The 127570-nt window shown below is 41.5% G+C and overlaps 3 long non-coding RNA genes across 4 annotated transcripts; 2 read left to right on the top strand and 1 right to left on the bottom strand.

Moving 5' to 3' along the window:
• Positions 1–27641: 27641 nt before the first annotated feature.
• On the top strand, positions 27642–29989 carry LOC310763031. Its single transcript, XR_014548400.1, has 2 exons — positions 27642–27698; positions 29354–29989. It is a non-coding gene; the product is annotated as an uncharacterized lncRNA (long non-coding RNA).
• A 36445-nt stretch (positions 29990–66434) lies between these two features.
• Positions 66435–77083, top strand: LOC310763061. The gene is made up of 3 exons (XR_014548442.1): positions 66435–66524; positions 76306–76414; positions 76917–77083. It is a non-coding gene; the product is annotated as an uncharacterized lncRNA (long non-coding RNA).
• A 2596-nt stretch (positions 77084–79679) lies between these two features.
• Positions 79680–113537, bottom strand: LOC310763025. 2 transcript variants are annotated; one of them, XR_014548391.1, is made up of 4 exons: positions 113372–113537; positions 89985–90071; positions 81195–81353; positions 79680–79876 (listed from the first exon to the last, which is right to left on the bottom strand). It is a non-coding gene; the product is annotated as an uncharacterized lncRNA (long non-coding RNA). The 2 variants fall into 2 exon arrangements; XR_014548392.1 differs by lacking the exon at positions 79680–79876 and having other exon boundaries at positions 81112–81353.
• Between the last annotated feature and the right edge of the window lie 14033 nt (positions 113538–127570).

The following is a 127570-nucleotide window of genomic DNA, read 5'->3' on the forward strand; positions in this document are numbered from 1 at the left end:
CTGTTCTCATCCTGAACCAAAGTTCTTAACCTGAAGCACTATTTCTGGGTTAGCAGAGTCTGTAACCTGAAGTGTATGTAACCTGAAGCGTATGTAACCTGAGGTACCACTGTAGTTGTGTTCAGAACAAGCAGAACCACAACCAATCAAAACTCTCTGACAAGTATATCTATAAGATTTTTTATTAAAAAATCAGTAGCATGTTATTCCTTTTCATTAGCCATAATTTCAAAAGCAAAGGAGATAAAAAATAAAAATAGAACAAAAACGTTTACTTTCTGAAAAGCAAATATAGTCAGAGATATTGTGCCATTGGGTGAAAATGTTGGTTACGTTCACACAGGGCTCATCTACACTAACATTTGTTCCACATTTCTAGGCACAGAATGAAGCTTTCCAGGTCTGTATCTGAGCACTTTTTGGTGGTGGCGCTGCTGCTTTCCCCATGAAAACCCGTTCCTTACTGCTGAATCGGATCAAATGGAAATCCATGGAATACCCAAATTTCTGTTTGCTCCGATTCAGCAGTAAAGTTTGTGTTTTCCTGGGGAAAGTGGCAAGGAGAGGTGGGGGGCAAGTACTCAGGCACAGCCCAGAAAAGCACAGACCTGTCCCTAGAAAGCACGGGGCAAAAGGTATTAGTGGATAAGCCCATGCTTCTTCATTTTTAGGCTTACATTTTAATCCCCTTAGAAAATGTAACTTGTGGTGAAAGGATGGGGCTTGGAAGAATGGTGCTCAGACATCATATTTCATGGATCCAACACCCCTAATGGGGTCTGGCTTTGTTAACAATCAGTTCCCAATCCTGCCAAAGTTCAAGCCACATCAAAACAGGTCTATTTTGCCCCCCTAAATGCAAGACTCCTCTGCCTCCCCCTGCCCCCCACTCCATCTCAAACCTTCTCCAGAGAAAAGATATGGCTCATAGTGAATGTAGAACTCAAGATTTAAGAGCTGGGTGCTGCTGTGAGCATGCACAGCACAGTTAATTGGCTCTAAGGAGCATGGGGACTTCCCAGCACCAATGCACGCTCATAGCAACACCCAAACCTGAAGCTGATGGTTCCACAAACCTACCTTGAGATGCCCCACCATCTCCGGTTGCTTTGAGAAGAGAGAGAGGATGCAGCAGGGACAATTTGCGGTAGAAGTTGACAGTGGGGTGACCTCTATTCTCACCTTGTTCCTAATCTGCTTTTTACAGTGGAACCTCATGTTACATACCGTCCCCCTTGCAAACATTGCGGGTTATGAGCTCCGCTAACCTGGAAGTAGATGCTCCCGGTTGTGACCTTTGCCCCAGGATGCGAGCGGAAGTCAAGCGCCGGCAGTGCAGCAGCAGTGGGAGGCGCTATTAGCGAAAGCATGCCTCGTGTTACGAACGGTTTTGGGTTGACAATGGACTTCCAGAATGAATTAAATTCGTAACTGGAGGTACCAATGTATAGGGCCTATTCCCCACGGGGAATGTTCACCTATCACTAACGTGTGAAGTGGCTCTCTGGTTTTCACTGACACTCAAGAATGTTCGAAATAGACAACTTACAAAACCATGGGGTAACACAGAAAGAAACAGCGATGCCTTATACACAGGGCATCCAATTTGTCATCTTTGCTTAAAGAAAACCCGCAGCTACAATGCTGGCTTAACAACCAGGTCTCCTCTTTGTCTCCTTCCATTTTGCAGCGCTTTCTAGAGTGGCCACTGTCGGAAGCGTGTCATTACTCGAGTGCTAATGAATTTTCATTTTATTAAAACACTTTAAGGCTAGAAAGTGTGCCCCCAACTCATTACTGTAGTAATTGAGTATACATATTTATTTCTCTGCCATAATAGCTAAAGTGCTTAATAAAATTGCTCCGGTACAGGAAAGAGGCTGTAATCATTGAGGGGCAACAAATAAGAATTGTGCAAATTTACCAATTGCACTCTCTAACTACACTCTGATGGTTCATAAAGGAAAGCTGGCTGCTTGTATGCAGTCTGGTTTATGGCCGAAAATATAATTCCTTTTAATAAAACATACAGCACATTACACAGCGGTAAGGTCGGTTCTTTGCTGCTCCTCTGCTCTGAATATAATACAATTTTATTTTGGGATTATTCTCTTTCAGGACTGCTATGGCCACAAGCCAGAACGATGTGTGTACTCAATGTTCTTATTGTCAGGTAGGGCAGACAAGACTCCCAAAGGCATTCAGTCCTCTAATAAAAGTATTGCCTTGCCAGATCTGACCAATCCCCAGCGAGGCAAACACCTTGTTTCCAACAGCAACCAGCCAGAGGCCCCTAGAGAGTTCACAAGCAGGGCATGAAAAGCAATGACCATCTCCTGCTGCTCGTCTCCAGCTTTTGGTATTCAGGGATATCGTGCCGCTGGACAGAGAGGAGCTATAAAGGCATTGTGACTCACTGCTGGTGATAAGACCTAGGCTCCAAGAATTTGTCCAGATTTGTGAATGCATCTCTTTGCACTTTTACAGCTTGCAACCAGGAAGTTCCACTTGTACACATAAGGTACCCGACCACTGACAAAATTGCAAAGAATGGTGTGGCAATCACACAGGGCCCCCGGACGTTTCACAGTCTATTGACCCTGTGCCACCACTGCGACTGCTTTCTTTGCTGCTGCCACCCCGCTTCTCACGGGGACACACGGAGTCCAGATAGTTAACATAAAGAAATAATCAAGTTTATTTTTAAATGCAGGAACAAGCGTATGGTTGCAGTTTATTTTTCTCTTGTCAGTTTCCTAATCTTAGTTCCTAACAACTTCCAGCTGAATTATTCCCAACTATCTATCTGACTCCACCTAACAATTCCTCTCACTCTCTCACAACACAACTCTACCAACTCACTCCTAAGCCTCCCTCTTCCTTCTCCAACACCCAAGCCTCAACTCCCAACTGACAAACCTCAACTCCCAACTCCCAAACCTCAACTGACTTTCAAAACCTCCCACTCTTTTACTCCCCCCTTGCATTCTCACTCGCCAATCACATCACACCCATTTTAACCCTTGACCCATCCTAGGAGGCAAACGCCACAAATGGCTTGCAATATTAATGGAGGTCGGCGGGGGGGGGGATGCTAGCCAAATTTGATGGAAAGAAATCCTGCTGCACTCACAGGTCCAAGCTCTTCATCAAATTCTCTCACAAGACTCACTTTCACCTCTAAATCCATGGTAGAGACCCTATGACAGTCCAATTCAATTACATACTACCAGGAGTGCGTAGGGCTATTATTTATATCACTCATACAGCAGTAAGGGCTGAGGGGATGAAACAGCAAGTTGCCTCATAATATGTAAAATCAGTCACATAGTTATAAATTTCGCTACATCATCGGTTGGCAGAGGCAGCAAAATGCACAATGGCAATGATGCCATGATACAGGGTTCATGATCTTAAATATTGTGGGATGAGAGGAAACTCAACCTGAAGGTGTCATTTTCAGCAGCTGCCTTGTGTCTACATATATACAGTCTTACCTTGGAAGTCGAATGGAATCTGTTCCGGAAGTCCGTTCAACTTCCAAAATGTTTCTGATTGGCTGCAGCAAGCTCCTGCAGCCAATCGGAAGCCACGGAAGCCACGCTGGATGTTCGGCTTCCAAAAATAGTTCACAAACCGAAACAGTCACTTCTTGGTTGGCAGCGTTCGGGAGCCAAAACGTTCGAGAACTAAGCTGTTCGAAAACCAAGGTACGTGTGTGTGTGTAAACTAAAGATCCTAGGGCAGTGTACAACATTAAAAACTTAATTTACACAGCATAATAATAAAAATACAACACACAGAATAATAATAAATAAAGTAATCATAATAACAATCTCTCTCTCCCACCCACCCCCTATTTACCATATTATTTAATAGCCAAAAGCCTGGATAAAGAATGGCACTGGGTGAATCTCTCTGAGGAAAGGACAATATTTAGTTATAATATGTAGTTCCACTCCCTCACTGGTCTTAGGAAACCCACTATTTCTCACACAAGGAAATATGGTAATCTATATTTGCTATCTTCTTTTCTTTTAGTATGCAAACGTTACATAAATCGTATTATTTTCTTTAAAAAAAAATTACGTTTCCCTTCCAATGAAAAGCACTTAAGTTGATTACACAATTAATTTTATTAGTTTCAGCCATAGCTGATAATGAGACAACCTAAGTTTTAGCAGAAGCTGAACTGTAGCAGAAAGGAAACAGTGCCAGGGTTGTGATCAAGACATGACAGGATGAATATTGCTACCTCCTTACATGCCTAGTTTCACTACAGCCCTAGTGTGAGCATATTGACCTGGAATTCCAAAACATGTCCTGATCAACACAGGAAGTTAATATCTTTTGTCAGCTTCCCATGACTGTGTCCAAAATGCAGGAATTTATAAAGGAAAAGGAGACAGGAGGCATGAAGAGTGGAATGAAACAAACCAACTTGACCCCAAATGTTTGCCTACTGAGGAATTCAAAATTAATTTTCAGGTTCAGAAATTTTATGGGGGTGGAGGAGTTTAAATAAGTCTATCCAAATCTGGTCAGGAGAGGTCCTACACATTCCAAAATACTTGGCACCAGTAGAGTTATCTTCACCTGCCCTACCCACCTGCCGAAATTAGGTTTGCAAGAAGCATTCTGTCATAGCGAATACACTAGGTTGTGGTGACTGCTTGGTTGTAGTGTGTTTGTGTATGATGCCCACAACAGTTTCTCTAGTTTACAAATGTGTCCACAAATCCAAAAAGGTTCGTGATACCCTGAAAAGTCTGAAGCTGATTCAGAGAAGGAAGACTTTAGGAGAGGTTTGATGTAGTAACCTCACCAAAGTAATTGGAGTTGGAATGTACGGCTATTACATTTATTTCCCCCTATTGGTTGAAAATAAAATTAGCTGCACCAAACTAGCAAATATGAACATCTTTATTTTATACAAAGAGATATACTGAGCTTGCCAGTTGGGTTATCCCAAAATCTCAGTGCTATTATTATTAATTACCCAGTTTAAACTCCAGTGGTAATGAAATTACTCTGCAGCCTCTGTATCCTTACAGTTGAAAGACATAGTGTGCTTAAGAAGAATATATTGTAGCACTTAAAACATCATTTAAAAATCATTTCACAAGAGGCGTTACCCTTGAGAATACAGGCAGTATTCCAGCTAAGTACTTAAGATGTGCTAATGACTCTGCTGGACCAGGGCCACAGAAACAATGTTTCAATTGCTAGCCTACAATAATTGTTTCTTACAAAAACTACAGTTATCATTCCTCTGTCTATTTTAAGGAAGATCCTCTGTGAGGGTTTCCATAAAAGAGGACACATTTGCTGGTGAGTGGTGTGGAGGAAGGGAGTGGGCGCATGCTAGAGCACACTGTAGGTGTGACATTGGAAGGCGCCAGGGAGGGCGGTGGCAAAATTCGTGCATGCAAATTTGGGGGTTGGGCGCAGGAAGGAAGGAAGGAAGGAAGGAAGGAAGGAAAGCTGCCTCCCCTTCTTTGGCGTGTGCATGGGGTGGTGGGCAGGGGGTGGAAGGCATACAAAATAATTAATTAATTAGCCCAGGAAAAGCCATGAAGCAACATGGCAACTTTTTATGTCGAGGAAGAGACTGACGAAAAGCTCCCCTGGTACCAGAGAAAAAAACCAGGACATTTTGGCAAATTCAAAAAATCCACCAGGACAGAAATTTCCTCCCCGAAAAAGGGGACATGGCCAGAAAAAAGAGGACGTATGGCAACTCTGTGCATATCAAGGCTGACACCAGAGTCTTGGGGTCCTTCAGTAGGGAGCAACCTGGGCCCTTTTTTCCTACCTGGGTGGGTTCTGTTTCCCTCAGCAGTCACAGTTGTGGCTGTTATCTTTCTTCCCCGCCACCCAGATTAATGAGCTGAAAGATCTGACACATTGTGGGTGGGGGGGAAATGGTGCCACAAAAAATGGCACCAGTTGTTTTTTTCCATTTTGTTTTATGCAGAATATAGTAAAAGGGGAGCTTCTGGTGCAATTTCTACTGGAAAATATGGTAGCCACAACCACAGCTCCCAATGGGACACCCCACAAGCATCACCCAATCATGTTATGTGTCTGTAGCCTTTTGAAAAATGTGGGTCTTTAATAAGGTCCCAAGCATTAACTGGTAGATTTAGCTGAATAATTGGAATAGTCAACTTTTAACTAGTGAGGGTCAACTTTGGTTAGCAACTCTTGGAGTTAAGACAAAACTTGTTTGTTTGTTTCATAAAAACTGTTTTATTTTGGTGTGTTACTGTTAACAGTGAATTTAAAACTATGGTACCACTAGTTTATTAAGTTGTAAATCTTACACTTCCACTGGTATCTTGTTTTGGGTGTTGGTAGCAGATGAGCCAAATATAGTGCATTAATGGATCAATCTGTTAAAATGTAGGTGATTAATGTGTTATTTCCAATATTGCAAGTTGCTACACAAGATTCGAGTCACCCAACCCCTTCTGTGCTGGGCATGGTCTCCATGAAACACGAAACTCCTGGTTTTTCTCAGGGGGCCTGAGGAAGAACAAGAAAGTACATTTAGATGCATGCTATTTTATTTTATTTTATTTTATTTTATTTAGAAAGATTTATGGACCACAAAGTCTTTTAAGTGCAGGCCTGTGCCAGCTGACATACTCTAACTGGGAATGGAACCTCCCTACTTTCTATTGCCTTCTTTTGTGTTTTTATTTATTGCCTCTCTATCTGGGAGCAAGGAGAAGGTTCTCAGCAGTCATGTGTACCTGTCAAACTTTCTTCTGGAGTCCTGCTAGCCTTCTCTTTCCACTGAATGGAAAAGCCTTTGCCCCTCGATCACCTGGTTGTTGTTTTTTTTAATGCAACTGATTATATAGTATTATTCTGTGAGGAAATTTTATTGTTAGTGTATTTCATTGCTGGTTTTAATGAGAGCATTTTATAGGTCTTTATTTCATTTTAAACTAGTGAGAAGTGCCCGGCACTGCTGAGGAATTCAAAGAAACAAACAAACAAATAAGAGTAAGGTTTAAATGGCTAGTGTAATGTGTGAAATTTAGGGCTGTGTAGTTTATGTGTTTTGGGGCTCTATGCTGACCCATGGAACATCTGACATGGTCCTGAATCAATTAGGAGGAGCTAATATTATATTAGGGCTGATTTGGTCTGCCATCTTGATTTCTAACGGTGCCCAGTGTCAAAACATAGAGGAAGACCACCACCTCCACCTCAAGAACCCTTGTTCTGCGCTTGGTGACTGTATCTTGAGAGACATCCAAATTGGTGCAGGTTTGAACCATCCTGCCAAACTATGTTTCTATGTTGCCAATTTGGTGGGAGGGATCAAAGGTTTTATATTCTGTGCAGGCAGCTTGGAGCTTTCTCTTTCGCTGCATGCACCGGATCACCCGCCCGCCCGCCCTAATTTCAGGGTGTTTTTTTTGTGTTGACCTTCCTATGCCTGTCATGGGGTCGTCTGCCATTGGGGCAGGGGCCTGGTAGGAATTTTGTCCATCTGGCTGATTGGCTGAGCAATTTGGTTTTTGCCTACTGTGTAGCAAATCGTCACAACTTGTAAGGTTGCGGTTAGGCATTGGTTATCAAATTGGTTGGAGGAGGGGTAAGGATTGGCTGGGCCTGCCCATCCAATGCTGCTGCTGAAAGGGAATTCTGTTAAAGGAATACATGGGCTTGCCATGTTTTGTCCGAATCCCTGGAATGGGGCTAGGGCTGGCAAGTCCCGGGGATCATGCAGGGAGAGGTGAGGGCCTGTGGCTCAGCTCCATTTCTTCCCAATATTGTTTTCCCTTACTGGCTTTTGCTGGAATCCGGAAGTCAGTTCTGTCCCCAGGCGGGGGGACAGCTAGTCTTAACCAATCCCTAAGCAACCACTCACACTTATGTACAGTGGTGCCCCGCAAGACGAATAATAATAATAATAATAATAATTATTATTATTATTATTATTATTTATTATTTATACCCCGCCCATCTGGCTGGGCCTCCCCAGCCACTCTGGGCGGCTTCCATAAAAACCAAAAATACAGTAAAATATCACACGTTAAAAACTTCCCTGAACAGGGCTGCCTTAAGATGTCTTCTGAATGTCAGATAGTTGTTTATCGCTTTGACATCTGCTGGAAGGGCGTTCCACAGGGCGGGTGCCACTACCGAGAAGGCCCTCTGCCTGGTTCCCTGTAGCTTTGCTTCTCGCAATGAGGGAACCGCCAGAAGGCCCTCGGCGCTGGACCTCAGCGTCCGGGCAGAATGATGGGGGTGGAGACGCTCCTTCAGGTATACTGGACCGAGGCCGTTTAGGGCTTTAAAGGTCAGCACCAACACTTTGAATTGTGCTCGGAAACGTACTGGGAGCCAATGTAGGTCTTTCAAGACCGGTGTTATATGGTCTCGGCGGCCGCCCCCAATCACCAGTCTAGCTGCCGCATTCTGGATTAGTTGTAGTTTCCGAGTCACCTTCAAAGGTAGCCCCACGTAGAGTGCATTGCAGTAGTCCAAGCGGGAGATAACCAGAGCATGCACCACTCTGGCGAGACAGTCCGCAGGCAGATAGGGTCTCAGCCTACGTACCAGATGGAGCTGGTAAACAGCTGCCCTGGACACAGATTTGACCTGTGCCTCCATGGACAGCTGTGAGTCCAAAATGACTCCCAGGCTGCGCAACTGGTCCTTCAGAGGCACAGTTACCCCATTCAGGACCAGGGAATCCTCCACACCTGCCCGCCTCCTGTCCCCCAAAAACAGTACTTCTGTCTTGTCAGGATTCAACCTCAATCTGTTAGCCGCCATCCATCCTCCAACCGCTTCCAGACACTCACACAGGACCTTCACTGCCCTCACTGGTTCTGATTTAAAAGAGAGGTAGAGCTGGGTATCATCCGCATACTGATGAACACCCAGCCCAAACCTCCTGATGATCTCTCCCAGCGGCTGCATGTAAATGTTGAAAAGCATGGGGGAGAGGACAGAACCCTGAGGCACCCCACAAGTGAGAGCCCAGGGGTCTGAACACTCATCCCCCACCACCACTTTCTGAACACGGCCCAGGAGGAAGGAGCGGAACCACTGTATGACAGTGCCCCCAGCTCCCAGCCCCTCAAGAAGGTGCAGAAGGATGTTATGGTCGATGGTATCAAACGCCGCTGAGAGATCCAGCAGAACTAGGAAACAGCTCTCACCTTTGTCCCTAGCCCGCCGGAGATCATCAACCAGTGCGACCAAGGCAGTTTCAGTCCCATGATGAGGCCTGAATCCCGACTGGAAGGGATCCAAATGGTCCGCTTCTTCCAGGCGTGCCTGGAGTTGTTTGGCAACCGCTCGCTCAATCACCTTGCCCAAAAATGGAAGATTTGAGACTGGGCGATAGTTGGCCATCGTGGCCGCATCTAAAGATGGTTTTTTAAGAAGCGGTTTAATAACCGCCTCTTTCAGCGGGTCTGGGAAGGCTCCCTCACAGAGGGAAGCATTCACCACCCCACGAAGCCCATCGCCCAGTCCTTCCCAGCTAGCTTTTATAAGCCAGGATGGGCAAGGATCCTCGCAAGACGGAAAACTCGCTAGACGAAAGGGTTTTCCGTTTTATGAGCTGTTTCGCAAGACAAATTTCCCTATGGGCTTGCTTCGCAAGCCGAAAACGTCTTGCAAGTTTGTTTCCTTTTTCTTAACACCATTAATACATTTGCGACTTGACTTCGAGGAGCAACTCATAGAACGCAGTGTACATAGTAGCCTTTTTTGAGGTTTTTAAAGACTTTGGTGATTTTTGAAGCTTTTCCAAAACTTCTTTTGCAGCCATTTGGTAAGTTAAACTTTTAAAACTTTTTTTGGGGGGGTTGGATTTTGGGTTGGGGTGTTTGGAATTCAAGGACTTGGTGTTGGGGAGGGGTTTGCAAGAATCTGGAAGCTTGTGTTTTTTTTTCTGCATTTTTATGATTTTCTGTGACCATTGGGGCACTCTGCTGTTTTTTTTAAAAAATTCTGGGTTTGAATTTTGAAATGCTCTTTACAGTATGTGTGACTTTAAAGAGCACTTAATAAACTCTTGTTGTACCAAATTTGGCTTTGTTTGGACTTTTTTTGACCATAGGAACGCATTAATTGATTTTCAATGCATTCCTATGAGATTTCGTGCTTCTCAAGACGAAAAATTCGCTAGACGAAAAAATTCGCATAACGAATTAATTTCGTCTTGCGAGGCAACACTGTATTTTAATAAAGTTGTGGCCAAAATTACGCCAAAAACCTTAAACAACAATTCTGTGTGTGTTGTGAGTCATTTGAGCGGTGGTTTGGGGACCTCGACACGCAAACATTGACAAAGACCACTTCCCTCTCCTCAGAAACCCTTGTGCCATGCTAGGTGACAATATCTCAAGAGGTGCTTGAACCCATAGAGAGCAGACAGACAGACAAACTACTTTCCAAAATATATAGCAGATGATTATTTTAATGAGGGTTCCCCCCTGAATTTTATGTATTATTGTTAACCCCCTTAAGCTGATAGGATGATAGGATAGGATAGGATGGGTGGAGTATAAATGTGTGAAAAAAATGCATAAAAAAAACACAAAATAGACACAAAAACTAACAGTGTATTCCTCACACCACAGGTCAACAACTAAGCATACTCACTTAGACTGCCTTGCCTGAGCACATGATGTGTGTGTGTGGAGAGAGAAGAAGAAGAAGAAGAAGAAGAAGAAGAAGAAGAAGAAGAAGAAGAAGAAGAAGCAGCAGCAGCAGCAGCAACAGCAGCCTACTGGATTGTGACAAGAGAGTAGTATCACACACACACAAATTTTATATATATATATATATATATATATATATATATATATATATATATATAATATTTTATGAATTTTTCTAATTTACATTTCAAAATATTCATTTAAACACCCATGGTTCATTTTACATACCATACATCCCTGCATATTTTACATTCATTAAACCATTGTTACATCCATCAAAACTTATTTACACTGTTGAATTTATCTTAATGCTACCAGCGTTTTTAAATGAACACAATTTTTACCCATATATTCAGTAAACATTTTCCAGTCTTCTTTAAATGTATTTTCTTCTTGTTCTATTATTCTACATGTTAAATCTGCAAGTTGCGCGTATTCCATCAGTTTAAGTTGCCCTTCTTCTTTGGTTGGGACCTCGCTCGTTTTCCATTTGGGGGGTAACAAAATGGGGGCCGCAGTAGTAGAATACATAAATAACCTTTTCTGACACCTGGGAATTTCCCTCCAAATTATCCCCAACAAAAAGGATTCAGGTGGTGTGTTTTTTTAAAGGTACGTTTAAACATTTTTTTTCTAATTCATTATATATCATTTCCCAATACTCTTTTACCCTTTTACAAGTCCACCACAAAATTTGCTTTAGAGCTTCTTTGTAGATCTAGAAGAAGAATGCACAGTTATTTTGAAACACCCAAAAGTAGGCTTCAGCTGCCTTTTACTTCATGAAAAAAAAAATCCCTTAAAACTTCCCTTTGGCCATTCTTAACAAAATAATATTTCAAGCGAAAAATGCTGGGTCCAACACAGAGAATTCTCCCCCTTTTTCATTTCTTGTCCAGCACTGCCTGATCACACCCCAAGCTGATTCATGTGTAATGTCATGAAGTCCACTTGCCTGATGGTTAGGTCATATTAGACTCCTGGAGGTCACCTGAGCAATTGACTATATCTAGTGGTTTGAACAGTTTGAACAGTTCCTGGGTTTGTTTGTTTGTTTGTTTTTTTAAAGATATTTATTGGAGTTTCACAAAAACATAAATTTAAAAGATCATATAAAAAAAATACAATAAAAGAAACATAGAAAAATACATAAAATAAGAAAAGGAAGAATAAAAACAAATCCATTTTTATAACCCTAACTCATTATCTTATTTCCTTGGCCTCCTCACACCTTCCCTTTTTGTATCCCCATTTAAATAATCAAATCAGCAAATCCTTACCCTCTTTCGTTTATCTTTATATCTTAACATGTTATAACTCTATATTTTCATCCATTTTCAGTTCAATTTTGCATACTCTTGTTAACTTTATTGCTAATGCCACTTATTTTCAATCCAACATCATTTTTAACATTCATTAATTTTACAGTGTTTCTGAAGATAGTCTTTAAATTTCTTCCAGTCTTCTTCCACCAACTCTTCTCCCAGGTCTCGGATTCTGCCAGTCATTTCCACCAATTCCATATAGTCCATCACCTTCATCTGCCACTCTTCCAGGATGGGTAAATCTTGTGTCTTCCAATACTTTGCAATCAGTATTCTTGCTGCTGTTGTTGCGTACATAAAGAAAGTTCTGTCCTTCTTTGGCACCAATTGGCCGACTATGGCCAGGAGAAAGGCCTCTGGTTTCTTCAGGAAGGTATATTTAAATACCTTTTTCATTTCATTATAGATCATCTCCCAAAAAGCCTTAATCTTTGGGCACGTCCACCAAAGGTGAAAGAATGTACCTTCATTCTCTTTACATTTCCAACATTTATTATCGGGCAAATGATATATTTTTGCAAGCTTGACTGGTGTCATGTACCACCTGTATATCATTTTCATAATATTCTCTCTTAAGGCATTACATGCCGTAAATTTCATACCGGTGGTCCACAACTGTTCCCAGTCCGCAAACATAATGTTGTGACTAATATCTTGTGCCCATTTAATCATAGCAGACTTATTTCCAATAAGTCTTTATATCTTATCCAGACATTGAACAATGCTTTCCTGACAATATGGTTTTTAAATGCTTTATGTGCTTTAACCTTGTCGTACCACAAATATGCATGCCACCCAAAAACATTATTAAAACCTTCTAAGTCCAAAATGTCTGTGTTCTCAAGAAGCAGCCAATCTTTCAACCAGCAGAATGCTGCTGATTCATAGTAAAGTTTAAGGTCCTGAACAGTTCCTGGGTTTGGGCACATTTCTTTCTCCCTCCTTCCAAGCCACTCTACCCCCCGATGACATGGCCCCACCTACCCTGTTTGCCTGGATATTTTCTCGTTTGCTTGGTGGACTTGGAAGCTGGCCACAGTGTTATTCATCGCCAAGAGCTTGGCAGCTGTTGAGAGCATCCTAGGCTTCATTTGTCATCCCCAGTGCCGGATTTACGTATAAGCTGAACAAGCTATAGCTTAGGGCCCCACTCTCTTTTGGGCACCCCCAAAAAATAAAGGGAAAAAATCTGGATGTACATTTCCAAAATAAAAGATAAAAAAACCAAATAAAACCTACATACAGCAACAGTGTTTTGTGTTGTGTAGGCTCCTATGATGTAAGTAATGGGCCCCGCCTGCTAGCCTGCTCCCTAAAATATCACTGGTTTGCTCATTTCCATAGCTGTCAACTTTTCCCTTTTCTTGCAAGGAATCCTATTCGGAATAAGGGAATTTACCTTAAAAAAGAGGAAACGTTGACAGCTATGCTCATTTCTATATATAGGGTGTCTACATTCTGCATGGACTGGTTGTATGGTCAACATGTGCAAACGGCTTTAGATACCTATTAGGTCCATAAATTACCATATAGCATGTATTCAACACAAAAAAACAGCGACAATTTGTTGTTGACAAAGGACAGCTGGACATATAAAGGGCCCCATTACCTTCAGTAGCTTAGGGCCTCATCAAACCTAAATCTGGTCCTGGTCATCCCCCACCCTAGCAGGGCTTACAGGGGTCCAGATTTGGGCCCCAGTGTCCTTACATCACAGAGCCGTTGGCTGCTTTGCTTCATCCTCCTTCTTGGTCACCTGTCCAGACAGCTGCACCACAAAAACATTTATGGGCTCTTCCCTTTTTCAAAGAAACCTGCTTGCTACCAACAGATGGAACTGTATGCAGAAGGCATGTTTGCCACATTTTCTGCTAACATTTCATGTTGCCGTTCTAAAAATGCAGCTACTTAAAATCAGAAGTTAAAAAAACCCCACAACTGTGTTAATATTAATTGTAGCAGATGGGATTGAGAAGGGCAGAAGGGAGGAGAAAGAGGCTGATTTCAATCGCTTTTAATATGTTTCAGTTAAAAATAGGCCTGTGCCAGCTGCAAAGTATTCCATGCCAATTCCCCCCACCTTTATGTGAGAAATTTCTGTCAACAAGTTCCCATGGGGTGGGGGGCTACCAGGAATAGTAGGCAGCTTTTGTACTTTCAGCGAAAGTGAAAGAAAAAATGCTGGTTTTAACAGACTTTTTAAAAATGCTTTTTTAAAAAAAATCCTGCATAGAACCAGTAATTCACAAATTGTGTGAAGGGGACATTAGTGTGTCACTGCTAGAGAAGTGCTAGTGTACCCCCAAATCATATTTCTTTTAAAAAATGAAATTATAATGAAGGCTATGGTGGGACCAAAATATTACTAGAGATTGTCTAATACAGTGGTACCTCGGGTTAAGAACTTAATTCGTTCTGGAGGTCCGTTCTTAATCTGAAACTGTTCTTAACCTGAGGTACCACTTTAGCTAATGGGGCCTCCCGCTGCTGCAGCCGCACGATTTCTTTCTCATCCTGAAGCAAAGGTCTTAACTCGAGGTACTATTTCTGGGTTAGCGGAGTCTGTAACCTGAAGCATCTGTAACCTGAAGCGTCTGTAGCCCGAGGTACCACTGTAATGCATCTCTTTGTGAATTGCAGCTCTGGTTGTACCTCCTTCAGCCTCCTGGTAGAGGAGAATACATTTATCCCAGTTCTTCATCTAATGTATCTGGATCACTCAAAGAACTCCCAATACAGATATGAAGCAAAGGTATTTGCTTTTGGAGAATGTTGTCTATTGTGCCTCTTTGTGAGTTGCTGATCTGAGTTTACCTCCTTCTTATCAGAACAGTGACTCATGAAGAAACTTCTCTGAGGGTGGCTAGTTTTCACTCTTACAAACTCTGACAGTAAACCTTTGGTGGTGGTGGGTGGGTGCTTGTGTATGGATGTGGGGAGGAAGATAAATTGAAAGAAGATTTTCAATATGCCAAATTGGCATTTTGGGGTGCAATTCTGCCAGATACAACCCCCTAATATTCGGAACAGAATTTAGATGGCATGGAATTCAGCCACGTTCCCAATTTTAAATCCTGCTTATTGTTTTTGTGCAATAGCTCCTTATTTGCATGTCAATGGAGGTTTGTGTGAAATAATTCACAGATGCACGTTATATATTTTACAGTAGCTGCTAGTTAATTAGAGTTATTAACTAGAGGGACTAGTTAATTAGAATTATTAAGAGGAACCGTGACATGCTAAGGGACTAATTTGCAGACATTGCTTGTTTTGCTTAACAGAGCTGAGGGATGATCTATATTTCCCTTCTGGAAGAGGCATGATCAGAGGAAAGAACTATATAGGCTAAAATTATGCAGAAGAAGTGTTTGAGGGCGCTTCCAGAAAGAAATTTAATATTGTAAACAAGTTAGTGACAGTTCACAAATGGGTTATTAGTAATGTTTTCCCCCCTTCCATCTTATTTCATTTTCCCCAGCTTAAATGTGGAGAAAATACGAGCTAACATTTTGATGGCAAAAATGTTGTGTGGATGTTTCAATGAACTTGCATGCATGAGGAGCAGCCATCCCATAATAAGGACTTGTTTGGAAGCACCCCAAGAATGGAAGGAAGGACTTACCATTTATTATATGTTTCCCACTTCTTGAGCAGAGCTCATTTCAATTCTAGGCCAGGGGGTGACATCATGGGGTATTTTAAATCAAGAACTGTGTGTGTTTAGGATGGGTGAATCTGTCAGTTTTGGCTTTTCTGATTTTTTCTAGTTTTAAGTTCAGTACTTTATCTTTCCACATCAGTTTGCCTTTTTAAAAGTCCTTATGAAAATTTGTCAACAGCTAAAGAAGTTTCCAGATCTACTAGTTTTTATGGTCACTTAAGGTAGGCTTCTCACAATATGTAGTCTTGTTCACAGGCATGTTTATGAACTAACCAAATTATAGGCAGTGGAAAATTTAGAGGACAAATGGATGTTTTTAACCGACCAAACAATTTCTTATCTTTCTCACCATTCAGTGTCCAAACTTGGTGTTCATACCTGGTCAAACAAGCCACGTGGTATCAGTTCTGTGGATGAACATCTGAAAAAATTACCATGTATTAATTGGGGCCAATTAAAGCTAATAGTTAAAACTATTTGAATTTGCATGGATAATTTTGCCTGTTGGATACTACAAATTTTAATGGAAAGCTGAGGCATACTATATTTCATCCAACCCAAAAGGTTGACTCCTTGCAATAAAGAAATATATATTACATGAGACACTAATGGACTATCTAGACTATAATGTAATTTTAATGGGAGACATGAATGGAGTGGTTTCTACAAACATGGATAAAGCACAAAGACAGGTGGTCTCCAAGGATGGGAGACTACCTAAGACCTTCTTTGAAATGACTGACAACATGAACCTGATTGACATTTGGAGAACAAGAAACCCTCTTGAGAGAGAGGGAACTTTTTTCTCTGAGGCAAAAATGACTTGGACTAGAATCGACCAAATATGGATATCTAGTGGGATGGCACCAAGGATTAAAAAAGTGGAAATCTGCCAAAAGACTTGTTCCGACCATAATGCCGTAAGGATGGAGATGAACCCAACAACAGCTGGATCCTTTAGATGGAGGATGAATGACTCCCTGTTTAGAGATGAAGAGGTGTACAAAAAGGCCCAGAAAGCAATAAAGGACTACTTTGAGATAAACCTGAGAACAGAAGTGGAAAAAAGAGTAATTTGGGATGCAAGTAAAGCCGTCATGCGAGGTTTTTTAATACAACAGAATGCCATAAAAAGGAAGAGACAGAATGAGCAAAAGGATAAGATTTTGGAAAAGATAAAAGAAGGAGAAAAAAACTGAGATCTAAACCAAAGTCACATGAAATTTTGAGAGAAATTAAGTTTTACCAGAGACAATATATGGAATTGATGAACCAAGAGATAGAATGGAAAATAAAACAAATGAGACAAAAGACATTTGAATCGGCAGATAAATGTGGGAAATTTTTGGCATGGCAATTAAAGAAGAGACAAAAACAGAATACGGTTACCAATTTAGAAGTGGAGGGAAAGAACATTTATAAACCAAATGAGATTAGAAACTGTTTTCAGAGTTATTTCAGGAGACTTTATGCACAAGGGCCGGTGAATGAAAAAGAAATAGAAGAATTCCTTAAAAAATATGGATTACAAAAAATCTCCGAACAAAGTAGAGTGATTTTGAACCAGAAGATAACTGACCAAGAAATTGAGGGAGCCATTCAAAATATGCAATTGGGAAAATCTCCAGGACCTGATGGACTGACCTCCAGATACTACAAAGCTTTGAAAGAATGGCTTATACAACCGTTGAAGGAGGTCTGTAACGAAATTTTAGAGGGGAAAAAGGCACCCGAATCGTGGAAAGAAGCTTACATTACACTTATACCAAAGACAGAGACTGAAAAAAACCAGGTTAAGAACTACCGCCCTATATCACTACTCAATGTGGATTACAAAATTTTTGCAGACATTTTGGCAAAAAGACTGAAAAGAGTTTTGGTGGGGGAGATTCATAAGGACCAAGCGGGCTTTCTTCCAGGAAGACATTTGTCAGACAATGTGAGAAACATAATAGACATTATGGAATTATTGGAAGTTAATATTAACACTAAGGCAGTTTTAATATTTGTAGACGCGGAGAAGGCCTTTGACAACATTTCTTGGAACTTTATGAGAAAGAATCTTCAAGGGATGGGGGTAGGCCAAGGTTTTGAAAATGGTATAAGTGCAATTTATTCTGAACAAAAAGCAAAATTGATTGTAAATAATGTGGTTACAGAAGAGTTTGCTATTGAGAAAGGGACACGACAGGGATGCCCAATATCCCCACTACTTTTTATATCGGTCCTGGAGGTTCTATTAAACATGATTAGAGAGGATCAGCTGGTTAAAGGGATTCAGGTCGGAGCCAAACAGTATAAACTGAGAGCATTTGCAGATGACTTAGTTTTAACCTTGCAAGAGCCAGACACTAGTACGAAAAGAGTCTTAGAATTAATACAAATATTTGGTCAAGTAGCAGGTTTCAAGCTGAATAAACAGAAAACGAAAGTACTGGATAAAAATTTAACAGCTGTTGAAAGGGAGAAGTTTCAGAGTGAAACTGGTTTGACAGTAGCAAAGAAGGTGAAATATCTAGGGATTAATTTGACATCTAAGAATGTGAACTTAGTTAAAGATAATTATGAGAAATGTTGGTCAGAAGTTAAGAAAGATCTAGAAACATGGTCAAATTTGAGACTTTCCTTGTTGGGTAGAATTGCAGTTATCAAGATAAATGTCTTGCCGAGAATGCTGTTTCTGTTTCAAACATTGCAGATTTTGGACAAAATGGAATGTTTCAAGAGGTGGCAGAAAGATATATCTAAATTTGTCTGGCAGGGCAAAAAGCCCAGAATAAAATTTAAGATATTAACAGATGCAAAAGAAAGAGGGGGGTTTGCCCTGCCGGACTTAAAGCTTTATTATGAATCAGCGGCCTTTTGCTGGCTGAAAAACTGGCTGCTTCTTGAAAATACAGACATTTTGGATCTGGAAGGGTTCAATAATAGATTCGGCTGGCATGCGTATATATGGTATGACAAGGTTAAAGCTCATCAAGGTTTTAAAAACCATATTGTTAGGAAAGCATTATATAATGTGTGGACCCGATATAAAGATTTGTTAGAAAACAAAACCCCTAGGTGGTTGTCACCAATGGAAGCTAAGGAAGTGAAAAAACTTAATATGGAATCAAAATGGCCAAAATATTGGGAAATTATAGAATATGAGGAGGGAAAAGTGAAATTGCAGAGTTATGAGAAACTGAAGTCAAAAGTAAGAGACTGGCTACATTACTATCAGATAAATGAAGTTTTTAAACAGGACAGGAAAATTGGTTTCCAGGTGGAGAGGTCAAAATTAGAAACAGAGCTTTTGGAACCCAGTACTAAAAATTTGTCAAGAATGTATAACTTGCTGTTGAAATGGAATACACAGGATGAGACGGATAAATCAGCTATGATTAAATGGGCACAAGATATTGGTCATAACATTATGTTTGCTGACTGGGAACAGTTATGGACCACCGGTATAAAGTTTACGGCATGTAATGCCTTAAGAGAAAACATTATGAAAATGATCTATAGGTGGTACATGACTCCAGTCAAGCTTGCAAAAATTTATCACACGCCCAATAATAAATGTTGGAAATGTAAGGAAACTGAAGGTACCTTTTTACCACCTTTGGTGGACGTGCCCAAGGATTAAGGTCTTCTGGGAAATGATTTATAATGAAATGAAGAAGGTGCTTAAATGCACATTTGTGAAGAAACCAGAAGCCTTCCTCCTGGGCATGGTGGGCCAATTGGTCTCAAGGAAAGATAGGACGTTTTTTATGTATGCTACAACAGCAGCAAGAGTACTTCTAGCAAAGTACTGGAAGACACAAGAACTACCCACACTGGAAGAATGGCAGACCAAGGTGATTGACTACATGGGACTGGCGGAGATGACTGGCAGAATCTGCGACCAAGGAAGAGAGACGGTGGAAGAAGACTGGAAGAAATTTAAAGCTTATCTTAAGAACTGTTGCAAAATTAATGAGTGTTAAAATGTTTTGGGTCAGGTAGAACAGAATTGCGGGGACAAACAATTGGATATGAGAAAAAGGATTCAAAGGGGGAAAAAAAGTGTTATAAGTTGACATTGGGGCTTGCTGGAAAATTTTAAAACAGGGATGCAGAAAGGGGAGGTATGAGGAAGTCGATGAAAGAAGGTTTAAGAAAAAATGTGAAGAAATTATACGTGTTTATATGTTTGTCTGTTTTTGTATTGTTTTGTATTGTCTATTATTATGTGTTAAAAAACCAATGAAAATTTTATATATAAAAAAAAGAAATATATATTACATAGTTCTGAAAATAGGGTCAGCCAAAATTTTTAAAAGCACATGAAAATACAGAAGTGATTAAAGGAGATTATGAAATAGTTGATTAGCTTGTCCTGGTAGTTCATAGATTTCTGAGTAAACATGCATAGTCCTTCCCACTCTATTCTCTCACAGTATACTGAAATCTCACAGAGAGGGAAATTGTTTTTTTCTGGCAATGATGAATTAAAATTTTAACTTGGGCTTGGAGACATTCTTTTTTCTGAATGTGTCCTTATGAGTTGTTTCATTATATTAGCATGAAGCCATCTGGTTTGGAGACTTCTTGTGGCATCTAGACTGCCTACCTACAACCAAGTAGTAGTAGTAGTAGTAGTAGTAGTAGTAGTAGTAGTAACAGCAATAATTTATTTATACCCTGCTCATCTGGCTGGGTTTCCCCAGCCACTCTGGGTGGCTGCCAACAGAATATTTAAAAAAGGATAAAACATCAAACATTAAAACTTCCCTAAACAGAGTTGCCTTCAGATGTCTTCTAAAAGTCAGAAAGTTGATTATTTTCTTGACATCTGATGGGAGGGCATTCCACATGCCTGGAAGGAAGCATACAAAACGCATCAGGAAGCAGACAAAACCACATCCTTTTCAACGTGTTTGAAAATCCTTGCAAGAGAGATGAGAAGGATTAGGCAGGTGACAATAAGTTTTTCCATTAACAAGAGACTTCATGCCTAAATTTGACTCACCTGTGCTTAATTCATTCTCAACGGCCAAAGTAACCCCCAAACCCCCAATCCTGTTAATTTTTCAAGTTTTGAAATTCAAAATGACTTCATCTGTAGCACTCATTTCAATTTTTGTTCTGATGGGGAGACCTGATCAATAGGATTCATCAGTGAGCCACCTCCCCAATAGGGATGCTTGAGTCCTGGTGTGAAGTGAGCTGATTGGCATGTCTTGGAATAAGGTTCAGACTGGAGCTGAACTTGTTCACCAGATTTCACATTTGGCCAAAGTGTTTAAAATATGTATTTTGAGAGAATGTGTATTTGAAACTATGTTTTTTGAAGAATATGTTTTAAAAAGAAGAATTTAAAAAATACATTTGATGTACATTTGTGTGTGGAGGTCCCCAAGCCACCTCTCAAATAATTCACAAATCACACGTAATTTTAGTTTAAGGTTTTTGGTGCTATTTTGGCCACAACTTTATTAAAATACATAATCTGTGAGTGGTTGCTTAGGCATTGGTTATTACTATCTGTCCTCCTGCCTGGGACAGAACTGACTATCTGAACTCCCTCAGAAGCCAGTGAAGGGAAAACAATGTTGGGGATCAGCTGAGCTGAGCGACAGTCCCTCACCGCTCACCCAACCAGCTCCCCAAGGCTTGCCGGCCCTGGTCCCATTTCAGGGATTGGACGAAATCGTGGCAAACCCCAGGATTCCTTTAACGGAATTCCCTTCCAGCACCATTGGAGAGGCAGGCACAGCCTATCCTGACCCCTCCACCACCAATTTTTATAACCAATGCCTAACCGCAACCTTACAAGTTGTGACGAATTGCTAAGTAGTAGGCAAAAACCAAATGGCACCAGCCAATCAGCCAAATGGACAAAATTCCTACTAGGCCCCTGCCCCAACGGCAGACGACCCCATGACAGGCATAGCAAGGTCACAGGATCACAGGGCAAGCGGGCGGGTGATCCGAAGCACTCTGCGAAAGAGAAAGCAAAAGCAGTGTGCCACCAATATTTATAGCCTTTGGTCCCACCCACCCAATCTGAAACATGCAATTTGCCCCAGCAACCCGGTCAGCCAATCGTTGCTCCAGGCAATAACCATTAACCTGCCTGGCAACAGAGGGTTGGCCCGGCGGCCCCCACCGCAACCCGTGCACTCATTTTAGGGAGAACACACTTTGCGTGTCTGTTTAAAGGAAAATCCAGGCAGATTTATGAGGAAATGGGATTGGTAAACATGCAGAAATGCCATGGACTGAAAATGGACTGATTCATCCATCCCTATTTCCTAGGTTGAAGATGTCAGTCATCTCTGATGCATCCCATGGAGAAACTCCCCCCCCCCCCCGTGTACTTTATTTACAATCATCCCTTTATGACATCTTTTCATTGAACATCAAAGAACCCATTTTCACTCTTTTAAACAGAAATAACAGATTTGGCTGTCCAAACACTATGCTATTAATTACTCTATGACAAATCTCCATTTTGCTTTGATGAAACAGTTCATATGTATATCCGTCCCCTACCATCTTTCACAATACACTTTATTCTTCATTTGGGACACTGAAAAACTCTGCATTTTCAAGCATTTGTGGCTTCGAGCAAAATTATGTCACTTGAAGGTTAATTACAAATGTCTTCAACTTTAAATGGAGAGATAATGTATTGCACATAAAATAATGGATCAAGAAAATAGGCATGTTAGCTGATTGAAACACAGCTCAAACTACAGCAAAAAACAAATTGACAATTTGAAATTTGCAGGAGTTTACACCGTTCAGAACTCTTAAATGTGACTAGAAATGTCAGACTTAAAACAGCTACTTACTTTTGTGATGTAGATGGTGATGTGCTAGACACAGTGCAAGGGACTGGAGGAGTTTTACTGAACGTGACACTCATTCTGCATCTAACATTCTCCGAAACCTGGCAGAAGGAAAAAGATGGTGCCTTGTCTTTTATCTGCATTCTCTGTCTATGCCAGAAGATTCAGAGTAGGCAGGGTTGAAGTTTCATAGCTAATATGAAGTCAGAGACACCCACCCACTCAAGTTCCCCATAATATACAGCAATCTCAGGAACGATCTTTCATTTTGCGTTGGACATCCAAGGGAGAGGAAGATGCTTTCTCGGTGGGCACCAAATAAGGTGACTGCCACTAAAAAACAGATCTATGAAAAACAGATCTATGAAATGCAGGTACTGAGGCTATTTTCACTTCAGCTGCAACTGTTTTGTTTTGTGATTGTTTTATTTTGTGAGTGTAGTGTTTCATTATACTGTTGGTTATTATTTTAATGTAGTCACAAACTGTTTCAATCACTGATCAACTAGGAAAAAAGCATAAAACCAGATGCTTTACAAAATGATAGTTGGAAGAATATTACTATATATAAGGTAAAGGGACCCCTGACCATTAGGTCCAGTCATCACCAACTCTGGGGTTGCGGTGCTCATCTGGCTTTATTGGCCAAGGGAGCCAGTGTACAGCTTCTGGGTCATGTGGCCAGCATGACTAAGCCGCTTCTGGCGAACCAGAGCAGTGCACGGAGACGCCATTTCCCTTCCCGCCAGAGTGGTACCTATTTATCTACTTGCACTTTGACGTGCTTTCGAACTGCTAGGTGGGCAGGAGCAGGGACTGAGCAACGGGAGCTCACCCCGTCACGGGGATTCGAACCGCTGACCTTCTGATCGGCAAGTCCTAGGATCTGTGGTTTAACCCACAGCGCCACCCACATCCCATTACTATATATATTACTATATAAAAATAATTATTTTTATCTAGCAATCCCTAGGTATAGACACAGATGACATCAAATTATTTCCCAAACCTTTAGCCAAATAGTCAACCAGGGCCTCCAAAGAAATACATTGCTTGACCTACTCGAGGCATTGGCAAACTCGGCCCTCCAGATGTTTTGGGGCTACAACTCCAATCGTCCCTGACCACTGGTCCTGTTATCTAGGGATGATGGGAGTTGTAGCCCCAAAACATCTGGAGGGCCGAGTTTGCCTATGCCTGACCTACTGAGATAACATATCTTGTCATAGTTTAACGTGCATGTAAACATGCAAGATAAAATCTTTATTCTGCTGCCCTCATCCCCAAATAAAGGGGAATTATTATTTCACATCCCTTATGATGTGCTCACTAAGCTCCCAGATGCATTGCGAGTGGCATTCAACTAGGTTTTACTCAAAGTAGGTAAAGGTAAAGGGACCCCTGACCATTATGTCCAGTCGTGACTGACTCTGGGGTTGCGGCGCTCATCTCACTTTATTGGCCTAGGAAGCCGGCATACAGCTTCCAGGTCATGTGGTCAGCATGACTAAGCCACTTCTGGCAAACCAGAGCAGGGCACGGAAATGCCGTTTACCTTCCCGCCGCAGCGGTACCTATTTATCTACTTGCACTTTGACATGCTTTCGAACTGTTAGGTTGGCAGGAGCAGGGACCGAGCAACGGGAGCTCACCCCGTCGCAGGGATTCAAACCGCCGACCTTCTGATCGGCAAGTCCTAGGCTCTGTGGTTTAACCCACAGCGCCACCCGCGTCCCGTTACTTAAAGTACACCCACTCAAATTAATGGACCTAGCTTAGCCATGTTTCTTAATTTCAACAGGTCTGCTCTGAATTAAACTTAGTTCAATACCAGCCTGGGATCTTACATATTCATTATTGTATGACTGCGTATCCTGCAATATACCACTAACTGTCCCTATAAGCACAACTACCATAAACACAAATAAGTACTGTCAATACGCCTAGACCAAGGATAGGGAACTTCTGTTCTGCCAGATGTTGTTAAACTCCAGCTCCCATCAGCCCTAGCCAACATGGCCAATAGTCAGGAATGTTGAAACCATATTGTCAGGAAAGCATTGTTTAATGTCTGGATAAGATATAAGGACTTACTTGAAAATAAAACCCCAAGGTGGTTGTCACCGATGGAAGCAAAGGCTCAGAAAAAGCTCAATATGGAGGCCAAATGGCCGAAATATTGGGAAATTTTGGAACAAGAAGGAGACAAATTGAAATTGCAGAGTTTTGAGAAATTAAAAGATAAAGTGCGAGACTGGCTTCACTATTATCAAATAAGGGAGGCTTACAATTTGGACAAAAAAATTGGCTTCCAGGTGGAAAAATCAAAATTGGAAACAGAACTGTTAGATCCCAAAACAAAGATACTTTCAAGAATGTATAACTTGCTGTTGAAATGGAATACTCAGGATGAAACGGTTAAATCTGCTATGATTAAATGGGCACAAGATGTTGGACATAACATTATGTTTGCTGACTGGGAACAGTTGTGGACCACAGGTATGAAATTTACGGCATGTAATGCCTTAAGAGAGAATATTATGAAAATGATATACAGGTGGTACATGACACCAGTCAAGCTTGCACAAATCTATCATTTGCCCGATAATAAATGTTGGAAATGTAAAGAAAATGAAGGTACATTCTTTCACCTTTGGTGGACGTGCCCAAGGATAAAGGCTTTTTGGGAGATGATATATAACGAAATGAAAAAGGTATTTAAATATACCTTCTTGAAGAAACCAGAGGCCTTTCTCCTGGGCATAGTCGGCCAATTGGTGTTAAAGAAGGATAGAACTTTCTTTATGTACGCTACAACAGCAGCAAGAATACTCATTGCAAGGTATTGGAAGACACAAGATTTACCCACCCTGGAAGAATGGCAGATGAAAGTGATAGACTACATGGAACTGGCGGAAATGACTGGCAGAATCCGAGACCAGGGAGAAGAGTCGGTGGAAGAAGATTGGAAGAAATTTAAAGAATATTTGCAGAAACATTGTAAAATTAATGAATGTTAAAATGATGTTGGATTGAAATCAAGCGGCCTTAGCAACAAGGTTAATAAGAATATGTAAAAATGGATTGATAACGGATGAAAATATAAAGTTATAATATGTTGAGATATAGAGTTAAGATAAATGAAAGAGGGTAAGGATTTGCTGAACTAACCATGTGAACGGGAATACAAAAAAGGGAGGTGTGAGGAGGTCAGGGAAATAAGCAAACGAGATTTAAGATATGAAAAAATTGATTTGTTTTTAATTATTTTCTATCTATGTTTTCTGTATTTTGTATCTTTTTTTTCTATGTATTTTTGCATTTTTTGCATTTTTTTGCTTACTTTTTATTCTGTAATTTTCTTCTTTTTGTAAAAGTTCAATAAATATATATATATATATTTTAAAAAAAATAGTCAGGAATGTTGGAAACTGTAGTCCAGTAGCAACCAGAGGACCACAGGCTTCCCATCCTTGGTCAACTCAGAAATGCTGTTATGGAAGTGCAGTAGGCAGGGGCTGTTGCACATGTATGTATATTATTTGATTGTTTTACAGTTTTAACTGCATACCCTCCAACATTTATCCGATGAAAATAGGGGTGTTCTATTCCGTGATAATAATTTTACTACTTATATACCACCCATCTGACTGGGTTGCCCCAGCCACTCTGGGCAGCTTTGCAACAACAATAACAACATCAAAAATTAAAAATTTCCCTATACAGGACTGCCTTCAGATGGCTCTGGGCTTGGACACCTCCATACCCTCTAACATTTATCTGATGAAAATAGCAACATCCTACCATACCCTCCAACGTCCTAAGGAAAAGCGGGACAATCCAGAATCAAATCAGAAACTGGGATGGCTTCTGTAAACCCGGGACTGTCCTTGGAAAATATGGACGCTTGGAGGGTCTGCACTTGATCCATTTTCATAAATTAATGTTGGGTGGGGGGAGCAGAGGTGGATTTAGGGGAGGACAACTGGCTCTGCCGCACAAGGTGCTAAGCCTAGGGGTCACCACAGGGTGTCAAGGGAGTGAATTGAGCAGAACAGGAGGTGGGAGGTGGGGTGCCAAATTTTGGCCTTGCACAGGGCACTGCAGAAATCTGAAACACCAAATTCTGCCCCTGGGGGTGGAGTGAGACTAGAGTGCCCTAATCTACGTGCATTCAACTGACAACATGAAAAGACCTTGGGTACAAACGGGAACTCTCAAAATGCGGGCGCTTCACCCAAACAGGTCTATATTTGTACAGTTTGTAGGCACATGGAATGTTTTCATGCATGTAAGCTTGGGGGGCATGGCGTGCCACTGTGATCCTGCCATGTCCCTTTTGCAGAGTCATTCACCCAAGCTTGTCTGAAAGGGGCTTTGCTGACTGGCATCTGTATGAAAAAGCACTGAGTTCGAGATGACATGAAAGTTCTATCTGTGGTGTTTGATCAAACTTGAGTCACGACATCGTTTCTGTGCAAACCAGCCCACAGAGTGCCTAATGAAATCCATCTAGCACTAGCAGCATTTTTATTACGTTGTGGAATGCTCAAAGCACTTCTCACATATTATGTGGAGAATATATTGTCCTTGGTAATCCTTACAATAACACTATAAGGAAGGACAGCATCGTTATCCCCACATACCAGCCTTTCAAGGTCATCCTTAACAGAAAATGCCCCAATCCCTTTTATTTCAAGTAAAAAAATCTCTATTTCTGTGAGGTGTCCCTACTTTCTCAATAGCCATGACACAAATTCATTACAATAACTAGTATAGCATAGTTGAAAAACAGAAATCATGATCTGTGAGTCCTCAGCTCACCTCTCACCTCAGCTTTGCCCTCACTCAGTGGCCGTAAGCAAAACCCTTTTCTCTCACCATCACCCCCCATCACCTCACCTGCAGTATGAGGAAATAATTCTGGAATACCTCACAGGGCTGTCATAATTAATGACACTGCATGTGATTGTAAGGTGTGGTGACATGTGTGTAATGCTATTACCATTACTAGCTAAATTGTGTCAAGTTTGATAGACTAGGAGAAAGAGGTCCAGTCTTTTCCCCAGCCCCATTCCCTTATTCTTCCCTCTAGCACTGTGGCAACTGTATCAAGTAGAACACCCACCATTCCCATGCTCCTGCTGCTGTTTCCCAAAGCTGAGAACTGCCTTCAGGTCATGGGCAAGAGGTAAGAAACACTTCCCCATGTGAAGAAAATGCCAAAGAACCTTGATTTTTAAGAAGAAGACTCCAGTTCATTTGACCAGGGGAATATTCATGCACTGGCATTCTGTCACTCCCAGTCATGGCTTCAAACTGCCATTGAATCCATTCTCCTGAATTAACAGAAATCACAAATCCATTTTTCCCCTATGAAAAGCTGTCAGCTTATGGATAATCCTTAGTTGCCCCATGAATTCTTCATATGTGAGTATTAATACTGAAACCTAGGTGCTGTTAGATTGTCCCTTTTTATGTAAAAAAGATGATTTGATAGCAATACAAAATTCAGTGATATGCAAACATTTAAATGGTAACTCTGTTGGGGATATTTATACAGTATGCTGGTCTGCTCACTTACCAACTGTATGGGTGAATTAAAAATGGTCTTTTTCACTTTGGTATCCTATAACTAACCCATTTAACTCAGTTTTACTCCCCCTTTTCCCCTAATCAAAACAAATATTTATGTAGTTTTGGATTTTTACTGCTGGGCTTTCGAAGCTCAAGGAAAACTCTCTCCCATATTACAGGAAGCTCTTTCATGTTAAGAAGGACACATAAAAGGCAAGGAGGAGGATGAGCTGATTCACCTCTGGAGATGAGGGAAATCGGCTGGCTGGCAATTGCTCTTGCCTTGATAGGGAGTTAAATTGGACCCTCCATGGACCCTCCTGTCACTAATCAGGAGATGATGGCAGGTCAACAGCAGCACCGATCCATCACAACCCATTTCAAAGTTCTCTGTGTGGAGGCAGAGAACAAAACCTCGCACAGCCACTCACTGATCAAAATTGTCCTGGGAGATAAATTTCTACTTGTGGTTCGAGGATCCAACCCCCACTTGGTGGAATAAAGACACGTGGACACAGAATATAAGGTTAATGGGCAAGAAAAGGCCACAACTTTATTGATTACAGCAACTGAGAAGGTATTGGCTTAGGCATTGGACCACAAAAGATTTGACTCCACCCACTCAAAGAGGGGTGAGTCTGCCGAGGGGTTAACCACCAGTAGGGGGAGCCTGTTGATGCTAATACAACTATAAGCTCTCCCCTGATGTCACCGAGGGTCGTGCCATGGCCCCCCGCCACACAGGCATCGGACAGGATTCATGACCGCTGAATTCCTTTAACAGAATATCCAAATTTGAAGGGGTAGGCGATGGCCACACCTTACCCCCTGAAACACCAACAACACATTCCAATGCCTAACCGCCAAATACCAAGAAAGTTGTGACGATTGCTACGAGGTAGGCAAAAAAGCCAAGAGGCCTCATGCAAGTTGAAAAAATTCCTACCAAGCCCCCTAGGCAACCTGGGCGACCAACCATAGCAAGGTCAAGAGAAAAGCTAAGCCCTAAGCCCTAAGGGAGTGGTGGGTGGGTGACTCACGACGAGAAGGTGAGCAAATGGGCTGAATGGCTGGTGTGGCTGCGTCTTGAGCAGCAAACCACACCCCCACCAAACCACCTGATTGGGTGCTCAACCGGGGGCGTGGCGCACCAGCTATGTGGATGGGGCAGGGGGCATAACGCCCCCTGCGTGACACGGGAATCGTCTCCCGCCCACAACACCTCCCCTCCGGAAGGAGGAGAGGCCTTCTCATGAGCCTGTTTTGCAGGGGCAAAGATTTGGTTTTCCCATTCTCCACTGCATCCAAGACTGCAGCCTATGGAACTCAATGACAGCCATGGACAACGAGACCTGCTCTTATATCTGCACAGTCATGTCCTAAGACCCCTTTCTTGGTCATTCTACAGTGGGATGGAATGTTGAGACATGAGATGGAAACTTAAGACACAATATGCAGATAAATATGAAATAGAAATTCCCAGAAATGCTCACATGCTGAGCCCTCGCACCCACGTATCACACATTTCAGCAAAGATTAAAAACGGAAGATGAATTACTACACTAATCAAGTTATAATTACAGCTTATGCATACAGTGGTGCTTGAGAGAAGGCGAAGAGGCTGACATGTGCTGAGCAGGAACGGAACAGGCACCAACTGTTGTATGAGTCATGGAACTTACAAATGACTAAGTGGAGACAGAAGCCCAGCTGCATTTCAAGAAAGGGCATGAGAAGGGATGATGATGGTGGTGATGGTGATGATGAGAACAACAACAACAACAACAACAACATTCTGCCCATCTGACTGAGTTTCCTCAGCCACTTTGGGTGGCTTACAGCACATATAAAAACATAGTAAAATGTCAAACATTAAAAACTTCCCTATATAGGGCTGCTTCCAGATGTCTTCTAAAAGTGTAGTTGTTTATTTCCTTGACATCTGACGGGAGGGCACTCCACAGGGAGGGCGCCACTGCCAAGAAGGCCCTCTCCCTGGTTCCGTGTAATTTCACTTCTTGCAGTGAAGGAACTGCCAGAAGGCCCTTGGAGGTGGACCTCAGTGTCCAGACTGAGTGACGGGGGTGAAGATGCCCCTTTAGGTAAACTGGGCTGATGCCATTCAGGGCTTTCAAGGTCAACACCAACACTGTGAATTGTGTGCAGAAACGTACTGGGAGCTGCTGAAGATCCTTTAGGACCGGTGGCCACTCCCTAAAGAGCACCCTCAAGGTATTTCAACACTGGCAAGTCATAAAATCATGGCAGTCCTACCCCTGCCTGCCTAATACTTGGCAGCAACCTTAAAAAGGGAATGCATCTGAGAGAGGCAGTATTGTAGTATGCTCCTGCATTGGCATAAGCCACATTGTGCACAGAAATTCTGAAGGGAAAATCAGTATTAAAATCTGTATATTTTAGTATTGCTTTGTTCTGGTAATGTACAATTCACACTTGTTCTCTAATTAGCCAAATGCCCAACATTCAGACAGTGTTTACACAGAGCAGGACTGGGTTGCCTATAGCCCTCCAGATGTTGTTGGACTCTAACTCCCATTAGCCAAAATGGGCAACAGTCAAGGGTGATGAGAGCTATAGTCTATTAACATCTGGGAAATCACCACCTCTGATAGAGGGAGAGGAACTGAACTTCTCAGGGCACATAGAGACACCCCACAGTGGGTACCTATTGGTGGAGGCAACACAATCACTACCATAGGTGGTATCTGCCATTTACTCCCACCTGTTGTTATTGCTTCCATATTTTTCCATATCACTTAAGAGGTACTTGTAGACATGTTTGGGATTACTTGCCCCTGCTTTAAGCCCAGTATTTGGGTGAGGGTTCTGTTTTGGCCCCTTTTCAAATAATAATCTGTTTACACTGTCCTACAGAATCCAACCATTGTTGCTAAGAACTGAGCTAGTCTTATTGGCCCAGCCCATTCCCACTCCACTTCAATCTCAATGTCTCCACCTTGGGTTCAATTTCCTGTTGCAATGCTAGAGACTGCAGCAGATACAGTCAAACCTCGGTTGTCAAATGTAATCCGTTCCGGAAGACTGCTTGACTTCCGGAACGTTCGACAACCGAGGCATGGCTTCTGATTGGTTGCAAGAGCTTCTTGCAGTGAAGCAGAAGCCGCATTGGAGTTCCGAGAAACATTCGAAAACTGGAGCATTTACTTCCAGGTAAATGGAAGTAACCGAAACATTAAAAAACGGAGCCGTTTGAGAACCAAGGTTTGACTGTATATTGTACTGACCATCTTAAGATGGCATGTTTGCTGGGCAAACAATGTACAATCAAACCCAATAAAGAACATCTCCAGATTTCAGTACGAGAAGAGCACTTATCCTTGAGGCCCATGGAAGAAAGTTCACCTAATTTAACCGAACATATGCAGATGTTTACTCTGAGAACAATTAACATGGCTTTTCTGACAATAATCGTTTTATAACATGCTGTTGATCTGACATTTTATCAAACAATTTCTGACCTTTACCTTTCGAAACGAGGTAATTTGGAAGTGAGTTTCTAATTAGAGATTAAATGCTGTTTATTCCTTCTCTTAATGTAACTAGAACAACCAACCAGCGTTTTAAAGGACAGTGCCATAAAAAAGGGAAAGCAAATGGGATCCTCATAACAGAGGGTCTTGGTTGCACTCGGGACCCAAGAGCTCACCTAACAGGGTTAAAATGGGGGGGGGCAGGAAGTCCTGGCCATTCCCCTGGTATCATGCCAGGCTGTTTTAGCCAATAGCCAGTAGGTGGCCTGATCCCAGGGGCTTTAAAAGCAGCAGTGTGATGCAAGTGGGGCACTTGCATTTGCACGGCTGAACAACTGCCCACCCTCCCTAGTTTAGGCAGAGTCGCTTGGCCTTGCTTTGGTTTGGGTCGCCTGTTTTGGAACAGGGGCTGGGTAGGAATTTTTTCCATTTGGCAGATTGGCTTTTAGCCATTTGGTTTTCGCTTACTCCTTAGCAAATTGTCACAACTTGTAAGGTGGCGGTTAGGCATTGGCTCAGCTGGATTGTGGGGAGGGGAGGTGCGGCCATCACCTGCCCCTCCAGGAATTGGGTATTCCATTAAAGGAATCTGGGGGTCCTGGATCTCATCCGAAGTCCGCTTGAGGGGCTAGGGCCATGCCAGGACCACAGGAACCCTGGGGTAAGCTTAGGTTGGTCCTCATCGACCTTGCTCCGTCATTTGGTTTACCCTATTGGACGATCACCCTGAGAGGTGGAGTCAGTTATAGTGGGGAGTCAGTGCCTAAGCCAATACTGCTCACGTGATTGTATTTCAATAAAGTTGTGGCCAAAATTTGCCCCAAAACTTAAACTAATATAAGTGTCTGTGTGTATTTATTTTGGGGGTGGGTCTTGGGGCCTCGAGATGCAAACGCTAAAGCTTGATTTATGCTTCATGATTTAAGCCAGCATATATGCTATTTGGGATATACGAAACACACATTTTTGCTGCCCTGCACTATTAGTCTACAGTCACCTAATAGCTGCCATGGTAATGACCTGACTATCTAACTAACTAGCCAGGCTGTCCAAGTTCAGCCTGCCTCATCTACAGTAATGAGCGCAACATGTGGACAGATGGCCCAGCAGTGAGTTCACATGTGCTGATAGCAATTACAAAGATTTATACATATTACGTTGATGGTACCATACTACGGCAAGCATCCTAAACAGATTTTTTTTAAAAAAAAAATAGGACGAAGAGTCAGACATTCGAAATACACAACTCATCGAGGGTCTGGTCTGGGTTCCAGAAATCCCACCAGACTGTAGCGACAATCAAGGTTTGAGATCAAGTTTGCATTGTGCCAATCCATACACCTCAAGCTGTGGGAATAGCCAAAGGTAGGCACAGGGCAGCCAACCCCAAGGTTGGGAAGAGAGAGAAACAGGTTCACCTCAGTGTTTCAAGGGGTGCTTATTTTGCTCTTTGTAAGGCCACATGCTATGTCACCTCTCTCCCCTCAGCCTGTCTGCAACACATATTTTTAGTTGTTTTTATCTTATCAGTAAGCCACCTTGAGTACCTGTTAGGGATAAAGGTTAATAATAATAAATTGCTATTTTTCTAGAAAAAGGGGTGCCAGAAATCACCATGAACACCTCCCTCATTCTCTTAAAATGAGAGGTGCCAGAACTGAGTTCCAATGGGTTCCAGCTGAAAAAAGTCCAAGATAATAATAATAATAATAATAATAATAATAATAATAATAATAATAAAAACTGCTTGGGTATGCTGGTAGCTCCCCCACCCCACCCCTTCTTCTTTTTTACTGCTGGGCCAAAAGACCCTCCCTGCTCAGTTTGGTGGCCACATTCACAGACCATAAAACAGGGTAGGACAATGTTTGACATTTTGGAGGAGGGTGAATTTTGAGATGGGGTGATACCAGTTTTTCTATGGCCTTCCTTTGGCTGCCACAATGTGTGGAGGGCCACATGTGCTTTAAGGGGTTGGGGAGGGGAGGGGCCAATATGCTTCGGATGATATAATTAAGAGAACAATAGGGGGGCACCAAGCCGTTTTTCAGGTTTGGAGGAAAGTAAGTTCTGTTGAATCCAATCCAAATCAAATGGAGGTGAGCTAGCCCACCACAAAAATCAATTCCTATGGATCCAATGGATTTCTTTCTTTCTTTGAAGATATCTAACAGGACTGGGTTGGGTGGGGGGAGGTTGCTTCCCTCTGTCTTAGAAGCTTTCTGGTCTAGAGCAGCAGTCTCCAACTTTTGCAGAACCAGGACCCATCTTCAGCCCAAGAATGCATTTAGGGATCCTCTGTCAGTTTGCATTTCTTAGTGCAGAAAGTGTTCATCTGATGTGTAGAGATCTTTCCTATTCTGCTTAATTCAAGAGGGTTCTGGAAGCTTCTGGAAGCCTCTCTGTATGAAAGAAACTTAATGATTGTTTGGGTTGTACCTTCGGAGAAGCTGAGTACAACTGGCTTAAACTGATTCTCTTATCTCCTCCAATTAAAGTCATGCTGACTATAAAGATAGGCCAGAAGGAGACTGGGTTTTACTTTCTTTCTCTTTCTATCTTCCTTCTGGTGTGGTGTTCTGTACACAGTATGCTTAGTGCTACGGCATGGTCTTGCTTTAAGTTTGTAAGTTTTTGTAAGTGCTGCAGCTGGGTTTTTTATGGACTGTGCCAATCCTGAATGTTGTGGATTAATGACCATTTCTACTCATTTACCTTCAGTAGCAAGTACAGCTCTGCTGAATGAAGTACAATTGCCTCTGGTCCATTTTTGGAACTGTTACTTCATGTTTAAGTCTCTCCTCCACACATGTGACATCCTCTACTTAGGCTTTTAACCATAAATTTTAATAATAGAAGCACTCCGGTTGTGACCCACCATAGATCAGACCGCAACCCAGTATTGTGTCCTGACACACCAGTTGAAGACCAATGGTATAGCGCAGGCATGTCCAGCTCCCAAGAGACTGTGATCTACTCCCCCTATTAAAAACACCTGGCAGTGATCTACCCATTGGATTGACTTAAGTTGTTGAGCTTTTTTTGGGGGGGCGGCAATCGACCAGGATCAACCATGGACGCCCTGCAATTGAATGGTAGATCACAATCGACTGGTTGGACATGCCTGGTATAGTCCAGTGGTTTACAGCAGTCCCATCCCCCTGGGGTACAAGGTCCTTTGTTCAAATCCCTAAAGTCTCCAATTCAGAATTAAGAGTGATTTTACCTATCCTTAGCAGGATCAGAGATACTCACATAAAATCTTCAACCAAAGAGGGAAGGTAAATAAATAAATGACACCCTTTCACGGAGATGCAAGCAGGGAAGTTACACTAGACCCCCCAAACTCTCTAATCCAGCCAATGGGCAGTAAAACCTCCTCATCATTACTGGATCATAGAGCACTGCCGCCCACCCTCCAACCATGGGCAACAAGACTTAGCCATACCAGGTCTGTTTGTTCAATGTCTTCAGGGAATTGTGGAAGCCATTCGGATTTCCACTCCAGAGTATTGTGGAGTGGGATGATTTCTGCCCAAACTCCACAAAGCGGAACTTGGCAATTCTGCCCAGGACTTGAAATAACGTCTAACTTATTAATAATTGCAAAGGTCTTGATTGCACATAAGGAAATTCCATCCATCAAGCAATGGCTAATTAAGGTTTGGCAGATTCTGGCCTTATTGAAAATTAGGTATTGTTTGAGTTTAAGAAAGAGGAAATTGAAAAATAAAAAATCCATTTACAGAGCAATAAAGGCCTATTTATACAGTAGGGGAGAGTGTTGTGATTCTACAAACATGGAGCAATGGAGGACATGGGGTGTTACCTGTTCAGTGGCATGGTGGGAGATTCGTTAGGAAAATAAATCCTGTGGCATTTTTAGTTTCTTAATGTTTACCTTGTCCCATATCTTCTTCTAGGACTGTAAGATGTGATTAGATAAATGACTATTGCTCTGCTAATATGAAGTACCACATGAAAATAAAATAAGTTATAAAAAAATGAATATTGTGTGTGCAAAGGGCTTTTCATCCTAGGGGAAGGAGCTCTTTTGCTCTTACCATTCCTCTCTACAAATCTAGTTTGTGCATAAAATGGTCAGAAGTGACTATGCAGTCTATTTCTGAATTCTGCTACTGACCATGTATGTTGTCATAATCAGAGAACAAGAAGAAAGAAAGGTAGACTATGGCAGCATTGTCCTCAGGCAAGGAATTGTTCAACGTATAATCTGAACAGCTCAGGCAAGTGAATCAAGCGAGACAGTGCAAAGAAAAGTTGGAAAGCCTTTGGGGCTACTAATCAGGCAGAGCTGCAGAATAAACTTTCTTGACCCCTAACAACCCATCATAAAAATTGCAAGTGCAAGCCAACTCACCCATCGATCCCAATTCCCTGTCATCAACTACTCTGTCTACCTTTAATACTACTCCTACAGCAGACCAGGATGTGGAGAACCCCACCGAGTAATTTCACTACTCTTCAAAACTCTTTTTACTTTCCTCAGAATTCCTTGGCTCTTTCTCTCAGGCAGGGCTAAGAGATAAAAGGGATGACATACTGATAAAATGACTGGTTTGTGTTCTAAGATCTGTTCTTTGTGAATTCCAATATCAACTGACCTGATCCACATTTTCTGGTCTAATGTGTGCATTAAAAATATAGCTCTCCACTGGATTTTGCTCTTCTCCAAATTTTGTGATGCAGTTGTCAGGCCAACTCAAAAATAAAAATAAAAATGCAGCACTGAAATGTGTAGAGCAGCTACTTACTTTAGAATTAGGTACATTTAGAAATAGGTGCTCGGGGAGAAAATATTTTTAGAAATGTGTGTTTTATAGAAAAGTTGGTTCAAAAATACATTTCAATACAAATGTAAATACAATGTTTTGTTGTTATTGTTTTTAATCACAGATTAATATGAAAGCAGGATGGAACAGACATGTATGAAGGCATGCAAAACTGGCACAGACAGGAAATAGACTGATCCAATGGGATGTCGGTGAATTCTGGCTAAAACAGAAATGGGAGTGGAAATCGCTGGTGTTCACTTATTTATCGCTTGTGTGGCATGGAAATAAATCCAGTGAATACAATTAGTATTTGCTGAGGTTGTTGCTTACAGTTTGCAAAAAATGTGTAATTGAATACATTTCCCCCCATTTGCATTGTGTTTCCTTTGGATTGAAATGGATGGGGTGGAATGATAAAATGATAAAATGATATGATAAATGGCAATGTAATTTATGTAACTACATAAATTTCAGCTGTTACGTAAATTTCATCAAAGCAGGCAACAAGTTGAATAACACAGCTTTTGACAGAAAGCATACTGCAGCAGAACAGAAACACTGCTACATGCAAGAAATACAGAGTGGAATGGAAAATGATGCCAGCTAGGTAATGTGTAGAGGGATGCACATTACTAGGTGTCCATAAAATGCATATATTAGTGAAAATAACATCCAGACATTTATATCAGGGAAAATATAAACATTAGGGAAATACGTTTTGCTAAAATGTGCATGTTAGGCAGAAATTGCATACCAAATGTGTGTATTAGGAGAAATCCGAACTACAATGCTGATAACCTTTCATGGTGCCTGTCTTGAAAAAGAAAATGCAAACTGATATGGAAATATGAAGGAATGAATTGGAAAAATGAAAGACAGTGAAAGACACCCTCAAGGGTGATATGTCAGGGGCCACATATTGCTGATGAACAGGCTGAAGTCAAAAGTGGGTGGAGGTAAAGCCAAGGTAAATGGGATTTACCTTTTTCTGTTACCACTTTTCTCTCACTTTCTCATTGGATTCCCTTCTTTTCCTTTCTTTTCCCTCTCCTTGCCATACACAGGAAGTTACATCATGATCCACATGCATTTGGTCTAAGGATCCCACCCATCTTTGGGCTGCAAGTTGCCAAACTGATTTCTTGTATAATTTCTATCCCTCCAAGCAAGAAGGTATCATGGCAACTAATGGCAGTATCTGAATTTTATATATGGATCATGTCCTTCATAAGACTCCATGTTAAGTGATCTTCATAATACAGTCATACCTTGGATCTCGAACACCTTGGCTCCTGGACAAATCAGCTCCTGAATGATCAAAACACGAAGTGAGTGTTCCGGTTCTTGAACAATTTTTGGAAGCCAAACGTCCGACGGGGCTTCCGTGGCTTCCGATTGGCTGCTGGTGCTTCCCGCAGCCAATCAGAAGCTGTGCTTTGGTTTTCGAACGTTTTGGTAGTCAAACGGACTTCCGGAATGGATTCCATTCGACTTCCGAGGTAAGACTATATTCTCATGTAGAGTCTTGCAACATCACTGGGCCCCGGACAATGTGCTAGGAATATATTTTTCCTGCTCTGAGTGGTTTACTTTTTCTCCCATCTGGAGGCGAAAGTGAGTGTGATTCAGTTGTACAGAAAACCATTTCAATCATGTAGCAGAAGGCTCCATTTCAAGTTATGCTGTCCTAGGAAAGATCTCCTAGGGAATGGAGAGCAAATTCAGCTCAAGTAAGTGAAAATCCAACCCCAGAACAGGGACTAATAGCTTACGTTTCTGAATTCCTCCGCTGTAATCAATCTTGCTAAAATCTGTATTACGCTGAGCGCAGGAGATGGCTCTCCTAGGGCTTCAGCTATATATCGAAAGAGCTCAGCTTCATTCCAGTGACTCTGCAGGAACTCCAGAAAAATCCTGAAAGGCATGATTAAACAGAAATGCCCTATTAAATATTATTTGAAGTCTCATTTGTACTGCAGCTTCTCTATAGATTTATGATTTTTTAAAACAGAAGGCATAAAGAGAGACAAAATGAAGGAATTTGATTGTTTTAAAAGGGCTTAAACAGCCAGAAATTTGGGACATGCTTTGTGGCACACCTATTGCTGTTAAGCCTGCAAACCTTCTCAATTATGATGATAATATGTGTACCATATAGGCAGGCAGCATGGTGCATCTCATCCAAATTGATTTCAAACCACTCCAGAGTACTTTATTGATTTCCAGCTTCTGGAGACCACCTTTGATCACTGCTAAGTGCAGCTGATTCTGGTGGATGCGTGACGAGAGGTAGCAACCCCTAGCAAATGTTCAGGGCAGGAAGTGACTCTGATTAGAGTCACAGCAGCATGGACTTTTTAAAAAAGCTGTTTTGCTTGGTCTGATCATGTGTTCATATCAGGTACAACATATTCCCATGGGCTGCTGTGGGTTCTCATGCCCAAAGAAAAAAACAAATTTGCAACATTAAGTTCTTAACAGTTATCACAGATCTTAAAAGACAGAAGAAAAGCAGCCAGCCATCTTGCCATTCCAGACAATTACACTACACAGGGAAAGGGGTGTGATAGGCTGATCTCTTGAGAAGTAACCCAGAACTAAATGCAATAAAAAGCAGACCACTTAGGATGCAAGGTAACTATTCAAAAAAAAAAAATCCTACCCAATCAAAAAATACATTCAAAAATGATTTCAAGATGCAAGAAAGGAGATTGCGACAAACATCAGGAGAAACTTTCAGACTGTAAGAGCTGTTCAAGGGTGGAACAGTCTCCCTCAGAAGGTAGTAGACTCTCCTTCCTTGGAGGTTTCTAAGCAATGGTTGTGATGGTCATCAGTCATGGATGCTTTAGTTGAGATTCCTTCATTATAGGGGGTTGGACTAGATGACCCTCAGGATCCCTTCCAGCTAGGGGTCCCTTCCTCTTATAATTATACATATTTGCATTTCAAGATCCATGTTTTGAACATGCAATGTTAATATTTTTTATGTTGGGAATATTACAAGGAATAATAAGGACAGTTTATTCACATCCTCATGGGCAACAGTTGAAACTCAACACAAATTGAGTGCTCCTATAGACCTTGCATCTAAGACAGGGTTGTGTCACCACATGGATGCCATTTTTTTGGTAACATCCCTGTCACAAATGTAGTTGGTGGGTTCCACTAAAAGCTGGAAACTAATTTGTTTGGGGAAGAAAGGGGTGACATGAAGAGAAGAGTGTGAAACACAGACTTGAGAAAGTGCGAGCACCATATGCAAATATTTGTATGCACACAATAATAATAGTACATTTGTGTGTAACTATCTTTAAAAAAGGAAAGAAAAAAGCCTGTGCCCGAGCAATTAAAAATATACAAATAAAACATGTTTCGTGTCTTATTTTGCATTGTTTATTATGGTTTCGCTTTGCAGGGCACAGAATGTCAGCCTCTGACCAGTGATCTCTGCCTAATTCAGTTATCCCTCTAGTTTCTGAAATGTCAGCAAGTATTGCCTGCTTGCTGTCAAGCACTACCATAAAATTTAGAAACTTGATTTTTGAAAAACCCAAAGATTCTCAGAAAGCTGAATTCCACACCCAATACAGCATTCTGAACATGGTCTGCACTCCTGCAGAATGGCAGCCTGCACACAGTCCTGTTTATGTTGTTGGGAAACTGTGTACGTGCAGCTACTCACACACAGGCAATTAAGGTTTAGAATAGAATAGAATCATAGAATCATAGAGTTGGAAGAGACCACAAGGGCCATCGAGTCCAACCCCCTGCCAAGCAGGAAACACCATCAGAGCACTCCTGACATATGGTTGTCAAGCCTCTGCTTAAAGACCTCCAAAGAAGGAGACTCCACCACACTCCTTGGCAGCAAATTCCACTGTCGAACAGCTCTTACTGTCAGGAAGTTCTTCCTAATGTTTAGGTGGAATCTTCTTTCTTGTAGTTTGGATCCATTGCTCCGTGTCTGCTTCTCTGGAGCAGCAGAAAACAACCTTTCTCCCTCCTCTATGTGACATCCTTTTATATATTTGAACATGGCTATCATATCACCCCTTAACCTCCTCTTCTCCAGGCTAAACATGCCCAGCTCCCTTAGCCGTTCCTCATAAGGCATCGTTTCCAGGCCTTTGACCATTTTGGTTGCCCTCCTCTGGACACGTTCCAGTTTGTCAGTGTCCTTCTTGAACTGTGGTGCCCAGAACTGGACACAGTACTCCAGGTGAGGTCTGACCAGAGCAGAATACAGTGGCACTATTACTTCCCTTGATCTAGATGCTATACTCCTATTGATGCAGCCCAGAATTGCATTGGCTTTTTTAGCTGCCGCGTCACACTGTTGGCTCATGTCAAGTTTGTGGTCAACCAAGACTCCTAGATCCTTTTCACATGTAGTGCTCTCAAGCCAGGTGTCACCCATCTTGTATTTGTGCCTCTCATTTTTTTTGCCCAAGTGCAATACTTTACATTTCTCCCTGTTAAAATTCATCTTGTTTGTTTTGGCCCAGTTCTCTAATCTGTCAAGGTCGTTTTGAAGTGTGATCCTGTCCTCTGGGGTGTTAGCCACCCCTCCCAGTTTGGTGTCATCTGCAAATTTGATCAGGATGCCCTTGAGTCCATCATCCAAGTCGTTGATAAAGATGTTGAATAAGACCGGGCCCAAGACAGAACCCTGTGGCACCCCACTAGTCACTCTTCTCCAGGATGAAGAGGAACCATTGATGAGCACCCTTTGGGTTCGGTCAGTCAGCCAGTTACAAATCCACTGAGTGGTAGCATAGTCAAGACCGCATTTTACCAGCTTCTTTACAAGAATATCATGGGGCACCTTGTCAAATGCCTTGCTGAAATCAAGGTAGGCTACATCCACTGCGTTCCCTTCATCTACCAGGCTTGTAATTCTGTCAAAAAACGAGATCAAGTTAGTCTGACATGACTTATTTTTCAGAAATCCATGCTGACTATTGGTGATCACAGCATTCCTTTCTAGGTGCTCACAGACTGTTTGCTTAATGATCTGCTCCAGAATCTTCCCTGGTATTGATGTCAGACTGACTGGGCGGTAATTATTTGGGTCCTCTCTTTTCCCCTTTTTGAAAATAGGGACAACATTTGCCCTCCTCCAGTCTGCCGGGACTTCGCCTGTTCTCCAGGAATTCTCAAAGATGACTGCCAGTGGTTCTGAGATCACATCTGCCAGTTCTTTTAATACTCTTGGATGCAGTTCATCTGGCCCTGGAGACTTGAATACATCTAGACTAGCCAAGTATTCTTGTACTATCTCCTTAGTTATTCTGGGCTGTGTTTCCTCTGCTGAATCATTTGCTCCAAATTCTTCAGGTCGGGCATTGTTTTCTTTATCGGAGAAGACTGAGGCAAAGAAGGCATTGAGGAGTTCAGCCCTTTCTGTGTCCCCTGTTTGCATTTCACCATCTTTTCTGAGTGACCCCACTGTTTCTTTGTTCTTCCTTTTGCTACGAACATACCCATAAAAGCCTTTTTTGTTGCTTTTAACCTCTCTAGTAAGCCTGAGTTCATTCTGTGCTTTAGCTTTTCTGACTTTGTGTCTACACGTGCTGGCTATTTGTTTGAATTCCTCTTTGGTGGTTTCCCCCCTTTTCCATTTTTTGTACACATCCTTTTTTAATCTTAACTCAGTTAAAAGTTCTTTAGATAGCCACCCTGGCTTCTTTAGGCACCTTCCATGTTTCCATCTCATTGGTATTGCCTGAAGTTGTGCTTTTACTATCTCCCTCTTAACAAACTCCCAGCCATCATGAACTCCCTTTCCTTTTAGTATTACTGTCCATGGGATCTCACCCAGCACTTCCCTAAGTTTTATGAAGTCGGCTTTCTTAAAGTCAAGAAATTGAGTCCTAGTATGCTTGGCTACTCCTTTCTGCTGTATAGTAAACTTCAGAAGAGCATGAAAACTCGCGCCTAATGATCCTTCCACTTCTACCCCACTAACCAGGTCATCAACATTGGTTAGGACCAGATCTAAAATGGCTGTTCCTCTTGTTGCTTCTCCCACTTTCTGGACAATGAAGTTGTCTGCAAGGCCAGTGAGGAATCTGTTTGACCTTATGCTCTTGGCTGAGCTTGACATCCAACAAATATCCGGGTAATTGAAGTCCCCCATTACTACTATCTCCCTTCCTTTTCCATGCTTGGCCATCTGTTCCAGGAAGGCATCATCTATGTCCTTCGTTTGTCTTGGATATCTATAGTAAACTCCCACAATGAGGTCACTGTTATTCTTCTCTCCCTTAATTTTGACCCAAATGCTCTCACTTTGGCTTTGAGGTTCTAAATCTTGGATCTCTTCACAGGTATACACATCCCTGACATATAACACCACTCCTCCTCCTTTCTTGTCTGGTCTGTTTCTCTGAAATAGATTGTATCCCTCCATTATTACATTCCAATCGTGGGACTTATCCCACCAGGTTTCAGTGATGCCTATTATGTCATATTTAGTTTGCTGTACCAAGAGCTCAAGCTCATCTTGTTTATTTCCCATGCTTTGCGCATTAGTGTACAGACATTGAAGTCCATTAATCATTCCCCCGTGTCTCTTATTTAAGGATTTTTCCCTTCACCACTAGGTCTGCGTGCTGTTTGCTCCATTTGGTCTATGACATTTGGATGATCATCTTCATCAACTGATAGACTCCTACCTTCAGGAGCACTGTCTCCCTCCCCCACATTAGTCAGTTTAAAGCCCTCCTGATGAGGTTTCTGAGATTTTTGGCAAAAACATTCCTCCCAACCGTTGTGAGGTGCAGCCCATCGCTTGCCAGAAGTCCATCTTCAAGAAACTGCAGGCCGTGATCTAAGAATCCAAACCATTCCTGTTTACACCATTTGCGAAGCCAGCTGTTCACTTCCACTATTTCCCCCTCTCTCCCTGGGCCACGTCGTTCAACTGGGAGGACAGATGAGACGACAATTTGTGCATTTAATTGCTTCAATTTCCTGCCCAGAGCCTCGTAGTCTCTTTTGATTTGGCAGACAGCCAGAAGGCAATCTGAAGGAGTAAGTCTGCCTGGTGATAACAGGGTAGGAGTTGTGAGTCGTGTCGGAGAGAGCTAGCAAAAGATCCGTGTTCAGTTCCTGTATATAGTCCACTGTATATAATAAACACCTAACTACAAGTTCCTGGTTCCTGCTTCGTCTATCCTGTCTGCAGCCAAGTCTCCAATTGCCTCTGTGGATTCTGCGTGTACTCTGCTAGGTCTGGCTAAGGTCTTGCAACTAGTCAGAAAGTTGCGAAACACCAATAGGTTTTGCCAATATATGTTTTATGTGCATGTTTTCTAACATTGGTTGAGTTAGAAAAAAACCACTTTGTTTCCTGTGGTTTATATTGTCTCTCCTCATTTGCTGATGTGACAGGAATAGAGGCAGGAGCTTGGTACTGATTCTTCAGGATTAGCTGACCAACAACAGTGCTAGGACACACACATTCATGATATCCTTTCGCGATATTAGAGGCATTCTAGAAGTTATCTGGATAAGGAGAGCCTGTAGTTTCAAAGCACAGGAAACCCTCTGGCTTAAGTCAAAGCATTTTGCACATTGAGAAATTGCAACCCTTTTACCTCAACATGACAAGTATTGCAACGAGCAAATTGCAAATGAACTAAAAGCAAAACAACATTAAAAAGGCTCCTGGGGACCGATGAACAGAATGTAGGGGAAAGACCTTCATATCAAAATATCCAGGCACCATTTGCAGAAAGGCACGGTACAATCATTCCCAGGGAATAACACTGCCTGACTCTAATTGGAAAAGGTTAGCAGTAATCTTATATAACATGAAAGGCATTTTGCATTGCTGTTGATGTTCCCTCCAGGAGAGAATCATTATTGTGTTGCTTCTCAACCCTTGTTGTTTAGGATTTTCATATACAGTGTGCATGGGGGGGTACTACACAACAGTTTCTCTTCTTCAGCAAAGTCTATTCTTCAGCTCAAAAGGCTGCACAATTAAAACACAGATTGAGTTTCTATCAGGAAAGAACCAACTTTGCTGGGGAAAATAACCCGCACAGCAATAAAAGCAAGTGGGCAATCCTGCTAGTTCTCCTCAGAAAGCTATCATTTTCCACCGAGATGATTGATTTATCCTGGATCCATAATTTCATTCTTTGAATGGATAGGCTGATAATGCATTTTTAATTTCACACGATGGGTTTTTTCCTCTGTGCTTGTAAACTGATAACCATAGGCAAGGACTGAGTATTCAGCCAAGGGATAGACTGATGCAGTTTACGAAGAGTATTATAACCTCCACGCCTCACAAAAATCGATACGTGTATTTCTTTTCTCTCTTTTTTTAAAGCAGGTGGAATTATAAACCAAAACAATATTAAGCAATTCAGCCATAGCCTCAGTGATTTGCAGAAAGGGGCTAGGACAAAGATATCAAAACAAGCACATTGGAAGAGATGTTTGTTCCTGCAGTGTAGCTCTAGATGCTGATTATCACCCTATATCCTTTTAAATGTGTTTATGGGAAGTGGGGGGGGGGGAGGGGTTGTTGGTTTGTTTTGGTTTTTATTATTTTTGTGTGGCTCTTGTCTTGCATTTTTATATCCTGAGATATACGGATGAGGGTGGTATACAAATTTTAAAAAATAATAGAATAGAATAGAATAGAGTGGTACCTAGGGTTACAGACACCTCGGGTTACAAACACTTCAGGTTACAGACTCCGCTAACCCAGATGTAGTACCTTGGGTTAAGAAATTTACCTCAGGATGAGAACAGAAATTGTGTGGCGGCAGCAGTGGGAGGCCCCATTAGCTAAAGAAGTACCTCAGGTTAAGAACGGTTTCAGGTTAAGAACGGACATCCGGAACGATTTAAGTTCTTAACCCGAGGTACCACTGTAGAATAGAAATGTTTCCAACTGGAGGAAATAACCCTAGTATATGAGGAAGACAGGCCTGGACCAAGACCTTTTGGTGCTTGGTGCAAGACATGTCATCAGTGTTTCTCCCCACCACAGATCCAGGCCCATGCCCTCATGGGCTGGGTGGAGCATGCTACCCAAGGTGGGTTGCCTCAGGTCATCTTATTGGTATGCTGGCCATGCTAGGGCAGCAAGCTACCTTAATGACTGCAGGTTAGACTGCATAGCACACCTTTCTACCCACTTCCCACCCCTCAAAATTTGCCGGCTGAAGTATGGCCTCATAGTAGGGCTGGCCATGCAAGAAGAATATTAGTCTTCTCTCTCTTTTTTTATCAATAATGTTTATTGAGTTTCATACACATATAACACATACTGTAAAACAAATAAAACAAAAATAAAAAAGAAATAAAGCAAATAAAGCAAATAACAACAAAAGATATAACAACAGACACATAAGCAATACAAATTAATTAATTAATTAAACTTCCAACCTCATAAACATATTGCTTGACTTCCTCTAGTCCTTCCTCTAGCAGTTTTCCCAATATCATTATTTAAAAACAATATTCCAATTATAGTCAAATTTCTTAACTTTTCTTAACATTCTAAATCTCATTTATTTAATTAAATCCTTAGGCCTAATTAGTACTTTCAGGTAACTTCTAATTTTTAATATTACAATATTTATTCAAATAATCTTTAAATTTCTTCCAATCTTCTTGATGTTCCTCTTCTTTCTGGTTGCGGATTCTTCCAGTGAGGTCAGCGGCTATTAAAATTCGAGCAGCAGTTGTGGCATGCAAAAATACCTTTACATCCTTCTTGGGCAATTCAATACCTATTATTCCAAGGAGGAAGACCTCTGGTTTCTTTATAAATGTATATTTCATCATTTTTTTTAATTCATTATAAATCTTTTCCCAGAAATCCTTCACCTTGGGACAGGTCCACCACATGTAATAAAAGGTACCTTCCTTTTCTTTACATTTCCAACATAAATTATCACAGTTATGATAAACCTTGGCTAATTTAACAGGGGTCAAGTACCACCTATACATCATTTTCATAATATTTTCCTTTAACATCATACATGCAGTAAACTTAACCCCTTTCAAAAAGAATGTAAGTCTTCTCCCCAACTACCTGTTTTCTGTGTGCAGGTTTATTTTGTACGGGGGACCATTTAGTCCTGTGATTCCTTCCCACTCCCAAATCGAAAGTGATAGCACCCAAGAAAGAAATCGTCACCTTGTCTAATGTTTGCATACTCCAAGGCTTAGACTTTTCAAGGGGCGGTCTTGCAATTTTAAGTTAACAAGTAACCCTGCTTCACAGTTAATGCAACTGCTTTGAATTCAGTGGGTGTAATGTATGGATAGTATTCAGCTAGTTTTTACTTGGAGTAGACCAACTGTAATTTCAGTTGGTCTACTTTGGGGGAAACTTAGTTGAATGCCACTCTATATGGCAATAGTTTTATTGTTCTCAAGTTGCAAGGTGAGCTAGAAATTAAAAGAAGTGCCTTCATATTACCTAGACAGGGTTAATACTGAAACTAACATTAATATTCATGTCCCTATATTTACTAAGATGGTTTTCTAATTTGATCTTAATGACTGAAAAGCACTCAGAGATGTTTACATGAAGGGTGCTACATAAACACAAGTGACTGATTACATTAAGGATTTTTAGCATGCATGTTGATTGAGAGAGAAAGACGAGTGTGGGGCTATGAAGGAAGGACAGAGGCAAAAACATAGATGTGAACTATTTGGAATTCTTCACAAGGCAGTGTTGATACTCCATGCCAAGCCAAAAAAGAAAAGAAAAAAGCTTCCCATTTACATGTGCATTAGTATCTCTGCATTTCCTTGTGTTGTTTCATGCTTCTGGGTAAGAGGCTGGCGCTGCAATCCTTTATAGTATTTTGAGAGCACTGTTTGGACGCAAATATTTAAAATAGCTCTCTTAGGTAAAACAAAGAAAAACAAACCTGATACCACAGTTCTGATGCTGTAAGACTCATCTCCTACCAAAACCTGGAGCAAGGCCTTGGGAATGTAGCTATTCTGGGATGCAGGAAAACAAAGGTTAGGGGGCAAGGAAAAGGTGAAAAGGGGGGGGCATGAGGAAATGGCACCAATCATAGCAAACCCCTTTCCCCCTCTCAAAATCCATTGAATGTTTCTTCCAAGCAGCAACCTCCAGCTTCACCTCAACAGTTGACATTTAGCCCAGACACTGAGGTCCAGCTCTGATGGCCTTCTGGTGGTTTCCTCACTGCAAGAAGTGAAGTTACAGGGAACCAGGCAGAGGGCCTTCTCAGTAGTGGTGCCCACCTTGTGGGATGCCCTCCCATCAAATGTCTAGGAAATAAACAGCTCTCTGACTTTTAGAAGACATCTGAAGGCAGTCCTGTATAGGGAAGTTTTTTATGTTTCCAGTTTTGATGTGATTTTAATATTCTGTTGGGAACCACCCAGAGTGGCTGGGGCAACCAAGTCAGATGGGCAGCATATCCCCAAATCTGGGGAGAGAGCAATATAGCCTCAATGGAAGTACTCCAGAACAGATGGGTGGCACATAAATATAATAATAATAATACCAACAACAACAACAATGTCAACAACAACGTCAACAACAACAACAACAACTACCACAGAATCACATTGAACCAGCAGGAGTAGAGTCCCCTTGTCCATGCAAAAGCAAGCATAACTTTAAAGCTTTTATAACCCATTTTTGTGTGTCAGTTCTGATTACATGGACAGAGACAGGGCCAACAATATAGCAAGGTTGGAGCCAGAAGCATGTACCATTGACAGATGTGCCCAGGTGTCAGGAAAACTTATTTATGTATGCCACTACTGCAGCTCAGATCTTGTTAGCGCAGAAATGGAGGGTGAGAGAGGTCCCTAATAAAGAGGACTGGCAATTAAAAATGATAGAATACGCAGAGTTAGCAGGTTTAACTAGTAAGATAAGAGAACACAAGGATCGAGTATATAAAGAGGAATGGAAAAGCTTTGGGGAGTATTTGGAAAATAATTGTAAACATGTGAAAGTGTTAGCAGGATTATGGTAAATTCAACAGTATAATATAAAATAAAGGAATAATAAAGGGAAAAGAGAACTAAATGGATATATAAGCATATGCAGAAATGGTGGGAAAATCAAAGGAACCGGGGAAGGAGAAGAAGGGAAGTCATAAATGATTGTTTTATTCTAGAGTAATATAGCAATGAGGGAAATGTTTATTTTAATGTGAATGTGGTTTTGGAAATTGTACTAATGAAAAAAAATATAAGTAAAATTTGGGAGGGGGACAGCATGGCACCACCCCTTGGTAATCATGTGATGCGCCTTTACCCCATCATGACAGGCTTTCTCACATGAAAAATTACCTACATATTCTATTTTATTTAAAACTTCTTTTTTTGGTCTAGCTGGTTTCCATATTTTACTTTCTATGTCTTTTGTTTCCTTTAAAAACATATTCAGAACACTCTAAAAAAATCTCAAAGTGGCTTGCAACAGTGGATTAAAACATTTCACTATAATGAAACAATTTCCTCCTTTGTGCTGATGTTTAGACTGAATCCCTGCCTATTATTCTCCAGATTCCACATTCAGGGTTCACAATGGGCTTGAATCTTGAGGGGAATCAGCTGCGGCACAACAAGCTTTCACTGGTGCAACTGTTACATAGGATTTCTTTGTGGTGCAACTTTTAAACTCTGCCATCCCCTAGCACAAGGGCTGTTGTGCTAACATTTACAGAACACTGTATATGGTCCTAAAGTTTTAGAAAATTGCTCCCCACCCCCAACTATCTTCTTCCTCCAACTTCTCCTCTAAATCATCTACTCCTTGGACATTTCTCCTTGCCACCTCCTCTTGTGTCCCAAACTTATTTCCTATTAAAGCAGGCTGCAGAGTTAAACCTTCTTGATTTTCTTTCAATTCTTTCATTGTCTGGACTGTTTGCAAAATCAATTCACCTTTCTCTTCCACTATCTTTAGTCTTTTTTCTATATTATCTGTTTTCCTATCTAAATCCTTCTTTGTGCTTTCTAATTTTTGTATTGGTCTTTCTACACTCCTTTTACAGAGTTGTGCCAGAATAAATCTAACTACATCAGCTGTTCATGCTATCTCTTCTTTACTTCCTTTTGGTTTACGTTTTCCTTCATTCACAAAAGATGGCAGGTGTTACAATTTTCATAACACATCTAATTTCACTAGTTTACACTCCAAGAATTAACATCTGTCTTCTATTACCTAATACTTGAAAATGATCAATGAAATATTCATTGCTTACACAATTATATAAATCCATTCCATAGTCAAACAAAGCTCTATTTAACACATTTACCTAATTCACTTCATTAAATATTCTAGGTTTTCACATGCCCAAAATATATATCTTCAAATGTGATGTTAAAACTGAATTATATATATATAAAATTATATATGAATTATAAAAAAGTCTAAAAATATCTTCTCAGATTTCTAAACTTACACATATGTAATATATTATTATTTGTCTATTAACAATACAAAATAGAATATCTAGCTTATTATTCTGAATAAATTATTGTGCTTGATTAGTTTGAGTTGTCAAATTGCTTGATTGGCAAGGTCAGCTGTTAACTAAAATGAAAAGAAATGTAGATCTGAAAACCTTTGTTTTTATCTTGCATTATTGGGGTGTTAAGCAGGCAGGATCAACAATTATTTAACCAAGTATAAAACTGGAAAGAAGGCAGCCTGGATCTTGAATTCTCAATTCCTAGCTCTTAATTCATGCTATCAGTATGACAGACAGACACACAGACAGGGCCAACAGTTCCTTAATGAACTGCAAAGTGGAAACGAAGGTAGTGCAGGTTTTAAAGTCAATAGTTTGTTAAAGCTGTTACAAGGTGTTTGGGAATGTTAGTGATATAGAGCCAAACTCCCCTTGGCCCAATATGTCACAGTTGATAGCTTTTATATGTTCACTTTCTCCCTCATGCTGGAAGCATAATCCTGTTTAAAAGGTCAAAGGCAAGTTCTTCCCACTGTTCTCTTACTGCTTTGTGTCTGGTTTTCACTCTCATCTGCATTACAGGCTCTCATTATTGACTGGGGCTTTCTGGTCCCACCAGAAGTAGGACCTTCCAGATCAGAGGGTCAGGCTGTACCTGCCACTTCCTAATTTCATCCTCCACTCCATGCCTCTGCTGATGTAGATGTAAGGAGCAATCCACAGGTCCCTCCCACAACCTCTATTACTAGCCTATACACTCCTATTGGACTGGGAGATTTTGTTCATGTAATCATTAAGGGGATGGTGGAGGCTAGATTAACAGTCAACTGTACCTGCTATGTTCTTTCCTTCATCTCCCATTGTAAACAGTAAACACACCTCTACAATCTCAAAACTACGCTCAACAAATCCATGCTTTCCCTTGTTCATGGGGCCCCAATCCCCTTCCTCTGCAAACTGGAAAAATACCTTTTCAGTTTGTCTGAAAAAAACAACCACAAATCTTTACTGTGAATATCAGTTCCCTGATATTCTGATGGCAGTTCTTGATCTCAGGGTGATGTCTCCTCCTGGAGCATATAGGATTGGTCATAAGAATTAAAACCACCCAACCGAAGTCCGGAGAAGGGAACCTGTGGATGGTCAATGATATGCACTACACTTAACAGGAATTCCCTGAGATGGGAGTGAAGGAAATATCCCCTTCCTCTGACCACCTAAGATACTGTCAAAGCAGCTGCCTGATGGTTAAAGCATTTAATCTCAGACATTTGTCTGTACCTGCTTAAACAAATCCAGCACCTACTTAGCAGCATTGTAGTTCAGTGTCCAACCTATTTCCTTACTCCATCAGAGGAAGACCTACTAGAACCTGTTGCAGCCTACACTAGAGAATGCTTCGTGATGAGAGCAGCACTTGCAGATTGATCCATGAGTAACCCATCAGCAACAGCTACATCTGCTTATCCTCCAGAGACGATCATCCAGGAAGCATCACTGGGCCTTACATGCAAATGATTCAGGAGACACCTACTAGACTTCTATGTTCAGGAACGACCTGATAACTGATGTTAATGTTTTCTTAATCTAGTAGATGTATGTATGGTTAGCCTTTGTGCAATGGGATAGATCTTCCTTTGTCCCAGGTTGCTAGAGGGACCCACATGCCTGACCCACACCATGGTGGGCTCTACCTTCCCAGAAACTCCTTTAGTTATGGCAGATGGTGGGCTGAGAAGTGATATCAGCCAACAGTCCGGCAGCCCAAGGGATAGTTCCTTGTCCTGTGCTGTGCCAAACCAGGGATGCACTGATACCAATAAAGTTGTGGTCATGTGTGACTCACCCTTCTTGCCTATGGTTTGGTCTTGCTCCGAGACCCCTGCTTTTGGCATGGAGATGTGCCTGGTGCACAACAGACAGATGCCACATGGGGCTGTACATAACCTTCCTCATTATCAGCTAACATACTGCCTTTGTGGTAAAATAAGAAACACATTCTTCTCTTACCTATTAGTTAGAATTGTTCACTGGCCCATCCAGCTGACATTGATCTTTCTGTTATCTGGTAAAGAGAAGTTTATTATACTGAAGGCTGCCCTATCTCCACAGGTGCTGTTAAGTTGTGACAAGAATACCTTGATAAAAAATATTGGTTGTGGTGGTATGAATTGAGTTTTTACTCACTTTTTGTATTTTGATTGTTACAACGTTTGGTCATGGAAAAACATGTACTGAACTGAACCCAGAAGCAAATCCAAACCACCAAACATCTATGCTACCATTTTTGGTGGTTCCATCCCTGTGTGAGCAATGTCATGTTCACACAAACCACTGGCAGGAAATGGAGTCAGCAGATAAAAGCAGCTGAGAGCCTTGCAGCACCCTGAAGACTAATACAATTTAGTATGGCACAACCTTTCATGGACTAGAGTCCATTTCATCAGAGAGACATTTTGTGTGGGGGAATTTTGTGCTTATATGAACTAGCTCACGGACAACACTGCTCACCACTTCCCCCAGATGTTTTATTTGGAGGAAAGCTGAATGATGAGTTCTTTTGAGGCACAAAATCACTAAGATATATCTACTACATGCACTATCAAGTTAGAAACAGTGTCTACATTGTAACCAGGGGAATAAATCGCACTCCATCGCATAACTTGCTGAGTCTTGCTTCTCTGTAACTGAAGAAGTCACAATTTTACTTAAGCTGTGTTTTTACAGAGCCAAAACAAACATGGCAGGGAAAGCTTTCACAATATAGCTTCACATTGGGTGATGCTGTCATAGAAAATAGCTTTCTTTTGAGAGTCTCTCGGTAGATATTCACAGAGCTGACACTTGAAACCAATTCGTGTAATTCCCACAGACCTTTATTCACAGTCAAAACCTAAAATTTGCTCTGGCAGCCTCTAATTCACCTTTAATCTTCTCATGTGTGGAGGCCAGTCTGCAAACACAGGGTGGAAGAACCCTATGCACTGAGAAGCTACTGCCAAAGAAAGGCCTTCCTGTGTCTCAGGTTCTCCTCTTCTTCATGTTCTAATGTCTTACCCCCAAATACCCCATGTCCTAATGTTATTATGCCATGGATGGGCAGATGAGCTTATTTCCAGTCCATTTCAGTTTTTCATGTGTTCATTCACAAATTGGTTCCCTTCTGTTTCTGCATTAATCCACTATTTTTTTATTTTAAAAAATAGATCCACATGACAATTTGCATTCAAAAGGGTATTTTCTCCAAAAAGACAGAAATAAAGTAAAAATGCTTCACTAAGCCAATTATTAAATGAGTTTAACTTTGTTTTAGTCTACTGTTGTTTTAACTTTTTGTATGTTTTAAATTATAGCTATAAATGTTTTATTGTGGTAATGTTATTTTTAAAATATTTTTCTGTAAACTGCTTGGAGGTTTTTTCCTACAACCAAGCCGTGTATAGATTCTATGAAATGCCAGAATAATAGAATAAGATAGTCACAATAATAGAATAATAGAATAAGATAGACACAGAATGGAAAACGGGAATTTTATTAATGTTATATTTTACACTGTATATTCTGTATACCTTAGGGCATATATTCCATGTTATAATAATCAAATGAAATAAAGATTTAGAAATTGCAAAAAAAATCTATGAAATGCATATTTTTTAATTTCAGTGTCTTTTCTAAACGTACTTTGTGTTAAAATACATGTTTTAATACTTCTTTTTCTCACAGAGAATTGCAACGGAAAACAGAAGAAGTGCAAACTCTGAAGGATAACTGCATTGTGAACCACACATAAGTCTGGGAGCCACAGAGCAGATCAATCTGAACCTCAATGGGCAAAGAATGAATTCCTCAAGTTCCCATACATTATGCTAAATGTTTCTCTGCCACTACCAGCCAACCAAGTGGAGTAGAGGAATAATGATGCACAGCATAAACAATTATATGGGGTGATCTGTACTAATGGATGCAAAGAAGGGAGGAAATTGAATACAGGTTTATTATGTTCAGCGGACCTGAAACACTGCAACCCTGTGTGTGTTATAATTTTAAGTTCCACCAACAGATCTTCACTTGCCACTGGTCCAAGTCATATTTGTTGCTTTCCTGTGGCATGTATCTCAAGACCAGAAGCACATGCACATGACTGATGTGTAAATACCATTGTTGCCTGGCCAGGACAAGATGATCATGTGGGAAAGATGCACATAGCCAGACTCAAAAGCATGGCTTCCACATTCACCTACATGTCACAATACTGTGATTACACAACAGAGAATTGCCTCCCATTGGATTTACTGATTGACATAGAATAGGATACTGTCACTGCAGAGCATCTATATGCCACCGATTGCAAATGAATGTTTAATGACAGTAATAGTAACCTTACAACCACTTCAGATGAGCAGTGTCAGTTTATAGCAGGGGGGGGGGGGACTGTATCCCTTTCAGTAAATCACCAGCCTCAGCCTACAGCTATGACAGATGTACAGCCACCAAATGTCACTGATGGGATCTCATTAATAAAATCAATGAAATGCCATGGAGGAGATTTTCAATGATTAACTTGCACACAAAAAAAGTATGAAAGGCATGAAAGCCTAGTCTTCTGACATTTGTAACTTCGCATCAAAATAACTTTGTATCAAAATAAGTTACAGATGTGTGAAATTACCTGGAGCTGCATGTGAACGATGCACAATCTGTTCTGGGTGGGAGATGGAGTTGTGCTCTCGCTAAAGGATTAGGTGTGCCAACTGGGGTTGCTTATTGAGCTATCTCTGGTGCTAGAAGTCCAATTGGCTTCAGTGGCGAGTGTTGGGTAAATGGCGGGAGGGCTCTTGGACGCATCGGAGCATCGCACTTCCCTCCCTAAGCCAGGCAGAAGCTTCCCAGACCTTGGGAAGGAGGTGCCAGAGGAGCATTTAGAGGTCTAGCCTAGTCTCCCTGGTCCATTGGTTTCCAGTGCATCTCAAGGGCACCTAGATCACCATTTTCCATCACATGGGACAATATTGGTGGCGGAAGCAGTGAAACAGCTAACTAGACCTAGATAACTTTAGACTGGCATCATTTTAAACGTTATAATGCTCCGATTCTGTACAGAAATAAGGTTCTGGACTGAGCAGATTGTTTTTTATTTGGTCATACACATCTGTATGAAAACCCTATTGTTTCTGCTCAGTTGTGTGAATGATTGCTTTATATTCAAAACAGAGCACTGCCACTGTCTCATTTCCACATCACAAATGATCTAAATACTTTGGAGCGACAGGAAAATGCATGCATTTAATCACTCGATATGAAAGCAGGCATATAATCGACTTGATTTGATCCATGCTGCTGAAACACTGACACATAAGGGTGTCAAATATGGGTAGAATCAATACCTTTGTGTGTGCTTAACCTAATTTGGGATTTATGGAATACGTTGTCTGTAAGATTAGGAGAGCTCGTGTGCATATTTGGGGGGCATGTTTTCCATGCAATATGTAAAATTTCAGATGCATGCCAAAGAGACTGAAAAAGAAAGAGCTAAACCAGCTGAATTTGAGTGGCAAAGAAACTAATATCCTCTTTTTATTTCTCATTAATCCAGCAGTATTAAATATTTGAGAAATACTAGATAGCGTGTTAGCTTGACTTGCAACCGCACTGAAGACTCTTAGGGGAATCAAAAGAGATGTTGACATATTAATCTAGATTCTCTCCTGTTGTCAGAGGTTTGTTGTTTTTAATTTCTCTGAAATGCAACTTGTCACATACATTTTTGCCAGCTTCTCTGATATGACAGTCCTCTGATTTGGATTTGGAATAAAATTGATGATACGGTATTGACGAGCATATCCAAGTGAAGATATTAAAACTGTCTTAAGGGCCAGGTTTTTGTGGGGTTTTTTTGCAATCAGCAGAATCAAGTAGCAAACCTTTTCCTGGACCGTGTCATTACAGGTTGGAGGAGGGGAATGTGGTCTTGTGTATTTGAATTATCCTGTGTGCAAGAGAAGATCCCTGCACACACAAAAACAACTAGACATCAGGAAGAATGCTAAATTAAATTATTTATCTGACATGCCAGTATGTGTGTGTGTTTGTGAGAGAGAGAGTGCACACTTAAACATGCAACTTCAGCCATACACTGAAATGGTAGTTCAAGAAAAATGACCTTTTGTTTGAATCATCATCATCATCATCATCTTCATCATCATCTTCATCATCATCATCATTATCATGCCACCCATCTGAATAGGTTGCCCCTGCCACTCTGAGCAGCTTCCAGCAAATTAAAACATCGAACACAGTAAAACATTCAAACATTTAAAACTTCCCTATACGGGGCTACCTTTAGATATCTTCTAAAAGTCAGAAAGTTGCTTATTTCCTTGAAATCTGAAAGGAAGGTGTTCCACAGCGTGGGCGCAACTACTGAGAAGGTCCTCTGCCTGGTTCTTTGTAACCAAGCAATGGAGGAATGACCAGAAGACCCTCAGAGCCGGATCTCAGTGTCCAGGCAGAATGATGGGGGTAGAGATGCTTCTTCGGGCTTCTATTATATAAACAGATTGTAAAAGACATGACAGAAAGGATCCGATGTTTATGGTTTTGAGTAATTCTTCATACTTCCACATGTATATTAGGCTTAATACAGCAACCATCATTTGGCCCTGAGTCGAATTGCACAATTTATGATTGTGGTAACTGTGGATGTAATGAAGTCTCTCCTAGTGAGCGGCTGGGGATCCCAGACGTCACAGAGCAGTGGGCCATGTCAGGAGGACTACTGACTGCCAGCAGCTGTCTGAATCGCTAAAATCTTATAGAACAGAAGGAATCTACTGGTAGATCTCTGAGCGATTTGCAGTCAAATGGCAAGACTCTGAATTGCTTAACAAGAACAAGAAAGTGAGTTTTCCTACCCTGTTGAAAGGAAGAAAGTTAACTAATAGTGGACTTTTCTGCGAAAGGACTGTGAGATTAGTTGAATCCCAGTACTGAGAAGAAATGCCTAGGGTAAGAATATGTCTCTCTCATTCTCATTCTCACTTTCATGCCTTCTGCATCTGGCTCTGGTTGGTAAAACTGGGAGTTCTAGTGAAAAAGCAAAGGAGACCTGACAAGTCTGAAGTTTGTCCAGCTGTGCTGCAGAGGAGAAGAGCAGACCCACACAGCCCCAGGGAAGGACAGTAGAAGTAGCAGACAGTCTAGGAAAGAGGAGCTGGAAGACATTGTGTTCCACAAAGAGGGAGGGGAAGAAGAGAGAACAGGGGATGGATTCTGACAAGGAATGTGTGGAATAACCAACCTCATATAACCAACATGCTTAATGCATGATGGGGTTAATGCCATAGAGTAAAGTCATTCTGCCAGACTAGGTTACTCACCCTCACCTTAGGAGATAGGTAATCAAACCTATTGTTGTACCTCAGTCTATTTGAGAAGTTCAGTGTGTAAAGATGTCTGATCTGGTTGATCCAAGCTCAGATCGAATGGCTTTTACAAGCCATCTTTCTGTTCTTGTTGTTGTGGTTGTTGTTGTTGTTTGAATTTATATACTGCCCTATACCCAGAGGTCTCAGGACAGTTCACAGAATAAAATCAAAATATAAAATAACAAAAATATATAATCAAAATAGAAAACAACAACCCAATGCCCCCCCAGCTTTAGGACAAACACTGGAGAATGAGATAAATGAGTGGGCCTTCAAAACACCAGAACAAATAATGAAGAAGCATTTCAGCTCTTGTTTGCTCGATGTTCCTCTATTGGCATCCCTTTCCTTGAGAAGCAATCATCCCCTCTCCTGAAAATATACAATACAGGCCTATCTATCCTACTTACGCCCACGTTATCTCTGTGGAACAAAATTACAGAGCATTAATTCAAGTGTCTCTCTAATAGCATTAGCTTCATAGAAGTTCTGAAACTTACAGGGCAAACCTATATAAGCTTACTCAGAAGTAAGTATCACTTAGTGCAATGGAACCTGAGGTAAATGCACGTAAGATTACAGCCTAGGTAGAGATGCATACATCTCTCTCTCACACACATAACATTAAAATGCTCAAGGATCACACTTTCAGAGTCATCCAGGTGATCAAACTTTCTCCAAGTGGTGAGAGTGTCCCTATCTTCCCACCAGTATTAACAGGAATGGGCAAATCTGTCAATTCTGGTTTCTCTCCGTTTCTTATTTTTCCACTCTCAAATTCAGTCCTCCGCATCAGTTTTCAATTAAAAAGAAGTCCTCCTGAAAACACAGTAGCATTTTACTGCAAATTTATCCACACGTACACATCTTTGAATGTGATTTTGCCCGATATAGACATTTTTGCATAGCACTTTCCTCTTGCACAATGCCTTTTTAAAAAAGTAAATATATGCATTTTAAGCCCATTACTTGGCTGGAGAACTGCATTGCAAAATTCGGAGAAGTGTGAATTTTGAAGGATGGCTCTGTTTCAGTCCGCATACTGTTTCAGAAAGTGCAAATTACGCAGGTTTCAAGGTGATCCGCCTAGGATTTCTCCCCTATCCCTAGGTGTTAAAGAGAATTTTCGGACACCTTGAGTGGAGACATCTGCTAGAATGTCTGAAAAATAAAATTCAGGTTACAGCAAGCACAGCCAGTGTGATGTAGTGGTAGGAGCATTGGACTAGGACTGGAGAGACCCAGGTTCAAATTGCTGCTCAGCCACGAAGCTCACTGGGCAACCTTGGGCCACTCAGCCTAACCTGCCTCACAGGGTTGTTGCAAGGATAAAATGGGGAAGGCAGGGGAGCTCCTTGGAGGGAAGGCGGGGTATAAATGTAATAATTAAATATGAAATATTCACTAATTCCAATATTAGTTTTGAAATAAGTGTGTGCAGAGACATCACCTTGCCGACAAAGGTCCGTACAGTTAAAGCTATGGTTTTCCCAGTAGTGATGTATGGAAGTGACAGCTGGACCATAAAGAAGGCTGATTGCCGAAGAATTGATGCTTTTGAATTATGGTGCTGGAGGAGACTCTTGAGAGTCCCATGGACTGCAAGAAGATCAAACCTATCCATTCTGAAGGAAATCAGCCCTGAGTGCTCACTCGAAGGACAGATCCTGAAGCTGAGGCTCCAATACTTTGGTCATGAGAAGAGAAGACTTCCTGGAAAAGACCCTGATGTTGGGAAAGATTGAGGGCACAAGGAGAAGGGGACGACAGAGGATGAGATAGTTGGACGGTGTTCTCAAAGCTACGAACATGAGTTTGACTAAACTGCGGGAGGCAGTGGAAGACAGAAGTGCCCAGTGGCGTGCTCTGGTCCATGGGGTCACGAAGAGTCGGACATGACTAAACGGCTAAACAACAACAATGCAGCAGAGAGTGCACATAGTCCCTTTGTTTTTTGGAGTGTCATTGAGCACACTTAAGAGCGACTGAGGAATCTATAGTCTCTTTGGCCATGCCAGCAGCAAACTGCAGAAACCAACACAGTCTCTGTGGCCCACTCTAGAGTTTTGGCAGAGGAGAGTGATTTCATTTTGCCCTCCACCGAAACTCCACTGGCTTGAACATATGGTTCCAAAAACATAAAGATTAGAGGTTGCCAAAAATTGGAGGTGCTCCTCAACGCTCCCAAGATGGAACAGAAAAGGTAAGGAGTTTTGGCTCATCCCTAATGGAATTTTTTATGGTACTTTCACAAGAGATGAAAAACTCACACTCAATATACTGTAGATGAAATCCAAGACACTATTGTTATTTGAATTAGGGTTTTTTGACATCACATGTACTCCAGACAGTGGCCAGCACTAAGCAAAGCAAATCACAGATGCCATAGAATGGAATTGTGTGTAAAATTCCTCTACATCATTGAACAAGGATGCTGGCTGTTAATTTCTCTGTTTACTATCTATAAAGAGAACGTGCTACATGTTTTTGTTACTGCGAACATGCTGTGTACTTCAGATGACAACGTTACTGACATTGATTGCTTTGGTACAGTAATAACAATGTGACTAGGTTCTTGCTGAGTAATAAACTCCTGTGATTCATTTTGTTTTAAGCTCTTTTGGACCACTGAACAAATTGATGGTGTTATCAATAGTTGCTCACACAAAAGCTGGACAAACAAATTGGTGGTAGAGAGCAGGGAAGCAGTGCCAACAGTATAGAGCTAAAATAATATTCATAAGGAAATCCAATATTTATCAGAACCATCCCAGTTTTAAATTGGATGCAGATGCATTGACTGGATAAAAATATTCACAAACACAGGTATGCAGCATGTAATTAGTATATCATTTTTAGTCTAAGAGTTGTAGACAACTAAGTTCTAAGAGCAGACCCATTGAAATGAATGGATTCTCCTTGATTTCTTTCCTCCCCTCTCTCTTTCAAAATGCAGGCATAGGGAGAAACTAGATGGAGGGCCCTTTTAACTCTTCCCCCCACCTCACATAATTTTCCGGCTGAAAATCACCCCCAGCTCCCCACCCCAAGAAAACTGCAACTTACTCTGAGGATACAATTAGCGGAGAAACGGTGACAGTGAAGGTATGCAATACAAGACAGCAGGTTTTAAACGTGATGATGAAAGCAAAACAGTGAACAGCTGCAATACAGGGCTTGCCCACTCCAGCGCTGAATGTGTATTTGAAGCTGCTTGAATTTCAATCAAATTAGTGCTTTCTCTTCAATATCACCCACATCCCACTGCTGACATGCTCACTTTGCAAAATAAATATGCACTTAAAATATGAAAAGTTTTTTTTTAAAAAAAAAAGCTGGTAAAAGTGCTCTTCTTCCTACTCATCTCTGATGAGTCTGCTGTGGGTCTGAGCTCTGCATGGAGGGCTTGGGTGCATAGCAGGTGCCTGCAGAAAGTTGGCAGCTTCCCTCCCTCTTGGAGAAGAATGCTGAATAATTAGAAGAGCAGGAGAGACTTTGCCTGCCTGACAGGTTATCCCTATCCTACCCCATGAGATGCGAGTGGTGCTGTGGTCTAAACTACTGAGCCTCTTGGGCTTGCTGATTGGAAGGTCGGTAGTTCGAACCCTGCGACAGAGTGAGCTCCCTTTGCTCTGTCCCAGCTCCTGCCAAACGAGCAGTTCGAAAGCACACCAGTACAAGTAGATAAATAGGTACCGCTGTGGTGGGAAGGTAAACGGCATTTCCATGCACTCTGGTTTCCGTCATGGTGTTCCATTGCATCAGAAGCGGTTTAGTCATGCTGGCCACATGACCCAGAAAGCTGTCTATGGACAAACACTGGCTTCCCTCAGCCTGAAGCAAGATGAGTGCTGCAACCCCATAGTCGCCTTTGACTGGACTTAACCACCCAGGGGTCCTTTACCGTTATCTTTTACTCCATGGGATGCTCATGTGAGAGAGGGGAGAGGAATCCAACTGGTTGTGCTTCAGATCTGCCCCTCACCAGTCAGTTGTTTCGTGGGACACCCCTTGCCTGCTGGATTTGCCGTGCCTGTTAACTGCCCCTGCCCAAGGTGATCCCAGCAGTCCGGAGTTTGGCCCACCCACCTGTCAAATTTGCCATGCTCAGATGGTCTGCAGTGAAGGGAGGGGGTGTGTGGTGTGGATGGGAAACAGCAGTTCAGGAATTAAAGCACAAAGGCACACACACGTGTGTATGCATGGCAAAGGTGAAATACCTTATAAGGAAAACGTGAGTTTTTAAGTGAGATAATACAAACATGCGGATGAGTGACATATTGAGAAGCTGGAGTTGGAGGAATTCACAAGAGTCAGATTTGGATGCTTGCATTGCAAAGTGAGAATCCGCAGAGATTAAAATGCCACTGATCTACTACGAATCCCAGAGAGGGCGAATTTTTAACTCTGTAAATAGGAAGTCTACTGAAATTAGAGCTTGGTTATCTTTTAGTGATGAGCCGAAACCTAAAATGGGCAGTCATTGGAGGGGTAGGTGGAAAAGATGTTTGGCAATTAGTGTTTTAAATCTGTCTTTAGTTCTGTATTTTATGCATCCTCCTAGCCCTTCATACACAATGTGAACTAAACAATGGGGGGGGGCAATGGGTAAGGTGTGTGTGGAAAGAGGGAGACCCTCCATGAGGCACAGTGCAGTTCTGCCTGCTCTGTGTAAATCATTATTTTTAAAATACCAGTTTTCAGAACATAGATTATTCCCTGTTGCAAGCACTTGTGAGAGCAAATAAAAAAGCTACTCCCCTCTGGAGCCAAGCAAATTAGAAAAACAATTTCTGAAACAATTTCAAAGAAGGTTGCTTCTGAGAATCTGGGGAAAACGCATTGCCACTACCCAACAAGCCTCGAGGAGGAAAGATGCACATTTATCAAGGAAGCAGCTCCAAAAGTGGAGTTTATTTCTCCTGTAGACGTGGAAGGACTGATTATGGCAATGCATGATCAAGCCATAAAACCACAATTGTAAGTAACTGAAAACAAGCAGTTTTCAATGCTGCAGATGCCAACAGAATGGCAAAGGGTTTGAACACAGGGTTAAAATAACCTCAACTTTGGTTATCACTAGGACTGCATAAGATACTTTCAAATTCTGATCATTCATTGCGTGCCAAGGCCCCATGCCCCGGAGTTCCCTATTGATTAATAGACACACCAACACAATTATTTAGGGTTATGGGCTAAAATTGACCACAACTTTATTGGTTACAGATGTGAACGGTTTGACTTAGGCATTGGGTGAAGCCAGGCTATATCTTGACTCTTGCCCATTTGCAGGGAGTACAACTAAGGGTAAGCCACAAATAGGGGCACCCTGAGGGGTACCCTCTAGGGTTGTGGCATGGCCCTAGCCCACGTCCAGGCTTTGGACAGGATCCACACACCCAGATCCCTTTAACAGGATACCTTTATAGAGGAGGGACAGGTGGAGGTTACAACCTCCCCTCCATTAAACAAAGGCTTACCCAATGCCTAACTTTATAAAGTTGTGAAGATTGCTACAAGGTAGGGGAAAACAAAATGGCTGGTGCCAATTCCTACCCAGCCCCAATAATATGGTGGCCATAGCAAGGTCGTGTCATACCAACGCATAAAGGAAGCGAAAGAGGGAAGCCCCCCCCCCAGCCGTGCCACGGTTTAAAACTCCCACAGCCACGCTACCCTCCGGCATTGATTGGCTGGGCGGGGCATGATGCAGCTGGGGGTTGGCACAAGGGGGGGGCGTCCCCAAGCCAGATCTCTGTGAGAGCCCGGATGCCCAGCCACAATGACACCCACCACGAAAGATGGTTGAACCTGTGAAAATAGCACATTCTTTGCAACTCCCAGCAGTTGCTCACCTCAAAAGATATGGCATCCTTTGGTTGTTCTGATTGTAGCTGCTTTTTGGGGCTTTATTTCCTACTTCTTTTGCCCTCCCAATTCTGAGACTCATTTGCCATTTAACCTTACTGGCTGTAAAAACTCACAGGATTTTGCTTATAAGCATACATGGCCTCATCGCATCAGGTGTCACATTGTGACATCAGCTGTCAGTGTGCAAGCTGTAGTACTGTGACATCAGTCATTGGCAAAACTCCATTTGGCTCTCTCCACAGCAAACATGGGTAAATGTGACTAAAGATTGTAAGGGTAGGCCGCAAGAGTTCTGGTAGCACAAGGATGGAAGGCTGAAGAAGCCCCAACTAAAGAAGCATGGCAAGAAAAATTGACGGACTACGCAGAACTGGCAAAACTGACATATAAGCTACGGGACAAGGATAACTGTGACTTTAAGGATGAATGGGAACCCTTTACAAAGTTCTGAAGACGCAACAAAGTGAACTGGACTCCTTGGCAGGTTTCGAATAAACATTCACAAACTTTTTATTGATAATAATCAGCTAAATAGTTTGAGGATCTATACAACTTTGTAACATGCAGAAAACAGCAGTCTCAGAGAAACCAAAGACTGGAACTGAGGGAAGTCGGGGGGTGGGGGTGGGTGGGTTTTGTGTGGGAGGAGGGAGGGAAAATGTGGGGGGACAAGGATGATATGTTTTTGACTAATATGTCTTGTTTTAATTTTGAATTTAAAAATTTTAAAAAAGAAGATTGTAAGGGTAAAGGAGGAGGAAGAAAATGGCAACAAGAAGAAAAGCTTCAAAATAACTCAAATGAGTTCACACACAGAGAGAGGAATCTAAACGAGAGAGATTCATCAACACACACAAAAAACACACACACAAGGGTGTCTCAGCTCACCCTTGATAAACATCAGTTAACTGAGAAGACATAAAGAGGTTTCAGAGTTAATATATGTACATCTGAGTAGTAAAAATAGGTGTCCTGATGTAGCAGAGGCTGGAAGCAAGTTTCCAAGTGTAGCTTCCATATCATAAAATTCCCCCTGCCATCTCTTGTCAGAGAACTCCATTCAAGATGATGCAGAATTTGTGCCCCCCCCCAAAAAAACCCCAAATCTCCACCAAGCAAAATGAAATAAACATTTAATACATCAGAACTGAAACATGCCTATAGGAGCAGTTGCAGGTGTATATTCCTAACCCAAGAGTAACTCAGTTTTAGACCAATAGTCCTAACCTAATGTGGACGATGGAATTCCTCATTGCTCAATAGACAGCTCTGCTGCTGCATGGGTTGATGAGCAGAAACCCTTGCAAGCAATATCTGTTTATAATAATGCTTAGTGTGGAGGGTGCAGATGATGTCCCTCACACATGCCTTGAGAGAAACTGTTTGCACAGAGCCTAAGAAAGAGGTGAGCTTGCAGATATGCTCCATTGTCTCCACGTTTCCTCTGATGTGGAAAGAAATTCATTGAATTCTTCAGTGCAGCTTCTCCGAGCAAAATCCATTTCATTTTCCATCCATCTTCAGGCACACTAGAACTTTGCTTCCGAGCAGGTCTTTTTTCTTGCTAAAGTCTCTACTCCTCCCGGGAGATTATTGGGGTGGTGCATGCTGCCTTTCTGCCTGGTTGTCTCCCATAATTACAAAGCCATAGTGAGGCTGCTGCTCACCTTTCCATGTGCCCAACATCTCATCCACCCTCTTCCCTTCGCATGGACCCTGTTCCTGTACCCCAGGGCTCGGTGTGATGTAGATATCTCCAACCACCACCCTTCTCACATTCAGTATTGACAAGATGTTTTCCTGAGTGCTCAAAACAATTAAGAAATACAGCTACTCTGCTTTTTTAATCCACCTAAGGAACTGCCCACCACCCTAAAGATAGTGGACAGTATCCAGCTAGCACATTCCATTAGTGCAAGGATTTCCTCTTGTGCAATGGAACTTTCTGCACTCTTTCCTCTTCCCAAAGCACAAGGTGGCAATGGTGGTGGCCAGGTTAAGCCTCAGCTGCCAGAGAGAGGAACACTCAAAGCCTTCCATCTTGGAACTTCATCCCTTGCAAATCTCTTCTGATATCTGCCTTGCCTTTTTCATTGGAGCTAGCATTAGGTGCAGTGCCAAGCCTGGTGGATGGTGAGAGGAAGGCTCCACATACCTCCACATCCTCTTCCTGCCTATAACTTCACACACACCCCAGGAGTCCTATGTTACTATCTGGAGGAGAAGAGTGCCTAGTAGTTAGGAAGAGAAAAAGGTGTCTTAGACATTAAGTAGCTCCAAGGATATGCATTCATGTGGTCAAATTAAGAGCCCAAGGCATAGTGTTTGTCAGTGACCTGGCTGATCCATGTGATTTCATCATCCAAATGTCGTCATGGTCATATGGTGAGATAGACCTCAGCAGTAGCATTCAAATCAGACCTGAGAAGTAAGGTTCTCCCCAGGACCACTATAGATGAGCTGGGATTTAAGCCCAATCCTCATAGCTAGATTAACCACCAGTCTGCATAATAAATATAAAGAAGAAAATAAAATGTAGATTAAAGAAATCTGAATGGAAAACAGTATATCTACTGCTTTTCCTCTTGAGACCACTAAAAGATTGTCCAAAGCTGGTTTTCGATTTGCAGAGAAGACGTTCAGGCAGGCAGAATAACTTTAAAAATAAATGAATAAAGCAATCCCGCTTTTGCTAATGGCAAATAATTCAGGCAAGCCATCTTGCTATGAGAAGAGAAGAGCATTGGGGGACCAGCCTTCAGAGACTCTGGCTCGAAAAAGCAGCAAGCCATTGCCACCCCCTGCCAGTGTAGACCAGCTTCATGCAGAAGAATGTCTGAGAAGTACCTCTGAGTGCTTTACCAGAGGCCGGCACTTAGCTAATTAAAACTAGGAAGGCAGAAATGACACAAAGCAGGATGTTCTGCTCTAATTTACGGCTGTGCACAGGGATGATCTTGTGTGAAACTCAAAGCTGGGCACGAAAAGCATCCCCGAGGAACACCTACTTATAGCGCAGAAGGCTGTGATGGGACCAATATGCTGGAATTGAATCATTGTCACAGATGCCGCCACACTGACATGAATGTGCAAGCGAGTCCTTCATTTGTTTACTTCTGCGGGCCAGAGACTTGGAGGGAAGAAGAAGGTAGCTTCCCTATTCACAATGCAGCCATTGCCTGTGCACACGTATGCATCTATTCAAATGTTGCAAGAAAACAATCAAAATCTTTTGCCCGGAGAGCTCCATTTACGCAACATAAATATTATTGTTTTGTTTGTTTTACAGTCTTTCGAGGACACCTTTCTGGGTAATGCCCTTTCAAGATAGTTTGCATTATATAAAAATTGGAAAAGTCATCACTGCAATGTAAGATAAAAAGGTAAAAGCAGCCGCAACTAAGCAGATACTTAGCTTAACATCTAGAAGGCTGGCTCCCACACTCCCCCTCCCAGTCGCTTGAAAATTTCTGAGGGTCTTGGCAGACCACATAATGATGCTCTTTGTAATACACAGTGCTAGCTGCTAAAGTGCTATGCATATATATATATATATATATATATATATATATATGCATGCAGAATTCAAATTTTAATACAATAACATAGGTCAGATTCAGCATTCATCCTGCTTTGTGTTTGGATATTTTATTTATAAACCAATAACTCCCACTCTGACTCTTTCCCTTTCTCTTGTGTGCATTCTCTTAGCATCTTTTCCACTTTCTTGCTGCTCCCTCCATTAACATGTATTGACTCTTCACTCCTTTCCAATGCTTTGTCACCCTCTCATGGCCTTCCCCCATTTTGTCACCAGCCACGGTTACTTCTGATCTGCTGCACTCACCTTCCAGGCAGAGCATCAGATTCTAATGATGACAGAGCAACTAGTTCAGCCGCCATTCTTCTCTCACAAACATAGTTATGCTGCTATTGCACAGAGCTGTCACCATGAACCATGTGAATGAACCTCGTGGACCACCGGTGGTCCATGGTCCACCTTTGATCTAAAATGTTTCATCCCTAGAACCAGCAGCTAATGTTGTTGGCACCCATCTGTTTTGAGAGACAATAGAGTGCACTTCTGGGGGTGAACTCAAACCATGGGAACTCAAACAATACAATATATAAACAATACACAACACAACATTAACACATTAAACATAACGAAAGCAAAAACAATTCAAAACACACACATCATACCATCTCAATACCCTCTCTTTCATTCCCTTGTTTCATCGACCTCCTCTCACCTTCCTTTTTGTATTCCATTTCTATTAATTATTTCAGCAAATCCTTTCCATCTTTCTCTATTTTCTGTCATATAGTTATCTTAACATATTTTAACCTTATTTTCCATTAATACTATAGTACTTATTTATGCTTAATTCATTATAACATTTCTACTAAAGCCATATAATTCCATTCCATCATTTTTCTAACACTCATTAATTTTACATTATTTCTATATATAAACTTTAAACTTTTTCCAATATTCTTCCACCGTCTCTTCTCCCTGGTCTCGGATTCTGCCAGTCTTTTCCGTCAATTCCATATAGTCCATCAACCTGGTGATCTTCTGTCCGAGGCTCTTAACTCTTTTCCAAGTCCCTTCTGCAGGTCTTCTTCATATTTATACATGCACTTTGCTTTGTCTTCTCCTGATTTTGTTCTTATTTTCCTTCCTTTAATGCTGAAGAGTAGATCTCGGGGAAATTCCCACCTAGCAATGTTTTTATTCCTTCTCGACAGGTCAGCCAAATCTCCATAGTTAGAACCAAGATTCAAAGGATATTTCAGGACGTATTTCAAAGTTCCTCCAAATCTGGAGGTCCCCACAACTCCAGTCTCCTCCTGACCCAAGTCCAGGTCCCAAAAGTCAGTAAATCCCTGCATGAAGGGATCTATCCAACTTTCCTTCTCCAGTCCAAGCAGGGCTCCAGTCCTCAAAATCTGACTTTCTTTAGACTTCCGGAGGCGGCGCCATCCCCAGAAATCGGGTCTTGCCGCTACGGCGAAGCGGGGACCCTTCTGAAACCACAGGCGGGTGAAGCCTGTGACCGTGGGACTCGGCGGGCACCTTCAGCGCCCCCCCCCCAATCTGCAAAGGAGCCTGGTTATGGGCTCCGGAGTGAAACGGGGTGTCTGGCGCGGTGCTGAGAGTCAATTGCTTCTTCCGTGGAGTGAAGCCGCACAGCTGTTGCCGGAGAGCGCTGACCTTTTTCCTGTGACAATTCAGCTATCAAACAACTACCCGTGAGTAGGTCAAGTTTAAAGATCGGGGAATAAGGGGAAAAAGTACTAATTTGGCACCGAAGCGGGAAGGTGTAAACAGGAAGTCTGCCTTCCGTTTCTTGTAAACAGATCAAAGCAAAGACTGTCTAAGCCAAGACCTTGAAAATCGCTTTAAAATCCTAACATCAATATAAGAGAACTCCCTCCCTGAGTTGCAGGAGAGGGGAGGGGAAAGGGGGAAGTATCTTTTGCCTGCAAAAAAAGAGAGAAAAGGGAACAAAGACCACCACTTAATGCCTGGGAACTGACTGTCAAGGGACAATAGAACAGCCGTACTGTGAATGGCGCTGTTTATGGACAATGCAACTTTTTGACAGCTAACTCTGTAAGAGAGATACTTTGATTCTGAAGAGTTTCTCTGGACTTGAAACTGTTGCTTACTTCATTAAAGGGGGGATTTGGGAAAGTTGGGAAAGTTATTTTATTGTAACAAGCTTTGACTGTTACTGTGTCCCCCTAGAGGAACTTTGAAATTGCTACAACTGGCCAGGGAATTTTCCACTCTAAACTGGTCAGGGGAATTTTCCACTACAAAACAAGCTCTGGCCGTGGGATTGACCTTGATCCCTAGATAAAGTGTTATGGCAAACTTGCCTCAGGAAAAAACAACAAGATTGGGAAAAATTAGACTGCAGCAGCGAAGAGCATCAGCATCTGGCCCTTCTGCTCCACTAGGGGAAGATTCTGCTCAAGTTGGGCTAAAAGGAATGGCATCTGAAGAGGGTTTAGCTTCAGCATTAGGAAAAATTTATGAATCCTTGGAAAAATTAAGCAAACAAGTTGCTGAAGCAACAACTAAAATTGACCAAAACACTATAAGCATCGATAACTTGGGGCAGAAGGTGAACTCAAATACAGAATCTATTGAGAAACTGCTGCAGGAATCTACTTCGAATCGAAAGACAGCTGAAGAAGCAAAGGAAAAAGCATTGGCTGTAGAGGAAAAGATACCACCAATATGTAGGCAACTCGAGGATCACAGGTCGTTGCTGTCTATGATTGAATTGAAAGAAAAACAGACAAATTTAAGGATCAGGGCTGTACCTGAACTTGAGAAAGACAGTTTGAGTGATTTTCTTACGCAGGAATTTGCAGACTTTTGGAACTTAGACTTAGATAAGCAAGATTTCAAGATTGTAAGCGCTTTTAGACTTGGAAGAGGGGGGAGAAAGAACAGGGTGAGAGACTGTTTGATTACCCTCCAAACAAAAGAGGAGAGAGACAAAATATTGAGTCTGCACTTCCAGAAGACTTTGGAAATACATGAATCAAGAGTGGAGATATTTAAGGACATCCTGAAATACCTTTTGGATCTTAGGTCTAATTACGGAGATCTGGTGGCCCTGTTGAGAGGAAATAGAACTGTTTTCAGGTGGGAATTCCCCCAAGGCCTATCTTTTACCTTCAAAGGGAGAAAGTTTAAAATAAGATCAGTGGAAGATAAAGAAAAATTTTTGAGAGAGCACGGAGAAGACCTGCAAAAAGAAGCTGAAGAAGAGCCAAGAGCATTAAAACCAGGAATACAAGACATAGTACCACTACCTTTGGGATTGGAGAAGCTAGAGAAAGTGATACCACCGACAGAACAAGAACAACTACTGGGTGCAGTCGGAGGAAAAGCAAAATAAATACACCATGTCTCTGCAATTATTAAGTTGGAATATTCATGGCTTTAACTCCCCGGAGAAAAGGAAAAAAGTCTTTCATTTATTGAAAAAGGAACAATTGGACTTGATTTGCTTACAGGAAACACACGTGATAAGGCTACATAGGAAAGTATTGATTAATAAAGGATTGGGTCAAGAGTTTATTTCATCGGACAAGGTTAAAAAGAGAGGAGTAGTAATTTATGCAAAAGAGAACCTATCACCGAAATTTACTTTAAAGATGACCAAGGAAGATTTGTGGCAATTGAAATCCAAACACAAGGAGAGAAATTTCTGATAGTAGGAGTATATGCACCAAATGAGGGGAAATCTGAATTTTTTAAGAAGTTGCACGAGACATTGTTAGACTATATGGATTACAACATTATTATGATGGGAGATATGAATGGAGTGGTATCTACAAACATGGATAAGTCACAGAGACAGGTAGTCACCAAAGATGGCAGACTACCAAAAACTTTTTTTGAGATGACTGACAATATGGACTTGATTGACATTTGGAGAACAAAGAATCCCTTGGGTAGAAAGGAAACTTTCTTCTCTGAAGCCAAAATGACATGGACAAGAATTGACCAAATCTGGATAACTAGAGGACTGGCTCCCAAGATTCGAAAAGCGGAAATATGCCCTAAAACTTGCTCCGACCATAATGCTGTGAGAATGGAGATGAAACTAACACCAATTGGTTCCTTCAGATGGAGGATGAATGACACCTTGTTTAGAGATGCAGAGGTTACTAAGAAGGCCCAAAAAATCTTGAGAGACTATTTTGAGATAAATATGAACACTACTATGGAAAAAAGAGTAATCTGGGACGCAAGCAAAGCGGTTATGAGGGGGTTTCTAATTCAACAGAATGCAATAAAGAAGAGAACTCAAAATGAGAAAAAAGATAAAATTTTGGAGAAAATAAAAGAGGGAGAGAGGAAATTGAGAGCGAAACCAAAGTCACAAGAGATTCTGAGAGAAATAAAGTTATACCAAGTTCAATATATGAAAATGATGAACCAGGAAATAGAATGGAAAATCAAACAGATGAGACAAAGGACATTTGAATTGGCTAACAAATGTGGGAAACTGCTAGCTTGGCAAATGAAAAAAAGACAAAAACTTAACACTATTACCAATTTGGAAGTGGAAGGAAAGAATATACAGAATTCAGTGTAAATCAGAAAATGTTTCCAGAGGTATTTTAAACAGTTATATACACAAGGGCCACAGAAAGAAACTGACATAAATCAATTTTTAAAAACAAATGGACTACAAAAAATCTCTCAAGAAAATAAGTTAATGTTGAACTATAAAATAACAGAACAGGAGGTGGAAGGTACCATCCAGAATATGCAGTTGGGCAAATCTCCAGGGCCGGATGGCCTAACCTCAAAATATTATAGATCTTTGAAAGATTGGTAAATTCAACCACTAAAGGAGGTCTGCAATGAAATTTTGGAGGGGAAAAAAGTGCCAGAGTCGTGGAAGGAAGCCTATATTACACTTATACTGAAAACTGAGTCTGAAAAGACACAACTTAAGAACTACCGCCCCATATCCCTGCTTAATGTGGATTACAAAATTTTTGCAGATATTTTGGCTAAAAGGCTAAAAAAAGGATTAGTGGAGGAGATACATAAAGACCAAGCTGGCTTTCTCCCGGGTAGACACTTGTCTGACAACACAAGGAATATAATTAACATTTTGGAGAAGTTGCAAGTGAACATTAACACTAAAGCAGTCTTAATCTTTGTAGATGCGGAGAAAGCCTTTGATAATATTTCTTGGAGCTTCATGAAGAAAAATCTTCAGGGGATGGGGGTTGGTCAAGGGTTTGAAAATGGTATAGGTGCAATTTACTCAGAAAAAAAGGCTAAATTAATAGTTAATAATGTGGTGACAGAGGAATTTAAGATAGAGAAAGGGACACGACAAGGCTGCCCAATTTCCCCATTGCTCTTTATTTCGGTTCTGGAGGTTTTGCTAAATATGATTAGAAGGGACCATCTGATCAAAGGTATACAGGTCGGTGCCAAACAGTACAAATTGAAAGCTTTCGCAGATGACCTACTATTGACACTACAGGAGCCAGAATCTTGTACTAAAAGAGTATTGGATCTGATTCAAGAATTTGGTCAAGTGGCAGGATTTAAGTTGAATAAGTTAAAAACTAAGGTTCTTGAGAAAAATTTAACACCGATTGAGAAAGAGAGGTTTCAGAAGGAGACAGGGTTAACATTGGTTAAGAAAGTTAAATACCTGGGGGTGAACATGACCGCAAAGAACTTAAATTTATTTAAAGACAACTATGAGAAATGTTGGTCAGAAGTGAAAAAGGATCTAAAAATATGGTCAAACCTGAAGCTTTCCTTGCTTGGTCGAATTGCTGTTATAAAGATGAATGTATTGCCAAGAATGTTATTTTTGTTTCAATCGTTGCAAATTTTGGACAAAATGGATTGTTTCAAGAAGTGGCAGAGAGATATTTCTAGATTTATCTGGCAGGGCAAGAAGCCCAGAATAAAATTTAAAATATTAACTGATGTAAAGGAAAGAGATGGATTTGCCCTGCCAGATCTTAAACTCTATTATGAATCAGCAGCATTTTGCTGGCTGAAAGAATGGCTGCTTCTTGAGAACACAGACATTTTGGATTTAGAAGGTTTCAATAATGTTTTTGGGTGGCATGCATATTTGTGGTATGACAAGGTTAAAGCACACAAAGCATTTAAAAATCATATTGTCAGGAAAGCATTGTTTAATGTCTGGATAAGATACAAAGATTTACTTGAAAATAAAACCCCAAGGTGGTTATCACCGATGGAAGCGAAGGCTCAGAAAAAACTCAATATGGAGGCCAAATGGCCGAAATATTGGGAGATTTTGGAACAAGAAGGTGACAAATTGAAATTGCAGAGTTTTGAGAAATTAAAAGATAAAGTGCGAGACTGGCTTCATTATTATCAAATAAGGGAGGCTTACAATATGGATAAAAAAATTGGCTTCCAGGTGGAAAAATCAAAATTGTTAGAACTGTTAGATCCCAAAACTAAGATACTATCAAGAATGTATAACTTGCTGTTGAAATAGAATACGCAGGATGAAACGGTTAAATCTGCTATGATTAAATGGGCACAAGATGTTGGACATGACATAATGTTTGCTAACTGGGAACAGTTGTGGACCACAGGTATGAAATTCACGGCATGTAATGCCTTAAGAGAGAATATTGTGAAAATGATATACAGGTGGTACATGACACCAGTCAAGCTTGCAAAAATTTATCATTTGTCTGATAATAAATGTTGGAAATGTAAAGAGAATGAAGGTACATTCTTTCACCTTTGGTGGACGTGCCCAAGGATTAAGGCTTTCTGGGAGATGATCTATAATGAAATGAAAAAAGGTATTTAAATATACCTTCCTGAAGAAACCAGAGGCCTTTCTCCTGGGCATGCTCGACCAATTGGTGCCAAAGAAGGATAGAACTTTCTTTATGTACGCTACAACAGCAGCAAGAATACTCATCGCAAAGTATTGGAAGACACAAGATTTACCCACCCTGGAAGAATGGCAGATGAAAGTGATAGACTATATGGAACTGGCGGAAATGACTGGCAGAATCCGAGACCAGGGAGAAGAGTCGGTGGAAGAAGATTGGAAGAAATTCAAAGACTATTTGCAGAAACATTGTAAAATTAATGAATGTTAAAATGATGTCGGATTGAAATGAAGCGGCCTTAGCAACAAGGTTAATAAAAATATGTAAAAATGGATTGATAACGAATGAAAATATAAAGTTATAATATGTTGAGATATAGAATTAAGATAAAAATAAAAAGGGTAAGGATTTGCTGAATTAACCATGTGAACGGGAATACAAAAAAGGGAGGTGTGAGGAGGTCGGGGAAATAAGTAAATGAAAAGATATGAAAAGATTGATTTGTTTTTAACTATTTCCTATTTATTTTTTCTGTATTTTGCATTTTTTTTCTTTTCCATGTATTTTTGTACTTTTTGTACTTTTCCTTTTTCTTCTTTTTTACTCTGTAACTTTTTTCTTTTTGTAAAACTTTAATAAATATATTTTTTAAAAAATCTGACTTTCTTTAAATTCACTCATAAAGAGCATCAACTTATAGTCATCAAATTGCATCTGTAAGGCTGGGGCTCTCTCCCTCTCCACTTGTACTACTTTAGGTTCAACAACAACAACTTTCTCCCCCGCCTTCTCCATAATTTGCCTTGTCAAAGTAGATCCCTGTGTCGATTCCTGAATAGTTTCTGTAATATTATTCACTTTTTGTCCCAAATTAGTCACTTTTTGTCCCAAGTTATCAATTTTTATGGTCATCACATCCGTCTTCTTATGGAGCTGTTCCAATGAATCATTTATCTTACATAATGCAACCACTAAGGCTTCTTCTGTCAACATTCTTAGCGCTCCAAGGTCAGTCCCAGATTCTCACAGTTTTTTATCTTGCAGCTGGAAATTCCCCCAGCTCAGCTCATGTAACAATTTCAAAGGCTTCCTCTAGGGGGAAACAATTTCTATTTGTATCAATCCTTTTAAGCACAGTTCAAGCAATAAAATTAGTTTCAATTTTCAGTTACTTTTACTCCTTTTTAAACGCAGAAGGAGACCATGGAAACAATGTATTTCTCTTATTTAACTAGCTGTCAACGAACGATCTATTCACAGTCAATGAGCATTTCCAAAACGTCAGTCTTACTAGCAGCCCGTTTCCAGGTTCAGAGTGGTGGTAATTTAACTTTCTTCACTCTCTCCTGCAGGCTTACATGATCCAAAATTTCCCCCCTCTTCTCCTGCTTCCAAGGGGGGGTTAATAATTTTAGCCGATGGAAGTTTAATTCTTTACAGAAGGCTTTCCAATACCTTAGCTTGCAGCCTCTTTGCTTCAGTCTATTTACAAAAGGGGAAGGCGGACTTCCTGTTTGAAACCTCCCCGTTTCGGTGCCAAATTAATACGTTTAAAAATCCAATCTTCCGTTCTACTCACGGGTAGTTGTTTTAAAATCAAATTGTCCACAGGAAAAAGTCAGCGCTCTCCGACAACAGCAATGCGGCTTCACTCCGTGAAAGAAGCAGTCAATTCGAAGCACCGCGCCACTCACCCCACGTCGCTCCGGATCCCCGAAACCGGGTTTCCCCGCGGGTAGGGGAGGCGCAAAAGGTGCCAGCCGAATCCCACATTCACAGGCTTCTCCCGCCTGTGATTTTTTGTGGGTCCCCGCCTTCGCCGTGGCGGCCAGACCCTAATTTCCACGAAGCAAATTCCTCCCGATCAGAGGAATTCCGCCATTGCCAGAGGCGCCAACCCGGAAGTCTCAAAACCACTGTAGTTTTCAGACATATGCTGGTGTGACATTTCTCTCCTCTTGGCAGTAGCAATGATAATGGATTCCTAAAAATTGAATATTAAGATTCAGTAGCCACTTCCACTGTCAGCCAGGATTGTTTCAAAGTGGCTGCAATTTGTCATTAAGACATAGAGCATGATGAAAGAAATTATACATGGAGCTTTATTGCAAAATGGGAATTGCAGACAAGGTGGCCAAACTCACACAATTGTTAGAAATGGGAATAAACATATTTGACACTCTCAGCTGGGTTCTTATGAGTCAGAGGTGGGGTACCTTTGGGGGGGGCAATTTCCTGGATTTCCCCTTTCTGAATGTTTGGTTGTTATTCTATGAGCCATATCGTATGACATCTGTTTGATGTTAAATTTTACAAAAGAAAGGAGGGAACCAGCCTTGGGGGATTAGGCACTTACCAACGTGTTTGTTTGTTTGTTTGTTTGTTTGTTTGTTTGTTTCCCACCCTTCAACCTAAGGTTCCAGGATGGGTTACACAATATAAAAACATTTTAAAACAACTTTAAGAAATGGAGAGCACAAAACAGTATCAGCTACAGTGTGCACAGTTATGATCTTCTTATAAATATTAATCTTAAAAATCTTAATTGTTATAGCACACCATTTAGCCTTTCCACACTGTTTTGGTTAACCTAGAATCTTCTTGCTTTAATATACCAGTCAGCATTGAAGAAAAATGAAAGTTCTCTGCTCGTATTAATTCAAAGGGTTGGAGGGATTTTGGCTTCCTTAGCACCCAGAAAACCACGGTGAGATTTCACCTCACGTTCGCTTCCAAAAAGAGCACACTGTTTGCCTTGAATTTTCACAGGTCCTCCTATTATTATTTTGAGCACAAAGAACCAAAGGACGTTCAGTGCTGGGAGAAGTTAGCTGTCTGCTGATGGCAGACAGGCAGAAAGAGGAACTCAAACCACGTTGTGAGAAAACAAACCCCAACTGATTTATTTCAAGCACATGGTCCTCTAGTTCTAATAGCTACCCGAGGCTCTTAAAACAGCTTTGCATCTTACAAGAAGCGGATTTAAAGGATGGCTGTGCAATCTCACTTGGGGCATTTGCCATCCATTTTGTCCAATGGGAAGCATCATGCTGGGAATATTCTGCTCCCCCTTCTATCATTCCTCAGTAAATATCTGTAGGCTTTAATCCCACCTGAAAATGTTCAGATGTTTTGTCCAAGCAGAACCACCAGATTCACCTCAGATTTTACTGTAGTTGAAAATCCATGATAAACTCCCTACTGCCATATGAATTTGCCTGGGCTTTACCAACGGTGGCTGAGGCCCTGCTGTCTGTCCCATCTGCCTGTGAGTTTAGACAGCCTGGTATAAAGGACAGAGCCTTTTCAGTGACAGCACCAAGACAATGGAAATCCCTGCTGGTGGAGCTCTATTATGCCCCCTCCTTATCTGTTTTCAGGTGACTTATGAAGACCTTTTCTTTTCAGGCTGCTTTGAGAGTACGATCTAGGTTTTCAATCCATTGCTGCTGACTTTGAAGTCCTCCTTGCTGACTGCTTTAATCGTTTTAAACTGGGACTGTTATATATGTTCACATGTACTCTGCTTTTCTGAGGTATGAACTGAGGTATGAACCAAGCTGAATTCAGCAAGATGTTGACCCATTTCTAAGAAGGACTTACTGAAACGAGAATGGAAGTCACTGAAACCCTAACATTTGCCTATAGCAGAATGCTGGACTAGATAGGAAAGGGGGAGAGCTGTGGTCCTCCTAATGTCAGACTGCAACTCCCATGATTCCTGACCATTGCCCTGTTGGCTGGGGTTGGTGGGAGTTGGTGTTGGAGAAAATAATAATTTCATAAAACTGTATTTTATGTTTTTCCATTTTCTTTTGAGTCTGTGGCCTATCTAAACTCAAAGGCCCTGTAACTGCCTTTTGCAGTACAGAACTAGCTGCTTTCAGGTACTGTACATAATGAATGGCCATTCCAGAATACTAAAAAGAATAAACTGTTAGAATCTATGGTGGCTGTGGTATGCCTGAAAATAAAATCAGCTAGGCATGGCAATTGTGATTAATCGTGAATTGTTTTGTAGACACATGAAAGAGGACACTGGAAGCCTTTTAATGAACAGGAAAATTAGTCAAATAAAGGAAGACACCAAAAAATGGTTATATGTAATCACATGATATTATGATGAGGGCCAATCTGAAGAGCCAAATGATTTTGATTGGTTCAGGATGATGACATCAGGTTTGTGACTATTAAGATTGCTGTGATCCTTTGATTGATTAATAGAAATGACATGTGCAATTTGGAATGGTATTAAAAGCATTGCTTTGGATGTGGTTCTTTGCAGCCTTCTCCTTATTTCTGTGGCTGTCCCTATACATATTTGTATTTCAATAAAGACCTATCTTTTTACTTGGAAACTGCACTTTTTACCTGTTCTAGCAAGGCTCTTCTATTCTTCAGGAAATGATGAAAGAATTTCCCAAAATACCCCAAAATATATTTTAAATGTCTGTGCTCTTATTCCTGGTGCAGGTTTCATCTTCCTTGGATTATTATTTTTTAAGCATCAAGCATTACTTTTGAGTCATAAATAAACCTAACCCACCCTAAACCATGGCACGAACACCCAGCCACTGTGTGGAAGCAGAGATGAAGGCACTTGAAAATTTTTCACTCCCTAACAGGCAAGAAAGCAGGTTCTCATTATTGAAGAGCTGGAAGCATACACTCTGGTAATACTCACCAGGGGCTCTGTAGCTAAGTAAGCAAAAGAATTACAGTTGCTAATCAATAAGAAAATAAATCTGGAAGGCCTGAAAACATGATATTTGAATAAAATAAAATAAAGTGTTTTATTTTGCCCTGGAGAGTAATAGTAAAACACTTTTCCTTTTGAAAAAGTTGATCTTACTCCCTCGAGTTGGCCACTGGACAGTAATTGTAATCCTCACCACAGGTAGGTAACAGAACACTAGCATTTTTCCTATATCCATTATATGCATGTAGGAGTAATATTTGATCTTTTTGAACAGCATTACCCATGAGAGATTGTTCAGTTCATTATTTCTTCCCAACTATGCACCAGGTTTTTGTCTGGCGTTTCTCATGCTAATGATGATTAATAACTGTGAAAGATATTCATCTTTAATTATTTATCAATACAATGCCTGCCCTTGTGGAAAACATGCTAATATATTATTTCTCTTCTTTCAAAGCAAGAGAAGTTTCATCATGGGGTAGGTAAACGTTTGAGATCTGAAGATCAAGGAAGCTGTAGGGGAATCTGCTACTTGAACTGGACATCTTGTGGGCCATGGCTGGGACTGAGCCTAGTGATCTCCCTGGAAATATGAATCCTTAGACTTTCCATTGAGCACAGAGAGTAATAGGGATTTAAGTAATCAGCTTCTGTGTATGGCATTCAATAGGAAGGCTCTAAACCAGCCTGATATAAGTACTAGGAATCTGGTCTTCAGCCATTGCCTGATCAACATAGTATGCTCCATATTCTACCCTCTGTTCCTCATTTCTAGCATTAGTTCAAGGCTTCAACTCCAGCAAAGGATGGAAAGGAGGTTGGGTTGAAAAATCTTCATCCCACATCTTTATTTGAAGGTTACTCAAGACTAAGTTAGCTATGAGTTCTGCCCTACAGTTCTACATTTGAAAGGCTATCCAGTCCAAATCTGGTTGAACAATAAAGAGTCATAAGAAGGTAGAGGGGGAACCTTGAAGTTGCCATCAACAAATTGACATGGGCAGCAGATTGAGCAGTACACAGGTTTCAGTCTTCCCCACTATGCTGAGCTGTATTGTGTTTCTATTTAGATTATAATTATTATTTCTAAATTCCCATCTATACATACAAAGATACATTTTAACTGGGCATGAGTTAAGTGGTAGCCTTACACAAGGCCCTAACAGGAGTAATGAACTGAGGGCTTAGCGTTGTGTTCATACTGCGCTCAAATTTATGGAAAGAGCTGTGTTATCTTTGTTTCTAGCAAATATTCCATAAAGTTATTATAATACATCAGACTGAGTCTTATTAGTTTGAAATATATGGGGAAATCACTGAAGAGTCGCCCACCATGCAACAGGTGAACGGACACTATTGAAAACAGCCGCCACATATCTCTTGATCATTTCCCACTACTTTCTCTTGCTTGGCAATTATTGGTTCACACACAAACTCTCTTTATTGACTGCTCAACTTTTGAGAAATCTAAAAGTAAATACCTCAGAGAGGAGTCTTAGACCCTTGCTATCTCTAACACATTCTTTTAGCTGGGCCTAATTATTTCCGGTCTTTCCTTTATCTATGCCTCTTGTGACTCCTGCTGTTACTTTTTTTCTTTTGTGTTACTCACTGATGGGATTCTTCTATTCAATGTGTGTTCTTATTGGGAGGGAGGGGGAGAGAAAAGAACCTTTCTGAATATTCACGGCACAAATGTTTTCTGCATGGAAATGTTCTCCAGACATTTTTTATGTGCTATTTAGTCTTTCCTGCGTTCAAGAGCACTTTTAAACCCTCTTGTTTGTACCCAGCTTGCTACACATACTGCATTAAATCCCTCTCTCTGGTTCCATTGATTTAAAAAGCAGTTTGGGGACTAAGAAAGCACAGGTGCAGTCTTGGAAAGTTGTATGAGAACATTCTGCTGATGGTCCTTCTATTGGGGGATAAAAAAAATCTGTTCTTTCCATAGTATCGCTTCTAATGAAGAGGGGAAAGCATGACATGACAAGAAAATGTGGGAAGGGAAAAGAAATCTCTATGCTTCCATCTTTGGTTAGAGGATGAGATCAGGTGCGGGGAACATTTATTTAGTCTGAGGACCACATTCCCTTAGCGAGTAGCTCCTAGGAACCACATTACAGTGATGGGTGTGGCCAAAGACAAAAGTGGGTGAAGCAATGTTCACTGACCCTTAGCTTTGTACAACAGGCTACATTCTAGCCAGGCAAAATTCAAAGGTATCTCCTCAAAACACATATCTCCATCCTTTCAAACAAGCAAGAGGCCTTTTCACAGTTCAAAGACACATTCAAGCCAGAGAGCATGGAGCAGGAAAAGTGACGGGTGTTCCTGGTGAGTGGCCCATGGGTTCCATCAATAAATCTTGAGGCCCCCATTCATCCCCCAGGCCAGAGGTTTACTACCCCCGATCAAGAGAGAGCTGTGGATGTATTAGAAAAATCAATTATCAGCAGCAAACTGGGGACCTGTCAAATGTCCAACTTGCAGCATTTTCTGCAGGACTTTTTTGTTTAAGAAGAAGAGTTTGGATTTGATATCCCGCTTTATCACTACCTGAAGGAGTCTCAAAGCAGCTAACATTCTCCTTTCCCTTCCTCCCCCACAACAAACACTCTGTGAGTTGAGTGGGGCTGAGAGACTTCAAAGAAGTGTGACTAGCCCAAGGTCACCCAGCAGCCGCATGTGGAGGAGCGGAGATGCGAACCCAGTTCACCAGATTACGAGTCTACCGCTCTTAACCACTACACCACACTGGCTCTCGTGTAGGCCCATTTAAGTGTAGGCCCTCCACTTTTCATTGGGACTACAGCACAAAAACCAACCTCCATAAAGAAAAAAGCTTTTTGAGAATCAATTCTTAAATAGTTAATAATAAGATATATTTCAGCTCCTCCGTTCCATCAGATATCATATAACTAATGTATCTCAACAGGCCTTTTCCTAAGTTACTCACTCTCCAGTTATCCCTCTTCTGCTGGTCAGTCTTGACCACACTGGTGTCTCCTTTAATTTTTCACTCCTCTCTGTCCAGTCTGGTCCAGAATTCCATCCCATCTCCTCAGGCATATTCAACATGATGGTAGCTTCGTATGCAATGCTGCTGAGCTTTAGCCTGACAGAATCATAAACAGAAGTGGACACATTTAACTTAATTTGAAGCCACTTGGCTTCCCAAGTTTGATCCATGAGACTTTTAAGGACCACATGCTCTCTGGCCAAAAAGTACTCATTCAGCTTACTTGCTGATTTGTAATGAGGGCTGGCAAGCAGAAGGGGGGAAAGAGCTTCTTCCCCTCACCTCTGAACTTTAATGAAAAGGATTCAGCCTCAGGCTTATAGCCCTAAACAATTTGTATAATGCAGAATAATATCTACTGTCTTGTAATAACTATGGTACCTTCTTGGACAGAAATAACCATCTTTTGGAGCTTTTAAATACTCTAGGAATTCCAGAATTGTGTGCCATAGTGTATTAGTGTGCTGAAATGGGCTTTAAAATGTGCCTTGGAAAATTAAGCCATAGCACTAGATGCACCTACCATTCTAAACACAATAGGGAGATCCATGGAGCATTCTCTCTCTCTCTCTCTCTCTCTCTCTCTCTCTCTCTCTCTCTCTCTTTCGCTTTCTCTTTCTCTCTCTGCAAATCTAAAGGCACTGACATCATCCTGAGAGGGGAATACATTGGGATTCCTTGATTTAGACCACACTACAACTGAAAAGTGAGGGGGATTCCCACAAGTATCACTGTTTCCCACCCCTACATTATCCCACCCCTAAGTCATGACTAATTGAACAAAGGAAAGGATAGGAGATAGGAATAGAGGACATGCTTCAACAGGTTCTGATATTCATTTGCCTTTTCGTTTTTTCCCTTTTTGTATTATCTCATAATATCTTATTTTGTACACAGACATTTAAGCAACACAACAAGCCATAACATGAAGATGAGAACAAACCATTCAAAAATTTACACATGTCCTCATTTCCAGAAGAGCAGCCACAACTGTTATGGCCTCATTGCATTTCAAATGATGCAAAGGAGATTGAATGTAATTATGACCTATCTGAGAATAAGAGTTACAGTCATTTATTTTGCCAGATATGCCACACCATTTCCAATTCCACAGCAATTAGTTTATTTTGCACAGATCTGTTTTCTGTGTTGTCGTTAGCTGATGTGGAAATAAACCTATTTTAAAACACTTTTTCAGCCCACTACTATGCACTAATGTTCAGAAATGGACTTTTTTATTTTTAAAGTTCCACAAATCCCACTCACCACTGGGTGAAAATTGTTCATGCCTTTTGAGTGCCCTCTGGAAAATAATATTTAAAGGTCATGAACATATTCAGCAAAGCTTCCAATTCATCTCAACAGTTAAAAAATAAACAAATAAAAAAGAAGTTTCTAATATTCATTTCAGCTCTAAAATCAGCTATGGTTATCACACCAGTATTTGGGGCTGCTTCTTTAAAAAGAGGTAACTTTTGAGCTGATGAGATATTTCTAGCCACTTAACCTGTTAGGTACAACTTTTCCTCCCATTTCCACCCGCCCCATCCTCTTCAGCATTGCGCAGGAAGGATTTGACATACGCAACAGCATGCTCTTCACTGCAAGCTGTGTTCTCATCCTGCAGATCTCATTAAATGTCATTACCCAAACACTGGTAGCCATGTGTGGAAGATGTGTTTTATATTTCTCCCTTCCCCAAGCATCCAGATAAGTTCCCTATCCCTCCTACATCAATATGATTCAAGCTACAATTAAGAAAGCACCACTCATTTGCCTTCCTGCCAACCTAGCAGTTCGAAAGCACGTCAAAGTTCAAGTAGATAAATAGGTACTGCTCCGGCAGGAAGGTAAACGGCGTTTCCGTGCACTGCTCTGGTTCGCCAGAAGCAGCTTAGTCATGCTGGCCACATGACCCGGAAGCTGTACGCTGGCTCCCTCGGCCAATAAAGCGAGATGAGCACTGCAACCCCAGAGTCGGTCACGACTGGACCTAATGGTCAGGGGTCCCTTTACCTTTACTCATTTGCCTGGTACTGGGGAATGCTCCCTGTGTCTGATGGACAGCAACACATCACTGTGTGAGAGAGACAGAGAAATCAATATTGTGTGAACTCCACAATCGACTTCAGCAGGGCATAGCTGACTTCCCTTGGTATGTCTGAGGTTGGGGTTCAGGACTAGGGGACGTGAAGTAGCAGTGGCTGTACTCTCTCTAATTTTGTGTTATGCCATGCCCCCGCAGCAGCCATATTGCGTTATGCCACACCCCCATGGCCACCATTTTGTGACTGGTGTCCCCAGCTCTTCCTTAAAATTCAAAATGTGTCTGCTGGTCCAAAAATGCTGGTGGCCTCTATTCTAAGTTACTCTTCTAGACACGTGAAACCCTGAACATGAAAGACGCGCTCAAAAAGACAGGATGTGAAGTCAACCACAAAGCGCTACAAAGCCTCACACATCTGGGCATTACTATAAAGATTCCCTCAGCAAGGGATGTAGCTTCCAAACTGGTTTGAGCTTCAGCCTCATAGAACATAAGTGCTGCCTCTTCAAGTGGCCAAACTCCTAAATGACTATTAAATGGAGATGGGGGGCTTCGATCAATTCCCCCAACCACAGCTTTGCAGTTAATTGAGCATTTAAAGGAAGCAATTTCTCACCTTCAAACAAAAGATGCTCTTTTCAGCTCCAGATCTCACATAAGTAATGTTCTCAAATGCAATACATTCATTTATAGTAGTTTTCCATTTCACAGAGGCTCCCATTGAGAAAATTCAATCTTTTGCAAATGTAGAGAAACTTGGGGGGCTAGCTTTGCAGCATCCCTGTGGGGTTCCCAGTCTAATGTGAATGTTTTTGCAGAGAGCCACAATCCAGTGTCACAACATCCCTATCAAACCCCCATCATTTTACCTCCATGCCATGCGTATACACAAAAAAGGCTTCACGTGCTTATTTCTAGCATGTGAGTCTGCTGTGAAATACATAGGAGCAAGTCCAGACTAAACAGGGATTGCAACAGTGAATGTGATTGAAATCATGAGAAAACTCTGTCCATTATCTGCCTTCCCTCACAAGAAAGCCACCACAGGGTAGTTGCACTTAAAGATTGATGTTAATTCATTGTCATCCCCGCATGGCGCAAACTCAAAGGCATAAAGCCAGATATTTTTGAGAAAGCCTCGTCCTTTTATCTAGCTTTGCACAATTGTTTGTAACAGCAGCTGCTTGAGTAATGGCAAAATTGCTGTTCTCCTAATTATACCTTCAGTGATCTTCCTTAGGCTGTGGTCCAGTGGTCCCTGGGAGAGCATCCCAGGACTCACAGCAGTGCAAATCTTTCTCCCTGTAGGCAGAGAAGCAAGTTTGTAGGTGAAGGAGGAGGCCTTCTCATCACAGAGGTGAAAGGGTGAAAGCCTCCTGGGTTTTAGGTTCCATGGCGGTTGCTGGGCTGCCCTGTCACCCATTTTGAGTTAGTATTCAACTGCCAGGCCAATCAGCTCCAATATGTGGAATGAGGGAGAGGGGCACATCTTGTCCTTCAGCTCAGTTAGCCAAATTTATTGGGCCTAAGTTGGTCTGGCAGTCAAGAGTAGAGGTTGAGCAGCTTCCAATGCCACCATGCTAAAGTTGTCTATTCATTTCATGTGCATGGATGGGTGAGAAAAGAGAGCAAAGGCCAGTGGGTGGGGCTTCCCTCCATCCTTGTCCATCCCCACCTCCCTTTGTGCAACCATTGGGAACCTGACAGGTCCTAGAAGCCATGCCAATGTAGAAATTCTAAAAAAGGATAAATTTCAGTGTATGACAAATGCCTTCTTAATTCACTCATCTGTAAATAAACTGTGGTTCAGATATGAGGAGAAGTCAATTGGTCACCAAGGCCAGCTAAAACGTTTTGCTACCTGAGGCAAGGACCACTGGTACAAAACTGTATGGGAAACAGTCCTACTAGAAAAGCTAACCAACAAATTGAAATTAGCATGAGGACAAACAAAAGAGGATGCCTTTGGCCCAGTGTGGCTCCTGATTATTATATATACAGCCCAACAAAGATCTAACCCCACGAACAACATTCTAATTGATACCGCTAATTTGACCCAACAACTCTCTCCCCCTCTCACACACAAACAAAACTCACTGCAATCAACTGAATGCAACAAACCACACTCTGGGCTTTCCAACCTCTCACACTGCCAACATACATACATACATAGCTTATCCATGTGACACTGGCACAGAACTCTGCACATACACTATACAAAATATTTATTTATTTATTTATTTATTTATTATTATTATTATTATTATTATTATTATTAATACCCTGCCCATCTGGCTGGGTTTCCCCAGCCACTCTGGGCAGCTCGCAATAGAAACACGATAAAACATCAAACATTAAAAACTTCCCTAAACAGGGCTGTAATGAAATATCATTATCCCACACATCTCTCTTTCCCACAACCTCACAATGCTTATGATAGCAGTATCTCACACTGAATGTAACTGACCTGTAGAAAGGACTCTATAAATTGAAAACAGAGACATTAAATGTACCTTTATTATCCATGAAAATATTTCAATCGCCACATTTTTTTTTTAAAGATGGTAAGCCTCATATTCCAATGTGAGGCAGCTGAATCTTACTTTATGTTGATGATGGAACAGCATCATCCATCCACACCTGAAGGCAGAAGGATGGCATAAAGGATACAGGGCAGATCATGTGGCATGCACATCCCTACCCCACACTGCCACTTCCTATGCCCTACCCTACCCCAAACATTTGACATAAAGGCAGCTGCCTCACTCTGCCTAATATAGCGCCAGACCTGCCCAACAGTTTCCCAAAATTTTCAGAGCATCTAATTGTATTCATCAGAATGAAATTAAACCTTTGGGTGTTGTTTTTTTTTTCCTTTTTAGGGAAGTGAAGGTTTCACACCTTTCTGAGTACACCTCAGTTGCTAGTACAGATTATTACAGTTCAATGAGTTGCTAATTAACACCCAATTATAGAACAATCTGCCATCTCAATCAAGGACCTGAATCAGAACAGAAAGGATTACGAAACTGGATATTATATGGCCTAACTTAACATCTGGTTTTATGTGGTCTGCAGGGGTTTTTACACCAGGTTTCAGAGAACCTTGGGATTCCTTGGAAGCTGAGCAGGAGTTCCTCCATGAGAACAGGGATGGCCAGTGGGGCCCAATTTGAAGCAGTAGGGCGCAAATTGAATTTTTTTGTAGGGCCCCAGTTCACAGCCAAAGTCTGCAAAATCTTATAGATATAAATAAAATCCATCTAGATTGGGCACGTGGGGCCCAATTTGGCCAAATTGTTCCAATTGCCTTAAGGTCAGCCCTGATGAGACTGTGCAGGGGTTGGACTGACAAGCCCTGCACCTTCTAGGTCCCTGGTGTCACTATTCAGAATACAGACTCAAAGATTTGTTATGGAAATAAAGGGGGGGCACTTATTGGAAATCAGTTTTGTCGGGGGGCCACTAGGTGGCGCATCGGAAGATGGCTGACAATAACATCTCTCCGACCCACACGAGGTAATTTGGAGGCTATGATGGGGGTAATTAGCCTCCTTAACCCCCCCAGGATTATGGGGGGGACGGCCCTTGCCTGCTGTGCCCTATACCACCCCCGAATTTGTGGGGGTGGGGGCACTAGGCACAAAGCCCTCCTGTGGGACTCCGGCACTCCTGGACGCCGTCCCTGATCCGCGCCTCTAGTTTGCAAGAATCTTCAAAAGAAACAATTTGGACGAGATAAATTGCACATACTTCAAGGAAAAAGGGGGAGTAAAGACTGCTGACAGAAGAGATCTCTGATAACAAGGCAAGAACAAAATATGAGAAGATACATCAAGATACGGTATTGCAAATGACTGAGGGGGGAGGGGGAAAAAACTTTTCTTTCCTCTTCATGTGATTAACAAGAATCCCCTCCCCTAATGAGTTAGAACTTTAAGGACTTAAGCTGTGATTTAAGGCTGTGTGGAGATAAACTTTCGAACCAAAGCAATGTTTCAAGACGAAGCTGGAAAGTTAAGAGTTTTGGAATGACGCAGTTAAAAATGCCGTCGCCATCTTGGGAGGCATTGTTGGAGCTCTTGGGTCTGGGAGGAGAAAGAGAGAAATAGAGCTGTTTACATATCGTGGATTAACTTCTCTGTGGGACTTAAGAGCGAAAAATGCCTGATTTATGATGGAAAGAGTGATGTTATCTACGAAGGAGATATATGGAAACCATCTGGACTTAGATTGGAAGAACGGGAAATTCACACAGGATTTATATTTGCTTATCGGCTTAAGGAGACTGACAGAAGAGATCGTAAAAGAAAAAGAGAAATTATATGAACAAGATATGATGTGGAAACACCAAGATAAGACTGGATAGAATTATGAGCTTTGTCTGGACTGATTGGGACTGATTTGGACACTAACGCAGTAATAAGAAGATGATTTGAATCCCCCTTTGGATCTTGAAGTATGGGTTCCCCCAACAAAATTTAAAAATTTGGCTTTGTAATTTGGAATTTATGTGATGTGATTTAATTTGATGTGATTGGCCAGTTAATAAAAATTATTTTAAAAAAAAAGGAAATCAGTTTTGTCACCTCTCCCCCCCCCACAAACCTTGAGACAATGAGCCCAGCCACCTTTTATTCACAGTCGCATAAGCACTACACTACAGCATGGCCATAAACCTGTATGTTCAACCGCTGAAATATACACCCAATATGTAGCAATGGAGATTTATGTTATTGCTTTATGAATGAGCACTGTGTTTTATGAATGAACTCTGTATTTTGTGAATTACCAATAGGGAGCTCTAGAATCTGACAGTTAACCAATTGGGTACTACCAAACAGTGACCCCTATTGCTGAAAGCAGGTAACCAGCAGGAAATGCTTCAGCTCAGCCTTTGCACTGTTGACTGAACACCCCCTGCTGTGCAGATAATGGAGAAAGCTCGTAAATTGTATCCCTTCTGGCATCCTGGCCAACTCTATTACGCTAGTGTAAACCCTGGTGCACCAGAAGCCCAGAATAGCAGCAAATACAATCCACTCATCCATCAGCGAATGATGACTTGTCAACCAGTTCTTCCAAAGTCTTCCTAAATTATAAAGCTCCAAAATACAGGCCAAAAGTGAGCAGTTCTGAGAAGAGCGAGACATACAATGGGCACCACCAGTGAAAAGGCCCTGCTCTGTGTAGCTCCTGCCCTGTCATTTGATAGGGTGCCCACTTGCCCTCCTTCTTGACATGGAATGCTCTCTGTTGGAGTCTCCAGGGCCTGTACAAGACCATAAGAAGGGAGAACAGGGACCTTGAAGTTCCCAACAGCTGTTAATCAAGAAGCAAGCACACAGGTCACCTTTGTCACAGTCAAGATGCCTATGTCCTGGCCATGCCTGCACTCAATCTTGTTTTTGTACAATCTTGTTTTTTCTCAATAGCCAAAATTATATTATCAACATATACAAGCAGAAAAGTTGTTTTCCTTCATTTGCAAGGAATCGTACAAAACAAAGTGGCACTAATAAAGAAAGCTTCCAGGGTGGCAACAAAAAGCAAACAAAAAATGCTTTTGCAGTTCATCCAAACTATCCAACAATATCAAGTTATATGAAAACTGGTGCTATTAACAGTAATCCTTCTAGTTGGTTAATTGGTTCGGCAACTTCCATGCACATGACGTGTGATGCTAATTATTTCCCCAAAGAGTTAAATGATAACTAATCAGAGGCAGCTACTGTTGCAAATGGCAACAAAATATCTGTGAAAGGAAGAGGAGCAGGTTTGCTCAAGTGTGTTGCAGGTAGAAATACTGCTTGTAATGAAGTGAGAGCAGTAGTTTACTTGCTCGAATTAACAAATAAGAAAGTTTTGAGAACTTAAATTCTAGATTAAAATTGATTACTTAATTGAGAAGGGGATTGTAACAAAAACACTGGGGCCTAATTTGAATAGTAAAGTGTCTGGTATCTGGTGGGCAATCTCATCCTTTATATCCACACTGTGGCAGCAGACCAAAGCACTTGTCAGGAGAGCTATGAGATTCAGGTGAGGGTCAGATGCCTTATCAATCCCAGCAGGTATATAACAGGAAGACCAGGCCTGTGGACTACCAAGGCCATCTTAGTGCTCAATTAGTGCCCTTCTCAATTTTCCTAACATTAATTGTTGTAACTCTGAACATTTCTGCCAGGGGCAGACAAAATACCACCTCTGCTATCATATAGGCAGAGTAAAGAAGGCCAAACATCCACAGGACATACTATGCTCACATCCTATGTCAGAAATGTAAGGTTGTGGTGATGCTGCCATGCACTAGAGTTCTCTAAGGTGTGCTAGGTCTCATGTCATCTGTCCCTATGGTTCTATAAGGAGATGGTCCTGTTTGTGGGCCAGAAGTAGATGAGGTGAGATCTAGCATAGCCTGATGGATGTCCCCAGGCAATGTTGAATTCCTTCTTGTTTTCTCTGTTAACATATTTCCTGTCGGAATTCAAGCCTATATCAGTAGTAACTGGCAACTCTCCAGGCACCCGGCTTGATCTCCTGTTGACCTCCCTGTCTGCATTCCCCAGCAAGATCCAGGCTAGGTCGCGATAGGCGATTCTTCTCAGTGTGAAAAGAACACCCCCCCTTTCCTGCCCCCCCGGCAGGGGAAAGAGATAGACAGAAACGTATTTACATGCCTTTATTTCTGTCTTTGCAGCGTTACAAAAAACATGACTGCTCTCTTCAAGCTCCAGCAGTCGAGAGACCAACACTTCCTGTACTTCCTGTACAGGAACAAGAGGAAGAGCTCAAATTACACTCTGAGCTAATTCCGGTGCTTCGCACTGTGAATTGACTGTCCCTCTGTTTCCCACGGAACAGTCCCAACATTCCATCATGTGATGTTTTCAAGCTAGCAATTCGCAGCTGCATTGCATCCATATCGTAACATTTCCTTCTTTCGGGCTTTGACTTTTCAGACTTTCATTTATGTTGAGTGTTCCCTTTTCATGAATGTGAAAGAGAGGAAAAGGTTATTAATGATTTAGAGAGCAGTCTCGGTGTACATTGCCAAGTTACATAAGCAAAAGAGGCAGATCCCTCCCTGGAAAGAGCTTCCAATCTAATTATGGAGAATGAGTTTAAGTGAAACAAGGGCTCAACTGAGGTGTTGAAAAATATGACAAGAGAGTGACAAGAGAAATAGCATAAGAGAGTGGATGTACAATAGTGGGTACTAGCGAGATGACGAGCACAGCAGCCAATCAGAACAAAAGAGAAGAAGCAAGAGTCAAAGTCTTAGGTTATGGGAGAGAGACGCTATTCAGAGATGACATGGATTTGCTCCAAAAACTTGGTGAAATTTCATTCCAGTTCCATTTCTATTGTGTTCTTTGAATAATGTTCCTTGAATTGCAGGAAGAGATGTTTGTGATTTTCAATCTCATTTAATTTTGACATCTGTTACCATGCAACTCACCCATTTTTTTCCTGACTGCCTGGCTTTGTGAGGGAATGAGGTAAGAGATATAAGTTTCTTTTCCATATTAGCTGAGAGAGTGTCTTGTGCTATCTTCTTTTTGTATAGCCACTGACTAGGGAGAGGGCAAATTTCAGCATGCAGACAAGGTCAGAATATTTGTCAGATGGGTCTTGTGTCTTGCAATCTATTATAACTTGGTTGATTTCCAGGCCTAGTTACCACATTATTTTTAAAGTCATCAAAACAAAGCTCATTTTCCCAGTTATTTAACATGGAATCCTAGAGATGCCACCAATTCTATGTCAACTGAAATTTATCCCAGATTTTGGGCTTCCAATTTGAAGCAATGGTGTTCTCCTGAACTAGAAACCCAGCTTCATAGAGGGCTTACATGGGTGAATAATTCTTCTGAAGCTGCCCTCATTTCTAGTGGCATTCAATTAAGTCCTACTCAGAGTAGGGCCATTGATGTTAATGAACATGACTAACATAGATTCATGAAATCCAGCATTTAGTTAACCTGCAATGGGAAACAATTTAGCCCAGCAGATTAATCACCTTAGTAGGAACTGGACCCTGGTTTCTCCTTCAAGTGCTAGTGTTGAGCTGCCCATTCATGAGAGATCTTGAGAATAGGATCAACTAATTAATGATTGTCAGTATTGTTCCCTTAGATTTTCAACTTCTGCCATGTTAATTCCATCCCACGCACCCACACCCATTCATTGCAGAAGGAAATGATCAGATTTGCTTAACCTGCATGATATGTTGTGGTTTTTGCTACAAAACTCTACATTTCACAGTGCTGTAGTCAGCACAGTATTATTCTCAGTCCAATGCATGGCAGATGGAATCTACACGATATGTTTCACGGCACTAAGAACGTTGTCTTCTTATTCATCTTATTATGTCAACCTGACTTTTCCAAATGATGATCATGTGCTACTGATGACAGTTTCAATGATTTACTGCAATAATCCTCGAAGTAATTTCGTAAAACCTATGCACCAGAAACATCAACTCTCAATTCAGCCTTGCTGAACACTAAATACTGATTTCCTCAAAGATCCCATAATACTTGATCAAATTAAGAGTGACATTAGAAACTCCACAGAATTTAATGACTTGCCTGCATCTCCTGTGGGAAACAATTAACGCAAACTCCCATGACACATATATTTCCTTAATACACCCCTGGAGAGAAAATGATCGCACTGATGTCTACTCAGAACTTCACAGAAGTACAAATTAAATTCTTGGAGAAGATCTGCAGGCTTGCTTAGTCCTCTGACATGCTCCATGAACTTGCTGCCATTGCAGGAGGCTTAATAGCCTTTTGATTAAAAGAATGGATTATTTACTCCAGCTATGTATGCAACATGACTATAAAGAGAGCAATGAAGCGAGTGGAGTGTTGAGCTTATACAAACAGAAAGGTGATATTTCACAAGAGGGAGACAATCAAATAATTAATGGCGATAACAAAGTGTTAGAGATTGGCAAATGGCTCAGTGGGAACATATTGTGATAAGTTAAAGACTTATCAGAGTGATGTTGATAACTGCATACTCCTGAAACAATATAAATGTTTTGGCTCAAGCTGAATGCAAAGTCCCTGTGACTATGAAGCATGAGTCTGCACTTGTAGTGTGTATGTTTATTAGTAAACTTCTTTCTTTCTTTCTTTCTTTTCAAGTTTGCTCAAGCAGGAACTCCAAATTTGCCTTAGTTCTGGGGAGAGTTCTTTAGTATCTGGGAAGATTTCTTTAGTATCTGTAAATTTCATTAGATGCATGAAATCCATTGGAGAAATTTGACCGATCTTGCTACTAGCCTTTTGGCTTATTCCAAAATTTCTCAGATGGTTCTCCATAGGAAGAATGGCAAATTTTGCTTTGTGTGGAAAGGCCCCATGACCACCCTGTTCCCTAAAATGCAAATAACCAGACAAGACATGGCATATTGGGTTTTGGGATCAATTAAGGCCACAACTTTATTGGTTTGACCATAGACATAGAGGTAAGCAACTGTGCATGTCACTCCCACCCGTCCACTGGGAGTGTTTCTAAGGGTGAAGCCGGGGGGCACCATATGACCTTTGGCGAATCAGGGTGTTCCCCCAAGTGGTCCCCACTGGAGGAGTGGTATGGCCCTAGCCCCCATCTGGGTGGACGGAGCCACTCCTCCCAGATCCTTTTAACAGGATAACCTTTCTCATGGAGGGGCAGGTGGAGGCTACAACCTCCCCTCCAACCAAGACTAGGCTTACCCGATGCCTATCCACTTTACAAAGTTGTGATGATTGCTATGAGGTAGGTGAAAACCCGAATGGCAGAGCCAATTTGCCAGATGGGAAAAATTCCTGCCCAACCCCTTAATCCAGCGACTGACATTGTCTGTAGCTAGGATGTACCATCCGCAGAAAACCCCCCAAACAAACCCTGAACTAAGGGAAGGTGGGTAGGAGAACTGGTGCAGCGAGCATGAGGCCGAAAGGCTCCACAGCCCAGATATTTAATCTTCCTCTGGAAGATGGGCAGCACACCCAGGGGAATGCTCCCTGAATTCCTGCCGCCATTGGACCAATCAGTGTCAGGAAGACAATCCGGCCTGCTATAGGCCAATTCACAGGGGAGACCCGGTGCCTGCCTGCAAAGCCTGAGAAGGGCAAATGGACTTAGACAAAATTCAGCGTTGCATCTTGTGTATTGGAGTGTGGCACCACATGCTGAAGGCACAGTGAACCTGTCAATATTTAGATCTTCAGCAACGCATTGTTGATTATGTCCTTTAGCTCAGAAACCCCTCATTTTTCTATAAAGCAAAGAATCCCAGCATTCTAGAAGAAGGAGAAGAAACCTATACATTGCACAAGAATCTGACCTGTTGCACAATGTAGACTTGACTGAAAGAATAGGCCATGAGAAACAGGAAAAAATAGACCACTGCAAATTTCCTTGAAAGATCCTTTCTCTAACCCTAACTCATATATTCTAGTGCATAATATAGTCACACTAATTTCAATGGTGGTAACATTTTACCACTATAGCACCTGCTTTTATGTCTATACACAAGTTATTCACAACACTGACAGCTAATTTCAGCTTTGAGGAAGAAATATTTTTAACTGAGTTTCGCTATTGATCTTACCTTAGCAATTGAACTCAGCTTTTAGTTACAGAAGTATGATCAAACTTGGTTAAAAAACATTTCTTCATATACCATGCTCTCTCTTCCCACACCTAAAACTTAGAATCACAAAGTTGGAAAGGACCACAAGGGTCATCTAGGGGTCCATCTCCCCTGCAATGCAAGAATGTTTTGCTAAATGTGGGGCTCGGACCCACAACCCTGCAAATAAGTCTCATTTTCTATCAACTGAGCTATGTACGTCCTAGCTTCAAGATACAGAACTTCTGTATCTTCAACAGAAACTTTTGTTTATTGAGAAAAGCTAAAATAAATAGTTTCCTCCCTAAAAGAGGGCATGTGTTGTGGTGAGATCTGAAGACTGACCTCTTGGTTGTGGGTGGGTCCATTGGATAGCCACAACACCCGATTGGTAGGTCCCTCGATGCTGGGTTTTAATCTGGCCAATGGGGTTGCAGTCTAAACGGATCTATATAAACCCATGCACATGACCCAAAGCTCCCTTTTTCGGCTTATGCATCGGAACACCTGCCCACCTCTCCCTAATTTTAGGGCCGTTTGCAATTGACCTTGCTATGCCATCGTGTGTCGTCTGTCGTTGGGACAGGGGCAGGGCAGGAATTTTCCCACTTGGCTGATTGGCTATTGCCATTTGGGTTTTGCCTGCCATGTAGCAATTCGTCACAACTTGTAAAGTTGTGGATAGGCACTGGTTCATGTGATAGGGATGGAAGAATGGTCTTGCCATCCCTACGTGAAGGGTATTCCATTAAAGGAATCCAGGGACTCAACTTGGTTTGGCCAACCCCCGGAAAGGGGTTGTGCCCGTGCCTGAGTCCAGGGGAGCATCTGGGGAGTGAATAGAGTCTGCTCCCAGGCTTTTCACCTTCCTCAGGTGTTCACCTTTGACTGACCTATGATAGAGTTCTGGGTCAGCGCTATCTGCATGGCAGGGAGCTAGTCGAACCAGGGCCTATGCAACCACACACTTTCCTGTAATCAATAAAGTTGTGGCATAAATTCTGCCAAAAACCAAAACTAAAATTTGAGTCAAATGTGTCTTTATTTAGGAGGGAGGTCTCTGGGTCTGAACATGCAAAATTACACACACAATCACAATGAAGCAAAACATATGACAGTACAATTTAACGCCATGTAGACTGTGCATTATTGGGGCAGAACAAGCAATCCAGGGAACAAAACCTTGCATTAAGAATTTGTTTTGTTTTCCTCCATTAGTTTTCTAGCTCATCTCTCTCTCTCTCTCTCTCTCTCTCTCTCTCTCTCTCTCTCTCTCTCTCTCTCTCCAAAAGCCTCTCTGCTTTCAAACCAGCATCTTCATTTCAGCCAGGACAAATCTCTCAACTCTAAGCCTTGACCCAAAAATAATTGTGAAGTCCCATCTAATGTGCCTAGGAAGTGTGAAAATGAAGAGTCTGTGGTGATCTCAGAGGCAAAGCAGGATGTCATGCCCATATCTGATCATCTTTCAGCAGATGATAAATATCCTTCCCTCCCCACAAAAAACCTAGCCTTTAATCAGTGACCTCTGTTACTTTTCATGATGTTTTGCTGAAGTTTTCATACCACTGTCTTTGGATGTTTTAACTATCATTTTAAATGATGTATTATGTGGAGGTTTTATTTTGTTTTCCTCCTTGTGATGTGTTCTAGGAGTCACCAGGGCAGTTTCTGCTTTGCACACATCCATTCTAGGCACCTGCAGAGCCAGGCAGATTCAATATAGAAGATGGCAGATGAGCTTGTATTGCCTGTTCTAAATAGGGTTGCCATATTTCAAAAAGTAAAAACAAGGAGACCCTGAAAGTTGTTGAGCTACCATCTTTGTTTCCCTTAACCCCACTTGGGACCAGAGGTGCAGCATTCTGGAAAACAAAAGATGGTGGACATAACTATCTGGAGCTTCACTTGTTAAAACGTGTCAGATAAGCTTGTAAAGGCAGCTCTTTTCAAAACAGCCTTTTTTCTGTTACTAAAAGTCTCCCACTATTCCTCTGTTCCAGATACGACAGTTTTATATTATTTTTTATTGTAAGCTTGTTTCAACTATTGTTTGAATAGATAAGCAGAGCACAAATAATAAGTGAACTATACTAACCTAAAAAGCAACAACAAAGAGCTATGATAAGATAAGGCTAGAAAATTTGCTCAGCAGGAAAGGCGCATTGCATGTCCCTAGTGAATTCTAAATCTAGCATTTACAGGAGCACAAATTCTGTGGGTTTTGGATAGATGGACTTGCAGACAGAGGCACAGCTTTTCTTTGTTGATGACTAGTTCTCTTACACTATTCTGCTGGCTTTCCTTTGGATACTTGCCTGTAATATCACTGTTTTTAACCTAAAAGGACTGCTTCAAGTACTCTTATTAGCATAAAATCCTCTGCTACCTGGGATTATTTGTTCAGCGCTTGACTTGATTGTAATTACTGGCTATGATGCTCATGTTTTTGATATTCTGAAAATTTCAACATTCAGAAAACGGCTACTTGCGGGATTTTTGCAACTAATGTAATAACAAGAAAAAATGTTGATGAGTGTAAAAATCATTTTAAAGTTGGCAGATACAACCTACTGACTTGAAGTCCTGTTTTTCACAACAACATAAATTCTTAATTTCTCTTACCAAAATCTTATAAATAATAGAAATATATATATATATATATATATATATATATATATATATATATATATATATAGTTTTCATGTCATGGCAGCTTTGCTAAGCCAAGTGGCACAGAAGTAAGCCCAAAGGATTCACCAAGGTGTCATGTTGGACCACAGCATTTTTAACAAGTTTTCAGGGAAGAACTGCTTAAATAACACTGTTTGGAAGAGACAAATTGGCATCCTGACCAGAAGTAGAATCACCATTGAAAACAGGACCCTTTCACTCCCATGGTAACAAGAGCAATTCCATGTAACGCCTTTTTCACTATGGACCTGAACACCACAAATCACTTGGATTATATTCACGTTATAGCAAAGAGAGTAATTGAAGATGAAAATTGCCCTGAGGTCACAAATGTTGGATCAAACGGCTGGCGAGGTGGAGGCAGAACAAGACAGAGGTGAAATGAAACAAAACATAGGGAGGAAGAGATTATCAAGCTGAAAAGCTACTCAGGGTGAGCTTGGGTGACTTCAAAAGAATCTGACTGTATCTCCTGACAACCTCTGGCCTACTGCTGCTACTTCTTGATCTTTATTTACCGTATTTTTCACTCTATAGCACACATCTTGTTTTAGGACCATAGGACGCACCTTGTTTTAGAGGGGGAGAACAAGGAACCGACCCCTCTCGCTCTCCAGATAGCCTCAGGTTCCTTTCGCTGAAGCCTGGAGAGCAAGACTCTCCTGGCTTCAGTGAAAGGAACCCGAAGGCGAAAGGAACCCGAGGCTATCTGGAGAGCAAGAGGGGCCGGTGCGCACTGACCCCTCTTGCTCTCCAGATAGCTGCCTGAAAAAAAAATTCTCCCCCTATCTGCCCAGCGCCCCTTCAGCGAAGCGGCAGGAGAAACGGAGCCCCTTCCATTTCTCCTCCCACTTAGCTGAAGAGGCACTGCGCCTTAGCTGAAGAGGCACCTATCCTTCAGCGAAAGGAACCCGAAGCCTCTGGAGCGCAGCAGGAACTCCCGCTGTGCTCCGGAGGCTTCAGGTGGCTATCTTTGAAGCATACAGACCCCTCTCGCTCGCCAGGCTTCAGCAAAAGCAACGCGAAGCCTCCAGAGTGCGGTGGGAGCACTCCCGCTGCACTTTGGAGGCTTCGCGTTGCTATTGCTGAAGCCAAAGAGCCTGCATTTGCTCCATAAGACGCACACACATTTCCCCTTAATTTTTGGAGGGGAAAATGTGCGTCTTATAGAGCGAAAAATACGGTATCTCTTACCACATTTATACCCCACCTTTCCTCCAAGGATCTCAACAAGGCATACATGTTTCCCGGCGCAGCGCAATTTTATCCTCACCAAAGCCCTGTGAGGTCGGTTAGGCTGCAGGAACGCAACTGGCCCAAGGTCACCCAGTGAGCTTCATAGGTGGGTGGGGATTTAGACCCTCGTCTCCCAGTCTCCAGTCCAACACTCTAATTTCCAAAACACGGGCTCTCGTAAGAGTTTTTCTCACTGGTCTGGTCAATCTCCCTGCTCTTTCTCCAGCACAGGCCTAGGCAAACTCAGCCCTCCAGATGTTTTGGGACTACGACTCCCATGATCCCTAGCTAACAGGACCAGTGGTCATGGATGATGGGAATTGTAGTCCCAAAGCATCTGGAGGGCCAAATTTGCCTATGCCTACTCTAGCAGATAGCAGTGCACGAGCTGAACCTCCACCTGACAAACTCACATAGGTTCAAGACCGACTTAAGTATGGATTTCTCCTCCTTAACCATAATGCTGCCCTTATAGAAGTCAGAAGGGACCAAGATGTGGACAAAACTAAAATTTGTTGGCTCCTCCCATCATTGGCTTTGACTCTGCTTGTCATTGGTTCTGGCTACACCTTCTGTTGACCTACTAGTTCCTAACTAAATCCAAAATATAGAGTAAAAAACAGCAACCACCACAATAGCCAAAAAATTCCCATTGGCTAGAAGGACCAATGCTGTGACCTAGTATAAGGGTCCTGTGTTAAAAGTTTAAACTTCATACAAGCTGTTTGTCCAGAGCCAACAAAATGAGGGCAATGTATAAACCACTTTAATCTCTCTCTTTTTAAAAGCACTGTTGTCTGCCTCAAGACTTGGCCTACTGCATTTCCATTGACTTCATTAACATCTCGCTCAACTTCATTGCTGTTAACTCCAGATGAGATTGACCGACCAATATTTATGGCATCTGTTGAATTCTTTTCACCCAATGTTGTTGACAGGTGTTTCTCTCCACACACACACACACACACACACACCCCTCTGGCAAGAATTGATTTGTAATCATTTGAAACAAACAAACAAACAAACAAATAGATTCACCATGACAGATTGAGTTAATGATAGGCAAGGGATTCATTTATCAATCATCAAGCCACTAATCTAAATCTAATGTATCTCAACAGTTGTAATTACATATCATTGAGAAAGCAGTAATTCTAGCCATTGTTGTTTCCTTTTTTCCTACTATACAATGGAAAGGATGTCTGTGTGTTTAGGTAAGTGAGAAATGGTAGGCATTCATTTTGCCTATGTGAGAAATGGTAGGCATATCAAATTAAATGATATTAATATGAATGCCTGCAGAACACGAAGAGGACCAAATGGGAAAGTACAAAGATATATTGTAGGCTGTATCAGTGGAACAACGAATGGGGAACAATATGCAATTAAGTCAATTCAAGAACTGCAAAAACCATGGCAAGGTGAAAATCAACAAGTGTTCTAACTATCAAATATGCAAGGTGTGAAACCTTTCTCCCCTGATGAGTCCCAAGCATCCTCAAAACCCTTGTGTTTCGAGGAGAGATACCTGGTGAGCCCATCACACAAGGTAGGAACTCTTTTTATCATAGGAAAACCCTCTGCATAAGGTTTCTGTGTAGTCATATTATTTGGCCCACCAATTTTTGAGGAGCTAACCTCAAAAATTCAGAATAGCCTGCCCTCATGTGTTCCAACCCTGTAAGGTAGTACTGTCCACCTGGCCTTTTGCTGAACAAATCTGTTCCCTTTGGTTTCCCTCCTGCTGCCACTCTTCCTTGGAATTCCTTTTGTGTCTCTTTGAAGTTCCCACTGTTCCCCATATTGAGAGACTGGGCCTGGCAGTGACGGTGGACTTCGGCGGACCTTGGTGCCTCTACCCTTATGCTGTCCTCCACTCTTACTTTCACACACCACTTTTCTCACCTTTGTCTCCTCTTTCATCCTCAGTTATGAGAGGCTGTTCATTCTACTTTGCTTGCTATGTTTCCCTCCATTCCTTGCTCCCATCCCTCTGTCTTGGTGTACATAGCCATGCCTGTGTTTCTTTTATTGTTCCACAGTTCAGGCATATCCATGTCTCCAGTGTTCTCCCTCAATTGCCTTACAGTTGGACCCCTCTCTCCTTCTGAGAAGATTGCTAGCAGCATCAGAAGATGTTGGTCCAGCTCCCACCACACCCACTCCTTACTCCAGTGCTCACAAAAGAAGCATCTGCAAAATCAGGTGCTGGTTTGGCATATCCATATCCGTTACCAGCTGAATCTTTGTTCTTTGTGCCTCAGACTTTCATTATTTTTAGAAAGAGCTTATTCTGGTCTCATGGCTAGCAATCCATCTTTCCCCCACCCCACCCAAATGCTTCACCTAATGGTTTGTTGGTTTATTTTTATTTTTACCTGCCAGGTCTTTTCATTTTGGATGTTATTTCCTCTAGGTGTTACAACCCAACACTTCTTGAAAAATTGAATCATCACATGCCTCACAAAATTTGCACATGAAATTCTGCAAGTTTCATTCTTCATAACTACATTATAAAGCAGTGTGAAAAGGTAGAGTACTATGCAGGGAACATTCCTTAGCAGACATTGAGTTTTTACCATTTAGCAACTCTCTTGCCTTTGCTCTCCCCTTTGGATCATTTTGTTAAAAGCCTACTTCTTATATTTAGTAGGTGTAAGAAAGATAATATCTCCACTTTCTGAATCCAATATGTCCCCAAAGAATGTGTATCTTATTGCTGCTCACTTTTCGATTCCACAAACGATGACTATTTATATTGCTCGAAGCAGGCTCTATAACTGAATTACGTTTTACAAGCTCTCTTGATAAGCACAGACCATGCAGATCAGATAAGCAAAATACATTAACTACAGGCTTGTTGAAACAAAATATTTAGAAAAGTATTCCCATTTTATATGTCAGCTATACATTGCCACAGTTACCAGAAAAAATTCCAGCCGCATCTATGACAATGGGCTAAGATATGTTGTACAACCTCCAACATTCCTCTGATGAAAATTGAGGTGTGTGTCTTTTGGTGCCATGTTCTGCAATAATAATAATAATAATAATAATAATAATAATAATAATAATAATAATAATAATTTATTTCTACCCCACCCATCTGGCTGGGTTTCCCCTGTTGGTTTCTGCTTTCCTTCACTGTGCAGCGAAAGGGTTTGTCACGAGACAGGTGTTTACATTCCACAGTCTGTACTGTTGGAGTTTCTCACGGGAAAGGGAGACTGGATGTGACGTACACTGGTTTCCTGTTTTTCACTGTTCTTTGCAGTTTCACTTTGGTGATTCTCTCCGAGCTGTCGAGGAGAGAGGATGCATTTCTCTGCTCCGGCAGAGGCAAGATGTCTTTCTGTAATATAATCGCTTTGAACTTTAAATAAAGCAATATAGAGTATGCAGCACGTACTCCTCATCCTTCTGCTGTGCACGGAACTCTGCTTTAAACTAACACGTGGTTATGGGCTCCAGAAGTCGAATCGGAGTGCCGGCAAGGGATCGGAATGCAGAGGGACAGATCGGATCAGAATCTGCTCTGCGTGTCAAGATGATTGATGAGGTATGTGCTACTGCTCCGGGCAGCCTGCCAGCTTCTAGTTAATGGCCTTATGGCTGGACTTTTAACTTTAAAGCCGTTTTGCTGGGAATAGGCAAAAGGCTCCCAGGCACAAGTTACTATGCTGGGGAAATCGAAAGTAACTTTTAAGTGCGCTTTTGGAATAAGGCAGCTGCAGCAGTGACGCAGCAAGATTTAAAGCAGCATATATGACGCTGAAGGCTAATGCCAGAGTCATGATGGCCCTTCAGGATGCTTGTGGGATTCCAAAGCTCAACAAGAAGAATTACGCGGACTGGGTTTTGTATGCAGAGGCAATTCTGCGGAAAGAGGGTTTGTTTGAGGTGATTACAGACAACCCCCCAGCTCCAGTTACAGATGTATGGGCAGCTAAGGATTCCAAAGCAAGGGGAACTCTTACATTGATAGTATCCCCGGAAGAGCTCTGTCTGTTGCGTGATAAGACCTCAGCCAGAGAAATTTGGGACGCTTTGAGAGAGGCTCACTTAAGGACAGAAGCTGGATCCACTATGTTTTACTTCAACAAGCTGCATAATATGGCTCTTGCTGAAGGTGGAGATGTGCGTTTACATCTGATGGAGATGCAAAATCTGAGACATGAGCTGCAACAGAGAGGACTCAACTTTCCAGAGGCTGTGTATTCTTTCATGATACTACAATCTTTAGGTTCAGGTTGGGAGTCTGTTGCAACCCAGATTGCTGTGCAACCAACAGCTCAGCTAACAGTGGATTATGTTACTGCCGTGATTTTAAATGAAGCAGATCGCCGGGGTGCTAGCTGCATGGGCAAGGGGGAGTCTTCACAGACGTCGTCCCATAGTGCAGTGGAACCACCAGATGGCGCCAAAGCTTTGAAGGCAGTGAAATGCTACTCGTGTGGACGTCTAGGCCATATGAAGAGGGAATGCAGATATCCCAGGGCCAAGACAGAGCAGCGCAGCGAAAGCTCATCGCGCGGAAAAGGCCGAGGCAAAGGCAAAGGTCCGGTGTCAAGGACAACGCAGCACAAGGCTATGGTTTCACGCTTCACTCCAAAGGTTGCAGAGGTCCAGAAGACGTCTAGATCTTTCTTCGTTGTTGATTCAGCGGCGACCCACCACATGTGCAACGATAAGAGACTGTTTGTGTCTTTTACACCGCAGGAAGGTGCGATTCACCAGGCGGATGACCACACAATTCCCAGTAAAGGCTACGGAACTGTTGTTCTTCACAGTTTGGACTTATCGATACAGAATGTGCTTTACGTGCCAGATGCCAAACATAATCTGCTCAGCGTTGGACAGCTGAATGAGCGGAACATTGACGTTTCCTTCAAGAACAGGAAGTGCATCATCACAAAGAAAAATGATTATGTATTGCATGCTGAATATGTTGATCGTTTGTTTGTTTTGTATTATGATGATGTTGTGCAGGATGACACTTGTTGCATTGCAGGTTCTAACAAAGGTTTGCATGCAGAATGTATTCATGATTTTCATAGACAATTTGGTCATTTGCATTTTGAGGCAGTATCTAAAATGCCTGCCTTGGTTGAAGGTATGACTATTAAACCCTGCAGGTACCACATGAAGTGCAAAGCATGCGCAGCAAACAAGGTAAAAATGGCTGCGAAAGGTAAGGTGTCTAGTAGGCAAGCTACGGAACCATACCAGATTGTTCATGCAGATTTGGTTGGACCACTAGCGCCCTCTTTGGGTGGCAATAGGTACTTCATGGTTCTCATTGATGCATTTTCCAGATATATTTTTGTGTACAATCTCAAGCAGAAATCAGAGGCTTTTCCTAGGTTCAAGGAATTCTGTGCTTGGTTGGAAAATGTGCATGGTAAGAAGATAAAGACTCTTTTCAGTGATCGCGGGGGAGAATTCACTTCTCAGCAGTTTGAAGCTTTTCTGACTGAGAAAGGAATTCAACACGATTTGTCTAGTCCTCGCTCGCCATGGCAGAATGGACTTGCGGAAAGGGCAAATCAGACATTGCTTCAAGGGTTAAAAACCTTGCTGCATGATGGCAATCTTCCAGAGAGTTATTGGGCCGAATCTCTCTCGTGTTTTGTTTACAGTTACAATCGCAGGTTATCTTCAGCGATTGGTTGTACCCCCTATGAGAAGATGTTTGGCAAGAAGCCATACATTAAACACATGAAAATTTTTGGTTCTGACATGTGGGTTCATTCACCACAAAATTCCAAGTTAGACAAGCGTGGATTGCATGGTATCTTTCTAGGTTATCAGAAAGGGTCTTATAGAATAATGATGACTGACTCTAAGGCAATTAAGCTCACGAGAAGTGTTGAGTACAATGCAAAGTGGGGGGAGAATGTGGGAATTTTCCAATGTTATCCTGATGACGGTGATGAGACTGAGGAAAGTCAAAAGCAGCCACAACAACCCACACCCACTGATGAAGGTTCTGAGTCTGAATCTGAAACTGAATCGGGTGATTCAGAGGATTTCAAGAGTGCGAAAGCCTCTATGCGACCCTCTGAAAGCTCTGATCAAGAATTGGAGGAACCATTGTTCACAATAGGTCGTTTTTCTCCTAAGAAGGAAGAGGAGAGTGTTGAAGACTTAAGGCTAATTCGTAGGTCACAGAGAGCCACAAAAGGCAGACCTCCAAAGAGATTTGCTGATGAATTTGCTACGATAGCAGTAACAGCTGTTAAAAGCTCCAAGAAGGTATTTGAACCTTCTAGTTTCCAAGAAATCCAGGGTTTGGATTCAAAGGAAGCTGAGCCATGGTTAAATGCCATGAAGGCTGAACTTGATTCCTTAGAAAGGAACAAAACATGGGAGCTAGTTCCAGTAGTTCCAGGAATGAAACTGCTTGGAAGCAAATGGGTCTTCAAAGCGAAGACAGATCAAAATGGCAAGATAGTCAGACACAAAGCCAGATTGGTAGCCAGAGGTTTTGCACAGGTACCAGGTGAAGACTATCACGAGACCTACTCACCCACAGTGAGGTATGAAAGCATAAGGCTTATGCTCAAGCTAGCTGCAGAGGAAAATCTACACATTAGTCACCATGATATTAATACAGCTTTTCTGTATGGATCTCTAGATGAATCACTTTATATGCTTCCACCTGATGGCGTACAGGTAAAACAGGGATTTGTTTGTGCTCTGAAGAAATCCCTTTATGGTCTCAAACAAAGTGCACGGTGTTGGCACACAAAACTCACTGAAGTATTGTTTTCTCTAGGTTTTCAGCAAGGGAAAGCTGATCCATGTGTATTTGTCAAAGAGGAGGGGCAGAAGAAACTGTACTGTTTGTTTTATGTTGATGATTTATTATTCTTTTGGAAAGATGTCGCAATGTACAATAACGCCCTAGCTCAACTGAAAGAGCACTTTGACATGAAAGATCTTGGTAAGGTAAACAACTACCTATCTCTGGAAATAGAGAGAGATCAAGATGGTAACATTCTAGTACACCAGTCACGGAAAATTGCTGATGTGTTAAGCAAACTAAATCTGATGGATGCTAACCCTGTAGACACACCGATGACAACAGGTTATCAGATAGATGACACTGAAGAAGCATTTTCTGACACTACATTGTACAGAAGTGTGCTAGGCAAGCTAAACTTCATTGCCAGATGTTCAAGACCAGACATTGCTGTTAGCTGTAATTTGCTGAGCAGACAAGTCAACAATCCTAGTATCAAGGATTGGAAAGCTCTGAAACGCATAGCGCGGTATTTGAAAGGCACTATGCATTACAGACTGAGATTTAACAATCGAAAGTCTGGTGGTCTTGAGATATTTGCAGATGCAAGTTTTGGAAGTGACACTACAGACAAGAAAAGTACGTCTGGAGTTTGCTACATGTACAATCAGGGTCTGTTTGATTGGTCATGCAAGAAGCAAACAACAGTTAGCTTAAGTTCTTGTGAAGCCGAACTGAATGCACTGTCTTATTCACTTAAGGATTGTGAATGGTTAATACAATTGTGCAAAGATATGAAAATTCCTGTCAAATGTCCAATCCGGGTTTACCAGGACAACAAAGCATGTTTAGCTTTGCTGAAGTCTGAAGGTTGTAAGCAAAGCACAAAGCACTTGCAATTAAAGTTGCAGCATGCTAGGGAATGTATTCAGAAGGGACTCGTAACGGTGTCCTATATGCCAGGTAATGAAATTCCTGCTGATGTATTGTCCAAGATTGTATCCAGGGATCAACACTGTACCTATGTGCAAAAGTTGGGTTTGTACTGATATTGTACGAACACGCTGCCCAGTGATGTTCACAGAAAGGGGGAGGATGTTGGTTTCTGCTTTCCTTCACTGTGCAGCGAAAGGGTTTGTCACGAGACAGGTGTTTACATTCCACAGTCTGTACTGTTGGAGTTTCTCACGGGAAAGGGAGACTGGATGTGACGTACACTGGTTTCCTGTTTTTCACTGTTCTTTGCAGTTTCACTTTGGTGATTCTCTCCGAGCTGTCGAGGAGAGAGGATGCATTTCTCTGCTCCGGCAGAGGCAAGATGTCTTTCTGTAATATAATCGCTTTGAACTTTAAATAAAGCAATATAGAGTATGCAGCACGTACTCCTCATCCTTCTGCTGTGCACGGAACTCTGCTTTAAACTAACATCCCCAGCCACTCTGGGCGGCTTCCAACAAAAGATTAAAAATACATTAAAACATCAGTCATTAAAAACTTCCCTAAATGGGGCTGCCTTCACATGTCTTCTAAATGTCATATAGTTGATCTCTTTGACATCTGATTGGAGGGCGTTCCACAGTGCGGGTGCCACTATCGAGAAGGCCCTCTGCTTGGTTCCATGTAACCTCACTTCTCACAGTGATGGAACCACCAGAAGGCCCTCGGAGCTGGACCTCAGTGTCCAGGCAGAACGATGGGGGTGGAGACGCTCCTTCAGGTATACTGGGCCTGGAGGATGCAAGGAGGATGAGCCAGCATTTGAAGCCAGGGCTGGTGCTTTTATGTCTGTTTACTCAGAAGCAAGTGCCACTCTGGCCAGAACAAAACAAATAGTTTTGATCAGCCAGTCTCTTTGACCCTGCCTTATTGACTGTTACTGCATGCCTCTTTAAAACAACTGGCTGGCACAAACCACATTTCCATGCGATTGTACTCCTGAAATTTGTTTGTTTACATAAGATTCCAAATTCTCGGAGCACCTCAGTCTTAGAAGCAGAATAAATTGTGCTGTTTTGCTTTACTGGTGCAATTTGAATCTTCTTGCTGTCGAATTTAAATGTAGAGCACACTCAAACAAACATACCTGCAACAACAAGGATGAAAAGCAGTGTGTGTTTTCTTCTTCTTATGGTTTGTAGGTGTGTGTGCATGTGCATATATGCATGGATTGTCCCTTCATCAGGGATCTCTATGAGCCTAACACTCATCAGTTTCTCCCCACCCCCATTGCACGAGTTCTTCCATCACTGGCATGCAAGAAGCTCTGTGAAGTGTTGATACGATACACCCTATTAATTTAATTTGATAAATTCCTCATGCATTAGCAACCTTCAGACTGAATTAGCAAAAATGAACAATAATACCCAGCAAAACAAGTCTACAACTGGAATTCCTTAATGTAAAAAGACTTTTGCACTCAGTAAACATGAATGTGTGATGATGAAAGAGCTCTCATACAAGCAACCTTTCACTTCTTGTTAGCACAGTGCCATTGTTTGCGTCTTTCAGAACCCATCTCAGGGGTGCCAACCTGAATAAACTGTTGGGGGTGGGGGGCTTAGGTAAGCCCTGTCCCACTTAATTGATCACATGATGTAGTGCACCCACACCCTTTGAATGGCAATGCCCATCAACTTTGGGGGGGGCAGACCAATCAAATATTTTATTGGGGACCAAAGCCCCCGAAGCCCATAGGAGTTGGCACCTATGATATATCCTGAGTCACATGGTGTATCAAGCTAAGCCACACAGTGTATCAAGCATTGAACAATGCTTCCCAGTTTTACATAAGCCGCCTGTCAGGGATGTGGCTGAATCAAATGCCGGGGAAGAGTCAAACTCTCAAGACGAAGGAATGCCAGTACAGTGGTACCTCGGGTTACAGACGTTTCAGGTTACAGACTCTGCTAACCCAGAAATAGTACCCCGGGTTAAGAACTTCAGGATGAGAACATAAATCGCGCAGCAGCAGCGCGGCAGCAGCAGGAGTCACCATTAGCTAAAGTGGTTCTTCAGGTTAAGTACAGTTTCAGGTTAAGAACGGACCTCCAAAACAAATTAAGTTCTTAACCAGAGGTACCACTGTACAGAGAGAGCCAGAGTCTGACTCTGGAGATGAAAGAATGCGGACAAAACACCAAGAGTTCTCAGACTCGAACAGCTTGCAGGCAAGTGGAGGGGAAGAGATAGACGGCATTGAGTGGGTTGTTATGCAACCAGGAGAGAAACAGCTTCTTGAGGGCTCTTCTTTTGAGAGCGGGGGGGGGGGGGTTTCCACCCACCTTCTCCCCAAACCAGAAGAGCTGAAAGGGTTAAAATGCAATGGAAGGACTGGACTTTGGTGCCCTTCGTGCCATGATGGGGGTGGACACTCAGAGTGAGCAACTCATAGCTAAGGGGCAGCAGTCTTGGAGTCGCTCTCTGTAATTAATTGTAGAATAAACGTACCATAAAACTGCCAGAGACTCGTTAATTCTTATCGGAGCTTGCTTGCCTGCCTGAGATCATTACACTGCCAATGGCTTCTCATTCTCTGATTCATGTGTCCATTTTCACATTTTAGATAAGGATTAAGTTGTTTTGATGAGGCTTATTGTGATTCTCTTATTAGAAACACAGGAAGTTGCCTTAAGGAAAGTCATATATCATTAGTCCACCCAGTTCAGTTTTGTCTACACTAACTAGCAACGGCTTGGAGTCTCTCCCACGAGAACCACATGGAGGTGCCAGGGAACCTTCTGTACTGAAACCAGATGCTCTACAAACCTTCATCAAATATATTTTTAGGAGTCTGCTTGGATTATTTTGTTGTAGTGGATAACAAGTTCTATCAACGGTGGTCATCTAGCATAGGAATAGTCAGAACTTCTGTCCTTCATGGTTGTGCAGATACTCAAACCCTCGGTACATTGACTGGAACCATGTGATGTCACTATGTTTGCAAAAGGTTAAAGACAGAAAACTAGAAATAGTTAATCACGGGATTTCAGTCAGTGTTAGAGCAAATGATAATTTTTGTTTCTCTACTTGTCCATTGCCTCTTTCTTCATTTAAAACTATAGTTTTATGCAAACTATGTATTTAATACATAACCTGAGCACATTTTGCATGTTGAAAGTCCAGCATTGAGTCTTCAGCATCTTTAGTTGTATGTGTATATGTGTGTGTTTTATATGTGTGTGTGTGTGTAATCTTAGGTGGCAAGACTGAAAAAGTCTTTAAATGTCTGGATACTTTGCTTCCACTCCTTTCTTCTGTTTATTTTTTGCCCTGCTCCTTTTCTGCCTTTCCAAAATCCTCACCTGTACTAGACCCTGAAAGGTGCACAAAGCTAGCAGCCCACCCTATCTATAATTGTCCGCATTGCTTTAGATGTGGAAATGGGAAGTAGCCTGCTTTGTTCTGGAACTACACTGGGGAAGTTCATACCTTTTATAAATCAAATAAAAGATAGCACTTAAGACAAACATAAATGCACACCCCTCCCCTTCTCTGTTTCATGCTATGTGTGAGCTGAACATCTCTTCATTCAAGTCTGTTCCATAGCATTTCCTTAGTAATCTCTACTTTTTTTTGTTAAGAAGCCTAATAAAAAAATACCATTTAAAAAACATATTTTCTCACAAAACAAGCATTTCTAAACACATTTTGATACTTGTCCTAAGTGAGAACTGCATTGCAAAATTCAGAGAAGTGCAAAATATGAATTATAACGATTCATTCACATGTAAATTCCCATCTGCACATTTGTCCAGGAGGTCAATTTATTTTGGAGTTCAGAAAAATAAATTTCCTCTAGAATCCCTAATAGCATTGTTAGTAAAATGTGATCCACAGACAATTGCTTTGTTTGCACAACTGGCTAAGCCTACAGAATAGAAGAAAATTAAACTGTTAACTTTTTCTTCCAAGAGGTTATTATACACTCTCACCATATTTCCACCAACAGCAATTGCGATTCTAGAGTTAATATAATTTATTCTCTCAGCAGTGCTGCTCCACCAAGCTATTATTCCCTTTTTTCTTTTTTCGCCCCTCTTGGCTTAAACCTACATGAGAATCCTCTCTTGCAATTAGAAATTTCTTTATCGCAAACTATCACAGCCTCTTCCCACCCAGTCATATTGAATATTGATGCCTTCTGATATCAACATTTCTCTATGAAATATTCACATCCTGGTAGGAATAAGCTCTGCATTGGAGATTAGTCTTCATGCAGCCCTAGGTGATTAAGCCAAGATAACGGGCAGGGCTGTTAGTTGGAGGAGCAGACTTTTACAGACAACAGAAATTACACACTTCCATCTCGGGGGCTATCTTGCCCATTCAAAGGGAATGCTGAATGGTTGCATGGCAACTGCCTCAAGAATGCATGCATGGATCCCTCACTATATGGAACTGCAATCACTGAAGGCCATTCATCAACTTCACTGGGGAACATGCTCATACATATCAGTTAAGCTCAGCAACTGCTGCCTTGTGCAAAGTGCTGGCAGATGATCTGTTAGTTCACAGCATTCACCAGAACCTAATGAAACACTAAAATTCTCAGCATGGCCTGAAGAGTGTACAGATCCTCGTTCATCTCCCCCTGCCCTTGTAAAATCCCACAGGATGCATTTTGAAATTGTAAGTATGTAGCATTGAGAGTCTTAATGCATTATAGCCGAGCTCCCCTTGCCCCCCGCTAGTAAGCACAGGGAGAAAACAAAATATGACTCTGGTCTCATTTCTCGCTTTCGGATGGCGACATTTTAAAAACAAGAACACTTTCTTTGTTTTTTAAAGACATCTTGTGTTTCAGATTTCAGCGCTTCCTCTTCAAAAGACTCATCCAGATGGCAGCTTTCCACTCTTTGATTTGATTCAGTGGCACTCACTCAGGGACCCACGAAGTGACCTGGAACAAGTTGGTACACTGATCCCATGAGAAGCTAGCCATGTCCATGGAACATTTTTCCAATGCAAGTTCCCTTTGTCAACTTCTTTAGCAAATGGAATTCAAACGGAGAATTCCATACCCCTAGGTGGAACGGCATTCTCAGTCCCTCAAATTAGGGCAGCCCCAAAAGTTATCAGTTTATGTTTTGATGGCATGTGATTGCATACAGTTTCCCTTAGCCTTATTATTGGCTCCCAGTACGTTTCCGAGCACAATTCAAAGTGTTGGTGGTGACCTTTAAAGCCCTAAATGGCCTCGGTCCTGTATACGTGAAGGAGCATCTCCACCCCCATCGTTCGGCCCGGACACTGAGATCCAGTGCCGAGGGCCTTCTGGCGGTTCCCTCATTGCGAGAAGTGAGGTTACAGGGAACCAGACAGAGGGCCTGCTCAGTGGTGGCGCCTGCCCTGTGGAACGCCCTCCCTTCAGATGTGAAGGAAATAAGCAGCTATCTTCTCTTTAAAAGACATCTGAAGGCAGCTCTGTTTAGGGAAGTTTTTAATATTTAATGCTGTATTGTTTTTAACACTTGATTGGAAGCCACCCAAGTGGCTGGGGAAACTCAGCCAGATGGGCGGGGTATAAATAAAAATTATTATTATTATTATTATTATTATTATTATTATTATTATTATTAAAAAGTTAGGCTAATACACTCATGCATAACGTGTGTAGTACAGTCCTTCTGGAACTATACCACCTATAGTGAGGTATATCATCCTCAAATCAAAAGCTCTTTGCCATGAAAAGTTACATGGAGAAGTGTTCTAGTTTAGTTCTTACCCTGGCACTCCTTTGGGGGGGGGAGTTTCCATGTTCAGGAAGTTATTTTTATATGGGGGGTCCAGTTTTATAAAGTGGTTAGAGTGCTGGACTAGAAGCAGGAAGCTCTGTGTTCAAATTCCCACTTCACCATAAAGCTCACTTGGAGACCATGGGCCAATCACACCCATCAACCAACCCTCTGTTTAGGGTCGTTGTAGGGAGCAGGAGGACCATGTAGACTACCCTGACCTTTGTGAAGGACAGGATAAAAATGAATGCAATAGTCACTTCCATTCTAAAGTGGTGCAGTCTAGTTCTAAGAGAGAGACATCGTCTACTTCTCTGGAAACGTAGACCAGCTGTTTGACTTGATGCAAGGAACTGAGATCAGTTCCACCAAGCTATGCAATTCTTTGCTGCTGCTTTTATCATAAAGCCAATACGAAACAAATTGTTGTGTGCAGCTGTGTTTGCTCAAAGTCCTTCATAAGAACACCAGCAACAAATGACACAGATGAAGCTCAGGTGCAAGATCAATGAATTGCTGTAGCTGAAGGAGGAAAGTAGTGGATTGTGAAGAATCAGGAGTCCTTTTAGAGCTGCCAGCCATTGCAAGCGTAGGTGTGGGAATTTGAATTGCTTTTACCAAACATTGTACCATATTACTTAGATGTTACAAGTCCTCCACAGATTTCCTATTCATTTCTGGAGTCTGTTCAAGGTACTGGCACTCCAAGGTCTTAACCTGGACTTGGATCCATTCAGGTATCTCAGAGTTTGCCTTCTATCTGTTAAGATCTTCCCTTTTGGGTCCCTTCCTTTTCAGTGGTGAGGTTGCTAATCCCAAATGTTTAGGACCTTTTCAGTAGCACTTGTCTGTGGAATACCTTTGGAGTTCTGTAAGGTGGGATCCCAACCCACCATTAGAAAAGAAGAATTTTAAAAGCATATCAATGTAAAAATAATAAAAAAGAAATGGAAAAAGTAAATGGGGCAAAAATAAAGCTTATAATTAAAAAAAACCACCTTAGTAACAATACGAATGTGAAAGAAAACGAAGAAGAGAACAATGAAGAAGCAAAACATTAAACTGAAAAAAGTGCTTACCCACTTACATAAAAACGAACAAAAGAACAAAAAGGGAAGCAAAAACAGAACTTCTGGCTTGAATCAGGTGCATAGCAGCTTTCTCTTTTTAACGATAAAAATTTTAACTTATTCATAAAAGAAAAGAAAAGAAAAGAAGGGGGAAAGGAAAAAAAGTGAGCACAATGCTGTTAACAATATTTAAAAATAAAAATCATGAAAAAGATGAAAAAATCATGGAGAAATATGGTTTCAGTTTGTTGCTAACATTAATAGTTTGTTTGATTTTATTATTTAACCCTGGATTTCCTGCTTGGATATGGAAAAAGAAGAAAGGAGAAGAAAACTCTTAAAAAGTTGGGAAAGGAAAAACAATAGGTACTATAAAGTTACAGCTTTAGTAACCCTATCTATATTTAAGTATGTTCTGTATTTACTAATCATATTCAGAATACACACACACACACAAATATGATATTGATCTATTAAGTGAATGAATACTCTGTTTCCTGGATTACATAGAAACCTAGTGAAACAATATATTATACAAAAAAGAAAAAAGAAAAAAACCAAAGCCTTCTTTTCCCCCCTTTACTTTTTTACTCATCCTTCAATAATTCAACCTTGTCCTTGTGCTGTTTTGCATATTTTTGTAGTGAGGCTCATTTTGTAATGCTGTGCTTTTGAAAAACCAAAATGCATTTACATTATTTATTTTTCTGTTAAATGTAAAATTATAATTCAGGTTTACTGTGGTGTGTGTGTGACTGAGAGCTTTCCTTGTAGGCTTCCTGAGCAGAAAATTGGAGTGAAGAGATTTGGGGACACCATTTTTTCAAAAGTCCTACTCCTGGCATGTGTTATATGCCCTTCTCTCAGCCCTATGGCATTGATGCAACAAGGTTCTGCAAGTCTTGTCCCTTATACTATTTAACATCTACATAAAACTAGTAAGATAGTTCACCTGCCAATTTGGAGTGAGGGGTCTTCGGTACTCTGATGATGCCCAACTCCTGCCCTCTTCCTTGCCTGTAAGAGAGACTTGCTACTTGAGCATAAAAAAGACTGCCAAGTATGACCTCATACTGATGCAGTCTCCCTGAAAGAGGGAGATGCTACCTGCCTGTAAGAGAGGCTGGACATTGTGACCTCAGGCTGATGTCACCTGCCCATAAGAGAAACTGCTATTGTGACCTCATGGTGATGCTGCCTGTTTGAAGAGAGGCTGGACATTGTGATGATGCTGGTGCTACCTGTCTGTGAGAGACTGGCTACTGTGTCCTCAAGCCCTGTGGGGCACTCAATGTTGTTTTTAGGGGGGCTGGGCCCCGATTGTTCAGGGCGAACGTGGAGCCAGGCACAGAGTGACATCAAGACATCATTGTGTCAGGTCCCCTCAATGTTTTTTTAGAAAATGGCACCTTTGCCTCAAGCTGATACTTCTTGATGATAGTACTTGTCTATAGGAGAAGACTGGTGGTTGTGACGTCATGCTGTTACTATTTGTCTGAAGGAGAGTTCATGACCTTGTGACCTTGTGCCAATGCTGCCCGCCTGAAGGAGAGATGAACTAGCCAACAAGTGAGGGATGATTTTTTCCCACAGGTCTGGAAAGGTGTCCCTTGTTAACAGTCCTGGGTTGCCCGTTTAGAACTAACCAATTCACGCCACAGTTCTGCATGCGTCAAGGGAACAATCCCCATGGAAAAATCATGAAGATTCATCATGACTTTGTTCCACATTGTTGTACCAGGGTAGCACTGGAAAACACTGTTCAGTCCACAGAGAAAGGTGGGCTCTGCAATTTGTTGGTGGTTTGGGGCAGCTTCTCTGTAAAAAGTATGCACAACTATGGGTGATATTCAACTAAGTTTTGCTCAGAGGAGGCACATTTAAATTAATGAACATGATTATATTAGGGCCATTAATTTCAGTGGGTGTACTCTGAATAAAACTTAGTTGAATACTGCTCCGTTTGTTTGTTGTGAGCATTTGTCCAGGATTCCCAGTGAAATTTTATAGGAATTTATTTTCTGTTGTTAATTTGGTGGTTCCCCCAGTCACCCAAAGCAGTTTTTTGTTTTGTTTTTTACATTGGCAACTGCTATTGTTCTTTTTGACATTGGTGACCATGCATGTATATGTATATGGTAACTGAAAGCAGGAATATCTATTTTATTTTCTAGCTCTATTCTAGAACAATTATTGCCAGCAACAGGCAATGCAACAGGCAGAACATCTTGGGCTTGTTCACCTGCTCATGTGCCACCAAATCTCTTAGGACTGATAAAAGGAAGTATTCTTCACACAGCGCATAGTCAGCTATGGAACCTACTCCCACAGGAGCCAGTGATGGCTGCCATCTTGGATGGCTTTAAAAGAGGACTGGGCAACTACATGGGGGAGAGGACTATCAGTGGCAGAAATGCTTCCAAATACCAGGGTGTTGGAAACCACAGAAGGTGTTAGGGACTGAGCAGAGGAGGAATCGTGGAGACCGCCACCCCATCCTGACCCTTCCAGGGAGGACGAAGAAGAAGATGACAGTATAGCTTTACAACAGGGGTTTGAGGAAGGTCACAGCTCAGAGGCAGATGAGGGGGGAAGTTGGGAAATAATGGGAGAGGAGGAGGCAGGACCGGAAGGGCAGCTAGCTGACGCGGTGTCTTTAGAAAGCATTCCAGACCCTCCATCTCCCAGAACCTGGTGAGCCTTAAAAGTAGCAGAGCAAAGAGCTCAAAGACAGTACCCATAGAGGAGATGATGATGATGATGATGACAAATGAGGAAGTGGGAAAGACGGGGGGTGGAGATTCACTCAGGACAATGCCATTATCCAAGAGGCTGGGTTCTATAGCCTCTCTCTTTAATGTTGAAATAAAAAAGGATGGCAAGAAATTTTCCTTGTCTTTATACTTTCCTCGGCAACCAGCTGGGAGCCGCTGACAGCATCCTGACAGGAGGGGAGAGTGTTCTTGTGTTTGTGTTCTGCCAGTAAAGTCATCTCTGTGTGCTGGGCTATGTCTGAGCAAAGGAACGTGAGTCTTTGAGGAGATAGCAGTTGCTATTTGAAAGCACCAGAGAGCCAACTTGAAAGAGGTTGTGATTATCCCCACAGAGAACACTGAAAAACTAGAACTAAATTAGCAAAGATGAAAAAAGAAATCAAAACTCAAATGTTCTACTTCTTTACAGATCTGTTCTGTTTATCTGTCACACCTATTCTGTATGTATGCCCTGAGTCAGTAACGGGCTGGATGATTACTAATCTAAACCTCAGTTCGGATAAACTAAATAGCAAGTGCAGTGGAAGGGAAAAGGGGACAGCAAAAGAGCCAAAACTCAGAGTGATGTTGAAATATGTATTTTTAAAAAATCAAATAATTAATTGTTCTTGTGAAACAATAAAATGACATTGTTTCCATTAATGATAACCTTCCTTGTGGGCACTGAAATATGTAATTAATATGTAAGAAAACCATTATGCAGATAATTATATACAAGAATAATACCATAAAACCTCTCATAAATTTTTTATATTAAATAAACCATCATTATGTATGGAAAAACTCAACTATTCATAATATATGACACACAAAACATATTTATAGATCACTGTGAAATAATAATACATAATAAACACCCACCCACCCATATATTCTCTATGTTTCTAATGGAAAATCATAATATAAATCTCTTCATATGTGTTGAAATAAAATACACTGGATAACAAATATCATCTGTGTGCTCTTATGGTATATGCAGAAAAGAAGGGAGAATTAGAAGGATAAAGGAATGAAGGATGATATCATTACAAGCACCTCAAGCCACTCTTTAAAAACATATATTAAAAACAACACATTATAATATATTAATTAACATTAATATTGCTTAGATTGATGGTGTCAGTATTGATGTTTAAAAGCTAGTTCACAGGGCTCTGTAATTCTGGGATGGTTCTGAAACAAAGCCCAAGGTCTGGCTGTCTAGATGAAGAGAGGCAAGCTCACTGGATCTCAATTCTAAATGGTTCCCATTTAGAACTTGCTCCAAGTTGCATGATGTATCTTGCACCGAAGAATAATCCACCTGTGTTCTCCTTGCTGCTGCATGCAATAATACATGAACCAGACCTTTGGATTTAGTAATTAAAACAGTTTAAACTTACTTAATAGTGTGTGGTCTGTTCATTGCTAGAGGGATAGAGAGAAGGTGCAAGCGTTTTCAGATGGAATAAATGAGATATGCAAAAGGGCTTAACAACCTATGTGCCAACATTGTGCTGTTGGTTAATTCTGAGAGTGTTTTAAACTCTGCTGGGGGTTCTCACCCACTGAAAAGAACACAAAGCCCCATGTTTTGAATCTAGGTGCTCAGCCAATTTTTTTTCCTAATTACCCACACATGAGTCAGATCTATTTTCCACTCCACAATTTGACCTTTTGTGAAAGTACTCCAGCTTGAAGACAATCAGAAGGACAAACAGAAGGTTGTGAATCCAAGAAAGAAATGAAGATTTACAGTTTGTTCTAAAATGACCGCTCCCCGCTTAAAACGGGGGGCGCCCTTTGCGTGGACGCGTGCAGCCCCTAGATCTGGAGCGGCTCCAACAGCATAGGCTTGGCTTTGCCTTCCCTCAGGTGGGATGCCTGGAGGTCTCCGCCTACCTCAGTCAGTCGTCCAATCCAACCTGGGGGAAGCGTTGCCAAGGAGACCAGGCCAGGTAGGGGAGGGATTACCTGCCCACACAATAGAGGGAGGATCTTACCTGGGAATCCTCACTTGGCTCCAGAGCTTCTCCCACCCTACCCACCCTCAGTTAATGTCTTATTTTACAGGTTAATTTTTCTTCACAGGTTTTGCAGGTTAACTTTTCTCCACAGGTATGCGGGCGCTGCTACGTTAAGGTCGCTGTTAAAGGGCCGGAAAGGAATTTCCCTGCATTGGCAGGTTTCGCCTTTCCCGTAGCAAAACGTCACAACTTTGGCGGTATCAGGCCTTGGGCGGAATCCTTTTGTCCATCTTCCTCTTTGCGGCGGCGATACCAGGGTTCCCCGTTAAAGGGGTTTTTATGAAGGGAGGCTTTGACCGTACGCCGAAAGGTCGTCATTGCTCTCCCCTGCGGCGGCGGCGTTACGGGGGCGGCTATCTCTGCTTGAACATATGTTCTCCAGAGCCGGCCCATCCCCCCCACACACACTGGATAACCCTGATGCTCCCTAGGTCCCCGGCTGGGGACTGGGGAGGGAGAATGCCCAATGCCTGAGCCAAGGTCTACCCACATTTGAAATTTAATAAAGTTGTGGCCAATTTAATCCCATAGCACGTTGTCTTGAGTCGTTATTCCACATGACGGGGGGACCGCGCGGGATCTGGGGACTCCGCCTGTCCACGCAATAAGTTATATCATTAAGGGATTTCTCTCTGCATTTGTGTATTGTTTACATATGTAATAAAGCCATGCCAGTTTGAATAAAATGTCTTTGGCCCAGTGCATTCTTCCACTGCTGGCTAATGGTGAATCTAGCAAATACTATCATAGAACATACCAGATCTTTCTTTGCTCCCCCCCCCCCAGTAAATTGTATAATTTGCACACCACAGTAGCATATTACGAACCAAAGTCTGGCTCTGGCTCTTATGGAAGTTTGGATGCTGAAAAAATGACTTGTTGGCACAAGAGACATGGAAACTAGAGCTCAGAATTCATATCGTTAAGAGTGTGACTCTGAATGTTTGTGTTACAGTCCAATGGGGTGTGTACTGAGAAGGCAGGATGGATAAAAAATGAAAGCTAAATCCCACTGATCAGAAGGGGGAGTAGGGGGAGAAAGATTCCAAACCTCACTCTCCCTCCTGCAGTATTTTAAACTTTCTTTTAAAATGACTTTTATTGTTTTCAATAAAAGAACACTCAAATTAAGATGTAACCAAAGAAACATAGGGCAGGATTCACCTACCGTGCCTGGTCAGGAGAAGCCCTGTGCAAGGACTTTTGTTTGCACAATGGGGCTTTCCTCCTCTCTGATAAGCAACCACCTACCATGCAGAATTTAGCTGAAAAGAACGAGGTAAATATTTTAACGACTTTGCACTTTTATGAATGCTGCATAAAGACTTCATGAATTAAATTATATGGGGGGGGGGGAATCTAAGGACTGAGAAACAGAATGAAATGAATGCTTAGTTGCATTGATTGCCAATGTTCCTAACACCTTTGGATCACTGTTTTTCTTCATAGCTTGATGCTATGTGGGGGGCAGAGAAAATGTGCCAAGTGAGAGTTCAGTTTAGACTTATGTCATATAGATGTCATCGGGGCAGTGCTTTTTTTTCTGGTGAGACACAGGGGTACGTATACCCCTAAACATTTTGTGAATCTAAGTTTGGCCTCATTGAGTTGCAGTATTTCAATATGAGTAGGAAAATGAAGTACCCCTATACATTTTTTTTTAGAAAAAAGCACTGCATCGGGGCATATATATTTTTCCACACTGAGGCACATCTGACTCAAAACACATTTGAGCAGAGACTCCACCCCACCTGGAATATAATTATTATTATTATTATTATTATTATTATTATTATTATTATTTATTTATACATACCCCACCCATCTGGCTGGGTCTCCCCAGCCATGCTGGGTGTCTTCCAACAGAATATTAAAAACACGATAAAACATCAAACATTAAAAACTTCCCTAAATAGAGTTGCCTTCACATGCCTTCTAAAAGTCAGATAGTTGTTTATTTCTTTGACATCTGATGGGAGGGCATTCAACAGGGTGGGCGCCACTACTGAGAAGGCCCTCTGCCCTTATTGCCACTGCCTGTCAGCAGTTGCCACTACATTTGCCATTTTTTTTGCATCAAAAAGTCAATTAACCAGAGAGTTTTCATGCCAAAGTATCCACAGAATGAGATCCCAACCCTTCATTACTTGACTAGCTGCTTAACAAGTTTTGGGGTAAATCCAGGCCATTTATGCATTACACATCTATGTCATGTAGGCATAAGGATTGCACCAGGTCAGTCTTGACTGACTGGCACTCCTCCCATGCCTGATTTTTCTGCTAGAACTTTAGCTTCCATGCCTGTTTGCCATTCCTGGAGAACTGGAACCATATTCAGCCAAGGCTTTGCCTGGCATTCCAGAAGTTATGTACGCCCATCCTTTTCTTTGGTGCACACTCAAAATGATAAAGATTGACTTGGTCCGTTTATAGTTTCCTATTCTACAACAGGCTATGCTCCCGGAGAGCACAGAACAGACTGAGAAATGGAGGCCCTCCAGATGTGGTAGGACTACAGCTCCTATCATTCCTGATCATTGGCTATGCTCCTGGGGGTTGATTGAAGTTGAAGTCCAACAACCAGGGAGCTACAGATTTGCCACCCTCCCACAGAGTGATAGAGGAATATGTAAGGAAGAAGGAAGAGGATACTATGAGGCAGTTGTCTGGGAGCCAAGACTGTTCCAGTTCCTTTCCACTCTGTGACCATCCTGGGCTTCCTTCTCTATAGGTGTGTCCAATAATTTCCCACATGTTACGCTCCATATGCAACTGGTAGTCAAAATCTGATCAGATACATCACATGAACTTCAAACGAGCCAACAGGAAATGCCTTCATTATTGAATATAAGGGTGAGGAAAAAGATAGCGGGTGAGTGGGTGTCAAGTTGCATTATTTTTACATTTTACAATTCACCCATTTTCTGGCAATATAATCATTTATGCTAATGAACGTCAACTATCAAGTGTGCTAAAGAAGGATAATTTTAAAGTCCAAAATTCATTTGTGCTTTGCTTTGTCATATTTTTAATAACCAGATCCATCAAGTTCTTTGCAGAATTAATTATGAAACAGAACTTAAGCCTGATTAACAAACACCAATTTTAATAATGAAAGGCTTGTTTGTAATTGTTAAACTGCAAACTATTAAAATGAAAACATGCCGAGCAGGAAGCGTAATCTCTTTTAATTTTCCATCTCATTCATTTGTTGTGTTAATATTAAAGCAATGTTTCTGGACTGCAGCACTGAGGATTTCTTTAAAAAAAATATATGAAGAACCCGAAGGTTGTTTTTTCCCCCCATGTTGACTGAACTTTTAAGGACAACAAAATTCATACTAGTGACTTCAGTAGTTTACTTACATGGTGTCACCTCTCTCTCTTCTTATTTGCTCAGAGTTTTCCTATTTTTTTAAAAAAAAATCCTATCCTTGGAAAAGCATTTCTGTAACCTTGCATAGGGGTCAAACAGAGCCCAATTAAAGTCTCAGTGTGAACAGTGTGACTGCAGCCAAAAACAGAAGCTGCCCATTAAATCCCCACTTCTGTCGCCATAATGTTGAGGACAGTTCCCCCATATCCTGATAAACTATGTGTTTCCTTACCCCCCCCCCACCAGTGAGAACCAGGAAGGTTCAAACCAATGTTACTTTCATTGTGTGGTTCACAGTCAGGTATTATTGCTGTTGTTTATGCAATACTCCACTGAGTAGAGACGATTCTCACCAGGGCTACAATGTAAGGAGAGGGGAAGTTAAACCCTTCCCTTCTCAGCTGTGATCCTGACAAAAAACACCCCTGTGCTGCAATTGACCTTAGAGGGGAAAAGCTTCTAATACAGTGGTTTCCAATTAGCTAAGCACAGCAGACCCTGTTTTTCAAAAGCTAAGCCATGGACACCTTATTTTTTAAAATGTTGATATCTCTTTTTTTTAAAAAAGATATTTATTGAGATTTTACAAAAACATAAGTTTACAAAATAGAAAAAAGTCACATAGAAAGAAAAATATACAAAAAAGAAGGCATAGAAAAATACATAAAAAAGAAAAAAGAATAAAAATACAAAATACAAAATACAAAAATAAATAGATAAAAAAGAATTAAAAACAAACCCGTTTTTTGTAACTTTAAACTCATTAACTTGTTTCCTTGACCTCCTCACACCTCCCCTTTTTGTGTTCCCATTTAAATAATCAAATCAGCAAATCCTTACCCTCTTTCGTTTATCTTAACTCTATATCTTAACATATTATAACTCTATATTTTCATCCATTTATCAATTCATTTTTGCATATTCTTATTAACTTTGTTGCTAATGCCACTTATTTTCAATCCAACATCATTTTAACATTCATTAATTTTACAGTGTTTCTGAAGATAGTCTTTAAATTTCTTAGAGTCTTCTTCCACCAACTCTTCTCCCAGGTCTCGGATTCTGCCTGTCATTTCCGCCAATTCCATATAATCCATCACTTTCATCTGCCACTCTTCCAGGGTGGGTAACTCTTGTGTCTTCCAATACTTTGCAATAAGTATTCTTGCTGCTGTTGTTGCGTACATAAAGAAAGTTCTATCCTTCTTTGGCACCAATTGGCCGACTATGCCCAGGAGAAAGGCCTCTGGTTTCTTCAGGAAGGTATATTTAAATACCTTTTTCATTTCATTATAGATCATCTCCCAGAAAGCCTTAATCTTTGAGCACGTCCACCAAAGGTGAAAGAATGTACCTTCATTCTCTTTACACTTCCAACATTTGTTATTGGGCAGATGATATATTTTTGCAAGCTTGACTGGTGTCATGTACCACCTATATATCATTTTCATAATATTCTCTCTCAAGGCATTAAATGCCGTAAATTTCATACCGGTGGTCCACAACTGTTCCCAGTCAGCAAACATAATGTTATGTCCAACATCTTGTGCCCATTTAATCATAGCAGATTTAACCGTTTCATCCTGCGTATTCCATTTTAACAGCAAGTTATACATTCTTGAAAGTATCTTAGTTTTGGGATCTAACAGTTCTGTTTCCAATTTTGATTTTTCCACCTGGAAGCCAATTTTTTTGTCCAAATTATAGGCCTCTCTTATTTGATAATAATGAAGCCAGTCTCGCACTTTATCTTTTAATTTCTCGAAACTCTGCAATTTCAATTTATCTCCTTCTTGTTCCATATTTCCCAATATTTCGGCCATTTGGCCTCCATATTGAGCTTTTTCTGAGCCTTCGCTTCCACTGGTGACAACCACCTTGGGGTTTTATTTTCCAGTAAGTCTTTGTATCTTATCCAGACATTAAACAATGCTTTCTTGACAATATGGTTTTTAAATGCTTTATGTGCTTTCACCTTGTCATACCACAAATATGCATGCCACCCAAAAACATTATTAAAACCTTCTAAGTCCAAAATGTCCATGTTCTCAAGAAGCAGCCAGTCTTTCAACCAGCAGAATGCTGCTGATTCATAGTAAAGTTTAAAGTCTGGCAGGGCAAATCCACCTCTTTCCTTTGCATCAGTTAATATTTTAAATTTTATTCTGGGCTTCTTGCCCTGCCAGACAAATCTAGAAATATCTCTCTGCCACTTCTTGAAACAGTCCATCTTGTCCAAAATTTGCAATGATTGAAATAAAAATAACATTTTTGGCAATACATTCATCTTTATAGCTGCAATTCGACCCAACAGGGAAAGCTTCAAATTTGACCATATTTCCAAATCTTTTTTCACTTCTATCTAACATTTCTCATAGTTATCTTTAAATAAATTTAAATTCTTAGCAGTCATATTAACCCCCAAATATTTTACTTTCTTAACTAATGTTAAACCTGTCTCCTTCTGAAACCTCTCTTTCTCAATTGGTGTAAAGTTTTTCTCAAGCACTTTAGTTTTTGACTTGTTCAACTTAAATCCTGCCACATGACCAAATTCTTGAATCAATTCTAATACTCTTTTCGTACTAGATTCTGGCTCCTGTAACGTCAAAACTAGGTCATCTGCAAAAGCTTTCAATTTATATTGTTTGGCTCCGACCTGAATACCTTTAATTAGACGGTCCCTTAAAATGTTGATATCTCTATGGTGGCTTTGGTCTTCTGAATGGTGCCACAAACCCCATGGGCGGGTTCCGCAGACCACTACCTTGGGACTACTGATCTAATAGATCTTTGTTTGGATCACAATGCATCCCACCACACTGTAGTGCTGATGAGACCTGCCCCCCATGAGCTTTCTTTTGCTCTTCCTTTCCAATCACTGTTGGATATGTATGAGATATTTTGAAAGGTTATTAATGCACTTTGACTGAATACCATGCCCAGTGAATGGAGCTCAGTGGGTTCCAAAATGGCCGCCTGCTCTGGGCAGGAAGCACTGAGGAAAGGGAGGGGAGACAAAGGACTGGGCCTGGAGAAAGGCAGGGAAGGCAACAGGATAGCTGTGGGAGGGCTGTTGTGTTACAGATGTTGTCTCAGGAAATGGGCGGCCCTGCCAATTGGTGGTGCCTATGACAGCAGGGGACATAAGGGTTGGGAGAAGGGGAAACAGCGGGAGACAGGGAGGAAGGAGGAGTGGAAGCCAAGAGAAAGGGCTCACACTTTCACATGTAGAAAACCTGGAGAAGCACTGATGCCAACCCAGCTGAGCTTATGATGAAAAGCAGCAGCCTCAAACAGGGCCGGATTTAGGTTTGATGAGGCCCTAAGCTTTGTCCTTGATGCCCTTTATATGTCCAGCTGTCCTTTGTCAACAACCAATTGTCGCTGTTTTTTGTGTTGAATATATGCTATATGGTAATTTATGGCCCTAATAGGTATCTAACCAGTGATATTTTAGGGAGCAGGCTAGCAGGCGGGGCCCATTACTTCAACTTTGAATCATTAGGTCAACTTTGAAGATGATCAGTACTGAACTCATGATAACTGTATTTGCAGTGGAATGAATATTTTTGAATGTATTTTCTCTCAAAAGGCACATTTCAAATCTTCCCTTGAAAAATGCATTTTATTACATTTCTTGAGCTGAAAACCACTCCCCAACATTGGGGGGTAATGTGACATTTGATGGGTAACTATGTTCTAATCCACACCTTAGTTCAGGAGATGCTGATCAGGGTCAGTTCATATTGCAATTCACGAATACTGAATTCAGGCATCCCTATCTATATATGAGAGCACTTTTGTCATGGAAATGCTCACCTGTGTTAGTGTTAGATAGTTATAGCAATTGCTGATAACAATGGTGGTCATGTCAACAATGCCAACATTACAATATAACTAGTGGGACAGCACTAGTGTCACAACTATCACATATTTTTTTTAAGATAGAAACTAAATATTTGCTGTAGTGGGTGATATGTCCTTTATTGAGACTTATCTCCAGTACTTTCAGAGTATAAAATGGATGCTCTAATAGCTTTTATCTTTCTCCAATATTTATGAAGTGCAATTGCTTTTATTTTAATTTATCACAAATGCAAAACCTAGTCATTATTCCGAGCGCTATTTTGTGCGTTTCAAAAATAGATTGGGGAGCATCAGGGTGCCATTTGTATTTGTTAAAATGAAAAATATCTCCTGGTTATTCCTTTTGATGAATCCAGCCTTTGGAGAAATTAGCATGAAAGGAGACCAGACAATGAGAAACACAGACATGAGCAATGAATTATGCAACAAACAACACAAAGCACAACATTACTATTTATTAGGAGTCAGGGTCTGGCTCTTTTGCATACAGAAGTTTGGATTCTGGAAAGTAAGAATCATCAGCGCAGGAATTGCTTTTTAAAGTGTCTCAAAACCCACACCATAAAGGTGGGACTCCAATTTGAGTTTGGATCCAATGGAGTTTCATATGGAAGAGACAGTTGCACAGATGGAACCCTTCATTAAAAGCAAAATTCTCTCTGATCAGGTTTTTTTTTGGGAGGTGGCAAGGAAAATAAGTGGGATGGGGTTGACAGTACTCATCCCTTCTGTTCCCTCTCAATAGCCATTTGCCAGGACTGCTGGCATGGAGAAGGAAATCACTTCCGCAGTACTTATTTGTGCATTTAGTATCTCACCAAGCTAAGCATATACTCACGGAAGCCTTCTTCCAGTCTGTGTAGCTGGATTGGGGCCCTGGCTACAGAACAAGTCACATGTCACTTTCCCCCATAAAATATGGTAAATATAAAAATGTTTCCAACTGTATTAGAAGCAATGAACCATCATGTTCCATGCTGGGTCCTAAATTCACAGACTTGTGCTTGTCTTCATGCAAATTGTTTTGATGCAAATTATCTGTATTAGAATGATAGAATCATAGAGTTGTAAGGACCACAATGGTCATCTAGTCCAACCCCCTGCGATGCAGGAATCTTTTGCTCAACGTGGGGTTCGAACCCACAACCCTGAGATGCCTCATGCTCTACCAACTGAGTTATTATCCAAAGTTAATTGGTATTAGTGTTCTTCCTGTGCAAGCATTTCTCAACCCAGAAAGAAGTTGTTGTGGGGTTGTTTGTTGCTATTGTTCTTCAGAATCACCTTGACAAACATTTAATATGGGTTGGCATCCCTAGGAGGCTTTTGATTCTACTTCCTGCAACACAGAGAGAGGGGGGGAGGAGGGAGGGGTGGCTTGGAACTGCAAAGCCCCAGAACTCTGAAACTCTAATAATAGGCTCCAAATACTTTATTCTCTAAGACAGACTAGCAGCTTTTGAGAGAAAGGGACTGCTGCCCTGCTCACTGTGGCAGTTCGCTGCTAGCACTGCTAATATCCAAAGAGTAAAAAGGTAAAGGGACCCCTGACCATTAGGTCCATTCGCGAACAACTCTGGGGTTGTGGCGCTCATCTTGCTTTATTGGCCGAGGGAGCCGGCATACAGATTCCGGGTCATGTGGCCAGTATGACTAAGCCACTTCTGGCGAACCAGAGCAGTGCATGGAAATGCCGTTTACCTTGTTGTTGTTTAGTTGTTTAGTCGTTTAGTCGTGTCCGACTCTTCGTGACCCCATGGATCAGAGCACGCCAGGCACTTCTGTCTTCCACTTCCTCCCACAGTCTGCTCAAACTCATGCTGGTAGCCTCGAGAACACTGTCCAACCATCTCGTCCTCTGTCGTCCCCTTCTCCTTGTGCCCTCCATCTTTCCCAACATTAGGGTCTTTTCCAGGGAGTCTTCTCTTCTCATGAGGTGGCCAAAGTATTGGAGCCTCAGCTTCACAATCTGTCCTTCCAGTGAGCACTCAGGGCTGATTTCCTTAAGAATGGATAGGTTTGATCTTCTTGCAGTCCATGGGACTCTCAAGAGTCTCCTCCAGCACCATAATTCAAAAGCATCAATTCTTCAGCGATCAGCCTTCTTTATGGTCCAGCTTTCACTTCCATACATCACTACTGCCATTTACCTGAGTGGTACCTATTTATCTACTTGCACTTTGACATGCTTTCGAACTGCTAGGTTGGCAGGAGCAGGGACCGAGCGACGGGAGCTCACCCCATCGCTGGCATTCGAACCGCCGACCTTCTGACTGGCAAGCCCTAGGCTCTGTGGTTTAACCCACAGTGCCACTCATGTCCCATCCAAAGAGTAGCATGGCAATAATTAACCAACTAAACAGAGGTCAAAAGACAGAAGGGACCTATAGGGTTCACATTGATCCTATAAAGTTGTTGGATCTTCAGGCTGAACTGATCTTGGACTGCCCCTCCTTGCTTGATTTTCCAAACACTCAGACTCTCAGTCTTGTCTGACATTACTCAAAGAATCTGTTGACTTGCTCTTCACATCTAAAGCAGGTTTAGTGTTCAAAAGCTGTAAGCACCACAACACTGAACTACCACCACCCTTAAAGGAAAGATTTCAGAAAGTGCATTCATTCTGCCATTATGACCTCATACCATCGCAGAGCATGTGACCTTAGTGTCATGTGACATCAATGTTGTTATCAAACTTGGACATCTGTGACAGGGCACAGGCTGGACTAATCATACACTGGCACCCCAAAAAAACAGAGAGATAAGTCATCCCTGATTATAAAATATAAAATATTGTTTTCTCCCCGCAGCATTTCTTCCCATCCCACAAACACAGTCGCTCAAGTGTTGACTGAAAACAAACGGTATTGAAAGAAACGAGTCATTTCTTAATTATTTAATGCATGATAGAGGTGTATAGATTCAATTTACGGGCTTCCGGAGCTGATGTCGCAAATGTTTGTAATGTGGGGTACAGTATGTGTGCTAAGCTTCCTCACAGGAGTAAACTCCAAAGCATGCCTTTCTGACAGCAGGCAGCAAATAAACTGACAAGAACCTCTGTTGTCTTGGCAACCCAACACCGTCTAAAACTCAGGGGGCAGCCCTACGACAAGCTCCAGGAT

The sequence above is a fragment of the Podarcis filfolensis genome, assembly GCF_964270895.1.
Source record: "Podarcis filfolensis genome assembly, chromosome: 5".
Taxonomy (NCBI): domain Eukaryota; kingdom Metazoa; phylum Chordata; class Lepidosauria; order Squamata; family Lacertidae; genus Podarcis; species Podarcis filfolensis.